We start from the raw sequence: 144179 nt of genomic DNA on the forward strand, positions 1-144179 counted from the left end.
CCGCACCACCCTGTATACCCCTGCTTTGTGATGTGTAGGGGTATCATCAGTGCCCACGTGTAGCTGTTGGTGCCACTCATTTACCTCCCCTTGAGGCGGGGGAGTGCTGGTAGTAGGTGGGGAAACTGAGGGAGTGGCCTCGTGGCTGGTGTGGGGATCCAGGGTGAGCAGCTTGGCAATGGTGGCATACCGGGGAAGCCTGACTTCTTCCTCCCCACAGTTCAGTACCCTCACGGGCACTCTCCCCTTCTTTACGTCTACCACCCCTCGGGCGGCCATTACAGTGGGCCAGTGCTCGGAGGGTATGGGCTCCATCATGGCAGGGTAGTCACGCCCCTGAGGCCCTACCGCTGCCCTACACCAAATCATCATCTCACTCCTAGGGGGCACAATCAACGGAGCAACATCCATCACTCTCACTCCACCAATTTCTCCCCTTGTTGAGTTTACATGCTGGCAGTACATCAAGGCTCGGATCTCACGCTGCACAGCTCTCTGTCGGCTCCCCGCCGCCGTGGTGGCCAGCTGTTGCAGTAGGGCCAACACATCACCCATACAGTGCTCCATCACATTGGTTCCTAGCACTATCTTCGGGTTATGATCACTGGGTTCATTCATGATCACAATCATACCCTGGTGTTGCAGTTCAGCTTGCCCCACTGTCATAGCCACCTGTTTATACCCCACTTGGGTCAATGGGAGTCCATTAGCAGCAATTAGCGTGATACTAGTATCTGGGGGAGCCAGCTCGTCTATCCCCCAATACCACTGGTACAATGTGTATGGTATGGTGGTTACCTGTGATCCAGTGTCCAAGAGAGCCATCACCGGTATGCCGTCCACAGCCACGGGGATGATGGGCCGGGCCCCGATATACCAGTCCCGCCAGTCTGGGGGGCCACGGGGTTCTACTCCTGAGGATTGGCCCGGGGCCCCAGGGGTTGCTCGTTTAACGGGCACTGTCGGGAGTAATGCCCAGGCTTACGGCACTTGTAGCAGGTTGGAGGTCTGCTCCGCGGGTTGTTAGCACTTCTCCGCTGCATCCAGGGAACATCCTCAGGGCTGTCGGCAAGCTGTATCTGTGCTGGAGGCTGAGATCTGGTCAAAGGTTGGAGTGCAGCGAGAATCTTGGCGAGGTCTCCGTCCATCCGACGGACCTGGGCTGCCAGTTCCTCCATAGTGCTGCTTGGGGCTGCAGGTGTTGGAGAGGTTGGTAGGGCAGGGGCCACCACAACGGGGCCGTCTCAATGGGCCACGGGGCTGGCTCCAAGATTTCTGAAGCTGGGGGCTGCAGTGCTTTAATGGCCCGTTCCTTTAACACGGCAAAGTCCACATCAGGGTGTTCCAGGGCCCACAGCCGGAGCTGTTTGCGATCCTCAGGGGACCTCATCCCCTGCACAAATTGCTCTACTAACATCTTGTTGCTGTCCGCCTCATTGATAGGATTTACCCGCTTTAGCGTGCGGAGGGCGGTTTGCAGACGTAGAGCATAGTCCCGAATGCTATCCACAGACCGTTGCCGGCACTGGTAAAACTGCATCCTCAGCTCAGCTTCAGTACGGGTCTCAAAGGCAGTCTGTAGCTTTTCAAAGATGGTGGCTACAGAGAACCGGTCCCCCTCGGCCCAGGTCTCCGCCTCCTGCTCAGCCGCGCCGGTTAACTGGCCCAGCACTACCGCTGCACATTGCTTATCGGTCAGGGGGTACAGTTCTAGCAACGGGTTAAGCTTTTTCCGGAAGACCTGTAAAGCATCAGGTTTCCCGTCATACTGCGGTAGCCAGGTAGCTCCGGGCGCATAGGGCAAGGAGAACGGCATCACCTGAGTGAGCGCGGGGGCCGCGGCACCTCCCGCCAGCGCAGCCGGGACCTGGGCAGGCCCATTCCCATCCACGGGTGCCACTGCGGCTGCGACCACCGCTCCTCCAGCGGCTCCGTCGGGCGCAGACATCTTGTTTCCGTCCCCCTTAGCCTCTTTCCGGCCTCTCCTCTATCGGGGCGGGGTTTTGGCCTTCGCACCTCTACTACTCGAGAAGACGCTCGAGCGGGAACTTTTCGCGCCAAAGATGGCGACTTCTGAAATTTTCCGGCCAGATACCTCCGGCGGTCACAAGGCGCACCTCTACCCAACGGCAGAGCGGTAAGATCCTGTTCGTGACGCCAAGTTGTCGCGGGCGGAGGAGGGGACGCCGCGCTCTCCCACTGCTCGGGTCCGGCTGCCGCTGCGGCTGCTGCGGCCTGCTGCTGCTGCTCGGTGGCTCGAGCGATGGGCCGGATCCCGGGGACTTGAGCGGCGCTCCTCGCCCGTGAGTGAAAGGGGATTGGGATTTGGGATAGTTTATTGTCTGTGACGCCACCCACGGTTGTGGTGATTTGTTGACACCATCGCTGCTCCGTATGGGGATCCCGGGGACTGATGACAGGGAGCAGCAAAGTTGTTGGTTCTCCCCTCCGTGGGTAGGGGGTTGTTGTCCCGGGGCCCAGTGATGAGGTGCGTGATGCAGGGCTTGGTGGGGTGCAGGGACGCGGGGGCAGCGCTGTGCCTTGCGGCACTGTGGTACTCACTCAGCCTGAGACGATGACACAGTTCTCGGTAAAACACACGGCTGGAAAGACGGTTCCCACGGACGGCTGCACTTGCTTTCCCCAGTAGTTGACGGTGACGGTCCCTTTTCCTGCACCTAAGATGATGATGGTTGCGATGGGTTCCCACCGGTAACCCGCTCCCCGGCTTGGATATGGGCCGGAGGAGCCCTACTTTGCCCGCAGGCGCTGGCCCTGAGAAACTGGTGCCCTGGCGGTGGCGGTGTTCCTCTGTAACGGCTGGACTGTTACCTTCAATCGGGACTTGCTTGTTGGGAGACCCAGAGGTCCCCTTCACTGACGGATTTGGCAAATTCACGGCAACTCCTAGCCTTGCCGGGATCCGAAAGGCCCCTGCCACTGGTGCTGACTGTTCTTCGTATACCGCTCCGGTACCGCCGGGCCACCACCCGTCCGCGGTCCTTTCGGCAACCTCCAAACAGTCACCCCTGCAGACAGTCACCGCCGTCTGCTGACCTTGCTGTCTCTCAGTCCGGGGCACACACCCGGACCAGCTTCAGGCTGTCTTAACTGTCACTTTCCCTTTACTACAGCTTCTCTCCTTAGCTCCTCTACCACTTCCTTCTACTTCCTCCTCCTAAACTGCACTGCCTGGTTCTCCCGCCTCCAGGGCTGTGTACTCCTCGGTGGGCGGAGCCAACCGCCTGGCCCACCCCCTGGTGTGGACATCAGCCCCTGGAGGAAGGCAAGAAGGATTTTAGGTTAGCCTTGGTGTTCCTAGCTGGGGTGTAGGGTGTGGTGGTGTTATGACCTGTGACCCCTGGCTTGCCCAGGGCATCACATTGGCATGTACCTTATCCAGGTAAATGTACCCCATCCTGTCATGTACCTCATCCTGGTATGTTCCCCCATCCTAGTAAATATACCCCATCCTAGTAAATGTGTGACGCCCCTGGACTATCAGGTCGTCACAGGGTATTGCACACTCTGCCCTCCCGTGCAATATCCACCTCCTTCTTGGTTATGGGTCCCCAACTACATGGTGTTGCCTACATCAGCTAATCAAAATCCTAGGTACACTCTACATCACATCCACCAGACACACCAGTGGACGGCCTGAGTGGAATAGGCTCACCCACTTGGGGGGTTGGTGAGGGGAGGTCAGGAGTGTCAGGGGTAGGGAGTTGAGCTCGAGAAGTGAAGGAGAGAGGAGGTCAGGAGCCGGGCTCCTAGGAAGCTATCTAGGTGGCAGACGGTGGTCTGGGCCTAGAGGAGTTGGACCCCCGGTCGCAGGGGATCGTGGCAAGGGTCACGGTCAGGGAGTAGCTTCAGGCAAACTGACAAATTACCCGACGAGGGCCTTCAAGATCCGCTCTCCACCCGCTCCAAAATCGGGGTACTAGTGCAACGAGGAGGATAGGACTTTCCACTCAAACGGTCCAGAAAATCCCAAGCGTGAACCCTGAATGCAAGCTCCCACATTTAGCCATAGTGGGGAGCGGGACTCGGTAAGTTCCATACTACCGGGACCAACAGAGAAGTAAACTTAGTGCCAGGAGGCAGGTCACAGATCACCAGGAAGCACCATTGTTGACGGGACCCGAACTAGCTCCCCTCAGCAGCAGCGGTATCCAGAACTTTGGTTTATCCAGTTGTCGGTGTCAGCTTAATGGACTGAGTGAGTATGCAAGTGACCACCTTCACACCCGATAGCACTCCCCAATCACCATCACTGAGTCCCGGGGCATCCCCCCTACCCGTGTAGGGTTCAAACACCTGGCTGCCCCATTCCATCACCCCCCGGGTACTCCCAACTGCAGCAGTGGTACTCCAATTTACCACACACCACGGGAGCTCTAACACAATCTCCTGTAATTCCCCCCCTTCATTTGAGTGGTCACACGACCCCCGGGTCCGGAGACCCTCGAGCCACTGAGAACCCGGATCCGAGCAGCCCGGCTGCTGATGTGTCGCTGTCGCGGGCGGAGGAGGGGACGCCGCGCTCTCCCACTGCTCGGGTCCGGCTGCCGCTGCTGCTGTGGCCTCTGCTGCTCGGTGGCTCGAGCGATGGGCCGGATCCCGGGGACTTGAGCGGCGCTCCTCGCCCGTGAGTGAAAGGGGATTGGGATTTGGGATAGTTTATTGTCTGTGACGCCACCCACGGTTGTGGTGATTTGTTGACACCATCGCTGCTCCGTATGGTTGGTTGTCCCGGGGCCCGGTGATGGGGTAGGGATGGATGGCAGGCCAGGTGTGGGGCCTGGTGAGGTGCAGGGTCGAGGTGGCAGCGCTGTGCCGCACGGCACGGTGGTACTCACTCAGCCTGAGACGTTGACACAGTTCTCGTTAAAACACACGGCTGGAAAGACGGTTCCCACGAACGGCTGCTGTTGCTTTTCCCCGGTAGTTGGCGGTGACGGTCTCTGTCCCTGCACCTAGTGTAATGTTGGTAGTGATGGGTTCCCACCGGTAACCCGCTCCCCGACTTGGATATGGGTCGGAGGAGCCCCTCTGTGCCCGAAGGCGCTGGCCCTGAGAAACTGGTGCCTTGGCGGTGGCGGTGTCTCTCTCCTACGGTTGGACTGTTGCCTTCAATCAGGACTTAGTTGTTGGGAGACCCGGAGGTCCCCTTCACTGACGGATTTGGCAAATTCACGGCGACTCCTAGCCTTGCCGGGATCCGAAAGGCCCCTGCCAATGGTGCTGGCTTCTCCTTGTATACCGGTCCGGTCCACCACCCATCCACGGTCCTTTCGGCAACCTCCTATCAGCCTCTCCTGCAGACGGTCACCACCGTCTGCTAACCTTGCTGTCTCAGTCCGGGGCACACACCCGGACCAACTTCAAGCTTTTCAAACTGTCACTTTCCTTCACTTCAACTCCTCTCACTTGCTCCTCTACCACTTCCAACTCTATCTCCAACTCACTGCCTGGTTTTCCCGCCTTCAGGACTGTGAACTCCTTGGTGGGCGGAGCCAACCACCTGGCCCACCCCCTGGTGTGGACATCAGCCCCTGGAGGAAGGCAACAAGGGTTTATGGTTTAGCTTTGGTGTACCTATCCGGGGTGTAGGGTGTGGTGATGTCATTACCTGTGACCCCTGGCTTGCCCAGGGCGTCACATCGCCCACCTGTAGCGGTCACCTCAGGAACGTCACTCCATCTTCTGGGAAGCCACAGGTGCTCCACTTGATTACCGCTGGCAACAGGTATGTCGGTTTTATCTAAAAAGGAGTCGTGACGCCACTCACGGTTTGCGGTCAAAGTATGGGTGACCGCCACTGCAGGTTTAACGAGCGTCTGGGGTTGATGGAGTCTGCAGTCGGGTGGTGTGGCCTCCCGTGAGTGAGGCTGGCCCCAGGGGCTAGAGGGTGTAGGACAACAGGTCGCAGAATAACTCAGTCGCAGTCCAGAAAGTCTTTCAACTTGTTTACCCACTTTCAGCTGGTTTTGTGAGGTAACCCGGGCGATGCTGAGATAAACCAGGAGGAACCAGGTATCCTTTAGGCCGGTCTAAGGGTAACCGTTAACTCGCCTTCCTAGCACTTCTTGTTTCGGACAACCCCTGACTTGAAGTACCGTGGGGTTCATCCAGGTACTGCCTTTTCTCCCCTTTCTGGCCCGTTTGCCGGCAGCGTTGACCAAGGAGGATGGCTTTAGGCTCGATCCTCCTTATGGGCCCCCTCGTTGCTGCTGAGGCTCGGACTCTGTATGGTTGGTAGGGAACCTCTAGTCCCCTCACCGGCAGGTTTAGCAGACCACTAAATGGATGTTTACTCTAGGGACCTGTTCCCCGTGCGTGCCTAGTCACCAGGGGTCTCCGTACACGACCAACTGACTTCCTCGGTGTCTTTCTGTCCAACTTGCTGGTGACCGTTCTCCCCCGCCAACGGCTACTACACGAACAGGGTCTGAATAGCGTGTCACACACACAACAACCACACACACCCCAACAGACTGGCTCTCTTCTCTTCTCCTCCTGACTGCCACTGCCACTTTAGCTTCCAGCTCCTCCCCAACACCCTTAGATAGGATGTGGAGGAACTCTTGGGTCTGCCTAAGGGTCCCTTCTAAGGTGTGGGAGACCTGGTTGCTATGTGTCTGTGCGTACACACCCTATGCCAGCCTTCAGGATTACCTTGAAGTACTACCCCAGCATGGGTGCAGTACTCAGTGGTGCCTGACCAGGTCAGGGGCACCACATTCTCCTTTGGTTATCATCAGCACGTTCTCGGGCTGCAAAGACAAGAAAGATTTTTTTAAATACAAACTTTTCCCACACAGTGGAGTTATTTACATTTAGACATACCAGGTACCATTCCACCACCACCCACAATCCTGGTCCCCACCCCGCAACTCGCAGAAGGCAGGTCACTGGTCCCTTTGGTGACCAGGTCTGGGCCATCTGCATCCCAGACCTTTCCTCCAATCTTCTTCTCCTGAGGAGGGTGGTGTAGGGTAGGCACCATAAACAGGCGCACCAGCTTCCGAGTGTTGGAGAGCAGGCCCCATAAACAGGCGTGCTCCCTGGTGGTGCAAAGCCAGTTCCCATAAACAGGCATGCTCTGAGGTTGGTACCAATGAGGTAACTTTTTACAATGCGAGAGTTTGTGGCTATAGCCAGTTCATAGCCTGGTGCTGCCTGGTGATCCATGACCTTCCTTCTGGCACTAAGTTTACTTCTTGTTGGTCCCGGTAGTATGGAACTAGTCGGGTCCCGCTCCCCACTATGGCTAAGTGTGGGAGCTTGCTCTCAGGGTTCACGCTTGGGATTTCCTGGACCCTTTGAGTGGAAAGTCCTACTCCCTGACCTAGGATCCACGTACCCCGTTGTGCCCTTGTCACAGCCCGGTGATAGTACAAGGCCGCCGGCTGTCCTCCTCGACAGTTCCGTGCCCCTTGCCCGTACCAGGGGTCCAGCTCCTCTTGGCCCAGATCACCATCTGCCACCTAGATGGCTTCCTAGGAGCCCTGCTCCTGACCTCCTCTTTCCTTCACTTCCAAACTACTTCTCCCTCTTCTTGACACTCCTGACCTCCCTTTACAAACCCCCCAAGTGGGCGAGCCTATTCCACTCAGGCCGTCCACTGGTGTGTCTGCTGGGTGTGGTGCAGTGTACCTAGGATTTTAATCAGCTGATATAGGCAACACCATGTAGTTGGGGACCCATAACCAAGAGGGAGGTGGATATTGCACTGGAGGGCAGATTGCACAATACCCTGTGACGACCTGATAGTTCAGGGGCGTCACATTTCCCCATGCTGGCACTTCCCCCCCCCCGGCATGTTTTCCTCCATGCTGCCATGCCTTCCCTGGCATGTTTTCCCCCATGCTGGCATTTTCTCCCCTCCGCCATGCTTTGCGCCATGCTGGCACTTCCTCCCCCTGGCAAGTTTTCCCCCATGCTGGCATTTTTCCTCCTCCGCCATGTTTTCCCCCATGCTGGCATTTTCTCCCCTCCGCCATGCTTTGCGCCATGCTGGCATTTCTTCCCCTCCGCCATTCTTTCCCCTATGCTAGCAATTTCCCCCCTGGCATGTTTAACTCCATGCTGGCATTCTCCCCCCGACATGTTTTCCCCCATGCTGGCACTTTCCACTCTGGCATGTTTTGCCCCATGCTGGCTCTTTCCTCCCTGGCATGTTTTCCTCCATGCTGGCACTTTCCCCCCCCGCCTTGTTTTGCCTTATGCTGGAGTGCCGCCCCCGCGACAGCCGACGGGCTTCTCGGACCTGGATCCACAGTGGCTCGAGGGGTCTCTGGATCCGAGGCGGGGTCGTGCAGTTACCTCGGAAATAAAAAGGGGGATGTTGTTGTTTTGGGTGGTGAATGGGATAATGTTCGTGACGCCACCCACGGTGTGTGGTAACGTGAGGGACCACCGCTGCCGTTTGTGGGGGAGCCCGGGGACGATGGTGTGTGGCAGCTCGAGATGTTAAGCCCTCCATGGGCAGGGGGAGTGATGTCCCGGGATCCGGTGATGGATGGAGTGGGGGACCCGTCGGGTGAACAGGGATATCGGGTACTCACACAGTCCAAAGTCACTGACGCTGACACCAGGTAAACCAAACTCTTGAGTATCCTGCTCTCTTTGGGCGAGTACGCTGGGTCCGTGCCCTTTTGGTGTTGCAGGTTGGTCTGAAACCTTGTCTCTTGGCACTGTGTGTCCTACTTGTGGATCCCTCTCACATGAAGCGATTCGGGTCCCACTCACCTGCGTGGCTAGCAGGGTGAGCCTACTCTCAGGGTTCACGCTTGGGATTTTCTGGACGGTTGTGGGAAGTCCTATCCCCCTCGTTGCGCTAGTACCCCGATTCTGGAGCGGGTGGGGAACGGTTCCTGAAGATTTCGTTCCCGTTGGGTAAATTACTGGGCTGCGTAAAGCTTCTTCCCAGCCTAGGGTCCGCGTACCCCGTCGTGCCCTGGCCCCTGCCCTTTTGTAGCACAAGGCAGCCGGCCTGCTCTCTGTAGCAGCACCACACCCCCGTCACTACCCCCTGCGACCAGGGTTCCAGCTCCTTCTGGCCAGGCCAACGTCTGGCACCTGGGACGGGTACAGGAGCCCAGCTCTACAGCGTGACCTGTCCTGTCACCGCTGCTCACTCCTCCACCTCCACTCTCCAACTCTACCACTGTACAACTGACATCTCTGCCCTCCCTCTTCCATCCCCCCATCTGGGTGGCCCTATTTCCCTCAGGCTGCCCAATGGGTGGTTGGTGGGTGTGGTGCAGAGTGTTCATTAGGATTTTGATACACCTGCTGGTAGCAACACCAAATAGACAGGACCCGTAACCAAGGAGGAGTGGGTACCATGCAGAAGGGCAGATTGCATGGCACCTTTGTGACGACCTGATAGGACAGGGCGTCACACTGGCACTTTTGCCCCCTGGTATGTTTTCCCGCACCCTGGCACTTTCCCCCCCTCGCATGTTTTCCCCCATGCTAGCCCTTTCCCCACCCCTGGAATGTTTTGCCTCATGCTGGCACCTTCACCCCCTGGTATGTTTTCCCCCATGCTGGCACTCCTCCCCCACCTGGAATGTTTTCCCCCATGCTGGCACTTCCCCGCCTGGCATGTTTTGCCCCACGCTGGCACTTTCCTCCTGCTGGCATGTTTTTAAGGGCACGCTTAAAACTGTGGGTATTGTGAATTAACATCATTGTCCTGGGTAGTGCGCTCCAGAAAATTAGCGCAGCTTGCAAGACGTTTTGGAGATAGGAGTGGAAGGTTTGGATAATAGAGGATGACAGTCTTAGGTCATTAACGGAGCGAAGGGCTTGGATAGGTTGATAGACAGAGATGAGGGAGGAGATGTAGGGCGGTGCGGAACTGTGGAGAGCTTTATGGGTGAGAGTCATAAATTTATATTGGACTCTGTAGCGGATAGGCAACCAGTGCAATGGCTGGCACAGAGCAGAGGCATCAGTGAAACGGTTGCAGAGGAAAATGATCCTGGCTGTGGCATTAAGAATGGATTGGAGAGGGGAGAGTTTAGTGACAGGGAGACCAATTAGTAGAGCGTTATGCGGGCGTCAGACGAGACGATCTATTGTGCGATGCATCGTCGCGGTCACGGTTTTTGTGACGCACATCCGGCATCGTTCACGACGTCGTCTCGTGTGACACCTCCGAGCGACGCAGAATCAGTCACAAATCGTGAATCGTTGACACTTCGCTTATTTTTAAAAAATTGTTTATTTTTCTTTGCGGCGGTTGTTCATCGTACCCTGGGCAGCACACATCGCTTTGTGTGACACCCCGGGAACGATGAACACAGCTTACCTGCGTCCCGCAGCACCCGCCGGCTATGCGGAAGGAAGGAGGTGGGCGGGATGTTTACGTCCCGCTCATCTCCGCCCCTCCGCTTCTATTGGCCGGCGGCTTTGTGACGTCGCTGTGACGCCGAACGTCCCTCCCCCTTCAGGAAGAGGATATTCGCGCCCACAGCGAGGTCGCTCAGCAGGTAAGTACGTGTGATGGCGCTTTAACGACTTTGTGCGACACGGGCAGCGATTTGCCCGTGACGCACAAATGACGGGGGCGGGTACGATCGCTCGTGCAATCGCACGATAGAACGTACCGTGTGACGCCTACATTACAATAGTCCAGAGGAGAATGAATGAGAGCGACAGTAAGGCTATGTGCCACGGGACTCTGTACCTGCGGAATTTGCCGTGGAAAACCTTACGATTTATCTGGATTTTTTAGATAAATCCACAGGTTCTAGCAAGTACAGACACTCCCCATGTTATCCTATGGGATTTGGGGAGTGCTGTATCAATGCAGCAGTATGTGCGGCTGCGAAATATGCTGCGGATGTCCCGTAGCCGCACGTAACTGCATGTCAATTATTTCTGCGGAAATCTCTGCGGAATTCTCGCTTGCCCTATTTTATGGAGATAGAGGCCGGGACTTCCGCAGGTATTTCTGCACTTGTCCCGAAAGTGTACCACAACAACATCGCACATATACCGCGGCAATGGATAGCTGCGGATTCCGGGAAGCAGCTGCGGGAAACCTGCGTGAAAGTCTGTGGGTACGTTATCCCGTGAGCACATAGCCTAAGAGTTTTTGCAACTTCAAAAAAACTAGAAAATATTTATATTAAAAATAACATATTTAGTTACAACGTGACCATAAAAGTCCAGTCCTACCAAACATAAAATGATGTAACCCGCACAACGAACACTGTAAAGAAAAAAGGGGAAGAACTGGTGTTTTCTAGTGTCCGCACCTCGCTAAAAAAATACAATAAAAAGCAATGAAATGTAGTACAATATTTTGAAATGAAACTAATAAAAACAATAGTCCGCCATGCAAAACTAAAAAAAAAAATGTCACACTCCATCATGACGGAGAAATCAGAAAATGGAGACACAAGACGACTTCTTTTGTTTACAAAGTTCTGAATATTTTTAAACCCTTAAAATAAAACATTGTTGGTTATAAATGACAGTGACCAAATGTAAAACTGGTGGAGGAAGGCTGAACTAGATGGACGGAGGGCTTTTTTTTCAACCTAAGTAACTATGTAACTAATATATATATACAGTAAGGTCCAGAAATATTTGGACAGTGACACAATTTTCGCGAGTTGGGCTCTGCATGCCACCACATTGGATTTGAAATGAAACCTCTACAACAGAATTCAAGTGCAGATTGTAACGTTTAATTTGAAGGTTTGAACAAAAATATCTGATAGAAATTGTAGGAATTGTCACATTTCTTTACAAACACTCCACATTTTAGGAGGTCAAAAGTAATTGGACAAATAAACCAAACCCAAACAAAATATTTTTATTTTCAATATTTTGTTGCGAATCCTTTGGAGGCAATCACTGCCTTAAGTCTGGAACCCATGGACATCACCAAACGCTGGGTTTCCTACTTCTTAATACTTTGCCAGGCCTTTACAGCCGCAGCCTTCAGGTCTTGCTTGTTTGTGGGTCTTTCCGTCTTAAGTCTGGATTTGAGCAAGTGAAATGCATGCTCAATTGGGTTAAGATCTGGTGATTGACTTGGCCATTGCAGAATGTTCCACTTTTTTGCACTCATGAACTCCTGGGTAGCTTTGGCTGTATGCTTGGGGTCATTGTCCATCTGTACTATGAAGCGCCGTCCGATCAACTTTGCGGCATTTGGCTGAATCTGGGCTGAAAGTATATCCCGGTACACTTCAGAATTCATCCGGCTACTCTTGTCTGCTGTTATGTCATCAATAAACACAAGTGACCCAGTGCCATTGAAAGCCATGCATGCCCATGCCATCACGTTGCCACCACCATGTTTTACAGAGGATGTGCTGTGCCTTGGATCATGTGCCGTTCCCTTTCTTCTCCAAACTTTTTTCTTCCCATCATTCTGGTACAGGTTGATCTTTGTCTCATCTGTCCATAGAATACTTTTCCAGAACTGAGCTGGCTTCATGAGGTGTTTTTCAGCAAATTTAACTCTGGCCTGTCTATTTTTGGAATTGATGAATGGTTTGCATCTAGATGTGAACCCTTTGTATTTACTTTCATGGAGTCTTCTCTTTACTGTTGACTTAGAGACAGATACACCTACTTCACTGAGAGTGTTCTGGACTTCAGTTGATGTTGTGAACGGGTTCTTCTTCACCAAAGAAAGTATGCGGCGATCATCCACCACTGTTGTCATCCGTGGACGCCCAGGCCTTTTTGAGTTCCCAAGCTCACCAGTCAATTCCTTTTTTCTCAGAATGTACCCGACTGTTGATTTTGCTACTCCAAGCATGTCTGCTATCTCTCTGATGGATTTTTTCTTTTTTTTCAGCCTCAGGATGTTCTGCTTCACCTCAATTGAGAGTTCCTTAGACCGCATGTTGTCTGGTCACAGCAACAGCTTCCAAATGCAAAACCACACACCTGTAATCAACCCCAGACCTTTTAACTACTTCATTGATTACAGGTTAACGAGGGAGACGCCTTCAGAGTTAATTGCAGCCCTTAGAGTCCCTTGTCCAATTACTTTTGGTCCCTTGAAAAAGAGGAGGCTATGCATTACAGAGCTATGATTCCTAAACCCTTTCTCCGATTTGGATGTGAAAACTCTCATATTGCAGCTGGGAGTGTGCACTTTCAGCCCATATTATATATATAATTGTATTTCTGAACATGTTTTTATAAACAACTAAAATAACAAAACTTGTGTCACTGTCCAAATATTTCTGGACCTAACTGTATAGGTATTATATATAAAAATCTATACATGAATGAGAATGAAGCAGATCTTTTGGACTTGATGAGGCTAGCGTACTTACTATGGAGAAAAAAAAATCCCGGTCACAATGGCTGTGTAATGCTTCTGTTGCGGATCTCTCTATACGAGAGAAAAAAAACAAGCAAACAGATCTCTTGGACTTGATGAAACTAGTGTACTTACTCTGAAAATAAAAAAAAAGGCCAGTTACGATGGATGTGTAATGTTTCTGTTGTAGATCAGTATGAAAAAAAACCCCGCACACTGAACACTGTAAAAATGACACCCCCCCCCCAAAAAAAACCCAAAAAAACCCCCCCAAAACAAAACAATGGTGGAATTGAGGGTTTTTTTACCCACTTGGGATTTTTTCCCCCATTTTTTACTACATTATATAGTAATATAAGTAAAACTAAAGCTCATCTTGCATAAAACAAGGCAGAATATGGCTACTTTGTCAGAAAAAGAAAAAGTTATGTCTTTTGAGAGGAGAGGAGAAGAGGAAAATGGAAGAGCTGAGAAGGGTTAAAGGCGGGTATCTGTTTGTCAGTAACAAGGTGACTGATGAAGTCCACACATTTCATGATGGTTTAATATTTTGTATTAATATGATATTTTTAATTCAAGCTACAAACTCCTGATGTAAAACCAACTTTATCAACACTTACAATCAGGACAAAACCATTTGTCAATACATGACCACGTGTTCTCCATTCCACCAATCACCGTCCTTTATATTTGTCCCGGTTGCTAGGGTGGTCATCAAACATAAGGAAAGTAACCAGGCCGAGTTGCACCCTGGGAAAAGTAGTTTTTTTTCTTCCAGAATACCAATGTAGAACGTCTGCGCTGTAAAGTTTAGGACTACAATACCCAGACGTCATCGCGCTGAATTAGAAGCGGCGGCTGGTACTCTCGGTCTGTTCCGAGCTCCTACATAATAACCGGGGAAAGTCAGCGCAAGGTAAGTGACCGTTACTGCAGACCTGTCTCTGGGAAAGCTGGGTGACAAACTGGATCAGTCTTTTTTATTGCACTTCCCTTTCAGCTTTCCTAACTCTGCATAAGAGACAACTCTGCATAAGGTTGCAGATATTATCAGGATCCTAGGAAAGCTGGGGATTTGCAAAAAAAAAAACCCAAAAAATAAAACAAAAAAACTCCAATGTCTTAAATAAGGTTAAAATACACTTCCAGTTAATTTGCATTGAATACTCGGCTATGACACAATGTATTGAGTGCTTTACCGATCTATACGAGAATTAAATAGTTCTCTTGGACTTAATGAGGCTGGTGTACTTACACTGAAAAAGAAAAAAAATCCAGTCACAAAGGCTGTGTAATGCTTCTGCTGCGGATCCATATGAGAGTTTGTGGCACCCCTGAGGCTCAGCCGCCACAGGGTATTGCATCTGATTTAAAGGGAACCTGTCACCAGTTTTTTGACTATTAAACCAAAAATATCCCCTTCTGCAGCTCCTGGGCTGCATTCTAGGAAGGTGCACCTTGTTGCTGCCCCCCTTGCAGACCCCTAAAAGAACTTTATAAAATCTTACCATTTACTATGGAAATGAGTTTGGTTGGCCAGATGGGCCGTCTCTAATTCGGCTCCTGTCCCCCCTCCTGCCGCTGTTCGTCGTCTTCCTGTCATGATTTCCATGGATGATGCTGCCCCACGCTGCTGGAGTCTCGCGCAGGTGCAGTTCGCTGTGGCCCTATCGCGGGGCTGAGCATAAAGTTTCCCTCTCGCGATGTAGTTGCGCAGGCGCGAGATTATGGGCGGCGCTGTGTATGACCCCACCAGCGCCATCCTCGTACCTGCCCATAATCTCGCGCCTGCGCAACTACATTGCGCGAGGGAAACTTTGCTCAGCCCCGCGATAGGGGCACAGCAAACTGCGCCTGCGTGAGACTCCAGCAGCGTGGGGCGGCATCATCCATGTAAATCATGACTGGGGGACGGCGAACAGCGGCAGGAGGGGGGACAGGAGCCGAATTAGAGCCCGCCCATCTGGCCAACCAAACTCATTTGCATAGGAAACGGTAAGATTTTATAAAGTTCTTTTTGAGGTCTGCAAGGGGGGCAGCAACAAGGTGCACCTTCATAGAATGCAGCCCAGGAGCTGCAGAAGGGGATATTTTTGGTTTAATAGGGAAAAAACTGGTGACAGGTTCCCTTTAAGTTGCAATGCTCATCCCAGGTAAGGAAGAGGTTAACCACTGGTTTTCACTTACACAACACACACACAGCCAGGTGCTTCCCCCTGGAACTGGGCTCAGGCTGTGTGCGCACGTTGCGGTTATTCATGCGTTCTGCTTCCCCAGCAAAGTCTATGAGAAGTCGGCAAATTCCATGCGCATGTTGCATTTTTAAACGCAGCGTTTTGGATGCCAAATATTTGACAAAATCGATGCGTTCAAAAAAGCAACGTTACTTTTTTTGCGCGTTTTGGATGCTTTTCCCTCTCTGTGTATGGTAGAGCAAGCATCCAAAACACATCCAAACTGCATTCAGAATGCGTCCAAAACGCAGCATTTTGGATGCGTTTTGAAGCGTACATGCAGTGACAAAACGCTGCAGAATATTTGTCAAGGCAGAATGCAACGTGCTCACATACCCTAAAGGTAGTCACCATAACAACAAGTTTTCCCCAGCCACCAGTGAGTCATCAGGAAGGTGGGGGCAGGACAGGGAAAGTGAGAGAACACACAGTTTTCACCTCAGAATAGTCTGGGACACAGAATAAAACGGTCGCTTGGGAGAGTGCTTCAGAGATTCCCCTGTTAGGACCGGCCCAACTGGAAGAAGCAGGAGGTTACCGGGTGAGCTGGAGAGACAGAAGAGTAAAACGGTTGCCGAGGAGAGAGCTTCATTGCTCCCTTGGAACCGGCGCAGTGCAGGGTGCAGAGCCCTAGGGTGGAACTACGTTGGACTACCAGATTCTGCAGGATAGGGGGTTTGTACGTCCCTCTGGCCATCACAAGTTCCTGGAGCACAGTGGCACATAGGACCCAGGGCCGGGATTACGGTCAGGCCGCGTCACCTGCTCACGGGACGGGAAGTTAACTTACAAGAACCAGGGTCCCCAAGTAGCTTCAGGCCACAGGGATCCATCTTTAAAAGTGCAAGAAAGGAGGGTCTCTCAGTTTGCAACACCGGTGGCTACCTCGGACTTTCTCGGGATTGGCTGGATCCCATGACGGGGGCAGAGACCGGTACCCTGAAGGCAGCACTTGAACTGTGAGTAAAAAGACCTTGAACCGCAATCGCTGCCTCAGCCTATCATTACCGTCGCCCTGCGCTCTGGCGCCACAGGCCATCGCACCCCTCATCATCCTCCCTGGGGCCCGCTCCACCTGTGGGGAGTAGAACCATCCTTGCTGCGACACCATCAGCCCCGGAGGACATCTGACCCGTCTGCAGATGGGTGCAGGTCTCCACATGTAAAGGCTCTCAGCCAATCAGCAAGTTATCACCTATCCTGGGATTTGGCGCAAACTTGTTTCCTCTGGACAATTCCTTTAAATATTTGTTTTGAGAACAGAAAAAAAAGTTCCTCCCACAGTCAGTCACTCAGGAAGCCTGGGGCCGGCCTCGGTGATGTCAGCCTAACAGGAAGTTAACGTGACATCACCGGATCTCAGGGGGTCACTTCATGGCGATAGTGCCACTCAGAGGCAGAATTGGATGATCAAGGTATTTAGAAAAAGCCTTCCCTATCAGTTTTACAGAGATGTGGCCACTATTGCAGAGTAGTGAACCACCCCTTTAAGGCCAGGTTCAGACGCGTCGCTCATCCGTTTTTAATCTGATCCGCCCCATTGGCTTGCACTGGACCATCCATCTCACGTACAGACACCACATACACAGAAAATGGGTTGGTCTGAACAAGCCATAATAATATGAGAGGGTTGGCCCCCCAGGATGAGGGTGCTGGTTGGGTCTACTGCACCCCCAGAGCGCGTCTGTGCCGCCGCCGTATCAGCAGCCGGGCTGCTCGGATCCAGATCCGCGGTGGCTCGAGGGGCGTCCTGACCCGGGGTCGTGCGGCCACTCAAATAAAGGGGGTATTTACAGAGGATTATATATTTAGAGTTCGTGATGCCACCCATGGTGTGTGGTAAGGTGGAGTACCACCGCTGCAGCTGGGAGTACCTGGTGGCGATAGAGTGGGGCAGCCAGGTGTTTAACCCCTCCACAGGTAGGGGGGAATGCCCCAGGACTCGGTGATGGTGATAGGGACGTGCAGTTGGGAGTGAAGGGGTCACTTTCGTACTCACTCAGTCCAGTAAAGCTGACACTGACAACTGGATAAACCAAAGTTCCGGACACCGCTGCCGCTGAGGGGAGCACGTTTGGGTCCCGTCCCCGCTGGGTGTTGCCTGATGATCTGTGACCTTCCTCTTGGCACTCAGTTCACTTGTTAGTTGGCCCCTGTAGTCTGTAACTAGTCGGGTCCCACTCCCCAGTATGGCTAAGTGTGGGAGCTTGCTCTCAGGGTTCACGCTTGGGATTTCCTGGACAGTTTTAGTGGAAAGTCCTATCCCCCTCGTTGCGCCATTACCCCAATTCTGGAGCGGGTGGAGAGTGGATCTTGAAGGCTCCATTCTCGTCGGGTCAATTGTCAGGTTGCCTGAAGTTCCTCCCTGACCTAGGGTCCACGTACCCCGTCGTGCCCTGGTCCCAGCCCGGTGATGGTACAAGGCCGCCAGCTGTCCTCCTCGACAGTTCCGTGCCCCTTTTCACGATCCCCTGCGACCGGGGGTCCAGCTCCTACTAGGCCCAGACCAACGTCTGCTACCTAGTTGCTTCCAAGGAGCCCAGCTCCTGACCTCCTCTCGCTTCCTCACACTGACTACTACTCACTGACTGACTCCTGACACTCCGGACCTCCCCTTAACCAACCCCCCGAGTGGGCGACCCTATTCCACTCTGGCCGTCCACTGGTGTGTCTGGTGGGTGTGGTGCAGAGTGTTCCTAGGATTTTGATTAGCTGCTGTTGGCAACACCATTAGTTGGGGACCCGTAACCAAGAAGGAGGCGGATACTGCACAGAAGGGCAGATTGCACAGTACCCTGTGGCGACCTGAAAGGCCAGGGCATCACACGTCCATGGTAGAGATCTAATATGTCCAAATCCGGATCATGTTGTGAGCTCTGGGCTCGTCTGGTGGTCCGCACCCCCATAATAATAAATGGAGCAGCAGTGCACAGGATCGACCCCATTCACACGGGGGGCTCTTCAGATCCCCAATTCTTGGGATCATTGGGGGTCCCAGAGATCAGGAACTTATCAGGATTGGGGTAAACGTCCAATCTTGAGTATACCTGCCAATAATATTTAAGATCGTGGTGTCACATGATGAGATCTCGTCTAACGATCTCCTGCGGCGCTACATGTACACGACCGCCATACGACACGCCGCCATGTGGCCCCCGATTGTTGCTCAATATGGCGTTGTCTTTGATTTTGGAAGTTGCGCTCCTCTTATCACAGGACGGTCACGAACATCAGAAACACCGGGGGACACCGACGAAATATCAGCACCGTCTGTAGAGAATTCATCACACAGCGGGGAGAGCATACCCTGGCAGCTCGGAGCAGCGACAGACAGCGTGTGGGCTGCACGTGGGCACACCACAAGAGAGGAGAGATCAGATGTCACCTCGGTTGTCTGATACAATGGAAGTACACAAAACCAAACACTGAGACACTACAATATCAGTATACATAGGGTCAGGAAAGCCAGCGGATGTGTGCGAGTGATCAGGCCGCCATCACAGGGATCACCAGGGGGATCGCAACACAGGACACGGCTGCAATTACTGGTATATTTGTATGATAGTCACTAAAAAAGGGAACCAGACGTCCCATGCCTGCTATCGGAGGTAGCAATCCCAAAATTCAATATTGAGCCTTTAAACCCTTCAGCCATTTTCACTTATACTGCACAATAATATAAACACTCCCTTAAAACTTGCGATCTCTGTGGCATTCTGCTGTGTGATAAAACAATATTAGGCTGGCCTCTTATTGGGCCAGCATAAGGCATGCCTGTGCAATAAGCATGCTGGCCAGCCTAAAGTACACCTGTGCAATAATCATACTGGCCAGTCTAAGGTTCACCTGTGCAATAATCATACTGGCCAGCCTAAGGCACACCTGTGCAATAATCATACTGGCCAGCCTAAGGCACACCTGTGCAATAATCATACTGGCCAGCTTAAGGCATACCTGTGCAATAATCATGCTGGCCAGCCTAAGGTACACCTGTGCAATAATCATTCTGGCTAGTCTAAGGTACACCTGTGCAATAATCATGCTGGCCAGCCTAAGGTACACCTTTGCAATAATCATTCTGGCCAGTCTAAGGCACACCTGTGCAATTATACTTGAAAATCCAGCTCACCGCCACCTGACCTTGTCATCACCCAGACTCAGAGGTCGGCCCTGTCCTGGCCGCAAGGTAAACATTGAAGAAAGTAGTCCAGCTGGGTGCAACAACAGTGTTTCTTTATTCATGCATAGCAGACAAAGTTAACGCATTTCTGTCTTAACGCCGTTAGTCATAAGGCACACCTGTGCAATAATCATGCTGGCCAGCCTAAGGTACACCTGTGCAATAATTATGCTGGCCAGCCTAAGGCACACCTGTGCAATAATCATGCTGGCCAGCCTAAGGCACACCTGTACAATAATTATGCTGGCGATCCTAAGGCACACCTGTGCAATAATCAAGCTGGCCAGCCCTAGGTACACCTGTGCAATAATTATACTGGCCAGCCTAAGGCACACCTATGCAACAATAATGTTGGCCAGCCTAAGGCGCACCTGTGCAATAATCATGCTGTCTGATCAATATCTTAATGTGCCACACCTGTGAGGTGGATGGAGTATCTCGGCAAAGGAGACGCGCTCACTAACACAGATCTAGACACATTTTTAAACAATATTTGAGAGAAAAATGCCCTTTTTATATAGGAAAAGTCTTAGATCTTTGAGTTCAGCTCAAGAAAAATGGGAGCAAAAAACAAAAGTTTATATTTTTGTTCAGTGTATTTGTTCTTTGATTTTTCCCTCCTTGTTTTGCTCTTCTTTTTCCCTTTGATATAGCTGGGGACTTTTTTGTGGATTTTAGTTTTTAATTCCACCACTCATTATACATATACTGTAATGTATTGATAGGTGGGACAAAATCCAATGTGAGCGGAAATGCTGAAAACACAAACAAAACAAGCAATTTCCATATTAATTTTATGGTGTTCATTGAAAATAACCGGGCAATATGACAAATGTGTGGAGTGGCAGACAGATTGCAGATGGCAGATTGCGGCCAAGTGACCCCCCCCCCCCTGTTCTTGGCTCCGAAACTGCCAAATTCTCACAGCGTACAGTGCAGGTAATTAGAAGATTCATAAGTCTGCAGTCACACAGACTGACACAAAGTGACTGCACACTTATGGATTTAGACTGGACAACCCCTTTAAATGTATTTTATTGGGATTTTATGGGCTATAACCAAGACTAAGTAGCAAGTATTTGTGAAGTGTAAAAGAAATGATACCTGGTTTTCTAAATATATAAATCTGAAAATTGTGATGTGCATTTGTGTTCATCCCCCCTGAGTCAGTACCTTGTAGGACCACCTTTAGCTGCGGTTACTGCTGTAAGTCTTTTGGCGATGTCTCTACCAGCTTTGCACATCTGGAGGCTGAAATGTTTGCCCATTCTTCTTTGCACACTCGCTCTTGCTCAGTGAGATTGGATGGAGACGTCTGTGACCAGTAATTTTCAAGTCTTGTCACACAATGGGATTTTGGTCTGGATTGTGACTGGACAGTGCAGTGCACACACATGAATATGCTTTGATCTATACCCTCCATTGTAGCTGTGGCAGGATGGTTAGGGTCGTCGTCCTGCTGGAAGGTGAATCTACACACCAGTCTCAAGTCTTTTGCAGCCTCTAACAGGTTTTCCTCGAGGCTTGCCATTGTGTTGTTTGGAGATCTCCTTGGTCTTCATGGTGTTGTTTGGAGATCTCCTTGGTCTTCATGGTGTAGTTTGGAGATCTCCTTGGTCTTCATGGTGTTGTTTGGAGATCTCCTTGGTCTTCATGGTGTAGTTTGGAGATCTCCTTGGTCTTCATGGTGTAGTTTGGAGATCTCTTTGTTCTTCATGGTGTTGTTTGGAGATCTCCTTGGTCTTCATGGTGTAGTTTGGAGATCTCCTTGGTCTTCATGGTGTAGTTTGGAGATCTCCTTGGTCTTCATGGTGTAGTTTGGAGATCTCCTTGGTCTTCATGGTGTAGTTTGGAGATCTCCTTGGTCTTCATGGTGTAGTTTGGATATCTCCTTGTTCTTCATGGTGTTGTTTGGAGATCTCCTTGTTCTTCATGGTGTTGTTTGGAGATCTCCTTGTTCTTCATGGTGTTGTTTGGAGATCTCCTTGGTCTTCATGGTGTAGTTTGGCGATCTCCTTGGTCTCCATGGTGTTGTTTGGATATCTCCTTGTTCTTCATGGTGTTGTTTGGAGATCCCCTTGGTCTTCATGGTGTAGTTTAGAGATCTCCTTGGTCTTCATGGTGGTGTTTGGAGACCTCCTTGGTCTTCATGGTGTAGTTTAGAGATCTCCTTGGTCTTCATGGTGTAGTTTGGAGATCTCCTTGGTCTTCATGGTGTAGTTTGGAGATCTCCTTGGTCTCCATGGTGTTGTTTGGATATCTCCTTGTTCTTCATGCTGTTGTTTGGAGATCCCCTTGGTCTTCATGGTGTAGTTTAGAGATCTCCTTGGTCTTCATGGTGGTGTTTGGAGACCTCCTTGGTCTTCATGGTGGTGTTTGGAGATCTCATTGATCTTCCTGGTGTTGTTTGGAGATCTCCTTGGTCTTCATGGTGTTGCAGCCTTTGTGGCCTTTCAGAAAGGTGGGCTTTCACTAAGCATTTGACTTTTGAAGGTAATTGCTTGCATTAGAAATGTTTAGGGGCTTCATAGCAACAGGGATGAATACATATGCACATGGCAATTGTTATTTATATTATCCCATAAATTTATTTTTTTCCTTTATTTTTCTCACTTCACTTCTCCAACTTTTTCTATTTAGTGAATACTTTAGCAAGGCACTGTATCACTGAGAGCCTATCACTGAGAGGCACTGGGTGCTTAGGGCACTCTCCCAACAGGGGAGGTGCCTGATCAACACCCTAGTTTAGCTAGTCAGTGTTCTGTGCTCTAGCCAGCTAGTTGTCAGGTCCCTTTCTCAGTCCTGCCCTTTTGGTTCTAGTGACTATGACCATCCTAACTGTGCCCTCTACCTCAGCCATATTTATGCTCCCAGCCTTGCTAGAGACTCTGCCTGTCTGTCCTGGCCGTGCCATCTGCCTCAACCATCCCGGTGGTCCCAGCCTTACTAGTGACTCTGCTTGTCTGTCCTGGTCATGTCTTCTGCCTCTGCTATCCTGGTGGTCCCTGTCAACTCTAGTGACTGAGCCTGATAGCCCCTGTGTCCATCCCTGTCCTGGGGGTCAGCTGCCACAGTCCTGGACTCTACCCCATTAAAGGATAGGCCCGGGGTCCCCCTGTGGTCCAGTGGGTCCACTTTTGCTCACCGCAGCACCATCTCTAGCAGCGAGCATTACAGCCCACATTAAGGGCTCATTCACATGACCGTTCTGTTTTTGCGGTCCGCAAAACACGGTCCTTTTTTTTCACGGATGCCTCTGTGTGGTATCCGTGTGACATCCGTTCTGTATACGGGCCGTGTGTCATCCGTGTGCCTTCCGTTTTTTTTGCGGACCGCAAAACACGGAAGCAGCTAGATAGATAGATAGAGGGAAAGATAGATAGGTAGATAGATAGAGGGAAAGATAGGTAGATAGATAGAGAGATAAATAGAGGAATGAATGTTTGGAGGGATAGATAGACGGATAGATAGATAATAGATGAGAAAGACATATAATGTCCCAGCCCCCAGCATTTTGTAATCTTGCACCCTTTAGTGCCTTTCATGTGGCACTAAAGGGTGCTTAGCCTTTTATTTAGCCAACAAATAAATAATTTAAAAATACAACTTGGGGTCCCCTCCAAATTGGGTCCCCAGCCAAGGTAAAGCGGACAGCTGCTCAGATTAGGGAGGTCCGCGGTTCTTGGACCCTCCCCAGCCTAAGAATAGCAGGCCACAGCCGCCCCAGAAGTGGTGTATCCATTAGATGCGCCAACCCTGGTGCTTCCCAGCTCATTCCGATGCCCTGGTGCAGTGGCAAACGGGGTAATATATGGGGTTGATACCAGATGTGTAATGTCATCTGGCATCAAGCCCTGGGGTTAGTGATGTCACGGCGTCTATCAGATACCCGACATCACAAACCCAGTCAGTAATTTAAAAAAAAAATAGACAACAAACACATTTTTATTTGAAAAAACACTCCCCAAAACATTCCCTTCTTTCACCAATTTATTGAAAAGAAAAAGCAAATCCGGGTTTGGCGTAATCCAATAAGGGGGTCCCACGACGATCCATACCATAGTTACTGTCCCAGTCAATGAAGAACAGAATGTTCCCCATTGGCTGGCAGAGCAATGCAGTGATCTGAGCTAACATCATGAGGTCAGCCCAGGTCACTGCAGGGGATGACCAGCGCTGACTTCAGGAGGTTAGCGAGGTACATTACCTGCGGTGATGGAAGCTTCTGCACTCCTGACATCAGCGCTGGTGACTGAGTTCAATGACCGCCGCGTTCTCAGATCACCTCTTTCGAGCGGTCCATGACGTCACTGCTAGTCACAGTCTCGGGCCCGCCCGCAAGAGGAGATGTGAGAACGCGGCGGTCAGTGACGAGCGCTGACGTCAGGAGGGCAGGACTTCATCACCGCAGGTAATAAACTTTACTAACCTCCTGACGGCAATGCTCATCATCCCCGCAGCTGCTCGCACTGCAGTGCCGGCATATGCTGACATTGCAGTGCGAGCATATCCGGACATATTGTAGTGCGGGCATATGCGGACATTGCAGCGCGGGCATATCCGGACACACTGCAGTGCGGGCATATGCTGACATTGCAGTGCGAGCATATCCGGACATATTGTAGTGCGGGCATATGCTGACATTGCAGCGCGGGCATATCCGGACACACTGCAGTATGGGCATATGCTGACATTGCAGCGTGGGCATATCCGGACACACTGCAGTGCGGGTATATGCTGACATTGCAGTGCGGGCATATCCGGACACACTGCAGTGCGGGCATATGCTGACATTGCAGCGCGGGCATATCCGGACACACTGCAGTGGGGCCATATGCTGACATTGCAGTGCTGGAATATCCGGACACACTGCAGTGCAGGCATATGCTGACATTGCAGCGTGGGCATATCCGGACACACTGCAGTGCAGGCATATGCTGACATTGCAGTGCGGGCATATCCAGATACACTGCAGTGCGGGCATATCCGGACACACTGCAGTGCGGGCATATGCTGACATTGCAGCGCGGGCATATCCGGACACACTGCAGTGGGGCCATATGCTGACATTGCAGTGCTGGAATATCCGGACACACTGCAGTGCAGGCATATGCTGACATTGCAGTGCGAGCATATTTGGACACACTGCAGTGCGGGCAGCCACGGGGCTGGCAGGGAGCGGGACACAGACTGCAGGGGCACCCGACGGTGGTCACACAAAAGTGCTTCTGTGCAGCTTCCGGGGATTTTGCGGACCCATTGACTTGTATTGAGTCACGGTTCGTTATTACGGAACAGAATAGGACATGTTCCATAATAACGGAGCGGACATACGTCATCCGATGTGTTTTTTTTGTAGGATCGGATGCACACGGCAGTGCTACCGTGTACCATCCGATCCTACACAAAAGACATTGAAAAGATGGTCCTGTCCGTGGGTCCGCAAAAAAACAGGAACTGACCAGGACAGACGGAACGGTCAAGTGAATGAGCCCTAAAGAAGTAACATGCAGTTTTTCAAAGCCAGAAACAGTAAAAAAAAAATGCAAAAACCTATTACAATTCGGAGGAAATAGAACGCTTAATGTCACCATTTAAGGAGACGGCGTGGTACGCTCGGAGGATTGGAGATGGGGGTTGAAGGTGACTAGGTGGGAGTGGGTTTGAGCAGAGGGGGGCGCAGGTGGGGAAGTAGGACTGTTTTACAAGATGGTCGCAAATTCATTCATATAGTTAGCTATAAGTGTTCCGCAAGAGTCTTAAGGCTCCGTTACACGCAGCGAGATCGCTAGCGAAAGTTCCCGCCCCATCGGTTGTGCGTCACGGGCAAATCGCTGCCCGTGGCGCACAACATCGCTCGGACCCGCCACACGGACTTACCTGCTGAGCGACATCACTATTGCCAGCGAACCGCCTCCTTTCTAAGGGGGCGGTCCGTGCAGCGTCACTAAGCGGCTGCCCAATAGAAGCGGAGGGGCGGAGATGAGCGGCCGGATCATGCCGCCCACCTCCTTCCTTCCTCGTTGCCGGCGGCCGCAGGTAAGATGTTGTTCGTCGTTCCCGAGGTGTCACGCGTAGCGATGTGTGCTGCCGCAGGAACGACGAACAACCTGCGTCCTGAACCAGCAACGATTTTTTGAAAAGGAACGACGTGTCAACGATGGACGATTAGGTGAGTATTTTCCATCGTTAACGGTCGCTTGGTGGTGTCACACGCAACGGCGCCGCTAACGAGGCCGGATGTGCGTCATGAATTCCGTGACCCCAACGACATCTCGTTAGCGATGTTGTTGCGTGTAAAGCGGCATTTACTGTGAACATTGAACAGATGCTGTAGTACTTAATTGTAAAAGGAGTGATATACAATTTTCTTTTCATTCTGCTGATAATATTGTTGATATTATTATATTTGTTCATCTGTAATGATTTGTTTGCTTTTTAAAACCAATCTAATATATAAAGCTGAGTGTGTGTGTGTGTGTGTGTGTATGTGTGTGTGTGTGTGTATGTGGGTGTGTGTGTGTGTGTGTGTGTGTGTGTATGTGTATGTCTGGGATTGGCATCTGCAGCTACAGCCACAAAATTTTGCACACTCACACGTCTGGACCCCGAGAGCGTCATAGGCTATGTTTTGAGGGGAAATTTTAACCCCGCGCTTTACAGTTATTCGCCAAAAAACCTGCCTCCATTAAAGCGAAATGGAGCTGGGAGCCACAGTGGAGCCAGAACTTCAGAAGAATGCGCAGCCACGCCCTTATATGGAATGTTGGCATGTCACAATGCAGCCAGGGAAAGAGACAGACACAGACAGGGAAAGAGGCAGACACAGACAGAGTAAGAAACAGACATAGACAGGGTAAGAGACAGACACAAAAAGACAGACACAGACAAAGAGACAGACTGACAGGGAAAGAGAGGGAAAGAGAGAGACAGGTTAAGAGACAGACACAGACAGGGAAAGAGGCAGACAGAGTAAGAAACAGACATAGACAGGGTAAGATACAGACACAAAAAGACAGACACAGACAAAGAGACAGACTGACAGGGAAAGAGAGGGAAAGAGAGAGACAGGTTAAGAGACAGACACAGACAGGTAAAGAGACAGACAAAGAGACAGACACAGGGAAACAGACAGACAGGGAAAGAGAGGGAAAGAGACAGACAGGGTAAGAGACAGACAAAGACAGGTAAAGAGACAGTCAAAGAGACAGACACAGGGAAAGAGACAGAGGGAAAGAGACAGACAGGGAAAGAGAGGGAAAGAGACAGACAGGGAAAGTGAGAGATAGATAGACAGACAGGGAAAGAGATAGATAGACAGACAGGGAAAGAGATTGAGACAGACGGAGGAAGAGACAGAGACAGTCAGAGACAGACAGGGAAAGAGACAGACAGGGAAAGAGATAGAGTGAGACAGAGAGATATATACAGAGGGGGAGACAGACAGAGAATGGGAGAGAAACAGAGAGACAGTTACTATCCCGGGCGTTAATACATTCTATTTTGTTAACAACAGTTATTAACCCGGGCGAAGCCGGGTAGTACAGCTAGTAAAACATATAATTTAAAAAAAAATGCAAACACAATAACAAAGTAGTTCTAAATAGAATAGAATAAAAAGAGTTTTTTTGAGCAATTTATTTTTTTCAGGCATTTTAATTATTTTTTTTTTTTGGGGTAGACCTACTCAAATTAACTCCTTAAAATGCACATACCCAAACCATAACCACTGATTTTTGCCCAGTTGTGATAATTGCAGCACTTTTCTTAGTACCTACCTGGACCTGTGCTATGACTTTTGCAGGGACCGCACTGTTTTGGGGAAATGCACCAGAATTTTATATGATAAGTATAGTGATAAAATGACGGCAATTATGTTATTACAATGCAAAGTGCGAATACGGTATAATAAAGTCTCATGCCGGAAAAAGTTACAACACTTCATTGCGCACTGTCCTAACGTCATAGTTGTGAATGGCGGTTTGATGTCAGACTCGTATGGTTACAGATGACTCATTATGGAAGATGCCTCACCCTGCTGGTCAAGCTCCATAACAAGTACAATCCAGAAGATCGGGATCTGGAGCATTTCCTAGAGGAATCTACAGAGGACTTTCAGGTAAGAGAATGTGCCCGGTGATATGCCTGATACTCATACATGCCAGAAAAAGGGGAAACCTCTCAGTTTGTAGAATAATGTCGAAACATCCTAGGGAAGCAGCGTTTCCGAAAATTCTCTGTGCATGAGACCAGGATTGTCCGCCAAGGGGATAAAGGACTGGCACATAGACGCACATTCACTGGGCGGAAATTAGGCTTTTAAAAAAGGAAGAGTCCATGAAAAAAGTCTACCGCTTCAAAAAGATGACAAGTATGCAATATCTGGAAATGTTATCTAAATGATGGCACCGTGTAAACCACCTCCTTCCTAAGGGGGCGGGTCGTGCGGCGTCACAGCGACGTCACACGGCAGGCGGCTAATAGAAGCGGAGGGGTGGAGATGAGCGGGACGTAATCATCCCGCCCACCTCCTTCCTTCTGCATTGGCGGTGGAGGCAGGTAAAGAGATGTTCCTCGCTCCTGCGGTGTCATACACAGCGATGTGTGCTGCCGCAGGAACGAGGAACAACATCGTATCTCCTATTGGTGCGACATTATGAAAATGTCCGACACTACACAGATCACCGATGTACGACGCTTTTGCGATCGTTTATCGGTGCATCTAGGCTTTACACATTGCGACGTCGTTACCGGCGCCGGATGTGCGTCACTTTCGATTTGACCGTGACGATATCGCAGTAGCGATGTCGCAACGTGCAAAGTACCCCTTACTTTTCGGCTCTTCTAATTCAGCTATTTTGATTAGTGTGAGAATCTGAAGTTAAAGGGATAGTCTGTATTTTTAATTACATAATGATAAGGCAAAATACACATAGATTACCTTTGGTTTCAACTTTGCTATGGAGTAATGATAATTACATACCTAAACAATCCATTATGAGCCTGACTAGTGCTCTGACGTCTTTTCCCGCACCAGCCTGTACAAGACACTGAATGCCATGAGCCCATAATAGCACTTGTACCTGTTTTTGCTGAGTGTGTCGCCCCCTGCTGAGACCTCGAGGGGACTGGAGATTAGAAGGTCTTAACGTTTGGTTGATTGCAGATCCGTTTTAGAATTTGCTTATCCTGAGTAGGAGCGTATTTTGTTCCATTTGATGATGAAGGGGTTAAGGTCTCGTTTCTGTCCTGCTGAGATTGACTTGTAGCTTTTAATTTCAGCTGTAGCCATGCCCTTCTTCTATATAAACTCACTCCTCACTCTCTCCTATGCCGGCTACAGCTCATTCTATAACTGACCACTTTGAAGGAGCTTCTGGAGAAGGTGAGGTGTTGTATCTGTTGCAGCTGAGATGCTTGCTGCTTAAGTAGCTGTGGAGAATTACTTTTTTGTGTCTTTCCCGTTTGTGTTACATTCTTGTTGTTGTTTTACTGTAGCGGCGAGACTCATATCTCGCTGGCTTTCACACTAGTCAGGGTAAGTTCAGAGCCTGCGAGGGCTTAGGCATGTGACGGTACATGGGAAAGTATAAAATGCATACAGCTGCACACTGAAAAAGCCAAAAATGTACAAGGGAAAATATGGCACTGCATTACTGCAAAAGAGATACAGTGGAACCTCGCTTAACAAGTAACCCAGTTAACGAGAATTTCGCTTAACAAGCAAAGCTTTCTGTAAATTTGTAACTCGGTTTACGGGAAAGCTTTGCTGTACGAGCACAATCCTCACCGCACACACTTCCGGTTCCGTACATCCACCGCTCTCTGACCCGCTCTTGCAGTCCGCACAAAAAACACATAGACAAACATGTCCGCACACACATTATGCTTACCTTCCGTTCCCTCGCCGGCCTCATGGTTCTTGTAGTTCGCCGGTACATCGCGGCAAGGGAGGAAACCTCGTGGTGAACTACAAGACCCAGGAGGCTGGTGATGGAACGGAAGATAAGGTGAGCATAATAGGTGTACCTTCCGTTCCATCGCCGCCCTCCTGGGTCCTGTAGTTCGCCGCTCCAGGATGTGTATCCGCAGGCATCGCGACGAGGCAGGAACTTCGGCTGTCAGCTGCTTCTCAAAGGCAGCGCACTGGCCAATCAGAGGCAAGCGGCTCCTGCCTTTGACGTCAGTGCTCTGGATGCGGAAGTTCCTCCCTTGTCGCGATGGTTACCAGATATACATCCTGTACTGGAGAACAGCAAGTCCCAGGAGACCAGCGATGGAATGGAAGGTAAGGTGAGCATATAATGTGTGCGTGCGTGCTTGTGTGTTTGTGCATGTGTAGAATGGCACAATAGGAGACCAGGATGAGACATTTAACAAGTTGTGGAAGGAATTGTCTGCATTGCAATGATTTCCTATGGGATCTCTTGCTTTGCTGAACAAGTAACTTGGTTAACAAGCACAGTCCCAGAACGGATTGTTCTCGTTAACCAAGGTTCCACTGTATTTAGTTTATGTATTGGCCAATGCATGTAAGCCCGGAAACCAACGGCAAGGTAATCTCTGTAATCCGGGAACCTAACATAAATGCCGCTATCTAGGTTAAAAACATCCGTGTCTGGGCAAAATGCCACTATTTGGACTACAAACCTCCATGTATGGGCAGCTAGACCCCTGCTATAATGGTTATGAACATAGCTAGGTCTTAGGGCGGAGTGCTCAGTCAGAAAGAGACTCACTAGAAATATCAAAAAAACTGACCCGCACATCCAACAAATGTGAACAGGTGCTAACTGAAAAAAACATATTAACTATAAATGCATACAGCTGCACACTGACTGTTTTTTTCAGTTAGCACCTGTTCACATAGTGGCATTTTTCCCAGATACGGATGTTTTTAACCTAGATAGCGGCATTTAAGTTAGGTTCCTGGATTACAGAGATATACCTTGCCATTGGTTTCCGGGCTTACATGCATTGGCCAATACATAAACTAAATATCTCTCTTTGGCAGTACTGCAGTGCCATATTTTCCCTTGTACATTTTTGGCTTTTTTCAGTGTGCGACTGTATGCATTTATAGTTACTATGTTTTTTCAGTTAGCACCTGTTCACATTTGTTGGATGTGCGGGTCATTTTTTTAGATATTTCTGGTACATGGGAAAGGACCTGACTAGGGACGTTAGCGAGTGCAGGGATCAGCCTCAGGTGAGTGTGTGACCCCACTCCTCTCTCCCTAGCGCCAGGGCCATCCATTCCCATAGCGTACCCTTTGCGTTGCATCACTTACCAGTGGTCCTCCCCTCCCCGGTGTGACAGTGCTGGTCACCCAAGCCAATGCCCTTTGTTACCCATACAGATTATTCAGTATACAATTTGCAATTAAGCAGCATTACCAGTTAGTATTTAAAGGGATTTTTAGCAATCATAAGTCGATCACCTACACTCCCTGACAGTTCTGTCGCTTATCCATATTATGTGAATAAAAGCTTATAACCTGACTTTAAATTCATCCATTGGTTTTATAAATTACTCTTTTGAAAGCTGAAACCCTCCTAAATTTCGTTTAGGTTATGAGAATAAAGTTGCTGCAAAGTTGAAATATTGATCATTTAATGAACACAGAAAGGTCAGATTTTGGCAAGACAAAAGTTTTGTCGCCCACATAAAGTAATGTGAAATTCAAACAAGTAATTAACTTCTAATACAAATATATGTTGCATAACATTGGTGAAGTTGTGGTGCTATTAGAGCCATATTTAATATTTTGTGTGACTTCCATGAGCTTGAAGGACTGCATCCTTGCGGTTCAACAATGATTCATACAATGCATATGTAACGCCCTGGACCCCAGGGGTCACAGTACACTACACACACACACACCCCTTCCCCTGGGTAGGTGACATCAGTCAACCAAAAATCCTTGTTGCCACCCTCCAGGCTTGATGTCCACACCAGGTGGGGCGGAGCCAGGCGGTTGACCCCACCCACCGAGGAGTTCACAGGCCTGGAGGCGGGAAAAGACAGTAGATTGTGTTAGACAGTGAAAGTGAGAGGAGTAAAAACTGTCGGTGTCTGGGTTGGGGCCCAGGCACGATCAGCAAGGTCGGCAGACGGTGGTGGCCGTCTGCAGGAGGTGGTGTAGGTCAGCGGAACCGTAGGACCAGGGTTGGGCGGTGGCCCGCCGGTACCGAACCAGGGAGCAGATTGAAGCCAAGCACCAAGACAGGGTACTCAGACCCCGACTAGGCTAGGAGCCGCCGAAAAGGTCAAATTCTCTGATTGCGGTCTGGACCTCAGGGGTTCATTCCCAACCAAGTCCCGTCAGAAGGCAACAGCCCAACCCGTCCGGATAAGTGCCACCGCCAAGGGCCAGAGATCCAAGGGCCACCGCCTGCGGGCAAAACGGGCTTTCCCGACACGTACACGCCGGGGAGCGGACTACCCGTGGGAAGCCATAGGACTCAAACACACACAGGTGCAGGAAAACGACAGCCGCCATCAACCCGTCCGGGGAGAGTGAGAACACCGCAGCCGGCTGTGGGCCCCGTCCATCCAGCCATTTGGTTTACCAGAGACTCTGTCCTTCTGTGTGTGAGTGAGTACAACATTGCCATCCGGCACCGCGCTGCACCGCAACGTTGCACCCGCGCCCACGCTGCCTCCCCGCATCGGCACCTGCACCTATACCTCCTCCCAACCTCCCCAACCGGGGCCCCGGGACCAACAGCCCCTACCCACGGAGGGGTCGACACCTTAGCTACTTTGCGCCATCGCTCCCGGGATCCCCCGTCACCAGCAGCGCTGGTGCCCACCATCACCACAACCCGTGGGTGGCGTCACGACCGACACCCCCAAACATCCCACCACAAACCTCCCCCTTTTCACTCGTGGTTCGGCCCCGTGCTCGAGCCACCGAGGAGCAGAAGCACCGGACCCGAGCGCCAGCGGTTCCAGGCGAGCGGCGTTCCCAACCCCTCCGCCCGCGACAACTTGGCGCTGTGAACAGGATCCTACCTGTCTACTTACCAGTAGAAGTGCGCCTTGCAGTCCCCGCCGGCGGTGTCCGGCCGAAAAATTTGAAATTCCGCCATCTTGGGCGCGAAAGTTCCCGCTTGAGTCGTCTTCCCCGAGCAGGGAAGGCGCGAAAGTGAACCCCCGCCCCCGAGAGAAGGAGGTACCAGAGAGAACCGAGGGGGGACGGATGAAGAATGGCCGCATGTAATTAGCGCTGCAGAGTGCAGGGACGCCAGGACTCTGCCGCAACACGTTCCTGGACCGAGCAGCAAGACGTGCCAGGAGCTCCAGGCCATGGTCCACTCCATGATGGCGGAGTTGACGTCGGAGAAGAAGGGCCTGGTCATGATCGTTCGGGCATCCGAAGTGGAGGTGGTTCCAGAGGAGCGGGTAAGCGACCCACTCCCCTATGTCCCTAAGGGATCGGTCGATACGGCTGAGGGGCCCGGCCTGCTGCCATCCACCACGCCACCTCCCTCACTGCCCCTGCCCGTGGCCAACGCCCCGACCGACCCGTTACCCCTGTCACCGGTAGCGGAGCCTGCAGCATTTGTGGAAAAAGGCCCGAGTCTTACCTTTGTCACCATCCTGGCACCCGTCTCGGCCTCCATCCCAGCCGCACCGGAGATGACGACGGCACCGGCAGTCCACCCGACCACTGCGGAGGCAACCCTCGACCGGAGGCCAGCACCGCAAGTCGCGTCCACCGCTCCCAGACACCCGGCCTCGGCTGAGGCACGACGGGGATGTAGCTGCCAAGAGGCAGAGCAGGCCACGTCACAGCGGGGTCCCTCAGTACCAAAGGCGCCGGTCGTAGTCGGCATGGAAGGACTCCGGCTGGGCCCGTCCCCCACACAAGCCGACCCGGAGCAAGCAGAAGGTGCTCTACACTGGGAGCGGCGGCAACGGCAGCTGCGCCACGAGATTGCTGTTTAGGAAAGAAAAGTTAAAAGGGTAGCGGTTCCCGGCTACCTTGCTGTCGGTCCCCGTGAGGACCCTGTTGATGTTCCAGTTGGCCCTCAAGATTAAGGAGTCCGGCTGCAGGAGCAGTCGTACCCGCACCGCCGGCAGCTGAAAATGGAGTCCTGTGGGACAGTGTCACCCCTGAGTGAGGGTGTCATTGGGAGCTCGTGCTGTCCGGTGGTGGACTGTGGGAAAGCTGCAGGAGGAAGCTGTACCGGAGTTAAGTGTTGTGGATAGCCCCTCGGACCCAACTGACAGTCCCCGTTGAGACCCTACAGCAAGTCCCCGTGGGACCTACAGTTTGTTTGTGGTAGCCCGTTGGCTATGAAGAGCCCCGTCCCCGTTGGGACATGCCCTGTCCCCTTTGTCACCGTTAACCCCTAAAAGCCCCATCCCACATGAGAAATCATGAACAAGGCCAAGAACTTGCAGGCCAGCCTATGAACTTGTGGGCTTGTAAATAATTCCGGGCTGGAGTTCCGTTAACCGCCTCCGGAGAGGCAGGTTGGAGGGAGGACCCGCAGCAGAGCAGGCTGGGGTCCGGTCACCACCAGGACCGGTGACCATCCTCCAAGGCAGGGGTCCCCTTGGACGTGGGGCCCTCTGAATGACAGCCGGGTGCGAGACACCGTAACCGTTCTCACTTGGGCGACCTGAACCAGGTTCCTGTTTCCGGACTGGGGAAAAGGGGTGCTGCCCGCTTCTTAGGTGCAGCATCAAGGTTTAGGTTGTTTGGGAGGGAAAGCGGAAGAACTGGGACCCGTCCGTTGTTATTAAAAATGTTTTATTACCGTTTGCAACGTTTTAAGTGACATGCCTCCCGTCAGGGAAGATTTGACAAAAATGTATACCGTTGTTTTTCCCTGTTATTTATCTTTTACAGAAAATAAAACCGGTGATGGACGGGCAGCCCGCGGACGGTCTGCGTTTTACCAAGGGGGAGTGTGACGCCCTGGACCACAGGGGTCACAGTACACTACACACACACACACCCCTTCCCCTGGGTAGGTGACATCAGTCAACCAAAAATCCTTGTTGCCACCCTCCAGACTTGATGTCCACACCAGGTGGGGCGGAGCCAGGCGGTTGACCCCACCCACCAAGGAGTTCACAGGCCTGGAGGCGGGAAAAGACTGTAGATTGTGTTAGACAGTGAAAGTGAGAGGAGTAAAAACTGTCGGTGTCTGGGTTGGGGCCCAGGCACTATCAGCAAGGTCGGCAGATGGTGGTGGCGTCTGCAGGAGGTGGTGTAGGTCAGCGGAACCGTAGGACCGGGGTTGGGCGGTGGCCCGCCGGTACCGAACCGGGGAGCAGATTGAAGCCAAGCACCAAGGCAGGGTACTCAGACCCCGACTAGGCTAGGAGCCGCCGAAAAGGTCACATTCTCTGATTGCGGTCTGGACCTCAGGGGTTCATTCCCAACCAAGTCCCGTCAGAAGGCAACAGCCCAACCCGTCCGGATAAGTGCCACCGCCAAGGGCGAGAGATCCAAGGGCCAGCGCCTGCGGGCAAAACGGGCTCTCCCGACACATACACGCCAGGGAGCGGACTACCCGTGGGAAGCCATGGGAGTCAAACACACTTACACAGGTGCAGGAAAACGACAGCCGCCATCAACCCGTCCGGGGAGAGTGAGAACACCGCAGCCGGCTGTGGGCCCCGTCCATCCAGCCGTTTGGTTTACCAGAGACTCTGTCCTTCTGTGTCTGAGTGAGTACAACAGTGCCATTATTATTATTATTATTATTATTATTTATTTATAGAGCACCATTAATTCCATGGTGCTGTACATGAGAAGGGGGTTACATACAAAATACGTATACAAGTTACAGTAGACAGACTAGTACAGAGGGAAGAGGGCCCTACCCTTGCGGGCTTACATTCTATAGGATTATGGGGAGGAGACAATAGGTGGGGTGTAGGTCAGGCGGCAGCTCCGCACGGTGGTCGGGCGGCAGCTCCGCACGGTGGTCGGGCGGCAGCTCCGCACGGTGGTCGGGCGGCAGCTCCGCACGGTGGTCGGGCGGCAGCTCCGCACGGTGGTCGGGCGGCAGCGAGTTCATTGTAGATTGTAGGCATTTCGGAACAGGTGCGTTTTCAGGTTCCGTTTGAAGTTTGCAAGGGTAGGGGATAGTCTGACGTGTTGAGGCAACGTTGCACCCGCGCCCACGCTGCCTCCCCGCATCGACACCTGCACCTATACCTCCTCCCAACCTCCCCAACCGGGGCCCCGGGACCAAAAGCCCCTACCCACGGGTCGACACCTTAGCTGCTCTCCGCCATCGCTCCCGGGATCCTCCGTCACCAGCAGCGCTGGTGCCCACCATCACCACAACCCGTGGGTGGCGTCACGACCGACACACCCAAACATCCCACCACAAACCTCCCCCTTTTCACTCGTGGGCGAGGAGGCACTGCTCAAGCCCCCGGGTCCGGCCCCGTGCTCGAGCCACCGAGGAGCAGAAGCACCGGACCCGAGCACCAGCAGTTCCAGGCGAGCGTCGTTCCCAACCCCTCCGCCCGCGACACATAAAGAATGCAGTCTTACATGCATCCCAGAGTTCATCTAGATTCTTTGGTTTTGTCTTCCAAGCTTCCTCTTTCATTCTACCCCAAACATGGTCAATGATGTTCATGTCTGGTGACTGGGCTGGCCAGTCCTTGAGCACCTTGATCTTCTTTGCCAGGAGGAACTTTGTTGTAGAGATGGATGTATGAGATGGAGCACCACCCTGCTGCAGAATTTGACCCCTTTTATGATTGGGAATGTAAGAGGTAGCTAATACTTCTTGATATTTTAGGCTATTGATATTGCCTTCCACCTTGCAAATGTTTCGCACACCCCCATACTAAATGTAACCCCAAACAATGATCTTTCCATCACCAAACTTAACTGTTTTCTGGGTATATTTTGAATCCATACGGGCTCCAGTAGGTCTCGTGCAGTATTTGCGGTGGTTGTGGTGTAATTAAACTGAAATCTCATCAGAGAAATCCACTTCTGCTATTTTTCCAGCGTCCATCTGTTTAGCAGGCTGTTGGACTTGGCAACTGCCACATGTTTTTTTAATTGCCTTTTGTTTAGTCCTGGCTTCTGGGCACTGATTAGACCATGGAGGTCATTTTGAGACAGAATCCTACAAACTGTTCTAGTTGACACAGGGACTTAAGGTGACCAGGCCTGTTGGAGCTCTGCTGCAGTGGAAGAGGGGCTGGCTGTCAGGTTTCCGGGTTTTCCAGTCCTCTTTTGAAAAAGCTTGCCCTCAGTTAACATGGAGTTTTGTGTTCTGTTGCCCTACTTCCTGTCCAGCTGCTTAAAAGGCCGCCTCTAAGCTTAGTCCAGTGCCTGAGTATACTGCTTGCTGTGTGCTCCTGCTTTGCTGCTGCTGCTACTTGATTACCTTTGGATCCTCCTGGAAATCTACCGACCGACTCTGGACCATACCCGGTTTCTTCAAACTGTGCCCGGACTCCGTCTGCCGTCTTTTGTCAGCACGTCTGCCCGGTTTCTTCCGGTTCATAACCATTCTGGACTTTCATTCCGTACGGACACTTCTGGACTTTACCGCTTGCCCCTTGTGTCCCGGCTGCACCGCATTTAGGCCTTCCGGGGTTGATTGCCGGACAGTCCCTGTATAGGGGTTCGCTCTGGTGGTCTCCCTGGGGGAGTCCGGTGCGTGGCCCCGGGAATCCCCTTCGCTCCGTTTCAGAAAGGTATTTTTTTGTGTTTGTTATACTGTGTATTTCCGTTGTGTATCTACCGTGGTTACATATCATAAAAACATCTTGTACCACAAACTCGTCTCTGGCTGTCATTGCCCTAACGCTATCGAAATCCTCAAACATACAATAGTATTACACTGGCTTTGGATTTTCTAACCAACAAACGTTCCTCCTGAGCAGTTGTCCTGCGGGGTCTGCCGGACCTGGGCTTGTCAAAAACATCTCCAGTCTCTTCAAATCTTTTTTTAATTCTTTGTACTTGACGCTGAGACACATTAAAGGTGCCAGCCACCTCTGCAGTGGATCTGGTCTTCAGCCTCTTGATAATCAAGGCTTTGGTGCAGCGTGGATTTTTGGCATTTTGTCAGAGGTCAAGTTGCAGTTCAACTGAAGGTCTGGGGTGCTGGGTTTCTATTTATACACACCCACTAATTAACCGATCATTTAGTGAGCACAGGTGAGGATGTAAACTAGGATTGGGTGCTTATCCCAAAATCATGGTGAAATTCTGAAGGCCCCCCCATACACATTAGTTCTGCTAAGTCACATTGCACAGCTGCAATTCATGTAATGTGTATGGCCACCTTTAGTTTAGGCCATTATATGTTTAATCACTGTATAGACGTTTTGAGTCACTCATCTACGCTGGATCCAGTGTTGGGCTTTGTGTCTTGTCTTCCTTCTACCTCAGCTGACTCTCTCTGCTCTTTCTATCGTAAACCGGCATGCTCCAGGGATATCATACTCCCTGGCCTTAAAAGACAGCTCAGGCAGTTGGACGCCACCTGAGTATTCAGGTAGTTGGCACCAATGCCTGGGACTCCCATCGATTGAACTAAAGAAAAGACATTTAAGCCATGTTATTGTCATGGTGCGAACTAGGGGAAAGTCCAGTGTGAGGCCAAACACACAACAGGGGTCACCCCATGACAAACAAGGAGTTCACGGAGCACACTTTAACAATGGTGGGCTCTGATACTAGTGAGAGGTAAGATGGACACCTCCTTCACTTACCTGCCACTGTACCCTGCACTTCTAGGCAGTCCCTATTCAGGTTCCTCACCTGTCACCGAGCAGGAACCTAAAGCCCTGAGATGACCCTACAATAGTGCTGGCTAGTGAGTGGGCAGGTAAGGTACGCTAGCCCCACTGCTGCACTGAAACAAAACACCAGGGAAGGAAGATAGACAGGGGGAAAACACAACAACAAACTGTTGTAGTCATTACCAAGACCACAGCCACCCCAGCAACTTAAACAAAGGTTTTTCAGCAGCTTCTTCCACCTCCTAGCTCAGCATTCAGACGGCAAAGAGAATAACCGGCAACCTCTGCTGGTAGAAGAGGGTATATAAAGGGACTGGGAGTGGTCCCAAACCGGACACACCTGACCAGGAGTCAGAAACAGCTGAAAAGCAAACTGACATTAACCCTACTGACACGAGCATTGGGACAAGCTCAGTGCCAGCTCTTACCTTACCATCTGGACCATGCACTTTAAACATAGTTTTTCCTTTAGACACATTTAGGGTTAATCCCTTCTCTGGTGCAGCAGCAGACTTGCTCAGCTGGCAGCAGTTAATCAATTTCCGGCCGGGATTTAAGCCCTCTGCTTCCTGGGCCTGGTGCTGGTTATTCTATTCAGTTAGGAGCTAGCCTGGGAGCAAATAAGACATTGTTGCTATCTGCTACAGATTGTTACAAGTTGTTTTGTTTTTGTACTACCTCCTTTCCCTTGTTATCCCTTACCCATATATCCTGGGTTGTTCCTTGGTGGAGGTTTTCGGTGTGTATTAGTTGTTATTTTACCACTGTCTGTAGTTTGTTGTAGGTGTTTTGGGCATCTCTATCCTGATCAGTCCCCTGAGTGCTGTGGGTGATGGGGACTTGTCATCAGTGTCAGGACAGGAGTCAGGGCCAGGTCGGGGGCCCAGGCCTCCCTACCTTTAAGGGTACCTCCAGGTGTGAGGGTGAGCTCAGGGACCCCAGCATTAAGGTCTGCATTGGTTACCCCATCTTCCCTTGTCATTCTGTTACCCGAACCCTGACACGTACGACTGCCAAAGGAAATAAAATCCATTTATATTGAGAGTCTAGCATGGAAATGACTCTCAAGTCCTAAATTTGTCATTGGTCTCATAATACACAGAGATGGGTATGACAGTTGTACAGACTTTTGGACTTACTATTGTGCCTATAAACCTCTCTGATTGAGAATATGATGAGCGCTTCTGCACCTTTCTCAGGATCCCACCTCCTGAGTGATCATAATAATGTCATTATCACAAAAAAAACAAATGTAGTAAATACCGCTGTGACATTGCTGTTGCACGAGGTCCGCAACAGGAGCGCAGCGTGGGAATATCGATCCATCCAGCATCGACAGGTCGGTATATGTTTCGGCACATAGGGGTCTGACCTCTGTGCACAGCATGATCTGGTTTCCAGCAATGTAATAACACTGTCAGAGCAGAAGAAATACTCTAATTGCTCCTGCGAGACATCTTAATCATTTTACAGTAGGTTTTTTGTGTATCTGCCAGCGATGGAGTGACATTCATAATGAGTCATTTAATTGTGCACTTGAAGCCTGTGCGCTCGTCTCACTTACTGCGAGCTCCGGAGCTGGAGATCTGATATTAGAATGTCAAACAGATGTAATTTGGAATCATAAATCTGTCTCTGGCAAATCCAGAAATATAATTGAAATCCCGACGAACATCTGAATCATCCGCTGCCTCCGAAAATTCTAAGTATTTCTGCGTCTGATGGCCGAGTTTTAATCCACGTTTCGAGAAGTGAGTTATGTGCTTGGCTGGATGCGGCGTCCAATGTGGCATCAGCTCTTATTAGTGAGTGATTTACCCGGGGAATCGCCGTCCTGCCGTGGTCTAATCCTAATGAGCACCAGTCGCCAAAATCACAAGACGATTGACGCTCGATTCTTCCCTTTAAACATGGAGCACCCCACGGGGCATTGGGGAATACTCGTCACCGGGCCGGTGAAAGGTCAGGGGGATGTCACGGGTGTCCCTGCCCGGTTCCGTGACCACGAGGTGTCCATAAAAAATGGATGGTGGGATGATGGGGATTAAGGATGTGGATGAAGGAGGTTGGGAGTAGTTGTCTCGTGACGCCACCTGCGGTATGCGGCCAGAGATTAGCTGCCGCTGCGGTCGCTGTCCTCTGGTGCGGGTGGTGATGCAGCTAGGATAGTTCAGCTTCCCGCAGGTGAAGCTAGGCCTCAGGGAGGATGATGGAGGTAGTAGCGGCTGTTAACAACCGAAGCGCGGGGTGGCGACGCTGGCAATGAAGGGCGTACACAGTAGCTGCGGTTACAGGTCTTTACTCACTGTCCGTGGGTTGCCCGGGAGGTGCCGATCTCTGCCGTGATGGGCTCCAGTTATAAATAGCCACCGGTATTTGAAAGTCCTTTCCCAAGGGATGCCCCTTCAGAAGTGAAGAACCCAGGCTGAGCTTCCCGCTCCAAGCCTCAGGTACCATGAAGAAAGAAAATAGTAGTCCCGACTTGACTGAAAATTGAGTCCAGGTTGCTCCTACTTCTACCCCAAGTGGTGCCCGCCCCCAAGGTGGTTGTCCTAGTGACCGGAAAAGTCCCATGCCTCGTGATGGCCACCCCCCAGCCTACCCTAGTCCAGTCCCCAGTGAGAAGGCACCTAAGCTGTATGTAAGGTGAAATGGTGAAACACCGGTGATTAACCCCCTCCTTACCCAAGATGAATACTGCACCTTAAGTGAGGTGCAGTACCCTGTGACAACTGAAGCCTCAGGGGCGCCACATACACATGCCGATGCAACCTGTACTGCTTGCTATTCAATTAATTACTCCCCTGTATACAGGGGCCAAAGAGTGGGAACGACTGATTATCCACCTTAAAGGGGTTGTCCAACAGTAAAAAAAAAAAAATAACAATAATAACAGAGGCATTCTTACTGTTGCAAATTGTAGTGCAGCCCACTCCGGAGGTCTTTGGTGGTGCGGATTCAGTGTCTGCCCTGCTAGGAAGTCACAACACAGTTGGCTGTAGTAGTCAAGTGACCAGTAGAGTGCGTCATCAGATACACATTCTAAGAAGCACTCTTTTAGTCACCTGACCTCTGCAGCCAATTACAAGCTGCAGCGGTGCTGGACGTTAGGAACAGACAACGCTTCCACAGCACCCTGCATTGGATCCTCAAGGGCACTGGAAGGTGAGCATGCCTCTGTTTATCAGCTTTATACAGATTATGGCTGAAAAAATAAAATAATAATTTACTGTTTACCCTTTAAAGTAGATGTCTAGATGTTATTATATAGTGACAACAAAACATACACAGCTGCACACTAAAATGCTAACAATGAATAAGGGAACTCTGGCATTGCATTACTGCTATAGGAATATTTGAAAAAAGAGAGATATTTAGCATATATATATTGGCCACTGCATGTGAGCCCAATAACCACGGCAAGGTAATCTCTGTTTACGGGGAACCTAACTTGAAATGCCACTATCTGGGTTAAAAACCTCCATGTCTGGGCAGCTACATTCCAGCTATAAAGGGGAGTGAACACAGCCTGGTTATAGGGTGGAGTGCTCAATCAGAAAGGGATGCACTATAAATATATTAAATATACAAAAAGACTGACCTGCACATCCAATAGGTGTGAACAGGTGCTAGCTGAAAACACATAACTACAAGTGTATATGTTTTGTAGGTATAATGTGTTTTCAGCTAGCACCTGTCCCCACCTGCTGGATATGCGGGTCAGTTTTTCTGATTGAGCACTCCGCCACACCTCACAGAATAAACTATAGCTAGCATGGGTAGAAGGATTCCACCAGCATAAATAGAAGGAGAGCAGATGTGATAGGTTCCCCCCAACATGTGATTAAAGGAGTCTATTTGTGTTCAACCCTGACACCATAGAAGCCATCAGGCAGAGTGTCAGAATCTGCAATCTGAACAGAGTCCAATGCCACCATGACCAGGGCCGGATTATAGGCAGGGCGGACGGGGCTTCAGCCCACGGGGCCCTCACCAAAAGAGCTTCCAAGGGGGCCCCCACCGCCAGGGCCATACTTGACACTAAGCACCTGTCAGCAATTTTTTTTTCCTCTTCACATCCCCCCCCCGTAAAGACAGTCTAATAAATCAGCTGTGTTTTCGGGGGGGGGGGGGGGGGGTTGGCGCACTGCCATCTATTTGTATCTGCGTCTACGCAAAAACAAACTGCGGGCACAGGACGCTGATTGACCCCGGAAGTACAGCGCTTGCACTTCCGGGGTTAGAGGTGTGCACTGCCAATGAGCTCCCTGCTATGTGCTGCGGCCGTACCCAGCGAGGGACGGCCGAGGGGGGAGAGTCATGGTGTAGTGGGCCGCTGTATCTGGTGTCCCCGCTGCACTCCTCTGCACTGTGTACATGACAGGCACACTAGCAGGAGGCTACGCGCTGTGCCGGCTCTGCTGTGTGTCGGGCATGTACACAATGCAGAGGAGCGCGCCGGTCCCGGTGACCGCAGTTTCGTCCTTCCTATTCAAATGTATTTGCGTCTTTCAGACGTAAATACATTTGAACAGCGCGCCGGGACTGGGCCCTGCCCCCGACGTGCAGCAACGTGATGAGATCAGCACCTTGCTGACGTCATCACAGTGCTGCGGGCACCACACACAGGGGATATCAGGAAGTGAGCGCTCCATGGAGGCGCTGAAGAGACAGGTGTAATTAATGGGGATGAGTGGGGAGGGGCTGAGGACACATAACGGGGAACATTTGTGAAGGAACACAGCTTTGTGACAGGCAGAGGAGGAGTACTGTATTCCGAGGGAGGGGGGAGGAGTGTGTAGGGATGGGGCAGTGTAATTTGTGTGTATAGGGGGTGATGAGGGTTGCATTTTATTGTGTGTGTGGGGGGGTGCATTATATTGTGTGTGTGTGTGGGGGGGGGAGGGGTAATGGGGGGTGCATTATATTGTGTGTGGGGGAGGGGTAATGGAGGGTGCATTGTATTGTGTGTGTTGGGGGAGGGGTAATGGGGGGTGCATTGTATTGTGTGTGTTGGGGGAGGGGTGATGGGGGGTGCATTGTATTGTGTGTGTGGGGGGAGGGGTGTAAGGGGTGGACGGACCCCTAGTGTGGAGAAGACGTTTCCCCCCCCCCTGAAGACGCCACAGGAGTATGGTGGCACATTGTACCATGTTATGTGTTATGTACGGTTCTTCCCCCCCTAGGTGCCAGTGTAGTGAGTGGTTCCCCTGGTAATAGTGACAGGGAAGGAAGGGGCAGGGCAGCCTAGGAGGGAAGAGAAGGGGGGTTGGGCTCTGAATGCAGGGCAGTGTGCTGTGAGATGTAACATGGGAGTGAGCTGAGGAGAAGTGCCGGGGCAGATTGCAGGAGTGGGTGCTGTGGCAGTGGAGCGGAGAAGTTGGAGCTAATCCGGAGCCGGTAGTGAGTACTGGAGCCGTCCCCTAGTTCAATACAAATCCCTGGGAAAGGGCTGGACTAAAATCGGGATAGGAGTACCACTGCTAGGGGGATAACAATTGGCCCCTGCAGGCAAAGGAAAGTGCCCGTAGAGAAAAAGGAAACCGTTTTTGTAGAAAAGGACTTGTAACTTGTAACGTACTAAAGTAAACCTGCTTCAAACAGAAAGATGGAAGCTTTGTTTAATAAAACGGTGTTTGGTGTACCCGCTGCCTGCAATTGTCTCTTTCCTGAAAGTGAAGAAGGAACTGGAGAGCACAGAAAGAACGCTGTCATGAATGGGCCCCATTCATCCACACTCTGCCCCAACAACACACATGCTTTGCAAGTAACGGCCGGGCCGGGGTTCAGCCTGCGGCCCACAAGGCGAGGGGACCCGACTACACCCCCTGAGGCGCCCCCTGCCCCCGTTACATTTTGGCGTAGTCGGCAGGATCAAGCCCGCAGAAGAGAAACCCCGAGCAGAGACCAAGTGGTGCCTGATGTACTGAACAGGCCACAAGATGGCAGCAAGATGGCGGCCGTCCTCATGGATTTAGTGAAGGCGCGAAAAGTGGGCGCCAAACGAAAAGCGCTGGGCTGGCCTGTAAGGAAGAAGCCCGGAGTGCACCGCCCAAAGAGGGGAGGTGCTTGCCCCGAGATACTGCAGAGGTCTAGAGACGTGGGCGGCGCCGCAAGAAAGAAGAGGCGTCGCAAACGCTGTGCCGACCTGGTGGGTGAGGCCGGGGGCGGAGTATGGGCAGAAGCGGGAAAAGAAGAACCGCCTCCACCTTCCCTGACGCGATTGCAACCCCGGCAGTGGAAGAAGAAGCAAACTCCAATACCTGGACCAAGCAGAATGGAGAACAGAGCGTGGCGCGCTCAGCATAAGCAAGCGCTCGCTGAAGCCTGTGGGCTGAAGAGTACCCCGACGGTCGCGCCAAAAGCGGCCGCCGAACCTACGGCTGGAGACAAGCCAAGAGAAGCATCGGCATTACTGGTGATACATCAGAGTATGGTGTCGCACCCGGTAGTTGTTGTCGGCAGCCCACTGCGGTCCCGTCCAGCTACCCCCTCACCCCCGCAGGAGGCTGAAGGGCCTGAACCGGAGAAGGAAGTACCGGAGCCACCGGGTTATGAGCCGTTTCGTAGGCTACCCCGCTTACCTGGACAGTCCCTCTCCGACCATGTGAGGGCCCAGCGGGCTGAATGGCTGCGTGCATACCACCCAGCGTGAGGGTTAATCATCCGGAAGAAAAAGATCTGTTTGTTGTCGAAAGCCGGTACTGTTGGAAGCCGGTGAGTGTTTATGGTTAAAGATACGTTAAAAGAACTGAACCCGGGAATAGAAGAATGCAGGGACTATGCATGGACTTCTTCTCGACATTACTGTTTCATACTTGTTACAGCGCCAACCGGTGTTTTCCGCCCCATGTGTCCAGTGCTGATAGACTCGTGCTGAGGGGCTCAGTTCCAGTTGGATCATCTTTTACATGAGCGGCGGAGTTATTCCAATTTTGCAGACGATTCAGTAAGAATCGTGCACTAGAAACTGTTTTTCTTGCCGCTATTAGTGATAAAGCCTCCACATTGTCATGAACCAGTAAGCTCAGGATGAACTGAACATCATGACAATATGGCAAAAGCAAAAAAAACAACAAGATTCCAAATTTCTTATCAGGTTTAAACATATGGCACCCATAGAATAATACTGTACGGTGCCTTAACAAAAAAATAAAAGTGCACCCTATTATTTTCTATGGTTTTGTATATCGGGACATAATCAAACACATCTGGTCCTTACAAAACATTAGTTATTAAATACAACCTCAGATGGACAACACTATATTACACCGTGTCATTATATATTTACCAAAATACAAGCTAAAATGCAGAAGCAGCGCGTGAAAAATTGAGTACACCCCATGAATCAATAGTTTGTAGAACCACGATAAGTAATCATTCTGGAGGAATTTTTTTTCCGCTCTTTACAATTTTGCTTAAAGGGATTGTCCAGTAAAAACAAGTCATTCCACAGGATAAGGGATAACTTGCTGATCTGTTGTTGTCCGACCATGGGGAATCTGTAACGATTGGTCACTTGGGGTGTTTTTATCCTTCACATGGAACGTTTATGCAGCAGGTTGGGCGGGTGACTGCTGCTTTGTTCGTTGTCTATAGGGCCACCATTAAAGCCGAGCGGCACTGGTGGACACAGACAGAAGAGGGCACCTGTGCAAGAAGAATATATGGGCCCTTTGCAGCCCAAGAGCTCATAAAATGCAAAAATGCACCTCCTTTAGAGGTAGAAATGGGCCCCCTTACCTCTTGGCTCCTGTGCGACACCACAGGTCACACCAATGATATGTTCGCCCTTGCCAAGCACAGCGTTCGGCAGTCCCATAGAGAATAAATGGAGCAACGGTAAAGCATGCTGTAACGCCCACACCGACATCCTCGTACTGTCCTGCCCCCCTCACCGGTCTGGCCGTCCTGCAGTGGTTACCCCATCCACAGATCATGCTTCTGTCACCCAGCGGTTGTGCACATCTCGCAGGCTTCCTGGATCTGTTCTAAGGGCACACGCGCGGCCACACCCCCTTACCTTACCAGCATCCCCTAACCCGGAAGTGCATCACAGGTCATCTGAGAGGCTGCAGGTACTTAAAGCACCTCTGCCCTATGGGAGGTGCCTGGGCAACAGGTCTAATAAGTTGCTAGTTCCAAGGTCGTCTAGCACTGTGCTGCTACTGCCGTTGTATTGTGCCAGTTCCGCTGCTGACATATGATTGTACTTCAGTAAACTGCTGCGGTTATCCCAAACCTGCCGCAGCAGCTGCAAGCCGCCACATCGGCCGCCAACCACAATACCTGCTACCATGAAGTATCATCACCAGCTGCTGCTGCCGTATCCATCCATCCATCCAGATCGGACCCTCAACACCTGCTGCTGCTGTTTTCTATCCCAGAGACTATCACTCACGTACCCCAGGAGCCAGCCGTCACAGCACCAGTCTTCCCGAGTGGCACCCAGACTCACACCTGCAGTGTAACAACCTCACTATCAGTGGCTCTGGTGAAAACCAGGTGTGATTCAGTAGTTAAGCCCCTCTGGGTTTTCTTTGCGCTGTGGCCTAGTGGGTTCCCTAAAATCCCTGCTCTTCCCCCTTCTACTTTACCCAACCAATAAAACTATTTGATCTCCAACTTCCTATTTCCCGTCACTCTCCTCCCTTCCTTATGATCTAGGTATAGATTATATTAAGTTTGTTGTTAATCTGTAATTTATGTGCATTATTTAAATAATCTCTATGATATTACTTTTCCCCCTTTAATTGTTAAACCCTTTAATAAAAATATTTCAACACTGACCCCGGCTCCGCTCTCCCATATACTTGACTTGTCCTCTTGGCTACCGACCTCGGCTTGTATCCTGACCCCGGATCCACTCTCTATCTAGTACTTTACGTGACTTCCTGGCTTTCTGACTTTTGGCTTGCACACTGACTTTGGCTCCTCTCGCTCCCTCTGTCACTGACGTTATCTCCTGGCTCCTGACCCCTGGCTTCTTCGACTTCCCCTCAGATCGCCTCCACTAGGGTATCTAGCGACTCCTAGTGATCTAGCATCTCATTACACCTGGGTGCTCAGCATCACAGATGAACTCCAAATAGTTTGAAAATAGCCCTTCCCCGATTGATGGGAAGCAACAATTTCTTCTTTAAAGATCATTGCTGATGTCTTTTCTCTTTGGAATTGTGTTAAAATATACTTGGATGCTCCAGACCAGCAAACTGCCAAAACTTCTGCTTTTATAAAGGTGATCACACTTGGTAATAAACAATTAATCAACAGTATTTGTTCAGCAGCAGCTGGCTGGTATTTACCATCTTAATTCCTATGAAATCAGTAAGGGGGTACTTAATTTTTGACACACTGCTCCTGCATTTTGGCCTAGTTTTTGATAAGTTTCCATGTATACATGGTGTAATTTGTCAAGTGGTTCTAGTTACTTAATTTTGATAGTTTTCTTATGGAGTGTTTAGTCACTGTAAAGGATTTTAGTGAAGAAGAACAATGCTGTTTATTTGCATTGTCATTAATAATATTTCCTCGTGCGACTTGTCATAAATGCTGCAGAACCGGCTGTCCAACTTCAGGGAATCATTTGTTTTGCAATCACAAAGACGTGAATGTGCAGAGGTTTCCCTGTTAGCCTCACTGACTGCATCCACACATGAAGCCATGCTTTCTGGTGGTATCAGCACTTTCCTGGCCTGTGAATATGAATTCACATTTCCGTATTCCACAGGCCCTGCTGACACCACAATACACGCAGGCTGACCACAGATCTTATAATACGGACTTGAGAACTGAGCCTAAGGCCTCATTCAGACTTCTGTTTTTCACATCTAGGAGGTGGTCGAGCCCTGCAATGTAACGTGTATGGTTATGTAGAGTGCAATGTGTTATGCCTATTGGGTGTAGGGTCCAGATACAGTAGAGCGGGGTTATTACCAAAGTCCCCGCCTAGTGGTTGGGCTGAGATAGCGGCAGGATGGAAGAGATGGGGTTAAAGGGGAAGTGAAAGATGCGTTAAGAGGACTGTTGGGAGGTCTCGACAGGAGGCAGTCTAGAATAGGATGCAAGTGTGAGAAGACAAGGCCTCATTGCTAGGGCCAGTTAGGGAACTCTGAGGTATCTGAGGGAACTCTCGAGAGATCCGGAGCCTACGGCTCACCCTGGCAGGCTTAGAGAGTCATCGACAGGAGGCAGTCTAGAATAGGATGCAAGTGTGAGAAGACATGGCCCCATTGCTAGGGCCAGTTAGGGAACTCTGAGGTATACTCGAGAGATCTGGAGCCTACAGCTCACCCTGGCAGGCTTAGAGAGTCATCGACAGGAGGCAGTCTAGAATAGGATGCAAGTGTGAGAAGACATGGCCTCATTGCTAGGGCCAGTTAGGGAACTCTGAGGTATCTGAGGGAACTCTTGAGAGATCCGGAGCCTACGGATCACCCTGGCAGGCTTAGAGAGTCATCGACAGGAGGCAGTCTAGAATAGGATGCAAGTGTGCTAGGGCCAGTTAGGGAACTCTGAGGTATACTCGAGAGATCTGGAGCCTACGGCTCACCCTGGCAGGCTTAGAGAGTCATCGACAGGAGGCAGTCTAGAATAGGATGCAAGTGTGACAAGATGTGGCCTCATTGCTAGGGCCAGTTAGGGAACCCTGAGGTATACTCGAGAGATCCGGAGCCTACGGCTCACCCTGGCGGGCTTAGAGAGTCATCCTGCTGGAGAGCCACCGGGGACCAGAATTGGATGAAGGTGAACAAAGTTAGGGGGAAGGAGACGAGGATGATATCCAATATAGCAGAGGGAGACAGATCTAGAGATAGTACCCCACACTGAGAGAACAGAAGACTATGTCTGTCATAACGGTGTGAAGAAGAACATGAACTTTCTGGTTGGCTAAGTGAGCACTGGTGTTGTGTGTGTTACTAACAGTCTAGGACGATGATCACCAGTGGGATGACGGACACCTGAAGAATCCAGTAAGGGTTGTTCACCCCAGCCAAAGTCACATCCGCACACAGTAGCTTCTTGGCGATGTCTGGGGCTGACACCTTCCTTCACACATTCTGTATGTTTCGTTTTATAAGACGCACCCCACATTTAGAGAAAAAAAAGGGGGGATATGGGGTCCATCTTATTCGGTGCGGTCTTACTGGAGGGGGGGTGACAGTGGTGGTGGAGCAGGGTCACAGGAGGCGGGGTAGTGGTGGAGTATGGCGATGCTGCAGGTGGTGCAGCAGGTGTTCCAGATGTGCTGCGGCCACTGTGAGGCATGAGGAGCATCCAGAAGCTGTAGACAGTGTGGGCTTCAAAGAAATGGCGCCTGCAGTTGGAACGTGCACAGATGTAGCTCTCGGCTCAGTGACAAGCTAAGATCTCATCTGCGCACACACCACCTCCGGGCGCCATTTTCCTTAACTCCACTGCGGGGAATCAATGGGCCAGAGGCGGTGTGTGCGCAGATGAGATTTTGAGTCGAGAGCTCCATCTGCGCATGTGCCGACTTCAGGCACCATTATTTGAAGCCCGCTCTGCCGTCATTTTTAGAATGGCGGTCTCTGCGTCACCACCACCTACAGCACAGTGCCCAGCACCGCCCACAGCACAGTGCCCAGCACAATCCGCAACACAGCACCCAGCACAGCCCCCCGCCCGCAGTAAGCCCGCAGCATCGCCCCTGCCTCCTGTGACGCCTCTCCACCTCATCCAGTAATCTACATTCAGATTATAAGACGCACCCCTCATTTTCATCCCAAATTTTTGGGAGAAAAAGTGCGTTTTATAATCCGAAAAATACGGTACTTAGTCTATCTGTGCTTTTCAAACTTCATTCATTGAACTCAATGATACAGCGCGCTCCTTCTGTAAACTCTACGGCCATCATTCATTAATCACTGCCTTAATAAGTCATAAATCACAGTGCAAAATCCAGATTTGTGCTAATATTTGAAACTTTTCCTGTATTCTTCAGATTTCAAACCTTCAAAGAAAAGCCGTGACATTTTCAGGACACGCTCTTATCATTTTACAAAAAAGTATAAAAATGAACGATATATATATATATATATATATATATATATTTTTTTTTTTTTTCTGACTTCATGTCTGAATTTGCCAAATTTTTTGTGCGTCATTGGACAAAAATACCTTTTTTTTTTTTTTTTTTAAATTTTCCTTGAGATTGGTGTTCGAAACACCAATTTTAAGAAAAGTCGGCTGAGCAAATCCATGGTCTTAAATGTTGGCTTTGGTTTGTAAAGAAGAATTAGAGCCCTGTACCAGAATGACAGACCTTAATTATGTGATTTAGAAAAGCCGTTGGTCCGGTTCGTCCAAGCTTTTACGCCAGAAGACTGTTGAAAATCTCTGAAAACTTGCCAAATATTGGCAAAGTGCGAAGTTTGCAACTTTCAGCATTTTCACGCCACTTTGAATCAGCTCTTTGTAAGTGGTCAGGGCTCGGGTGGAGCCAGGACATCAAATTCTTTAAAAAAGCTGGCATTTTGTCCCTGACCGGACTAGCACTTCTGTAGTGGCGCTCGTTCACAGGACGGGTTCTGGATAGTGAGCACCTGACAACTAGAAAATGTACAGGCAAGCTGAAAATACACATTGTGCAGGCACCTCCCTAAGGGGGAGGGTGCCTTAAGTACATAGTGCCTCTCAGTCATAGGCTGGAGGTACGTCCACATTAAGCTCGCTAATCCTTTAAGAGACGAAGTGAACATGCTCCCAGGAGACCAACGTGAGGGCGCAGGTTATGGGAACTGCAAACCACAGCGATGGACACATGAAAGAACTGCGCAGACCGGCAGTCAGTGCATTGGCGTCCCTGCCGGGCAGAAGGCGAGGGACAGTGTATTGTGAGATCTGCCGACTGAATGTTTAGTTTTAAGCACATTTTTCTATCATTAGGCCCGATTTATTTAACTAAAGTTGATCCACCTGCAGAATTTTGTTGCTTTTTCTCTCCTAGATTCTAAATAATGGAGAAGAACAGTTTGTCCTTGATGTTCTTTCTGGATGTGTACAGTATAAAAATCTCCTGGATGTTGTTGTCCAAGCTTTCTATGCCCGGGATGGGAAGCATTATCTACTGTCAGAGCAGTCTTTGTATGCCGGTAAGTATGGGATCCCAGGAATGAAAGCGAACATCGGGTCGAGTTGGTGCAGGAACAGGATTAAAAGATCTACATTGATAGCGGCACTATTAATGCTGCATTTACTTCCTGGGAAAAGATTTCAAGAATCTCCAAGGACAAAGTTACTTTTGAAGTCTTTAAAATTACAGAGATAAAAAATATAGATTTGTCAAACAATACGGAGACAGTAGATAGATGGATCCAGTCAGGGATAAAATACATAAAAAATATATACGATGGTACAAACTTCACCTCATTCTTACAACTTAAACTACAAAATAATATACCAGATAAAGATCTTTATTTCTTCCTAGAAATAAGGAAAACCATCCGGAAACTTATAGAACCCAAATGTAAAATAAACAAATTCCTACTTAAATTGATAAACAACCCAAATAACAAACTAATATGGAGTCATAAGAACATCTATCATGCCTACAATTCTGAACTCCCCACAAGAAAAATGATACACATATCCAGTTGGGAAAAGGACGTAAAAGTAGAATTCACCCAAGACCAATGGGATAAAGCTCTTAAAAACACATACCTTTCCAATATCTGCGCTACATTACATGAAGCTTAATACCGTGTTTTTCCAAAAATAAGACCTCCCCCAAAAATAAGCCCTAGCAGGGATTTTCAGCATTTTCGGAGAAAGGCTTAAATATAAGCCCTCCCCCGAAAATAAGCCCTAGTCCCGGATCAATAATGAAGTGTCCGTGCAGCTAAAAAAGATACAGATACTGCAGGACACTTCATTATAGACAGCGGCACCTGGTAATTACACTCACCCGACACTGAGCGGCAGGACCTGCAGTGATCACACACCCGCACACATGAGCTCTCACACACACACACACACACACAAACACACATACACACACACACACCACACACACACACACACACCAGATCTCACACACAAACATCGGATCGCACACAGTCAGATCGCACACATAATCAGATCGCACACACAAACATCGGCTGACACGCAAACAACAAATCACACACACACACACACACATCAGATCGCACACACATTGGCTAGCATACACACTTACCTCATCCAGCGACACCAATCTCTTCTCGCCGGGAGAATCCTGAGCGGCAGTGCGGTGCAGCGCGACGAACAGGACCTGCGGCCGGACACGTGACTTGCTCTCATTCCCTGCTGCCGTAAGTGCTGGATGTGATGTGATGTGTGTGTGTGTGTCTGCAATCGGCTGTGTGTGTCTGCAATCGGCTGTGTGTGTCTGCGATCGGCTGTGTTTTTCTGCGATCGGCTGTGTGTGTCTGCGTTCGGATGTGTGTATCTGTGATCGGCTGTGTGTGCCTGCGATCTGCTGTGTGTATCTGTGATCGGCTATGTGTGTCTACGTTCGGATGTGTGTATCTGTGAAGGCTGTGCGTGCCTGTGATCTGCTGTGTGTGATCTGCTGTGTATATCTGCGATCTGCTGTGTGTATCTGTGATCGGCTGTGTGTGCCTGCGATCTGCTGTGTGTGATCTGCTGTGTATATCTGTGATCTGCTGTGTGTCTGTGTGTGATCTGCTGTGTATATCTGTGATCTGCTGTGTGTCTGTGTGTGATCTGCTGTGTATATCTGTGATCTGCTGTGTGTCTGTGTGTGATCTGCTGTGTATATCTGTGATCTGCTGTGTGTCTGTGTGTGATCTGCTGTGTGTGTGTGTGATCTGCTGTGTGTGCCAGCGTGTCAGCTAGCAGCAGGGGAGAACGGCGTGCAGCACCGACCGGAGATCACAGGAGGACCTGGGAACCACACAGACGTCCTGGTCTGGTGAGTATGAGTCTCCTGGGAAGTGGGGGGTCTGCTTTTTTTGGGGGTAAACTTACCCCCAACCGTGTTTCTCCAAGAATAAGACCTCCTCCAAAAATAAGCCCTAGCGCTTTTTTGGGGGGCAAAAAAAATATAAGACAGTGTCTTATTTTTGGAAAAACACGGTATAAGATTTATACCAGATGGTATTTCACTCTGGACAAAGTAGCTAAAATATTCCCAAGCCAAAAACCAACATGCTGGAGAGGTTGCGATACAAAAGGTGACATTGTTCATATTTTTTGGAGCTGTCCTAAAATCAGAAGCTTATGGCAGAAAGTGTCTAACATAATAAATCTGATAATGCACTCAAAAATAAGTCTAACCCCACAATTAGCTCTCTTATCGATAGATTCGGATACAATAAACATAAAATACAGGGCCATCGTAATTCATATCCTTCTAGTTACCAAAGTCGAACTGGCGGCACATTGGAAATCCAATAAAATTCCAAATATTTACAATCTAATAGAAAAAATATCCCTTCATAAGTTCTATGAAGAGAAGCATGCTCTGATTAATAACTCTTGGAACAGATTTCATAAAAAACGGGACCCATGGACTGACTTTATTAACAACAATACATAAAATTTTGAATCTAATCTAGTTCTAATTCTTGTATAAACATAATACACGATACTTATTCAATTAGTTTAATAAGAAAATTGTTTGTTTACATTCATCTCCTGACATATTTTATTTGAAAATCATACTTTGTAAATTTTTAATCCGACCGTATGTCATAGTTTTTACCAATGTTATTTGTTTTGTTCCTCCTTTTGTATATGTATATGTCTACTGTATATTATTTGTTTGATATAACGTGAAGTAATGCTATACAGCACTTTCTGTTTTATTGTTTTTGTTAGAACTGTTTTTTGTATAAACTTTAAAAACCTAATAAAAAATTATTGAATCATAAAATATCTACATTGTTGAGTGTGAAAAAGTTCTGCAGCGAGTGAGGACCCAAAAAGTCAATCAAACATTTGGAGACATTTTTTTTTCACATTCCGGCTCCAAAAAAAACCAAACGTTAATTTGATAGAAAACCAGCAGCAGAATCCAAAGTCTGACACTCAGATTTCTACTGTGGATTTTCAGTTTGGATTGGTGTGGATCTACACAGTCAATATCCCCAATAAGCCATTAAGCAGGCTTATTGCCTGCCCTTGTGGCTACCCTTCAAAATTGATATATATTATAACATGGCGGCAGGAATGAATCATGGAGGTGGTGTAAACCTGGATGTCTGCTTTGCTACTTTTAGTGCCACAGGGTTTATTAAGGCGTTCCAAGGACAGTTTTACAACTACCTGGAGAGACGGGCGGGTCTGGCTATCCACAGACCTCCGCCCATGGGTGTGTCTCATCTGTCAAAATGGAGACTGACTGTTTGACACATGGGCACTCTGATGAAAGGGGAGGTTGTTATGCCTCCAGGAAGGAAACTCAGAGAGAGTGGTTGTGTGCATTGACCTGGGTCAGTGAGTGGAGAGGGAGAAACCTCCACTGGAGATACTTCTGAGGGGAAGTGGTATCCGAACCTGTGCACGCGTACCACGAGTTAAATGAACCGTGTGTGTTCCGACAAGATGCTTTGTCGTGGATTTTGGTGGGGAAAATACGTCAGAACCAATGTGAAAAATGGGTGTGTGAACATGTCCTCAGGGTTACATTCTGATCTGTAACACACTGACTATAGTGTGTAATTATTTTTAATGCTGATTAATATTTTATCTTTCTTTTTTTTATTTGCAGTGATCAGTTACATTGCCATATTTAGGATAGAGGACCTCGGTCTTCAGACCTTTGGTAGAATCATCAGATGCCAAGATTTCACCAAGATGGCCAAGGTATTCCCCCATATGTACCATCACTTTATTAAAGTTCCAAAAATTGAAAGCTTTTTTTTTTACAATATTATTTTTGCCATCGGCACTGTGTAACCACATCACGGGAGATCCGATGAGTGCCGGTGCATACACTCTCCATCAACCATCAGTGATTGACAGCGGCATCTAAACGGTTAAATGGCAGCAATCAGAGATTACAGCAGATGTTGGAAACAGGTTAAAGGCGTTTTTGATGAGAAAAAACATATATGTGCACTACATGGTCAATGGGTCCAGAGCTAGTCCCAACCGCTGCCACTTAACCGTTTTAGTGCCACTGTCAGCATCTTTGCCTTTACATGGTGATGAATAAATGAAGAGAGACAACTTCCGAATCGAGCCTTCCTCGCTGCTCTGTACATTTCTGACTGTATGCGAGCGACTTAGTGAGAGCCGTAGTCACAGACCCTTTTGTCTCTGCACTGATTACTTGATTATATATATACACTACTCACTAAAAGTTGCCGATATTTTGGCTGAAATTTCCGTATGATCCTAAAATGCCCTCTATCCTTTTTAGGTGATCTTAATGTGACCTTCTCTATACTCTTGAAGGCACAAGTCCAAGGCAAAATTCACAACATGTATCACCCAATAATTTTCAGGGCTCAATTAGAATTGGTATTAATCAGTCCTCCACATCACGCTGATCACCATTTTGACATCATGAGACCAAGACCACACCTAACAATTGATCAGCAGCACTGCACCATTGCGAGGCTTCTCAGATGGAAGTGACCACTGAGCTTAGAGTGTCACAGAGTGTCACCAGCAGTTTGAACAGAGATGCAGAGAGACTGGAAGAGTCACAAAAAGGCAGAGAAGTGGACAGCCTTTGTCCACATCCCACACTGTTGACAGCTTCATTGTGAACAATGCTCTTCAGAATCGGATGATGAATGCCACACAACTCCAGGCACAATTAATGAAGGTGAGAGGCGCCCAAGCATTGCATCAGACCACTCAAAACCATTTACATCAGCGTGGTCTGAGTGGTAGATGACCTGCAAGGGTTCCTGACCACACCACCAGCCACAGGCGTCATCTACACTGCATGAGGGACCAGTGGGCCTCAGTGCTGGTCATGGATGAAATTCACGTTGAGCAGAAATGATGGCCACCAACGATGTAAGAAATGGCAAGGAGAGCTTCATGCATCAACCACTGTTGTCACCAGACAAGCCTTTGGTGGTGGTGGTGTTTCAGAGTGGACCGGTGTGTATAATCACTACAGAATGGCCCTACACTATGTGACTGGTACAGTGACAACCCCGACTACTGGAATAACATCATTAATCAGTCATTGTCCCTGTGCATGAACAGCACCGGCCTAATCTCATCTTCATGGATGACAATGCTCCAGCCCATTGAGTTCACATCAATAGGGAATGGCTGCTAGAGACTGGTGGACCTCAGATGGAGTGGCTGCACTTTCTCCAGACCTGAATCCCATAGAAAACCTATGGAATCAGTGGAGTTGCCATGTAGAGGCTGTAGCTCTGTACCCCAGAACCTCAATGACCTGAGGGCCGTCCTTCAAGAAGAGTGGGAAAGACAATAACTCCACTTGTGACCAGCAGGAAGCGTCGTTGTCAGCTGGAATTGATGCTCAAGGCCACGTGACAAATTATTCAGACATTAACATTTTGGGTGGTGGGTGGTATACCCACCACTTGTGTTATTTTTTGTTTAAATAAATAGTTTGAGATGAGGAAATCCCCATTGCCCGACTTTCATGATAAAACATCAGTGTAGTGTGACGTTTTACATAAATTTCACCCAAAAGCCAAATATGCCTAACTTTTTGGAAATAGTGTATATAGTAGCTGCCGCCCCTGTGCTCCGGGGTCTCCCGTACTGGGTAATATGGCTGTCAGTACACTGTGGATTGGTGGTACTGCGCTGGATGAGATGTAGGCGCAGAGCGCAATCCCCTGTTACTGCAGTAATATGGGGGAAGATTGGTGCACCAGGTGGGCTGCCGGCTCCCTCACTGGTGACATCACACCCCGCACCACAATCTCCACAGTAATGAACATATGCAGAGCACAAATTAGCCGCCTATAATTAGATTTCTCTGCCTCTGAAATTCTCATATGCTACCAAAATAGCATTCATCTGCCAGATACAGATCCCCGTTACGTCAGCGCGGAGAAATCCACGGTCTATAGGAACATACATGTGCCGGGAACGTCTATGCATCGCTCTGTCCCTTTACAGCCCAAATGTGCAGAGGGGAAAATAAAGATCCTGCCCAGGATATGGCCACAGTAGAGGAGGGTCTTGTGTAGTGACGACGGCACTGCTGCAATGTGGCCAGTGGCCTGCGGCATCGGCTCATACCCCAGGGGCTCATATAGCTCATCCTAAACTCAGTTTTAGGAAATTTGTTTAAAGCTTTTGTCCTTGCACAACAAATTATCACCTACTCTCCACAGGATAGAAGCATGGGGTAGTATTGTATGTCCATAGTGACTCACCAAGCAGAATCGTGAGTGCAGCTCTGGAGTATAATACAGGATATAGCTGAGGATCAGTACAGGATAAGTAATGTAATGTATATGCACAGTGACTGCACCAGCAGAATAGTGAGTGCAGCTCTGGAAGATAATACAGGATATAGCTCGGGATCAGTACAGGATAAGTAATGTAATGTATATGCACAGTGACTGCATCAGCAGAATAGTGAGTGCAGCTCTAGAAGATAATACACGATATAGCTGAGGATCAGTACAGGATCAGTAATGTAATGTATATGCACAGTGACTGCACCAGCAGAATAGTGAGTGCAGCTCTGGAAGATAATACAGGATATAGCTCGGGATCAGTACAGGATAAGTAATGTAATGTATATGCACAGTGACTGCATCAGCAAAATAGTGAGTGCAGCTCTAGAAGATAATACAGGATATAGCTGAGGATCAGTACAGGATAAGTAATGTAATGTATATGCACAGTGACTGCACCAGCAGAATAGTGAGTGCAGCTCTGGAAGATAATACAGGCTATAGCTCGGAATCAGTACAGGATAAGTAATGTAATGTATGTACACAGTGACTGCACCAGCAGAATAGTGAGTGCAGCTCTGGAGTATAATACAGGATGTAACTCAGGATCAGTACAGGATATGTAATGTAATGTATGTACACAGTGACTGCACCAGCAGAATAGTGAGTACAGCTCTGGAGTATAATACAGGATGTAATTCAGGATCAGTGCAGGATAAGGAATACAGTATTATTTAAAAACGTAATGTGCAATGTATTACCTACTAATGCTGACCATACAGGTGATGTATTCCTGTCCTGCCACTGATGAACTTGTTTTCTCAGTTTCTTAGATTTTTCTTTAATGTCCTAAACCTGAACACGTGGATAAAAGATGAATGGAGTCAGATCTATGATTCAAATTACGTGAAGGAAAACTGGATTACTCCATTACTGAAGTGAGTATGATGTATCCCTTTTAGCAAATATGGAAGGGCTGTGTGCAGATTAGGGATGGAATATCCTTTACAGAGAACCTGTCAGGCATTCGTGCTGCCCAAATCACAGGCAGCGTGAGTCTGAGCCCGGCTGCATGATTGTAGCCAGGTATATTATTCTCTGGCTTTTCAGAGAAAGTATACTGTGAGACTGTGACCGGGGTTATCTATGACGGCCGGTATGTCTCGCCCCGGTTGTTTGCTGTGTTCTGCCGGGTGGGGTTGCCCAAGGAGATCCTTACGGATCAGGGGACCCCATTCATGTCTAAAGTGACCAAAGAGCTATGCCGGCTACTCCAGATCAAGCAGTTGCGTACGTCTGTGTATCATCCTCAAACGGACGGTTTAGTTGAGCGTTTCAATAAAACCCTGAAAACCATGCTCAAAAGGGTAATTTCAAAAGACGGGAAAGACTGGGATATGATGCTTCCCTATTTGATGTTTGCCATCCGTGAGGTGCCACAGGCATCCACGGGGTTTTCGCCTTTTGAATTGTTATACGGGCGACATCCCCGGGGATTGTTGGACCTGGCAAAGGAAACATGGGAGCAAGAGCCCACCCCCCATAAAAGTGTGATTGAAGACATTTTAGGAATGCAGAACCGCATAAGCGCGGTCATGCCAATTGTGAAGGAGCATTTACAGGAGGCTCAGGCCGCGCAAAGCGGCCGCTACAATAGACAAGCCACCGTGCGGACCTTTAAACCCGGGGATCGGGTGTTGGTATTAATCCCCACGGCGGAGAGTAAATTCCTGGCTCAGTGGCAAGGCCCCTACGAGATAAAGGAAAGAGTCGGGGTGGTCAACTATAAGGTATTGCAGCCCGGTAGGCGGAAACCTGAACAAATATACCATGTCAACCTATTAAAACCTTGGCAGGAACGGGAAAGCCTGATGGCTGTTTTTTCCCCATCTCCCTCCTCTTCGGGTCGTTCACCTCCGGCTCCAGCGACCTCCGGAGAGGACGAACCGGAAGTAAGGATTGGAGAAGCCCTCACCAAGACTCAGAGGCGAGAGGCCAGACGGTTGGTTCAGCAGAACCCCGATGTCTTCTCCGAGCTGCCCGGTAGGACCAGTCTGATACAACATGATATTGTCACCGAGCCCCACCTGAAGGTACGCCTGAAGTCATACCGGGTACCGGAGGCTCGACGACAAGCCATATCGGAGGAAGTAAAGACAATGTTACGCCTGGGGGTCATCGAAAAATCCCGGAGTGAATGGGCTAGTCCGATTGTCCTAATACCAAAACCCGATGGCTCCTTAAGGTTCTGCAATGACTTTAGGAGATTGAACGAAATATCCAAGTTCGATCTCTACCCCATGCCCCGGGTGGATGAGCTGATTGATAGGCTGGGACAGGCGCGGTATTTTACCACGCTCGACCTGACCAAGGGGTACTGGCAGGTGCCACTGACGGAGTCCGCCAAGGAGAAAACCTCTTTTGTTACGCCGGAGGGTCTCTTCCACTATGTTGTCTTGCCTTTTGGGTTACATGGCGCTCCGGCCACGTTCCAGAGGTTGATGGACTTAGTGCTGGAACCCCACCAGGCGTATGCATCAGTGTACCTTGATGACATCATTATTTACAGCTCCGATTGGCAGACCCACTTGGAACAGGTACAAGCGGTGGTGGACGCGCTTCGAACAGCCGGATTGACAGCCAATCCCAAGAAATGTGCGTTGGGACTCACGGAAGCCCGCTACTTGGGCTACGTGATAGGCCAAGGAGTGATTAAGCCCCAAATTAACAAGGTTGAGGCGATCCAGAAGTGGCCTAGACCCCTGACCACGAAGCAGGTTAGGGCCTTCCTGGGTATCGTGGGGTACTACAGGAGGTTTGTTAAGGATTTTGCGGGACTATCAGCCCCCTTGACGGACCTTCTCAAAGGCAAGAAGTCCGTCATGGTGCGCTGGACTCCGCAGGCCGAGGACTCCTTCCGGGCCCTGAAGGGGGTCCTGTGCGGACAGCCCGTTCTCGTACACCCTGATTTCCGGAAGGAGTTCATAGTACAGACTGACGCCTCAGAGGTTGGCCTGGGGGCAGTGTTGTCTCAGGTGGTTCAGGGGGAGGAACACCCCGTCACCTTCTTAAGTAGGAAGCTCACCCCTCCCGAGCGGAATTATAGCGTAGTGGAGAAGGAGTGCCTGGCGATCAAGTGGGCCTTGGAGTCCCTACGCTATTACCTGCTGGGACGGCAGTTTCGCTTGGTGACGGATCACTCTACACTGGTCTGGATGAGGTCCGCCAAGGAACGGAATGCCCGGGTTACCCGGTGGTTCCTTTCTCTGCAGAACTTCCGGTTTACGGTTGAACATAGGGCCGGTGGGTTGCAGGGCAACGCCGATGCCTTGTCCCGCGGCCCGTGTTTGATGGCGGGAGTTCAACCCCGCACGCTTGAACTGAGGGGGGGGGTATGTGAGACTGTGACCGGGGTTATCTATGACGGCCGGTATGTCTCGCCCCGGTTGTGCTCACTCCATGATAGAAAGTAAATCCACTCTAGGGTTAATGCTGTTTCCCTACAGGCTGAAGGAAGGGTTAAATGGAAACCGGAACAAGGGCAGGTGTGCCGGGTGTGTGGGAGTGATCACAACTCCCTGAGCTCTCTGCTGGAGAGGCACATGTATATTGCTGTGGACTTTTGTTTGGACATTAAAACCGTGTGCTGTGAAACTTAATGCCTGGATCCCGTGTCTTCTGCTGCGCAGCCGACCACGCTACCTCACAATACTTTAAAGATCCGGCTGGGGACCATAAGGAGAAATGAGAGTCATCCTGTCACGATGGTCTGTAAGAGCATAAGGCTTCTAGACTGGCCCTCAGGCTCGGGTGACCCTAGATATTCCTTCTCTCAGAGTTACCGCTGAAGGTGAGGATGTCTGAGCCGCCTTTCTGGCCTAGCTCCTGACCAGCCCTGATCTTATACCCCTTCCACTCCCACCCCAGGGGAGTGTGCTGGGACAAAAGTGTGATAAAACCATCAGATATAGACAAACAGGGCAAACCAAAACTCTATCATACAGCACACTCCACACAGACTTGTAAGACATTAAGAGGTAAGGAGGAAAATAAGAGCAGGGTGGAAACAACAAGACGATGGGAGAACTCTTCAACAACTCCAAGCACCATGCAATATAATCACCAGCAGGACTGGGACACAACAGCACACAGACCAACACAGCAATAAACTATAGTCGACATGGGAAGACAGATTCCACCATCTTAAAAAGGCAGAGAATAAGTGTGATAGGTTTCAAACAACATATGATCCCAGAGGTAACCAGCAGGCTAGCCTGACCGTTAATGAACACACAGCTTTCCTTTGTAACTCAAACACCAGAAAAAACATAATGTGTGGAGTGTCAGAATCTGTAGTGTGAACAGCGTCTGATGCTGCCATGAGACTCGGCGAGCCCACGTCCCCGGCTATGCGCACTACTGGTGATTGACAGGTCTATTACTACGGGAAAGAACTGTCAATCGCCTCTAGCAGAGCTAGAAAGACCCAGACAGACGGGGATCTGGTGATTGTGGGGGTATCCTGGAAAATGAGGGCTTAATAAAGGCTCTCAGGTTTGCCACCTTAATCCTTCAGTTACCTAGATGCATGGATAATAAGATAACCAGATTAAAAAAAATGAAAAGAAAAGGGGGAAAAAAGTTTAAAAATAAATATATCTGTTATCACTGGATCTGTAAAGATCCAAACTAGCAAAATATTATATTATTAACACTGTACAGAAAATGAAAATGGCAGAATTGCAGTTTTAGTCACCTCACCCGACAGAATTGTGGTTTTAGTCACCTTACCTGACAGAATTGCAGTTTTAGTCACCTTACCTGACAGAATTGCAGTTTTAGTCACCTCACCTGACAGAATTGCAGTTTTAGTCACCTCACCTGACAGAATTGTGGTTTTAGTCACCTTACCTGACAGAATTGCAGTTTTAGTCACCTCACCTGACAGAATTGTGGTTTTAGTCACCTCACCTGACAGAATTGTGGTTTTAGTAACCTCCCCCAGCTACAGTTTATTTTAAAGTAAAACCAAACCGTGATATACTCCCCCACCCCAGGTCCAGCTCGGAGTCTTCTGCTCCTGATGTCACATCTGTACAGACAATCAGCGAGCTCAGCGCTTCTGCTCGAGCTGACGCCACGAGTCTTAGACCCGCTGAGCTCACTGATTGTCTGCAGCGCTGTCAAGGTAACGTCAGCACTGCAGAAAATAACAGATACTGGGAGCAATGACGAAGAATGAGAACTGGACCTGGGGAGGGGAGTAAAGTCAGTGCTTTAAGGTAATTCAGAAATTTGTGCCGTCCTGTTGAAAGAAGACAATGGGAACAATGGCAGGGAAATGCGCATAGGAATCCCTTTCCGGCATGGATTTGTATTGTGCCTCAGTTTCTTTGTTTCTATGCCCCCTGCACTTGCTGATTGTCTCGCTTTATGTTATATGCTGCAATGAGTGCACGTTTTTTTCTCCACTAGGTGGCAGCCTGAAGTCCTGAATTTAATAGATTCCATTGAACGTAAGATGGCAAACGGTCCGGATTTAATAAAAGAATGTAAAGTGACGGAAGTGAAGGAGTTCAATATCACAAAGCCGAAGCCCAGAGCTGTGCCGGTGCCACAGAAGATACCAGTCCAAAAGCCTCACCAGCCGGTCAGTAGTTGTCAGCTACAGGTCAGGCCTGAAGATGGTGACTGCATTGCTGGACACTGCTTCCTTCCTTTGTGTGACTGACATGTGGTGACCCTTCCTTAGTGAGTATTAGGCCCCTTTCAGATGTCCGTGTTTAATCAGGTACAAGCCACACGCATTGGTATGGTCAAACATGTGTCACGCGTGTGACATCTGTGTTTGCATACGTGTGACATCAGTGTGACACGTACTGGAGAAAACACATGTCTTTGAAATAAAAAGACTTTCTATATTCCCCTGTATCCAGTGTTGTTTTCTTCGGCTCTGCTGCCTCCCGCTCCTGACCCCCGCTCATTATATTCATTGATTATTCACTGCACCGAGAACCTGGAAGCTGGAGCATCGCGTGGACAGCATCGCTGGGGACAGCTGAGTATCCAGCAAGCAGTGTGTGCAGTTACATCCAGGAGGTCATCGGAGTCTGATGATCTCCTGATGACACCCCCGCGACACTCACGCTACAGTGAGTGTCACTATGGTGACTTCATGGGTTCATCAGAGGTCATTGGGAACTCTGATGACCTCCTGGATGTCACTGCACACACACTGCTTGATGAATACTCACCTGTCACCGGCGAAGCGGCGATGCTGTCCCCGGCGATGCTGTCCCTGGCGATGTTGTCCCTGGCGATGCTGTCCTTCACGATGCTGTCCCGATGCTGTCCCCAGCGATGCCCCAGCTTCCAGGTCCTCAGTGCAGTGAATAATCAATGAATATAATGAGCGGGGGTCAGGAGCGGGAGGCAGCAGAGCCGAAGAAAACAGCGCTGGATACAAGTAAATATAGAAAATCTTTTTATTTCACAGACCCGTGTTTTCTCCGGTGCGTATCACACTGATGTCACACGGATCCCATCAGTGTGCAATCCGTGTGACACTGGTGCTGCCGGAGAAAAAAAGGACATGTCTCCAAGTGTGTGTGTGTGCAGGGCCACGAGAGGTCACACGGTCTGTGAGAGTAATTCCAGAGAATGACATGGGTATGTACGTGTGGCATCTGTGTTAAAAACGGATGTCACACGTACCTGAAACACGGATGTTTGAAACCAGCCTAATACAGATTTTTGTCCCAGAAAATCAAATCGGTGGCAACACACCTGTCCACCATTGTGTCTGTTATTTCTCCATAACGCAATGGAGGTGAATGGGGCTGAGCTGTAGTACCACACACCGCCTGATGTCAGGAGAGGCGATGTTTTGGGGTTTTTTTTATGATCCCTTCTAAAGGCTTTTTCTGATTTCATAGAGTGATGGCATACTGCGGTAATTATCACATTTCTGGCTCGTTGGGATCCAAACTCCCCATGATCCAGGGAATGAGGAGATGACTCTGGTTTACAGCTGCATCCTTGTAAAAGTTTTCCATATGCACTGCAGTTTAGGGGGCACCGCGCTTACATAGCTCTGCGGACTCTTCACTTTTAAGTTCCGTTCTCGTGATATGATATAACTTTATAAGATGGGATTAAGCCTTGACACAGCTGACCTGCTGCAGAACCTCATCATACACACCAAAGCTGCTGCAGAACCTCATCATACACCTCAGCTGCTGCAGAACCTCATAATACACCTCAGCTGCTGCAGAACCTCATAATAGACACCAAAGCTGCTGCAGGACCTCATAATAGACACCAAAGCTGCTGCAGAACCTCATAATAGACACCAAAGCTGCTGCAGGACCTCATAATAGACACCAAAGCTGCTGCAGAACCTCATAATAGACACCAAAGCTGCTGCAGAACCTCATAATAGACACCAAAGCTGCTGCAGAACCTCATCATACACACCAAAGCTGCTGCAGAACCTCATCATACACACCAAAGCTGCTGCAGAACCTCATCATACACACCAAAGCTGCTGCAGAACCTCATCGTACACACCAAAGCTGCTGCAGAACCTCATAATACACCTCAGCTGCTGCAGAACCTCATAATAGACACCAAAGCTGCTGCAGAACCTCATAATAGACACCAAAGCTGCTGCAGAACCTCATAATAGACACCAAAGCTGCTGCAGGACCTCATATGCATACCCAAGCTGCTGCATATTGTCGCGGGCGGCGGGGCGCTGTGCTCGCTAACGCTCGGGTCCGGCGCTGCTGCTGCTGCTCGGTGGCTCCAGCGGTGGGCCGGATCCGGGGACTCGAGCGGCGCTCCTCGCCTGTGAGTGAAAAGGGGATGGTTTGGTTTGGGGATTTTGTCCGCGACGCCACCTACAGTTGTGGTGAGGTTGGGACACCACCGCTGCTCTGGACGGGGATCCCGGGAGCGATGACAGGGAGCAGCTGAGATATTTTTCTCTCCCCTCCGTGGGTAGGGGGATTTGGTGGTCCCGGGGCCCGGTGATGGTGACTGTAAGGTGGATAGCGGGGTTTGGTGAGGTGCAGGGGCGGCAGCGCAGTGCCCGGCGGCACGGTAGTACTCACTCAGCCAATGACGCAGATGGAGTCTCTGATAAAACAAACGGCTGGATGGACGGGTCCCGCAGCCGGTTGTGATGGTCACTCCCGGTAGGTTGGCGGTGACTATCTCTCCCTGCACCTGTACTGTGTCTTCGGCTCCGTTGGCTTCCCACCGGTAACCCGCTCCCCAGCGGTGTATTTGCCAGAGGAGCCCCTTTTTGCCTGCAGGCTCTGGCCCTGGGAACTCTGGCTGTGGCGGTAGCTGTATTTCCCTTCACGGTTGAACGGTTGCCTTCAGTCGGGTCTTTGCTGCTGGGAAACCCCGGAGGTTCCCGTCGCTGACGGATTTGACCGGTTTAACGGCGACTCAAGCCTGGTCGGGGTCCGTAGGCCCTGCCGAATGGTGCTGGCTTCTCTTCGCTCCCCGGTCCGGTACCGGCGGGCCACCGCCCGTCCCCGGTCCTTACGGTTGTGCGTCAATCGGCCTCGCCTGCAGACGGTTACCACCGTCTGCCAACCTTGCTGTATGTGCCCGGGCCACGTACCCGGACACGGTAAGGCTGCTCCTCTACTACCACTTTTCTCCTCACTCTTTCACCTCTCTAACTGTTCTGCCTTCCTTTCCCGCCTCCAGGACTGTGAACTCCTCAGTGGGTGGGGCCAACCACCTGGCTCCACCCCACCTGGTGTGGACATCAGCCCCTGGAGGGAAGCAACAAGGGTTTGTGTGTGACTGATGTGCCTAACCGGGGTGTGGGGTGTGTTGTTGCAGTACCTGTGACGTCCTGGCTTGTCCAGGGCGCCACATTCCCCCTTGGTTAAATGCAGACCGTCCGCGGGCTGCCCATCCATCACCGGTTTTATTTTGTAACTGTTGAAAAAGGGGAAAACATATAAAACATTCAACATAAGCATGTTATAACTCTTCCCTTAACGAGAGGCACTTCCTTTAACGTTACTAAAATACATTTTTATTAACGGCAACGGCTTCCGCTCTCTCCCGCCCAAACAACCTGGCCCTGATGCTGCCCCTAAGAAGTGGGCAGCACCCCTTGCCCCAGTCCATCACCAAGCTGCCCGAGCGGGTACGGTCCCTTTCAGGGGACCCCTCACGTCCATGGGGGACCCCTGACCCCCGGAGGATGGCCACCGGTCCAGGTGGTGGCCGGGTCCCAGCCTACTCCACTGCGGGCCCTTCCTCCAATCTGCCTCTCCGGAGGCGGTAACAGAGAGTGATAGAAGAAAGGTCTTAATTCCGCGCCAAGGACTCAATGGATCCAGGAAGAGATTAATGCTTCTTTAATAACATGCACAAGTCTACGCGTTTCTGGAGACACAGCTCCCTTCATCAGGACATTGGCAAGAGAACATCAAATGATTAATTAATCTCTTCCTGGATCCATTGAGTCCTTGGCGCGGAATTAAGACCCTTCTTCTATCACTCTCTGTTATCAGCCAACTTTGGGACTGCTGCCTGGACCTGGATCTTATATATGCCTGTATAGTGGTTGTGACTGGCACAACCATTATAGGTGAGTGTGTTTTCATTACATATCTTCCTCCCGTTTTGGGGTAAGACCCTATTGCGCTTTTCTTTCCACAGTTTCTCATCTCCGGAGGCGGTAACGGATGTATGCCAACAATTATTTACATGCCACAAGTTTGTGGTTGCCCTGCAAGTTCTCGGGCGTGTCCGTAAGTAGTTCCTTACGCAAACGGTGCAGAAAGTCCCAACGGGGACTAGTTGCCGGCAACAGCCGGTTCAATCACGGTTGCAAATCGGATAACATCTTCGGTTGATTTAATCTTATCATTCGGTTACTTAACGGTACTGGTGATCCCAACGGGGATAACTTGCGGCGGAGAGACCGCTGAAATCACTGCTGGTCCACCACAGCGGCCGGAGGAGGGGGCTGGGCCGGTGCTTGGGCCTCCTGACTGCCCCTCAATTTGGCGTCCAGGGCAAACCAGCCCCTCTCTCCACAGTGCCGCGTGTATTGTACCAGGTCCCCTGGGAGCAGGTTACGGTCCGGGTGGTCCTCCGGTAAGTGGGCATTGACGTCCCGGCGGGCCACGAAAACTTCGGCCTCCAGGCCCGGCTCAAAGATAAACCCGTATCCCCGACGGACATCGAATCTCCTCACTTGCCCCTCGTGGATCGGGCCCCGTACCCGGAAGGTGGCTCTGCGGAGGCTCTCTTTTTCTCTGATGGTGCGGGCTATCATCTCAGCTCTCAGCCTCTCCCTCGCCGCAATTTCTCGGCCCAGCGGGGTCGGTTCCCTGTCCCAGTAAGGGGCTACCACGATGGGGGCCGTCTCAGCTGGCCACGGGGCCGCTCCAGGGACATCGGACGCCAGGGGCTGCAGAGCTTTAATGGCCCGTTCTTTCAACACGGCAAAGTCCACATCAGGGTGCTCTAAGGCCCACAACCGAAGCTGTTTGCGGTCCTCCGGGGATCTCATCCCTGCAAGAACTGCTCTACCAGCATTTTGTTACTGTCAGCATCATTGATGGTATCCACCCACTTCAGCGTACGGAGAGAAGTTTGCAGACGCAGGGCATAGTCTCTGATACTGTCGGTAGGTCGCTGTCGGCATTGGTAAAACTACATTCGCAGCTCAGCTCCGGTGCGAGTCTCAAAGGCAATCTGTAGCTTTTCGAAGATAGTGGCCACAGAGGACCGGTCCCCCTTGGCCCAGGTCTCCGTCTCCTGCTCAGCCACGCCGGTTAGCTGCCCCAGCACCACCGCTGCACGCTGAAAATCAGTCAGGGGATACAGCTCTAGGAGCGGGCTAAGCTTCTTTCGGAAGACCTGCAAGGTGTCAGGTTTCCCGTCACACTGCGGCAGCCAGGTAGCTCCGAGCACATAGGGCAAGGAGAACGGCATCACCTGAGCAAGGGCTGGGGCCGTGGCCCCTCCCGCTCCTGCGGCCAGAGCACGGCCGGGCCCATTTCCATCTACCAGTACTCCTGCGGCCACGTCCACCGCTCCTCCAGCGGCTCCGTCGGGCGCAGACATCTTGTTTCCGTCCCCCCTTGGTTTCTTTCCGGCACCTCCTCTTCAGGAGCTTCGGCTTTCGCGCCTCCACTGCTCGGGAAGACGCTCGAGCGGGGAACTTTTCGCGCCCAAGATGGCGGCTTCCGAAAATTTTCGGCCGGACACCTCCGGCGGGACACAAGGCGCACTTCTACTGGTAAGTAGAGGGGTCCGATCCTGTTCGTGACGCCAAGTTGTCGCAGGCGGCGGGGCGTTGCGCTCGCTAACGCTCGGGTCCGGCGCTGCTGCTTCTCAGTGGCTCGAGCGGTGGGCCGGATCCGGGGACTCGAGCGGCGCTCCTCGCCCGTGAGTGAAAAGGGGATGGTTTGGTTTGGGGATTTTGTCCGCGACGCCACCCACGGTTGTGGTGAGGTTGGGACACCACCGCTGCTCTGGACGGGGATCCCGGGAGCGATGACAGGGAGCAGCTGAGATGTTTTTCTCTCCCCTCTGTGGGTAGGGGGATTTGGTGGTCCCGGGGCCCAGTGATGGTGACTGTAAGGTGGATGGCGGGGTTTGGCGAGGTGCAGGGTCGCGGAGGCGGCAGCGCAGTGCCCGGCGCCACGGTAGTACTCACTCAGCCAATGACGCAGACGGAGTCTCTGATAAAACAAACGGCTGGATGGACAGGTCCCGCAGCCGGCTGCGATGGTCACTCCCGGTAGGTTGGTGGTGACTGTCTCTCCCTGCACCTGTACTGTCTCTTCGGCTCCGATGGCTTCCCACCGGTAAGCCGCTCCCCAGCGGTGTATTTGACAGAGGAGCCCCTTTTTGCCCGCAGGCTCTGGCCCTGGGAACTCTAGCTGTGGCGGTAGCTGTATTTCCCTTCACGGTTGAACGGTTGCCTTCAGTCGGGTCTTTGCTGCTGGGAAACCCCGGAGGTTCCCGTCGCTGACGGATTTGACCGGTTTAACGGTGACTCCAAGCCTGGTCGGGGTTCGTAGGCCCTGCCGAATGGTGCTGGCTTCTCTTCGCTCCCCAGTCCGGTACCGGCGGGCCACCGCCCGTCCCCGGTTCTTACGGTTGTGCGTCAATCGGCCTCGCCTGCAGACGGTCACCACCGTCTGCCAACCTTGCTGTATGTGCCCGGGCCACGTACCCGGACACGGTCAGTCTCCTCTACTACCACTTTTCTCCTCACTCTTTCACCTCTCTAACTGTTCTGTCTTCCTTTCCCGCCTCCAGGACTGTGAACTCTGCAGCAGTTGAGGTGTGTATTATGAGGTTCTGCAGCAGTTGAGGTGTGTATTATGAGGTTCTGCAGCAGCTGAGGTGTGTATTATGGGGTTCTGCAGCAGCTGAGGTGTGTATTATGGGGTTCTGCAGCAGCTGAGGTGTGTATTATGGGGTTCTGCAGCAGCTGAGGTGTGTATTATGAGGTTCTGCAGCAGTTGAGGTGTGTATTATGATGTTCTGCAGCAGTTGAGGTGTGTATTATGAGGTTCTGCAGCAGCTGAGGTGTCCTTTATGAGGTTCTGCAGCAGCTGAGGTGTATATTATGAGGTTCTGCAGCATTTGTGGTTTGTACTTTGAGGTTCTGCAGCAGTTGAAATGTGTATTATGAGGTTCTGCAGCAGTTGAGGTATGTACCGTATATACTGGCGTATAAGACGACTTTTTACCCCCTTAAAATAATGGCTACAGTGGGGGGTCGTCTTATACGCCGGATATACGGGGGGGGGGGGGGTGTATATATATATGTACACTGCAGGGTCCAGGGGAGGTGGGGGCAGCAGCTCTGGAGCACAGGGGAACGCTGCGGGCTGCAGCCTTTGATCTCCTGCACCCGCTCATATAATATGCACAGCCGCTGTCCATCTCCAATGGTGCTGAAATCGCACGCAGTGAGGGGCTGGGGCAGCGGTGCATATTATATGAGCCTGCGTCCCAGTGTGATCGCACATGCCCACCCCTGTGTTAGATTTGGCCCCCAGGCTGCTGCTCATTCTAAAATAAAAAAGCTTTACTTACCCCTGCAGCGTTTCTCCCCGTGTCCCTGCTTCCACTGTGATCAGGCAGGCAGAGAGCTCAGCCTGCTGCGCCGATCACATGACCGCACTGAGAACCAGGAAGTGGAAGAACAGAAGCACGGAGGGAGACAGGAGGGAGCTCAGCGCTGCAGGAGGTAAGGAAAGAGGGTTTTATTTTACTTTGGGCAGCAGCCTAGGGGCCATATCTGACACAGGGGGACTTGTGCGATCTATAGGGGCCATGGGCAGCACTATGGGGGCGATATCTGACACAGGGGGACTTGTGCGATCTATATAGGGGCCATGGGCAGCAGCCTGGGGGCGATATCTAACACAGGGGGACTTGTGCGATCTATAGGGGCCATGGGCAGCACTATGGGGGCGATATCTGACACAGGGGGACTTGTGCGATCTATATAGGGGCCATGGGCAGCACTATGGGGGAGATATCTAACACAGGGGGACTTGTGCGATCTATAGGGACCATGGGCAGCACTATGGGGGAGATATCTAACACAGGGGGGCTTGTGCGATCTATATAGGGGCCATGGGCAGCACTATGGGGGAGATATCTAACACAGGGGGACTTGTGCCTATTATGGGCCCCGGTGAGCTGCTTCTAACCCCCCAGATGTATGCCCTGCCAATCCTTCCCCCGCCGATGCCGCGGGTGCTGTACCCGCCGAGCCGCGGGTGCAGGCCCCACAGAGCAGCAGAGTTGTGTGTATTTGTCTGTATGTAGCAGAGTTGTATGTGTTTGTCTGTATGTAGCAGAGTTGTGTGTGTGTGTTTGTCTGTATGTAGCAGAGTTGTGTGTGTTTGTCTGTATGTAGCAGAGTTGTGTGTGTTTGTATGTAGCAGAGTTGTATGTGTTTGTCTGTATGTAGCAGAGTTGTGTGTGTGTGTTTGTCTGTATGTAGCAGAGTTGTGTGTGTTTGTCTGTATGTAGCAGAGTTGTATGTGTTTGTCTGTATGTAGCAGAGTTGTATGTGTTTGTCTGTATGTAGCAGAGTTGTATGTGTTTGTCTGTATGTAGCAGAGTTGTGTGTGTTTGTCTGTTTGTAGCAGAGTTGTGTGTGTCTGTTTGTAGCAGAGTGTAGTACCATTGTTTCAGTCCAGTTGTGGCTTTATACAGCAGGGAGGAGCATTCCTTGCTGTACTAAGTGAACATTGGAGCGATTGATCTGTCAATGGCCCTTTAAAAACATATTGTACGGCTCTCGCGGAATTAAAATTAACATGTTGCAATCAAAGCAGACTTTTTTTTCATTTGGGAGCGGGGTAGTCTTATACAGTGAGTATATCCCAAATTCTATATTTTTAGGGCAGAAGTTGGGGGTCGTCTTATACGCCGGCATATACGGTATCTGCTTCTGTAAATGAATAATAGCAGGCCTTTAGAAATGCCTATGACCTCGTGCTTTTGTGAAGTCCGATAATCTAATATTTCACATTTGCTCTGAGAGTCCTGACCGGTCAGAATGTGGTTCTATTAGTGTGAGTATTATTTATGAAGAAGACGGATAGGAGGACTGGAGGACTGGAGGACTGGAGGACTGGAGGACTGGAGGACTGGAGGACGGGAGGACGGGAGGATGGGAGGATCGGAGGCTCAGACGGGGCATCCTCAAGAATATAACGAATGGAAAAGTGAGTGGTGATGGACAAGTAATGGTCTCAGTATTTGTTATAAATGTCTATCATCTCTGGAATATAGGTCCCTGAGAGCACGTACAAAAGTCCCAAAGAGCAAGACGTCCTTCAAGGGAAGAAACTGAGAAACCGTAAGAAAGCTGAGGTACGTTACATGTAAATGATCTTTAGCTTGGTGGGACTACACTACAGGACAGCGGAAGAGGTTTCTATAGTTAGAGCATTAATGCTGAGCCCCAATCTATGATACAACACGTCGTTTGTATAAGAAAGATTTACACTGCCGATAAAAACTGTATGGAGCTGAGGGGGTATGATGCCATAATTGTCCCTCAAACATTGGCATGGGGCGATGTGCTGCCAATAACACTTATATGACCTGGATAAACCATACCGTCAGACACCGGTGGTTTGTCTACATGGACCTTTGATCACATCTAAGAATTCTTATGAAAGCCGATTATCTCCACCACATCAGGAGGTGATCGCACATGTTGCGTCCAGCTGCAGTCGTCTGCCAATGTGATGTCCAATCATTGCTTGACTTTGAAGCCACATTGCCATCACTTTCTGCCAAATGCAGCACATGTGATCATCCTTAAAGGGGAGGGGTTGGCCTGTCTTTTTCTAACAGTCTGCAGTCACTCTGTCTGATTGCGGTCTTCTAAATCATCATACCATGTACCACATGCTGTCAGGATCCTGTGGTATTGGTGACGAGAGCGGGCGGTCATTTGACTGCAAGAATGTGATTTCCATACTTCTTGCCACATTCCAACTAGACGTGCCTCGCTCAATGCAATTGAACTGGGAGTGGTCGTGCATGTCTAGTTGGAATGTGGCCAGAAGTACGGAAATCACTTACAGTCACATGACTGCCTGTTCTTGCCGCCGGCACAGGAAAATCCTGACATTGTGTGTTGCTCACTCTATGAGGATTCAGATGTTTTTAGTCATTTGCAGACTTTTAGAAAAATACTGGACAACTTTTTAGTTGATGAATTTTTCAGCCAATGTATGTGATGATGATTCATTATTTGAAGTGAACCTGTTGGGAGAATTATGCTGTCCAAACCACTGGCGTGGGGGAGAGAGTGTATTTGATCAGGGCTAGCCAGGAGCAGGGCTAAGTTGGTGGTTCAGACCTCTTCACCATCAGGAGTACCTCTGGGATAAGGGACAGCTAGGGTCCCTTAGTCTGAGGGCCAATCAAGGATTCCAGATTATCCCCTTATACTTCATGACATCTGGATTGAAAAAACCTCAAAACAGGTCAGTTTCTTGCCTGAAAATACAAGCAACGTGTGGATAAGATTAGACGCCTTGCAGGTATTGTTTTCCCTTGCAGATTTTTTTTAATGAAAAATCAAAAAATAAATTGCGTCTGATTACATAGATGACATGGCCTGTCCGTGATTATTGCCTGCAGCATGAATCTCCTATCTGGTTCACCTTAAATTATTAAAGGGGGCAGTGCACTAATGGAATTCTCCAGGTGCGATTAATAAAATTTAAACAAAACCGTGCAACCCCCCCCCAGGCCAGCGTGTCCACACCGAACACTGTGTACCTCCATGACATTGCATCTGAAAGAACTGGGAAGGCTGCAGCCGATCATCGGCCGCTGATTATCTACAGCACCTACATGACATAAACAGTGTCTCGACATGATTAAGGGATACATCACTCTGCACCAGTCTGGGAGGTAAGTATATTCTTTTCTTATTTTATTCATCCTACTGAGTAAATTTAGTAATGGAGCACCCCTTTAATAATTTATTCCAACATTTGTCAGATCGCACAATGGGCAGTTGTGCTATTGTCCCGATTATCGTGGTCTATGTTTCTGGCTAAAGCCCAATTACAGGGAAGTGGGTCCCCGCTGTAAACAGTGATTACTAAGTAGTAGACACTCACATGAGGGCTCTCGTGGTAAAACATTCAAAAGGAGATGTCCGGTCCGCACAGAGGACACTCTGCGATCCAAAGTCACTGTATGGGTCATGTGGCGCAGATGAGGAGACCAGAGTGGCACTGATAGGAGGGGAAAGTGGTGATCAGAAAGCCTATTAGTGGCAGAATTTGTACACAAGAATCATTAAGAAGGGACTAAAAGATAACCACCGGACTGCTACTGTGGCGCCCCTGGGCTTCAGGCACCACAGGGTATTACACCACTTTTCAGGGGTAATATCTATCCCAGGTCAGGAGGGGGTTAACCTGCCGCTGTCTTCACAAACCACACACAAACAACAGCAGGTGCTTACTCACAGAGGGTTGGACTAGGGCAGACAGGGGAGGCAGCCATCATGAAGCTTGGGACTTTCCCAGTCGCTAGGACAACCACTGGGGGCGGGCACCACATGCGGTAGAAGTAGGCACAACCATCAAACTTAGAGCAGAACCTTCCCGGGCACAGCTTGGGATAACACCTAGCACTGATAACAGGAGTTAGTGTTTCTCTCTCTTCGTGGGCCCGTGGCTTGGAGCAGGAGGCTCGGCCCGGGTTCCGGTTAGCAACTGAGAGACACTTCACTAAAAGACTTTCACGGGCACCGGCGGTAACCGCCGACTATCCAGGATCGGCTGGAGCCCATCATGGCAGAGATCGGTACTCTGGGGCAGCGCCTGAACTACTTGTGAGTAAAAGACCTGCAGTCACAGCTCCTTTACCGTCACCCAGCGCTTTGGCGCCAACGGGGACTACCACCACCCCCATTCTCCATCATCCTCCCCGGGTTAATCCCGCTCCGCCTGTGGGGAGCGACACCATCCCGGCTGCGACCCTCGCCATCAGCCCCGCAGAGCAGCACCCGCAGCGGCGTCCCCCATCCCTGGCCGCGTACCATAGCTGGCGTCACGATCATCTAATAGGCTTTCCTAACCGTCACTACCACCCCCATCCTCCATCCTTCCTCCCTACCACCCTCCAACCCTCCTTTCTGTACGCATCAGGGCTACGGAACCAGGCCAAGCCACCCCGTGATGACGCAGAGGATCTGCACCCCTGGCCCGGTAATGAGTAGGGTAAAACACCTGCCCCTTGGGGTGCTACACTACATTATTACATTTTCTCCAAACTACATTCAGAAAAAATTGCTGTAGCAATGTAGGAAGCAGGCGGAGACATGGTCAGGAGGAAGTCCAAGGTCAGAAGCCGGGAAATAACAACAGAAACGGGAGGACAGGAAGAGACAGGTAAACAACAGTCCGGAGTCGGGAGACCAAGATCTGAACACTGAGCACCATGGGAGCCAAGAGCACAACTGTAAACAGGAAGTACGACTGGCGGCATCCGGGGCTAACATGCTCCCTAATCAGACAGAGCAATCACCGGGAACAAAAAGCATCTGCGAGAGCACCTCCCAGGACCTGCATGAAAACCAGTGCTTGTGAAACAACCAGCACAGCATTCATCGTGCAAAATACTCTGCACCATAAGCAACATGTACCAACTCTGCAGGAGAGCATAGCAGAACAATACAGAATGGTCTGCACATAGGACTCATGACAACCCTGAAGCAGGGACTAAAAAATAAAGGGGCGCAGGAATATTCATAGCTGTAACCTGAAGCTTCTAGTCTCCATGAGAAAATATGGATCTTTGGAGCCCCTCAAGCACCAGAGCTGAACCCGCTACTTCTGCCCCCCCCCATAGGTCATTGTCACAACTAAAGGAAGGTGAGAGGCGCTCATAGGCAATTACACTGTAGACTGCGGTGCCGCGTTCCTCATCAGACATTGCCAGCGTTACTTTCCCTGTTAATTATTTTGGCCGGGTCTTGTCAATGCCTCTTTTGCAATGTGTCAGCATATGTGATAAACGCAGTCCTGACGGGGAACACTGCAAGGACGATTGTTCTCTTTATAAAAGCTGTTAAATCAACAGAGCAGCTCGTCAATAGGAACAGCCCCATTAATGAGATTACCGATAGACGGCAGAAAAAGCGTCCATACAGCACGATTCTGCCCACGTCAGACAATGGACGGGCACCTCAGCTATTCACAGGCATCATCACTCTGCACACTGGCCGACCCACCACTCCGTCCTCTGTACACAGCGCCCATACTGACAGTGCTTTACTGGGAGAGACTGGACGGCAGAACGAGGACAGGCAGGCTGGATTTATGGGTGCAGGTCAGACACAAAGCGGAGGGGAAGACAGGCAGGACCCAAGACAAGAGAGGGTGCAGGGGAGCGATACATGTATGTGCAGTTTTTGCATTAGAGGTACATGCAGAGATAGCAGTAGATGGACGTGGAGGTTAGCAGTAGGAGGTTGCACAAGGTAATAGTAGTGGGACATGCAGCCTAGCAGTGAGTGGACACGCCGGGTAGCAGTAGAGGGACACACGGGGTAACAGTAGAGGGACACACGGGGTAACAGTAGAGGGACACACGGGGTAGCAGTGGGTGGATGCGCAGGGTAACAGGTGGACACTCATGGTAGCAATAGATGGGCTTGCATGGTAGCTCTAGGGCAGGGTTCCCCAACTCCAGTCCTCAAGGGCCGCCAACAGTGCATGTTTTCAGGATTTCCTTAGCATTGCAGGGGTGTTGGAATCATCACCTGTGCAGGTGATTAAATTATCACATGTGCAATACTAAGGAAATCCTGAAAACATGTACTGTTGGCGGCCCTTGAGGCCTGGAATTGGGAACCCATGCTCTAGGCCTAGGGGGATGTGCAAGGTAGCAGTAGTGAGACACGCATGGTAACAGTGGGTAGACGCGCAGGATAGCAGTAGATGGATCTGCATTAGACAGTCGTGCAGTAGTGGGACGCGCGCAGTAGCATTAGGGCGATCACAGGGTAGGTAGGAGTAGATGGATCTGCGGGGTAGCAGTAGGGGGATGCATGGGGTAGCAGTAGGGGGATGCATGGGGTAGCAGTAGGGGGAGGTGCAGGGGTAGCAGTAGATGGATCTGTAGGGTAGTAGTATGAGGGACGCGCGGGTAGTAGTAGGGGGACGCGAGGGGTAGCAGTAGATGGACCTGCAGGGTAGCAGTAGGGGGACGCGCAAGGTAACAGTAGAAAGACATGAAGGGTAGGTAGCAGTAGATGACGCACAGGGTAGCAGTAGATAAGACTGTAGGGTAGCACTAGGGGGATGCACATTATAAGTTAGCAGAATGGAGCTGCACAGTGTATCACTACAGGCATGTATAGGATAATAACAGAAGGACAAGCTTTTTTTGCAAAAAATACTTATTTTTAAAATCAATTATATATTTTTCTTCCTTTTTCACTATATACATACAAAAACCTTGAAATATTCCACTTTTCACACCATCCAGTAAATCATACAATCCAATTGCACAGATACTAACATGGTCGCTTTGCTGTGTAGACTGGGTCAGGATAAATTATCTCGTTGTCCTTGATAAATTATAAAATCTGGGCCAGGAACTTTTTTCTCTCAGTATTGTCTGTACAGACGCTGCTGGGAATAGGACCGTGTCTGAATATATCCAAAGTTTTTAGACACATAACATATATACTGTATGTTTAAACATTTACTAAAAAAAAGTAAGAAATATTTCTCTTCTACAGACTTAAATGAGTCCAAAATGTGTCAGGTGTTGACCCTTGTAATGTTCGGATGCCCAATATTATGGCCTTGGTTTGGACTGGGTACAGCTAATAGCGTTTTCCACCATCAGCCATGCAGTAAATAATTTCACAGCTCCGCCATCTAGTGGAGAAATCGTGTATAACAGAGTCTTCAGATTTTTTTTGATTTTTTTTTTTAGTAAGATTAAAATGTAAATTGTGGTCAGTTCAATTAGTTATAAACAGTCCAATGCCATAAGAAAAAGGAATCTTGTGCCAGGTTTGCCAGTGGCAGGAGCTATTGTTTGCAGTGGCTCTCCTCTCTGACTAATAAGGTATAAGGGGTATCGTGAGCAGGGAGATTTTGCTGTTGTGTTTGGTATACTATCCTCTATTTTTTTTATTTCAGGAGCTGCTAATGGAAGCAAACATGGGGCAGTTCAAATGCGCCAACCCTGAGAAGTCAGAGAAAACCAAGGTAAGGGCCATGCCCCCGAGGGTACAGTCACACATACAGTCTTCTGATGTGGCTTGGTGGAACACGGCCATGACATCAAGACCTTGTTGTAACGCCCACAGACTCAGACGGGCTGTAATGGACAGGCTAGAGGGAAGCCACTCACCAAGCAGGACCCCCAGAACCCTGAAACCCTTTAACCTCTATATAGGGATTTGGAATTACACAGGGCCCAAGGTGATCACTACCTGTGGAAGGCTGCAGTCAGAGAGTAGTCGTCAGGCAGGGTCAAACCAGGAATTACGGAACAGGGACAGAATCGGCAGGCAAGGACGTAATCAGAAACAAGCAGAGGTCAAATCCGGATCTGACAGTGAGGTACAAAAACAGCAGGCAGAAGGGTAGTCAGGAAACAAGCAGTAATTAGCACACAAAATCACAGAACATGACGGAACAGGAACCAGAAGTTTCAGAACTTTCTCTGGCAGAGGTCAGGAGAAAGGAGGGGTATTAAAAAGGGTGTGGTGTCTTCCCATTAGCTGTAGCTGAATGATGGTACTTCAGCTGGGAGAAACCCGCCACCTACAGTCAGCCAGTGGTACTGCAGATCCCCAGGAAACCCAGACCAGTGGATGAGCGGAGCCTGCGCTCACCAGAGCCACTGGCATCGACTCCTCTCCCATCACCAGCGCTATCCACGACAGGAACACGGCGGCGCCTGGCGATTGGAGTAGAAGTCGATGGAGCGGACTCCGGTGGTGACGTAACACTTATCTCATCTATAAATAATCCGTATTACCTAGGAGGAACATACCCTGTAAAGATCTGGAAGTACCGGCATATTATTGGGCTTGTCGTCACTGCCATGAATGATTCATACTTGTATGGGCAAACTTTGGCAAGAACTGAGACATAAGCCGGGGTGGCAGCTGCTAAGAAACATTTTCTAGTTTCGAAAGGAAAGTACCTAGTAGGTTAAAAGTGACCTGTCCCCAAGTAAAAAGTGGCCACTTTTGGCTCTTACTTTATTCCTTTTGCTTTCCTGAGTATTCTGTTCTTTTAAAATCCCCCATAAGGTTCCCGAGATATCAGCCATTTTTTAGTGCTCATTTTTAAGGTCTTTACCAGTGGGTGTGGCTCATATAATTATGCAGAGTAGCCTAAAGACACGCCCCCGAGGATCCTCTCAGCCACACCTCATTAGTAGAGATAAGCAAACCTGTGGATATTCGAGTTCACCAAATTTGCACGGATTTGGTTCGGGAACCAATCTTGATCCCAGACAACGAACCCCATACATAGTAAGGGCTAGGGGGCTGCAAAAGGAACCAAAAGGTGGGTAAGGACAGTTATACATACCGTGTTTCCCGGAGGATAACACAGCTGTCAAATTCTTTTCTCAATAAAGAAAAAAATACTTTTTCATCAGTGTGGAATAGTCCATGTGTTCCAGGCTGGTGCAGTGATCTCCGTGGCTGGTGTCCATGAATGAGTAGAAATAAACAAGCATCTCAAATCAGAGATGAAAGGGTTAATAGACAGCGCTGCCGTAGAAAGGAAGATCCATGTAAAGTAATGATGATTATTTGTCAACGCATTTCAGTGCCTTAATAGCTTCTTCCTCAGGACAAATAATGTTCAATCCAGGACCAAGTGAGGGGGAAAAAAAAATCCATCTTTATTTTAAAATATTAAAAATGCTTTGTCCAAACAGAATTAACAGTTCATATCAGATCTATGATATAACAGCTAAGACAGGCAGACCTTACGCATTTCGGGTCACCTCATTGTGTCCCAGAGGCTGCAGTGAATGGTCTCGTTTTCTGTCGCTGCAGCCTCTGGATATAGCAGGACCAGGGATCGTCGTTGGATGTTGTGTGGATTATGTCGGACCTGCAGGGCTGTTTTGGGGATTAATAAAGGGGTGAAAGTGGGTGTCTGTATGTTTTATTTCAAATAAGGATTTTTCTGTGCCTGTTTATTTTGTTTGACTTACACGGTTAGTAATGAGGGGTCTCATAGACACCTCTCCATTAATAACCTATGCCTTGATGGCAGCTGTGATTTTTGACAAATCAGTCACAGCTATCATCAACCCAATATATTATCCAATTGCCACCGCACTAGGGCAATCGGGATGAGCCAGGTAAAGCACCAGAATACTAATGGATGCACCAATTCTGGGGCGGCTTTGTGCTGCTAATTTCAGGCTTGGTGGGGGCCAATAACAGGGCCCTTCCCACCCTGATAATACCAACCCCCAGCTGGTAGCATGGGATCCCCTCTATTTTTGATAACCAACCAAGGTAAAGCAGACTTCTGGGGGTTACAGCCCCCAACTGTCTGTTTTACCTCTGTCGGTTATCAAACATAGGGCGGAAACCCAAGTCATTATTTTTTTCATTACTTTTTTTTTCCACAGTGGTGCCCCAGCCAATCACAGCCATGCCTATACTTGACATGGCTGTGGTGGGGCCGGAAGTGCCCACATCAGAAGTATCAAACAGCCTTTCAACATGCTTTATTTTTATGACACCTCCTCCAGATGAGGTCTAGATTGCATGGCTACTACTAATTCATTACCTTCTGTGCACATTTCATACATGAGAAAATATACAGTGGGGAAAAAAGTATTTCTTCAGGCACCAATTGTGCAAGTTCTACCACTTAAAAATATGAGAGAGGCCTGTAATTGACACCATGGTAGAGCACAACTATGAGAGACAAAATGAGAAAACAAATCCAGAAAATCGCCTTGTCTGATTTGGCAAGATTTTTTTTTTTTGCAAATTATGGTGGAAAATAAGTATTTACCTTGAAACATGTAAGATTTCTGGCTCTCACAGACCTGTAACTTCTTCTTTAAGAGACTCCTCTGTCCTACACTCATTACCTGTAGTAATGGCCCCTGTTTAAACTTATCAGTATAAAAGACACCTGTCCACAACCTCAAACAGTTACACTCCAAACTCCACCATGGTGAAGACCAAAGAGCTGTCGTAGGACACCAGAAACAAAATTGTAGCCCTGTACCAGGCTGGGAAGACTGAATCTGCAATAGGCAAGCAGCTTGGTGTGATGAAATCAACTATGGGAGCAATAATAAGAAAATAGAAGACATACAAGACCACTGATAATCTCCCTCGATCTGGGGCTCCACACAAGATCTCACCCCGTGGGGTCAAAATATTCATATGAGCAAAAATCCCAGAACCACTCGGGGGGACCTAGTGAATGACCTGCATAGTAGAGTTGAGCGCGGTTCGTGGTTCGTGTTCTCCAGTTCTAGGCTCGAGTGATTTTGGGGCCTGTTCTAGATCGAACTAGAACTCGAGCTTTTTGCAAAAGCTCGATAGTTCTAGAAACGTTCGAGAACGGTTCTAGCAGCAAAAAAACAGCTAAATCCTAGCCTGGTTTCTGCTGTAATAGTGTAAGTCACTCTGTGAATCACACTATTATGACATTTCAGTGTATAGTGTGCGTGAACAGCGCCTTCAGATCACTGCTGTTTCTATAATTTTTTTTTTTTTCTTGTCTTCCTTCCCTAAGCGCGCGCGTGTAGTGGGGCGGGCCAGCATGTCAGCCAATCCCAGACACACACACAGCTAAGTGGACTTTGAGCCAGAGAAGCAACGGCACGTGTGATAGGATGTCCATGTCACATGTCCCTGCATTATAAAACCGGACATTTTCTTCCAGGACGCCATTATCTGCCTTCTGCGTCTTTGGTGTCAGACATCACTGTCGCAGCTCCGTCCTCCTGAGTCCTATAGCCGATACAGCTGTATGCGCTCCATACACAGCGCTGGACAGCTTAGGGAGAGCACTTTCTATCAGTCCTTTTAAGGGCTCAAACCGGCAGGGTCAGAGTTAAGGTGACAGGTCCTGAAAACAGCGCCAGCGTCTGTGTAGCCAAGGTCAGGGATTTCCTCCCTGCATTTCCCTATTAGGAGGGATAGAAAGGCAGGCTTCCATTCCTCTACCCAGAGCCCCAAAATCCTGGCACTGTACCCTCGTGTCCTCTGCACACTCCAACTCATAACTAAGCCATTATACTAGCAAACACTCAGTGTACCTAGTGGCATCCTATCTGTGGCTATTGGACTTTGCTATAGTCCCACTAGTGCAAAGACATTTGCAGAGCGCATCTGCCTGCGTTGCACACTCCAACTCATATAACTAAGCCATTATACTAGCAAACACTCAGTGTACCTAGTGGCATCCTATACGTGGCTATTGGACTTTGCTATAGTCCCACTAGTGCAAAGACATTTGCAGAGCGCATCTGCCTGCATTGCACACTCCAACTCATAACTAAGCCATTATACTAGCAAACACTCAGTGTACCTAGTGGCATCCTATCTGTGGCTATTGGACTTTGCTATAGTCACACTAGTGCAAAGACATTTGCAGCACCTCTACCTGCATTGCACACTCCAACTCATGATAACTAAGCCATTATACTAGCAAACACTCAGTGTACCTAGTGGCATCCTATCTGTGGCTATTGGACTTTGCTATAGTCCCACTAGTGCAAAGACATTTGCAGAGCGCATCTGCCTGCGTTGCACACTCCAACTCATAACTAAGCCATTATACTAGCAAACACTCAGTGTACCTAGTGGCATCCTATACGTGGCTATTGGACTTTGCTATAGTCCCACTAGTGCAAAGACATTTGCAGAGCGCATCTGCCTGCGTTGCACACTCCAACTCATAACTAAGCCATTATACTAGCAATTTTTGCTGCCAGTTTAAGGGCCGTAGTTGCATTGTCAGGGATATTTATTCTTTATTATTCTGCTGTTAATAAAGCTAGACCGCTGCAATCTACACCACCTCTTAATTTTTACTACCACATTTTCAGTCCACAATCTTGTCGCAATCAACATGAGTGGCAAAATGACAGATGCTGGTGGAAAGGGGAAGAGGCGTGGTGGAAAAGGCAAAAAAGGTTTTGTCTGTGGGGAAGGTGGCAAAGCTCCATTATCATCTGCTGAAGATAGACCATCTACCAGCAAAAGTAAGATGTCTACTACTTACCGTGGACAATCCGATGTGCTCCCTTTTTTACGGACACGAACAACAGGAAGAAAGGTAGATGATGGGCAAAAAAGGAAAATGCTTGAATGGATCTCAAGTGGTCCAACTAGTGCCCTCTCAGCCACTTCAAGTACCGCATCCAAAAAACACCAGTCCTCTGAGTTGTCATCCCAATCACACTTGATTTCTCCCAGCTCTGAAGTCTCCATCAGCCCTGCACAGTATGGTGGAACTGAGATGGCTGAGTCTGCAGAGCTGTTCAGTCACACTATAGCCTGGGAATCAGAGGTCTGCTCCCAAGCTACAGTGAGTACAGAACAGGAAATGGTCTGCAGTGATGCCCAGAACCTTTGTGACTCTGATTCAGGCCGTGAGGACCAAGTTTCTGAGCATAATGTTGACCCTTTGTCACAAACTGTAACACCTGTGGTTATAGACAATGAGGAACATACTGATGAAGATGAGACGCAGATACCCGATTGGGATGACAACTTAAATATTCGGTCAGGGCAAGAAGAGGCTCGGTCTGAGGGGGAGGGGAGTGCAAACACAACAATTGATGATGAAGTTCTAGATCCCACCTACTGTCAACCCCCAGTCAGGCACTCGAGGAGGTCAACAGAGGCGGTGGAGGAGGATGCAACCGACGACGAAGTTACCTTGCGCCTTCCTGGACAGAGTCGGAGCACTGGTAGCACGTCTACAACTGCATCCTCAGCCACCACTCTGGCTCTGAGCATTATTCGGGGTGGATCAACAGGTCGCATGGCCTCTAAGCCTTGCCTAGCCTGGTCCTTTTTTGACATAGAAAAAGATCGCCCAAATTATGTGATCTGTAAACTTTGTCATGGTTCTCTTAGTAGAGGTCAAAACCTCAGCAGTTTGACAACTTCTTCCATGAATCGTCACATGAATAAATATCATAAGTCCCGGTGGGAAGCTCACTGTGCTGCAATGCGGCCTAGCGGAGCGAACCATCCACGGCCTGCCCCTTCCAGTGCATCCGCGCGCTCTTCATCTTCTAGGACTGTGGGGACAGCTGTCACACCTGTTTTTCCACGCACAACTTCCACCACTGTAACCGCAACAGGCACTTTGCTTGGTAGGTCGTCAGTTGGTTTGGAAGGGGAAACAAGTGAGTGTGTACAGCTCTCTCAGACATCGATAGCACCAACGTTGGATGAAGGCAACATCATGTCTCCGCCTGCACTTTTCTCACAAACCTGCATTTTTCCAGGGACACCCTACTCAACACCGTCTACACACAGCAGCCAGATCTCTGTCCCTCAGATGTGGTCAAATAAAAGGCCACTTCCTGCGACCCATGACAAAGCTAAGAGGTTGACTCTATCCCTCTGTAAGCTGTTGGCTACCGAAATGCTGCCTTTCCGCCTAGTGGACACACAGGATTTTAGAGACCTTATGTCTGTCGCTGTGCCCCAGTACCAGATGCCTAGTCGCCACTACTTCTCTAAGAAAGGTGTGCCCGCGCTACACCAGCATGTCGCACACAACATCGCCGCTTCCTTGAGAAACTCTGTGTGTGAACGGGTGCATTTCACCACCGATACTTGGACCAGTAAGCATGGACAGGGACGTTACATGTCGCTGACTGGGCACTGGGTAACTATGGTGATAGATGGTGAAGGGTCTGCTGCACAAGTCTTGCCGTCCCCACGACTTGTGTGTCAATCCTCTGTCTGTCCAAGTTCCGCCACTGCTTCTGCATCCTCCACCTCATCTGGGTCCTCCACCTCCGCCCCAAGCCTGCCTGGTCAGGCCACCAGCGTTCTCACTGCGCAGAAGGAATCACGCACCCCTCATTACTATGCTGGCAGCAGAGCGCAACGGCATCAGGCGGTCTTTAGCTTGACATGTCTTGGGAATAAGAGTCACACAGCTGAGGAGTTGTGGTCAGCTCTGCGGTCCGAGTTTAATAAATGGTTGTCTCCACTGAACCTGCAGCCTGGTAAGGCCGTGTGCGACAATGCTGCAAACCTGGGTGCGGCCCTTCGCCTGGGCAAGGTGACACACGTACCTTGTATGGCTCACGTGTTGAACCTTGTCGTCCAGCAATTTTTAACACACTATCCCGGCCTAGATGGCCTTCTGAACAGGGCACGAAAACTGTCTGCTCACTTCCGCCGTTCAAGCGCCGCAGCTGAGCGACTTGCATCGCTCCAGAAGTCTTTTGGCCTGCCGGTTCATCGCCTGAAATGCGATGTGGCGACACGCTGGAATTCAACTCTCCACATGTTACAGCGACTGTGGCAGCACCGCAGAGCCCTGGTGCAATACGTCATGACGTATAGCCTGGGCCAACTAGATGCAGAGGTGGGGCAGATCACCCTGATAGAGTGGTCTCAGATCAAGGACCTATGCACCCTTCTGCACAGTTTCGACATGGCGATGAATATGTTTAGCGCTGACAATGCCATTATCAGCATGACGATTCCAGTCATTTACATGCTGGAGCACACGCTAAACACTATTCGGAGTCAGGGGGTGGGACAACAGGAAGGGGAGGAACTACAGGAGGATTCATATGCGCAAGGGACAACAACATCACCAAGGTCCAGACGTTCATCATCACCAACGCAGCAGGCATGGGACCATGGGGGACAGGGATCGACAAGGGCGCATAGTAGCAGGCGAAATGTTGAGGAAGGTGCAGGAGAACATGAAGAAATGGAGGACGAACTGTCCATGGACATGGAAGACTCAGCGGATGAGGGAGACCTTGGTCAAATTTCAGTTGAAAGAGGTTGGGGGGAGATGTCAGAGGAAGAAAGAACGGGTAGCACCTCTATGCCACAAACACAGCGTGGACTTGGTCCGCATGGCTGCGCAAGACACATGAGTGCCTTTTTGTTGCACTACCTCCAACATGACAGTCGTATTGTCAAAATTAGAAGTGATGATGACTACTGGATTGCCACACTATTAGATCCCCGGTACAAGTCCAAATTTTGTGACATAATTCCAGCCATAGAAAGGGACGCACGTATGCAGGAGTATCAGCAGAAGCTGTTACTCGATCTTAGATCCGCTTTTCCACCAAACAACCGTGCAGGTGCAGGGAGGGAATCTCCCAGTTGTAACTTGACAAACATGGGACGGTCTCGTCATCTTCAACAGTCTACCCGTACCAGTAGGACCGTATCTGGTGCTGGTAACAGCAATTTTATGGAATCTTTTCATAATTTTTTTAGACCCTCTTTTGCAAGGCCACCAGAGACAACAAGTCTGACACATAGTCAACGGCTGGAGAGGATGATACAGGAGTATCTCCAAATGAACATCGATGCCATGACTTTGCAAATGGAGCCTTGCTCCTTTTGGGCTTCAAACCTAGAAAAATGGCCAGAGCTCGCAACTTACGCCTTGGAGATTTTGTCGTGTCCAGCTGCCAGCGTTGTCTCTGAACGTGTCTTCAGTGCTGCTGGGTGTGTGCTGACAGATAAGCGCACGCGTCTGTCCAGTGACAATGTGGACAGACTGACGTTCATCAAAATGAACAAGTCATGGATCCAGAAGGAATTTACAACCCCTGTGTCATCCTGGGGAGAGTAAATGCTTGTGGATTTGGAATGTGCTTGATGCAAATCTAGCTGTGAAGTGTACAACTAGGGCACAACTGCTGCCACTGAAGGGGTGGGTGTGTGTGGGGCACAATTTTTGGAAAAAAGGGAGACTCCGCTTGGAGTAACCCTTGCTTGCTGTGTTTTTAAAAGAAGCCAAGATGAACAGAGCTGGGATCAGGAAAGACTTTGCTACCTACCCCGGTGTCATCCTGGGGACGGTTAATTATGGCGTATTTTTGAATGTGCTTGATGCAAATCTAGCTGTGAATTGTACAACTGGGGCACAACTGCTGCCACTGAATGGGTGGGTGTGTGTGGGGCCCAATTTTTGGAAAAAAGGGAGACTACGCTTGGAGTCACCTTGCGGTGTTTTACATGATTTTAGAAGGGCGTGCCATGCCTATATCTGTGTGTCCTCCTCTTTTTCCTTGTCCATCTGTTTTGTTTTCGCATGAGTATATGTCCTTGTCACTTTCCCATGTGTTGTGAGTTGTTTGTCACCTTTTGGACACCTTTGAGGGTGTTTTCTAGGTGTTTTTCTGTGTTTGTGATTGCCTGCCATTGTTTCCTATGCAGTTCGAGTTCGGTTCGTCGAACATTCGACGAGCTGAACTCGAACGGGACCTCCGTTCGGCGAACCGACCTCGAGCCGAACCGGGACCGGTTCGCTCATCTCTACTGCATAGAACTGGGACCACCGTACAAAGGCTACCATCAGTAACACACTACGCCGCCAGGGACTCAGATCCTGCGGTGCCAGACTTGTTCCCCTGCTTAAGCCAGTACATGTCCAGGCCTAACTGAAGTTTGCTAGAGAGCATTTGGATTATCCAGAAGAGTATTGTCATATGGTCTGATGAAACCAAAGTAGAACTGTTTGGTAGAAACACAACTCGCCATGTTTGGAGGAAACAGAATGCTGAGTTGCATCCAAAGAACACCATACCTACTGTGAAGCATGTGGGTGACAACATCATGCTTTGGGGCCGTTCCTCTGCAAAGGGACCAGGATGACTGATCAGTGTACATGAAAGAATGAATGGGGTCATGTATCATGAGGTTTTGAGTGCAAACCTCCTTCCATCAGCAAGGGCACTGAAGATGAAACGTGGCTGGGTCTTTCAGCATGATAATGATCCCAAGCACATCACCAGGGCAACGAAGGAGTGGCTTCGTAAGAAGCATATGAAGGTCCTGGAGTGGCCTAGCCAGTCTCCAGATCTCAACCCCATAGAAAACCTTTGGAGGGAGATGAAAGTCCATGTACCCCAGCGACAGGCCCAAAACATCACTGCTCTAGAGATCTGCATGGAGGAATGGGCCAACATATGACCAACAGTGTGCGCCAACCTTGTGAAGACTTACAGAAAATGTCTGACCTCTGTTATTGCCAAGAAAGGATATAACAAAATATTGAGATGAACTTTTTGTTATTGACCAAATACTTATTTTCCACCATAATTTGGAAAAAAAATCTTTCCAAATCAGACGCGGTGATTTTCTGGATTTTTTTTCTCATTTTGTCTCTCATACTTGTGGTCACCTTGTTAAAAATATACTCTTAAATATATTTTTCTTCAAATACGTGATAAGACGCATGAAAGATGGACTTCAAAATGTGTAAAAAATAAATGTATTTTTATATCTAATAAATTGGTTGCCAAAGTTCAGTTACAGAAATGAAAAATAATATTCTTCATTAGCTTACGTAAAGAGTTAATAATAGTCCATTCTAATCAATAGAAATCTTCATTCATCTTTCCTTGGTTCTTGAATACATGCAAGGATGATATGCTGTAGGCCTGACAGCCTATGTCTTGCTTCGTCTTGGGTGAATGGGCTGGATGGATGGATCAGCTTCGACATGTGTGGATTGACTCCCGGAGCAGGAGTGGGAGCCCCCTCTCGCCCCCCACCATTTGTCATTATACCCTGTTTCCCCGAAAATAAGACACTGTCTTATATTTTTTTTTGCCCTGAAAAAAGCACTATGTCTTATTTTCAGAGGGTGTCTTATTCCCGAGGAGACATGGTTGGGGGTAAGTTTACCCCCCACAAAAAGCAGATCCCCTGGATCTTCATACTTACCAGCCCAGGGCCCAAGGAAAGTGTATGTATCCGCTCACCTGTGGTATGAAGGAGACCAATGCTTCCCAGACACGTGCAAGGATAAACCAGCTGGCAATCTTGTATGGAGACTTTTTCAAAAAAATCCAGCACCGAATCCAGGAAATGTATTAAAAATTAATGACGTTTATTGAAACATATTAAAAAGTCCAAATAGGGTCCAGAGCAAAGAAAAGCCCAGGGCGTCTGTATACACACACACACACATCTCCCTGCAGCTGTGCTCCCCTGCGTCTGGCTGACATCAGATCTCACACACACACACACATCAGATCACACTCACTCACTCACACACACACGCAAACACACACCCACCCCACTATCCCAGCAGCTGTGCTGCACGCCGTGCTCCTCTGCCTTCTGCCGACACTCACAGATCCGATCGCTTACGTTCACACACAATCACACATCAGACAGTATACACGCACACATCTGATCGCATACACTCACACACACACCCCACTTCTCCCTGTGCCCTCCGGTGGGCGGTCCCAGAAGCTGTGCTGCACGCCGTGCTCCTCTGCCTTCTGCCGACACTCACAGATCCGATCGCTTACGTTCACACACAATCACACATCAGACAGCATACACGCACACATCTGATCGCATACACTCACACACACACCCCACTTCTCCCTGTGCCCTCCGGTGGGCGGTCCCAGAAGCTGTGCTGCACGCCGTGCTCCTCTGCCTTCTGCCGACACTCACAGATTCGATCGCATACACTCACACATCAGAACACACTCACACATCAGACAGCATACACGCACACATCTGATCGCATACACTCACACACACACTGACGATATCGCATATACGCACGCGCTCACACACTCACAACATCCAGAGATACCACATGCCTCCGGCCATGTGATCCTCCGGCAGGTCCTGGAAGGTCACTGCACGCACAGTATCGCCGCCAAGAAGCAAGCGATATCACTGGATGTTGTGAGTGTGTGGATGCGATCTGATGTGTGTGTGAGGTGTGTGAGAGTGAGTGTGATCTGATGTGTGTGTGTGTGTGTGTGTGTGTGTGTGTTCCGCCGCTGCAGGACCTTGATGCGCTCACCTGCTCCCGGTCGGCGTCTGGTGAGTATGATCGGGGGTCTTCTTTCTTCTGTCTTCTCTCTTCTGGGGCTGCCCGCTGCCTATAATGAAGTGTCCTGCAGTGTCTTTAACTCTTTCACCGCTGCATGACACTTCATTATTGACCGCAGCTATGTCTTATTTTCAGGGGATGTCTTATATTAAAGCTTCCCTGAAAACTCCTGGGATGTCTTATTTTCGGGGTATGTCTTATTTTTGGGGAAACACGGTATATGCAGCTGTCCAAACCCATATAGGGAGATTTTGCTGAACACATGAGGTCACTCACTAGCAGCTTGCAAAGAATATATATGTCCCATGCTATGTCAAGCATCTATCTATATTCAGTACAGATATTCAATACAGATACCTTTTATCTTAATTTAAGTACTGTTCTCGATAAATTCTGCCACTATAGATGTATTATCTGGATGTATTATATTATAAATTATTTAATAAATGTGAACTTTTTACACACCTATGATGTCAATTACATGGAAAATCTCATCTTTATAAGGCTACCGTAGTTTCACACTTGCGTTGAACGGTATCCGTTGCATTGCGTTGTGTGATGGATGCACGGATGTGTTGCATATAGTGGCACAACGGATGCAACGCATACTGCAAAACAACGGAATCCGTTTTGATTTTTTTTTTTTTTACAGTTTTACCGGCGGCAGACTATTGTGAACGATCAGCTGATCGCTCCCTGCAGCCGGCCGCCGGGTGATCAGCTGATCGCTCCCAGTAGCCGGCCGCCGGGTGATCAGCTGATCGCTCCCAGTAGCCGGCCGCCGGGTGATCAGCTGATCACTCCCTGCAGCCGACCGCGGGTGATCAGCTGAGTGCTGTCACTTGCCGGCGGCCGGGCATGCCGGCGGGCGGGCGCTCAGCTGAGCGCTGTCACTTGCCGGCGGCCGGGCATGCTGGCGGGCGGGCGCTCAGATGAGCGCTGTCACTTGCCGGCAGCCGCGAGACAAAATAAAGTTTGTGATTTAAAAAAAAAAAAAAAGAGCATGCGCAATGAAATCCAGAGGATTCCGCTGCTCAAAACAACGTTACATGCTGCGTTCCTCCCGCTGGGCGGAAGCAACGGAGCGTCGCCCAGCGGAAGCAACGCAAGTCCTTTTGGCACAATCCGTCAACCATACAAGTCTATGGGAAACAGCGGAATCCGTTAACGGATTCCGCTGTTTTCCAAAATGGCAGATTGTAACGGAAGGAAAACAACGCAAGTGTGAAAGTAGCCTAAGTGGGAGAATTTGCACAATTGGTGGCTGAATAAATACTTTTTTCCCCACCGTATTATTACTCCTGACAGCGTGAACATGTCCCAGCAATCTGCCTGTTAGATATTCATCTGATAGATCTTTATAGTTCTGAAATCTAGAAGGACGCATACATTTGTGCTCAAGATACATTTTAGGTCCAGAAATATTTGGACTATGACCAAATCTTCATGATTTCAGCTTTGCAGGCCACTATTTTGGATTTAAAATGGAACAACTGAGATGCAATGTGAACTGGAGACTTTTAGGTTTAATTAAAGGGGCTGAATAAAAATATCCTGTAAAACATTTAGGAATTGCAACCAATTTCCTACAAATCCTCCTCATTTCAGGGGCACAAAAGTAATTGGACAAATTATCTTTGCCGTAAATAAAGTGTTAATTTTTAATACTTTGCAGAGAATCTTTTGCACTCAATGATAGGACGACATCATCGCCGATTTCGTCCTTTGTGATGCAAACAAAAAGCAATTCAGGAATTGTCTTTCATTTCTTTTTTACACTATTTTACATTGTTCAGTAAATGTGATAAGTCAATTTTTTTTGTTCAGCCAAATGATGTTCTGTTTCTCCTCCATTGAGAGCTCCTTTGACCACATGGTGTGAGCTCACAGCAACCGCTTCCAAATACAAACGCTGCACCTGGAATCAGCTCCAGACCTTTTATCTGCTTAATTGATGGTGGATTAAAGAGAGAAAAGCCCATGCAGCCCATTAAAGAGCTTTTGAGATAATTGTCCAGTTAATTTTGGTTACTTAAAAAAGAGGCAGTTATAAATTACAGAGCTGTAATTCCTAAACCCTTAGGCTATGTGCCCATGGACAAAAGATGGTGCGGATTTTTCTGCAGCAAAATCTCCAGTATCTCCCAGAAAAACGCACCAAAACTTTGGTGTGTTTTTGGTGGGGATTTGTGTCTTTTTGGTGCTGATTTGGTGTGGAATTTGGTGCGGCTTTTGGTAGGATTGTAACCATTGTACACTGTTGTGTGTCTGAATAAAGCTAGGGTTAGGTTGAGGGTAAAAAAAAATTTCTTGATGTCGTCATATATGTCAATATACATTGTGTCCACCCATATCCTGTCCACCGCCATTAACTTGAGAACGGCGGCAGCTATAGGCATAGAAGTGGTGTCTAGGTATAATAAAGTAGCCATGCGCTACGCAATGAAACCACCTATAGCGCCACCTGGTGGAAAACAACGGAGTTAGCATTTTTATCTCGAAAACGGAACGAGATAGAGAAAAAAAGTGAATTAAAAAATTGTAGGGCATCATCAATTCAATACGAATCGACACCTTGCATACAGAAAGGGGCTGAGATGAGCGCCCCCCTCCTTCCTTCCGCATTGCCGGTGGAGGCAGGTAAGGAGATGTTTGTCGCTCCTGCGGTGTCACACACAGCGATGTGTGGTGCTGCAGGAACGAGGAACAACATCGCTAATAAGCAATCAACAATTTTTTGTTTCAGGACGACCTCTCCGTTGCGAACGATTTGGACCACTTTTGCGATCGATTAAGGTCGCTCGTACGTGTCACATGCTGCGATGTCGTTAACGTCGCCAGATGTGCGTTACAAACACCGTGACCCCGATAATACGTTAACGATATCGTAGCGCGTAAAGCCCGCTTTAGGTGGATACACACATTGCTATATATACTGTGAACACCAGGTGGCGCCATACTATGTGCAGAAATGTCAAAAATTCTTGGCTGGATCAGTTTTTTTCCTAGAATATATGTAAATGGCAAACATCATTCAAAGCTTATCTTGTACATAGTGAATGTGTAATGGTGGACTCGAACCTTTAAGACGTCCACATACAATAATGAGTGCACCTTGATATAAGCACTGAATTCTTTATGTGGATCATAAGTGTTATCTGCTTGGTGTCTTTGCAGCGGGTTTTATCTGAAATAATGAAAGAAGAAGATGACAAATTGGCCTTTAATAAAAGCAAAGTCCAGCCGTTCCCGATAAAGAAGGTGAGTCTAGGGCTGTGTGCACACTGAGTCTTTCCCTATGGATCTGTGCACACTGAGTCTTTCCCTATGGATCTGTGCACACTGAGTCTTCCCTGTGGATCTGTGCACACTGAGTCTTCCCTATGGATCTGTGCACGCTGAGTCTTTCCCTATGGATCTGTGCACACTGAGTCTTTCCCTATGGATCTGTGCACACTGAGTCTTTCCCTATCGATCTGTGCACACTGAGTCTTCCCTGTGGATCTGTGCACACTGAGTCTTCCCTATGGATCTGTGCACACTGAGTCTTAGAACTGAAAAAATGGGCTCATGTATGGGTCAACTCAAATGTGGCCATGACATAGGCGAAGAATGAGATAAAACACCTTTCATTTGACCCACAGCTCTGTCTCTGTCTCCATTTTTTTGGGGGGTAAGTTGATCATCTGATATCTAAGCGCAGGACGTTTGTGATTGCCCTCAATAATCGCGTGCTTACACAGCACATGACCAGCTGGCCAGATACTGGTGGCACAGCGGCTTATCACATCTCCTGCCTCTTGGAAAAAAAAATGTATATACTATACAGATCATTTGATATCATATTACCTCTAGGAGGAGCTCTCTGCATACAGATTTATATACAGCTACGGTGTTTCCCTGAAAATAAGACCTACCCCAAAAATATACCCTAGCATGATTTGACATGCTTTCTTGGCCTTTTGTCAGAGAATATGAATGATAACACATGACCACTGACGTTTCTGGATTATGAGTCATTAGGAAAGCAAAATAATTGTCAGCGGATCTACGGGAAAAGATAGTTGAACTGTATAAAACAGGAAAGGGATACAGAAAGATATCCAAGAAATTGATAACTCCAGTCAGCAAACTGTGATTAACAAATGGAAAATCAGGGGCTCTGTAAAAAGCAAACTACGATCAGGTAGACAAACAAATATTTCGGACACAACTGCCAGGAAAATTGTTCGGGATGCAAAGAAAAACCCACAAATAACATCAGCTGAAATACAGGACTCTCTGAAAACTAGCGGTGTGGCTGTTTTCAAGATGCACAATCAGGAGGCACTTGAAGAAAAATGGGCTGCATGGTCGAGTCGCCAGAAGAAAGCCATTACTGGGCATATGCCACAAAGTATCTGTAATGCCTGCCTGGAACCACAGACTCAGACAGGCTGTAATGGACAGGCTAGAGGGAAGCAGGACCCCCAGATCCCTGAAACCCTTTAACCCCCTATACAGGCATTTGGAATTACACAGGGCCCTGGAGATCAGTACTTTGGGAAGGCTGCAGTCTGAGACAGTAGTCGTCAGGCAGGGTCAAACCAGGAATTGCGGAAAAGGGACACAATCGGCAGGCAAAGACGTAATCAGAAACAAGCAGAGGTCAAAACCGGATCGGGCAGCGAGGTACAAAAACAGCAGGCAGGAGGGTAGTCAGGTAACAAGCGGTAATCAGCACACAAAATCACAGGACGAAACAGGATCCAGAATTCTCAAATCTATCTCTGGCAGAGGTCAGCAGACAGGAGGGGAATTAAAAAGGGTGTGGTGTCTTCCCATAGGCTGTAGCTGAATGATGGTACCTCAGCTGGGAGACACCCACCACCTACAGTCAGCCAGTGGCACTGCAGATCCCCAGGAAACCCAGACCAGTGGATGAACAGAGCCTGCGCCCACCGGTGCCGCTGGCATCGACTCCTCTCCCATCACCAGCACCATCCACGGCAGGAACACGGCGTCGCCTGGTGATCGGAGCAGAAGTCGATGGAGCGGACTCCGGTGGTGACGTAACACCTCCAAACTTCTGGAACAACGTAATTTGGAGTGATGAGACCAAAATCAAACATTTTGGCCACAATCATAAACATTACATTTGGAGAGGTGTCAGCAAGGTCTAGGATGAAAGGAACACCATTCCTCCTGTAAAGCACAGTTGTGGACTGCTGATGATGTGGGGATGTGTGAGTTACAAAGTCACAGGAAACTTGGTCAAAGTTGAAGGAAAGATGAATGCAGCCCGTTATCAGCAAATACTGGAGGCAAATTTACACTCATCAGCTCAGAAGCTGCGCATGGGACGTACTTGGATGTTCCAACATAACAACAATGCACAACACAAGGCAATGTCGACCTGTCATTGGCTACAGAAGAACAAAGTGAAGGTTCTGGAGTGGCCATCTCAGTCTCCTAACCTTAATATCATTGAGCCACTCTGGGGAGAACTTGAGCGCAGTTCATGCAAGAAAGCCCCAGGAATTTACTGGAACTGGAGGCTTTTTGCCAAGAAGAATGGGCAGCATTACCATCTGAGAAAATAAAGATCCTCATCCACAACTACCAAAAAAGACTTCAAGCTGTCATTGATGTTAGAGGGGGGCAATACACGGTATTAAGAACTGGGGGATGTGAGCTTTTAAGCAGGGTCATTTCGATGGATTTGGTTGTCATTATGATTTAAAAAGAGAAAACACAATAAATGGCTTCACCCAACCACTATCCATGAGTGGAAAAAAAGATTTTGTGTTATCATTCATATTCACTGAAAAAAGGGCAAGAAAGCAAAAAATCTGCCGGGGTATGTAAACTTTTGAGCACAACTGTAGATAGCTACACACGGGTTATACACATGGTTTAGAGAGTTATGTTCCAAAATGCAATTTGACAATATTTGAATAAATTTTGTTTGTTTGTTTTTTGTTAAAGAATAAATGCAGATTGGTGATCATGGGAAAAAAAAAATAAGACATTCCCTGAAAATAGTAACGGCACTCCCAAAAAGCAGTCTGAACTGGTGCAAAACTGAACATGACATATAATAACAAAAAGAGACAGTTGCACTCTGAAATGCTAAAGCGTGCAAACAATGAATGCAAGAATATAGATATGCATTACTGCTTAAGGAAATCTAGGAAAAGTTGAGATATTTAACATACAAAAATGGCCATTTCTATATCTGCCCAGTAGCCACGTCAAGGCATATCTCATTACTGGGAGCCTACACCAAACTGAAGCCTCTCTCTGGGTGACAAACCTCCATGTGTATGGCATGTATGCTAAATATATCAATTTTAACGAGATTTCCTTAAGCAGTAATGCATATCTATATTCTTGCATTCATTGTTTGCAAGCTTTAGCATTTCAGAGTTTAAATGGAACCTGTCACCAGTTTTTTGGCCTATAAGCTGCGGCCGCCACCACCGGGCTCTTATATACAGTATTCTAACATGCTGTATATAAGAGCCCAGGCCACTGTGAGAACATAACAATCACTTTATAATACTTACCTAACGGTCGCTCGGTTGGCCATATGGGTGTCTCCGTTGTCCGGTGCTGGCGCCGCCTCTTTTGGCCATCTTTGTTCTCCTTCTTCTCTTGCCGCGGTGCATGACAGGTCCGACGTCATACACACTCGCCGGCATTCAGGTCCTGAGCAGGCAAAATATTGTAGTGCGCCTGCGCAGGACCGGCGAGTGTGTATGACGTAGACGCGTCATGCACCCAGGCTTCAGAAAGAGGACGAAAATGGCCGAAAGAGGAGGCGCCGGCACCGGAGAACTGAGACGCCCATAAGGCCCAGCGCGCGACCGTTAGGTAGGTATTATAAAGTGTTTATGTTTTACCCCCGGCCTGAGCTCTTATATACAGCATGTTAGAATGCTGTATATAAGAGCCCGGTGGTGGTGGCCGCAGCTTGTAGGCCAAAAAAGTGGTGACAGGTTCCCTTTTAATTATGTTTTTTTTATCCCCTAAAAATAAGCCCTAGCCCATCTTTCAAAGCAAAAAATAATATAAGACCCTGTTTTATTTTTGGAGAAACACAGTAGTACTAAGCTCTTTGCAGACAGTAGGCACAAATAAGGAGCGGCGCTGCCATTCTCTGCGCAGGGGGGCCAAGCTGTGCTATTGTGCAGGGAACATCGAATTATGAATCCTTGCCACATGCCATAACCCTCAATAATGGAAGTGCTCGGCATTTGCCGCCTTCTCTGTTGTACCTGATTGGAATACATTTTCTTCTATATTCTTCCCTCCAGGTGGATAACGTCCCAGTTAGGCTGAATGCGGCAGCCATACTGAGAGAGGGCGCTCTTTATCAGCGGCAGGTGGAGGAAGAGCTGAGCAGGTAGAGTACGCAGAGGAGTGTCATGTAGTGCAGCACACAAGCGGTGCCTCCGTAATCACTGCCTGCATTGTGTCGGGTCATCAGGAATTGGCTGATTTTACATTTGATGGACTGACACATGGATATTATCTGGATATACGGTATCTTGCACTCGCCCTGTGGAAATCACATAACCGGCAATTACTCATTTTCCGACGAGAATATTCATTTTTTTGCAGCCACAAAATGGCAGTAATTCTGTCTGACCTGTGATTTGTGTCACCATCTGGCTCAGACTTCTGCAGACAGAGACATATATTTTAGATGATTAAAATGGCATACCGCCCCTAAACCTGCATAGAGGGGAGAGCGGTATCAGTATGGGCTATACTCTGAGCCGTGTGATCCTCGCAGCTGCACAACCCATAAGCGGGCACTGACGTATGGTGCTGACCCTGCTCTGTGCCACCTTATCCCTATGAGACTGCCAGGTAAAAAAACGTGTTCGAGGAGCTAACATTAATGATTGTGTCATGAGTGTCTCTCGTCCTTAGGAGACCTTTAACAGGACTGGGATTTGAGGTTCACATTGCCCTGTGAAACTCTGGCTTTTGAATGTATTTCCTTTCCTTTGGTGCTAGAAGGGTTAATGACAAGTGATGAGCGGGCTCACAGATAACCGGGACCGGCAGACCTAACTGGATTAAAAAAAATCCAGTTCCGTCCCGGAATTGATCCTGGATATCTGGTCCCCATATAAGTCAATGGGGACCAGAATCTGGTGCTTAAAAATGGTGGTAGAAGGGATACAGGAAGTGGAGCAAGCGCTTCATACTTCCCGAGTTTCCGGCGTGGCTGTAATTTTTCCCGCGGCCTCTCAGTCTCACAATTCCAGTTTTGCTACATCTGAACGCACAGCGAGCAGCCATAGAGCAATGACTACCCGCTGTGAGCTTCAGGCAGAGACTGAGTGAGCAGTGCGATCAGCGGTGACATCACTCAGGTGATTTGCGGTCACAGCTAGAGGTTCCCACGGATTGGTTGCAGTCAGGCGCTGTCACACAGGGTGGGGGCACGACTGACTGCAACCAATCACAGACATTAGGACCGGCAGGTGGCAGAGAAAGCAGTGCATGTAGATGAGCAATAATGAGCGGTCCCGGAAGAAGAAGAATAAGCGGTCTCGGGGGCAGTTACAGCCGCGCTGGAGACTTGGTAAGAATGAAGTGCTTCATTCTTATTTTCCTTTTATTTTTTTTTATTTTCCAAGTTGCTGGACCCGGATCATTAGCCGGAATTCCCTGAAAATTCCGGACCCAGGTCCTGCACTCGGGTACTTTGGAAACCGCGCAGATCCGGGCTTTTACAGTCTGGGTCCTCCCATCACTATTAATGACTTTTTCCTTGCTGGTAGATCCTTGTCAGTTCAATCCCAGGTGCATCCGGTTTGTGACCATTCCCTTTCCCTTTAAATAGTCACATGTTCCATCACCTGATGCCGGTTATAGAATATTATCATTCTGATCTGACCACTGTTGAGGGAGGAGGTCTCTTGAAATTGCAGAAGCTAAGTGTCTTGTAGCTCTGGTGTTTGGCTGCAGTAGTTGGTGTATAAACGTTTTATCTATGTTCCCCTGTCTGGCTTCCTTCTCTTGTCTTATTACTGTAGTCATGAAGTTTAGTGCATTCACCGGCATTGTCATTATTCAGGGTGATTGGAGGGATAGTTAGGCAATAGGAACATGACGGCAGCAGGGGGGAAGGACCTACCTAGGGATGTTAGGGAGCAGACACAGGTTAGTGTCAGAAGGTGACCCGTTTTCCCTCTCCCTTCCGTAAGGGCCTTCGTAACCCCATTCCATCCCCATTGTAACCTCTGTGTTGTGCCAGACATCCCCTTGTCTGTGTGTGACAGATTGAAGCTGATAACCTATAAAAACATTGCTGCCCCCATGAATGACGTGGACATGAATATTCTTTTAAGTTGTGTTTGGCGCAGCCCACCAGATTATAATCCAGTGATCATTGCTTTGATCCAATGCCAGAACCGGAACTGATGATTTCCATCAAAAGAGGACCACTTCTGAAGCCAAGCAGATCACTTGTCATTAGGATTTGAGTATTTTTATTTTCATTACTGAGTCAGAAGATGACAGTTGGTGCGTACAAAGTTCTATGGAGAACTTGCAGCAGAATGTCTGTGTATTCCGCTAGCTCCTCCCCCTCCATAGAATTTTATAAGCACCAACTGTCGTCTCCTATCTCAGAAATGGGGAAAGCGTGTTTGAATACAGATTGTGCAAACTTTACCCATGAATTAAAAGTGAAAATCAGCTTCAGAACAGCGCTTACAAGCTCTATAGAAACGAGCTTGCAAGAACTGCACTTTTTGCCTACTAGTCCAACAATCACCTATAAATAATACAAATTAAAAATCTTTCAATTCTTCAGATCGGAGAGGATTTTTAATTATGATTTTATAAGCACTTTGCAATTTTACCTATTAATGATGTTGAGACAAAAAATTGCTAGCCTTCCATAGTTTGAAGACAGTTTCAATCTAGAATCCTCCACCAGGGGGAGCTCAGGAGTTTACTGCATGCAGTCCTAATAGTCAGTTCCATCTACAACAATATGCAACTAGCTCCCTCTGGTGGTGAGTGCTGGTAGTTTGGCATTTATCATTTTAATTCTATAACACATATCTTTGGAGGGGATTTAAAGCTCAGTATTAAAAAAAATAATTTTTCATCACTTTTTTTTCCCAGCACTGATCATTTACTCTGATAAACTGCTCAAATTTGTCTACAGCGGCTACTTTTTATTTTGTATTATAAAACCATATAAGCGAATAAAATAAACTTCGCAATATGTCTTATTAGAGAACATGTATATTTTCCCACTTATTAGTCACTTCTTCTCTTCCTGCAATGATCCTTCCTTGCCCTGCTCCTGCCCAGCCCTAATCTTAAACCCCCTGCCCCCAACCCCTGGGGAGGGCCACGGCGGGACTCATAAAGCCAATAGAAATAGACAATCAGGGGAAACCAAATCTCTATATCAAGACACACACACACACACACGCGTATAAGACAAAAAGAGCTTAGGAGGAAAATAAGAGCAGGGAGGAAACAACAAGACAACAGAGAAACTCCACAACAATGCCACGCAGAAAGTAATACAATCTCCAGCAGGACTGGGATACAACAGCACCCAGACCGGTTTGTGTCATGCTGTGTTCTTCTTTTATCAGGTGTCATGGCGTTTTCAGACTCTGTTTACACTTCAGAGTCTGACACGACACCTGGTTCTGTTGAGTTACTCTGTCAGAGCCGGGCGTCAACAGGTTTTGTGCTCACTGGGGATCGGTCTAGCAGGAGTTAATTCCTGCTGGCTTGTGAATTGCTGCTAGGGTCACAGGTTGCTGAAGACCTATCAAAGCTGCCTCCACCGTTTAAAAGATGATGGAACCTGGACCCTCATGCCGATTGTTGCTCTAGCCTTGCTCCAGCAATACCGGTCTTTGTGCGTTGTTATCCAGTTGTTGGTGAACTGTAGTATGCTATTTGGTGTACGATGGAAATATCCTTATTGTTTGTTTAGTTCCTCCCTGTACTTTATTTCTCTCTGAGCACATATTGTCTTTACCAAAAGCTATAGTCAGCATGGGAAGACAGGCTCCACCATCTTAAAAAAAGCGGGGAGTGACTGTGATAGGTCTCCCACAACATGTGATCCAAGAGGTGACAAGCAGGCTAGCAGACATCAACTCCAGAAAGCCCGATCGCTAAAGAGAACACAGCTGGTTCACGCTCGAGCCTGTCTGTGTAACTCAGAATCACCAAAGGTGGCAAAGTGTGGAGTGTAAAGGGTGCTTTACACGCTGCGACATTGCTAGCGATATATCGTCGGGGTCACGGTGTTTGTGACGCACATCCGGCGTCATTAGCGACATCGCAGTGTGTGACACTAAGGAGCGACGATCAACGATCGCAAAAACGTCAAAAATCGTTGATCGTTGACACGTCGCTCCTTTTCATAATATCGTTGGTGGTGCATGCCGCTGGTTGTTTGTCGTTCCTGCAGCAGCATACATCGCTATGTGTGACACCGCAGGAACGACGAACATCTCCTTACCTGCGTCCACCGGCAATGCGGAAGGAAGGAGGTGGGCGGGATGTTACGGCCGCTCATCTCCGCCCCTCCGCTTCTATTGGCCGGCCGCTTAGTGACGCCGCAGTGAGGGATTGTTCAGCGGTCACAGCGACGTCGCTGACAAGGTATGTGCGTGTGACGCTGCAGTAGTGATAATATTCGCTACGGCAGCGATCACCAAATGTCGCACCAATGACGGGGGCGGGTGCTATCGCGCTCGACATCGCTAGCGATGTTGCAGCGTGTAAAGCACCGTTTAGATTCTGTAGTGTGAACAATGTCAGATGCCGCTATGACAATCGGAGAGTTAAGCGCCAAACACCATGTGACAACGTTAAATTATGTAGTATCAGAGTCATGATTACACCATGATATGTATTTTCTTACCACTAACATGATGCCCTTTTCCAGATACTTTTTTTTCTGAACTTTCACACACACACACACACACACACGCGCGCGCACACACGCACACACACACACACACACACACACACACACATATATATATTCCTTACTATTTTAAGTATAAGTATTTTAAATATGGCTCGATAAAATATTTTAATATGTTGGTGATTATTCATCTTCTTGTAGAAGTACTCTCATGATAAGCTCGAATCTCTCTGCAGATCTGTCTGCAGTAAGGGTTTAAACTATAACTGCTGCTTTTAGAAGTGTATGGAGAGGAAAGAATCTAAAGGGAGAAGGAGACAAAGTGAGACTTCTAATGATCAGAGCCAACAGAGGGGATATCTGCTGATATAAGTCATATAGTGGCCAGAAACAAAGCTTGCCTCTGGTTGGTCCTGTCCACAGTGGACTCCTTAGCGGACAGGGAGCCCTAGGCACTTGCCTAGTTTGGCACATCATGTTACTGTTCCTTCCTTTGTCATTACATATAACCAACAGCTTCTGCTAATGAGCAATATACTTTCCAGAATAGAGAAGCTGATGGACGGCGCCCGAGATCCAAGTGAGTTTCTAGAATGGCAGCGGCAAATGCTGGCAAAGGACCTGGAAAGCCAACTAGCCGATATAGAGTGCCGGCGTCTGGAAGGCAAACTGAGCCGCGAGGAGGCTGTGCTGGCGCGGCAGAACCTCATCCAAGAGAACAAGAAAAAGGTCCTAATGAAGAAAGAGGAGGTGAGACGTGGAAGTGGGCAGATCTGTGCAGCCACTATGCCAGGGCTGAGGGACATAAAGCACATTGGCAGCGCCGCGCAGGCTCTAATTAATCTAAACTATCGCACGGCTTCAGAGCAGGAGGGATTCAATTATCTCTATCTGTTGCCTTTCTATCCAGCCGACATTAATCCTTTATTCTAATTTCCAAGACAAACCGCCTCACTTCAAGGGTGATAGTGAGAAATAAATAAAAGCCTTGAAGCCATTAGGGGTTTACCGCAACAGTAAATGAAGATGTCGGGGGGGGGGGGATGGGGATGTACATGAGTATAGGGTCGGTGACGGGTAACATGAAACCATATTTTGTCACTGATTATAAACCAAAACAATAAAGTGAAAACATAAATTCTGTTTCCTAACAAAAGTCACAAAGTTCTCCAAATAAAGACAGTCAGGGGCTTTGTTAAAGGGTTAATCTCCCCTTAATAAATGGGTATTGTTGGATAGCACTTATTGATATAAGCAATTTTGCAATTTACTGCATATTAAAACTTTCAAGCGTTCTCTAAATATTGACGCTTTTGTTAACAGTTCGTTGCGTTGGAGACCGACCACTGCTACTTGGCAGAATATGTTCAGTGCTTACTAGCTCATTTCTAGCGAGCTTGTAAGCGCTGTATTGAAGCTGCCTGGATAACTGTAGCATTGTGTTACCGCCTAATCCTAGCCAGTGTCATCTCATTGTTTGCGAACTAAACAGCAGCGATGGTCTGTTTCCTAGGCAACGAGCTGTAAACAAAAGAAATGTTCAATATTTCAAAAATGGCTGCAAATTTTAATTTGCATTAAATTGCAAACGTGCCTGTTTTTACAAGCTTTACCCGACCATACCCATCTACGATGATAGGAATAACCCTTTATGCTGGCAATACCATCAGATAGCTGTCGCGCAAACGTTTCGTCAAAAAAATATTTCAATAATCCTCCATAAACGTACATGCTGAATTCTTTTGACCGTGTATTTTTAATGGAGAGAGGGAGGTAAGCCACTGTTTCAACCTCTTGTACATGTCTTGTATTTAAGGCCCCCCACACACATTAGACTGAAGTTGGCCAAAGCCACCAATATCGTCAGGACAGTCCGACAGTCTAATGGGTCCTAACTCTCCCCTAATTGATAATCTGGGGGAAAATTAGGATCAGCATATTGGATTTTCAATGGCTGATCCTGTTGTTCTGCTTGGATATGAGTGGCCATTAGCTGAGTTTGGCAGTGTCTCTCTCATTGAGAACACGGGGCGCTTGGCCAAGCATTTCTGAGTATGGGGGAGTCAGGGAGCAGCAATATAATGTGTCCTAACTCTTCTCTGATTGGGGTGCTTTACATGTTTTGTGACATCGCTAGCGATTGCTAGCGATGTCGAGCGGAATAGCGCCCACCCCCGTCATACGAGCGATATGTGGTGATCGCTGCCGTAGCGAACATTATCGCTACAGTAGCGTCACACGCACATACCTTGTCAGCGACGTCGCTATAACAGCCGAACAATCCCTCCTTCAAGGGGGAGGTGCATTCGGCGTCACCGCGACGTCACTGAGCGGCCGGCCAATAGAAGCGGAGGAGCGGAGATGAGCGGGACGTAACATCCCGCCCACCTCCTTCCTTCCTCATTGCCGGTGAAGGCAGGTAAGGAGATGTTCGTCGCTCCTGCGGTGTCACACATAGTGATGAGCCACACATAACGACGAACAACATCGCTACGTACGAGACAACGATTTTTGGTGTTTGGACGACCTCTCCAAAACCAACGATTTTTGTCTCTTTTGCGATCGTTTAAGGTCGCTCGTACGTGTTACACGCTGCGGTGTCTCTAACGGCGCCGGATGTGCGTCACAAACACCATGACCCAGACGATAAATCATTAGTGATATCGCAGCGGGTAAAGCACCCTTAAGATCGGCATATTGGATTTCCAATGGCCGACCCTGTTCTTCTGCGTGGAGATGAATGGCCACCAGGGAAGTTCGGCAGCTCCTTTCTCGTTGAGAACACTCGGTGCTCGGTTGAGCATTTTTGAGTATGGGGGAGTCAGGAAGCAACAGTATAATGTGTCCTAACTCTTCCCTGATTGATAAAATATAGGGGAAAAGTAGGATTGGCATTTTGGATTTCCAATGGCCGACCCTGTTCTACGTGGAAATGTGCAGCCACCAGGTGAGTTCGGCAGCGTATCTCATTGAGAACATGGGGCGCTTGGCCAAGCATTTTTGAGTATGGGGGAGTCGGGGAGCAACGGTATAATGTGTCCTAACTCTCCCCCGATTACTAATATGGGGGAAGAGTAAGGTCGGCATATCGGATTTCCAATGGCCAATCCTATTGTTGTTACGGGGGGGGGGGAATCAGAAGGTACAGGGTTCCTAGGCTGACCCTGTGACTAGGGACCCTGCGCTGTCCCTTATCCCGACAGTAGACTTAGAGGTAGTCAGGGTCGAGCCCCAACGTGGCCCTGTCTCCTGTCCAGTACCTAACAACTAAGTCCCCACCACCCAGGGGATTGACCCGGACAAAGCCCAACAACCCACCAACACAGAGCAACAGATGGAGTAACAAAAACTCTTACACACCAAAACCCTGCACCACGGGATAACCAAAGGTGTATGGGTAAGGATATAAATAAAATGGGGTAGTAGAAACAAGTTACAGCTCTAAAACATACAGCAGACAGCAGTAGCAGAAACGACAAGTCCTCTCTGCTCCCAGGCTAGCTCCTAAATGAATAGAATAACCAGAAACCTCACCAGAAAGCAGAGGGATAATATACAGGCTGGAAATGACCAACTGATGACAGCTGAGCAAGTCTGCTGCACAGAGAAGACGTTAACCATTAAGTACACAAAGGACAAAAGCAACGTTTTAATTGTATATGGTCTCAGATGGTAAATGAGAAGGTAAACCCTGAACCTGTCCTTATACACGTGATAGTTGTTCTGCGTGGAGATGAGCGGCCACCAGGGGAGTTCGGCAGCATCTCTCTCATTGAGAACACGAGGCGCCCTCAAGCATTTCTGAGTATGGGGACGTCAGGGAGCAACAGTATGGAGGCCTTTGTCTCAGTTTAGACACATTTTTGGGTCAATCCTGCAATAATGGATTGCCTATGGATCAAAGATTATCTTCACTTTGCACTTTTTATAATCATCCGGTTGTTTGGTCTTTAGACAGAGAAGCTGATGCGGGAATATGCCGAGAAACGTCTTCAAGAAGAGAAGGAGATGAGGGACCTTGTGGAGCAAGTGTCTGAGGGACACAAAAACACCAAACAGGCAAGACTGAAGCTCCAGAAATACAAGCAGCAAATAGGTATGTGATAATGCAAGAAGTAGGTCATAACTTCAGCCTTGGCTTGAAAGTCTACAAAATGAAACCCGAGCGTGATTTACAGAATGGATTCCTCCTTCAGAAAGGGGTGGTGTTGTGTTTGCCAGGATTTTGGTACCCAACAAGCCCGTTAACTCTAACTAGAGTGTTTAGATACATACACCAACGAACCACAGGTACAGGAAAGAGAAAAACTTAGGTGTAAATTGCCCAATTCAGAGGAGGTAAGCCGCTACCAGAAATGTCTGGCAGAAGCTTTCTCCCCTCTCCCTATTGGGAACGCATGTCACGGTGTAAGTGATCGTGCACGTGAATGGCGGAGTCATTGAAATGTTAGCCTTGCTCTACTTGTAATGTCGCCTTCTAGGAAAGGCCTACCGGTTATTACAGTCTGGTTTTATCCCTCTCTAGTGCAAGAAGTAGCAGAGGAGAGCAGGGAGCTGTTACGCCAAGCCCTAGAGGAAGCACAGGAGGAGCTGAGGAAGAAATTTGAGCTGATCCGTGAGATACGAGCCATGGAATCAGTGCCAATAATTAGACAAAAATTTGTGGATCTGACACAGGTGAGTGCACCGTAATGCTAGATGTGTGATTGCTGCCAACAATCCTTGGTAAGGGTCAAGGTTTCAAGCTGGATCTTTGCCTCGGGTATAATAAATTCTTGACATCCAATCACAATCTTTGGCAATTCCATTGTAAGGCTTTGGCTGACACGTAAGGACCTGGCCGTTCATAGACACTTTTATTTTTGGTCTGTGCTCCTCAGACAGCTGGGCATGGACTAAACTGTGAGATGTCAGTAGTGGAGCTTCGGGAACGTCTGGCTTTACTAAAAGAAGCTCAGAGAAAAGCCGAGGAGGAAAAGAGAGACCTGATTCTTGAGGAAAAGCAATCGAAACAGCAGCATCTTCTGGATACTCTGGAGCAGATTTCTCTCCACAGAGCTGCCCAAGGCAAAGCCGCTCTCCTCAGGTCAGTACGGGGTCCGCCCTGGTAAGATATTTTGTTTTGTGCCAACATTAAAAACATTCTTCTGTTCCATCTGGGCTCCTTTGTGAAAGTTTGACAGATGCCCTTTAAGCCCTCTCAGGCACCTACCTTGGAATATTCCTTTGCAGTCACATCCTGGGAATTGGTATCATAGCAGTGCAGAAAGCACCGGAAGTGACAAGCTTTTACAGGACTTTGCAAAAAAGTTGCAAATTTCTTATGCAACACAGAGTTTCCCAAAATTTTTAGTTTTTACGCCAGCTTTTCCCAGGTCCACCAAAATGGGCAGAGATGTGGCAAGTCGGGGGAGCGGCGGGGACATGACACCACAGCTCGTCTAATTCATGAAGGCCTCTGGCATTCCTTACGCCCAAAATTTTACACCAGTCCCTGACACATGGAAGCGACTCATCAGACATTTCCTTTTCTTTAAGATGCGTGTTCTTCCTAATAATTCAGGAGTGTCTGGTTCCAAAAAGCCCCCTCATCAAGACCAGTGAGAAAATAGCCTGTTTAAATGAATTTGGGGGTCATAAACGTATAAAATCGGGGGCCACAGACTTATAGAATCGTTGGCCATAATCTTATAATATTGGGTGTCATAGACTTATAAAATCGGTGGCCATAGACACAGAATCAGGGGCCTTAGACTCTAGACTCATAAAATCGAGGGCCATAGACTCATAGAATCGGAGGCCATAGACTTATATAAAATTGGGCCATAGACTTATAGAATTGGGGGCCATAGACTTATAGAATTGGGGGCCATAGACTTATAGAATTTGGGGCCATAGTCTTATAGAATTGGGGGCCATACACTTATAGAATTGGGGGCCATAGACTTATAGAATTCGAGGCCATAGACTTATAGAATTGGGGGCCATAACCTTATAGAATTGGGGGCCATAGACTTTTAGAATTGGGGGCAATAGACATATAGAATTGTGAGCCATAGACTTATAGAAATAAGGGCCATAGACTTATAAAATCGGGGGCCATAGACTTATTAGAATTGGCGTACCATATTCTTATAAAATCAGGCGCCATATTCTTATGGAATGGAGGGGCCATAGACATAGAATCGAGGGCCATAAACTTATTCACAAAGATCTCTGAACAATGAATTAACTGCGGAGAATACCAGAAACCAAGGAGGAGGAATAGAAAGGTGCAGGTTAAAGTCTCCTAAGCAGAACTAAAACAGTTTTTAAAAATGATTAAAAACAAAATGTGCAAAAACAGAACAACTTGACCCCCTCCCTTTTCCTGATACAAAAACAAAAAGGCTTGAAAAATATATTTTTTATTATATATTAGATATTAACACAATCGCAAAAGTCTGATCCACGAAAACAGAAAATAATTTATCCCCTATGAAAATTTAATTCTAAACTCCAGAATTGCCATTTTTGATCACAGCACGTCCCCCCAAAAATTCATTAAAAAATAATGAAAACTTTGTATGTACCCCAAAATGATAGCAATGAAAACAAAACATATACTTGTGGCGTCCCTGAGGCTTTAGTCGCCACAGGGTATTGTATCTCACTTAAGGTGCAGTACCCATCCCGGGTAAGCAGAGGTTAATCGCTGGTGTTTCTCACATTCACAAACCACACTCAGGTGCTTTCCCACCGTGGGATGGCCTGGGGTAGACAGGGCGGTGGCCATCACGAAGCATGGGACTTTCCCGGTCACTACGATAACCACCTGGGGGGCGGGTACCACAAGGGGAAAAAGGAAGGAGCATCTTCACACGTAGTCAGTTAGCCCCAGGCACAGCTTGGGGTGAGGAGCACAGTCAGGACTTCGGTCCAGGCAGATTCTCTCTACCTTCACACTTCGGGGAGCACCATAGGACCTGTGGCTTGGAGCAGGTAGCTCGACCCGGGTTCACTACAGCTACAAGGGATTCCAGGGTCTGCAGAGAGTGCAGGGAACACCCACAGCCCGTTCCATATTCCACATACACTGGGATTGGAGGGACCCTGACCAGAAGGACTCACAGTGGGAACACCGGTGGTGACTTCGAATTGCTCGGGATCGATTGGGGCCCAGCATAGAGACCGGTACTCCAAGAGTGGCAACCGGGACTGTGAGTAAAGAAACCTTGAAACCGCAGAGACTGTGTCCGCCTGTACTTGCCGGCGCCCCGCGCTTCGACGCCAACGGCCACTACTCCTCTCGTCATCTTTCCCAGGGCCCGCTCCACCTGTGGGGATCAGAACCATCTTAGCTGCTACAACCATCTGCCCCGGAGGACAGCGACAGCAGCGGTGGCTTATCCCTAGCTGCATATCGCAGGTGGCGTCACGAGACAAGCTATCCCCATCATTTCCTTCACCATCATCATCCTCCCTTTTATTGTACGCCTCGGGGCCACGAAGCCGGGCAGGGCCACCCGTGACAACCCCAGACCCAACATAACCAGGCCCGGCGACGAGTAAACATTTAACCCCTTGCCCCCTGGGTGCTACATACTCACCTACATACCCCCACCTTTATGCTCTGCTGGCTGTGTTCACTCCTGGTTTAATCTTACGTATGACGACTTCATGTGACCGCTGCAGCCGGTCAATGATTGTCTGCAGCCTTCACATATCATCTAAAACAGAATTTAATTCAACGTCCCAACATTCAATACAAACATAGATCTCGGTGAAGCTTGGCTATGCTGTACAGTCTATAAACGCAGCCAGCTCCATATGTATGTTCCATATTATTCTGTGTTTGTTGATTATTTACTTAGTTCATGTTTTATTTAATATGGAGCAGTAATGAAGGCTATGTAATTACCCCGTGCATGCCGGGAGGTGGCGGTGACCCAAATCTTCAGGTGTTAAATTGCTAACTACGTTACTTATGTTAAAAGGTTTTTTAAAAAAAGCAGCTAATTTTAAAATATCCCGTAAAAACCACCCCATTACCTGATTTATGTAGCAGCGGTGGCATAATTAGCTCGTTTTCTAGACAGCTCATTTACATGCAGACGCGGTACAGCTGCACTAATAAATACAGTTCAAGCTGTAGAGGAGATTTACATATCACAGCTGCAAGAGGCTCCATTTAGTGCAGAGGTAAAACGCTGGCGACACAGGGATGGGAAAGACGGAACAGACCAGGAATGGGAATTTTATCTGTGGTGCACTAGTATGGCTGGCGGAGCCTAAACTAAAGGCTTGTGTGGTGGCATGTGTATAGTGAAATTCTCAAAGTGCAAAGTCGGGGGGGCGTTCATAGATCGGGGGTGGCCCCAAGGGATGCAGGGTCAAGGGCTTAGCATTCATAGATCGGAGGTGAGCCTAAGGGACACAGGGCCCAGAGCTGGGTATTTATAGATCAGAGGTGGCTTCAAGGGATACAGGATCCAGGGCACGGCATTCATAGATCGGAGGTGAACCCAAAAGATGCAGAGTCGAGGGCTCGCCATTCATAGATCAGAAGTGAGCCCATGTGGTGCAGGGTCCAGGGTTTGGCATTCATAGATCAGAGGTGAGCCCAAGGGATGCAGGGTCCAGGGCTCAGCATTCATAGTTTGGAGGTGACCCCAATAGATGCAGGATCGATGGCTCGGCATTCATAGATCGGAGGTGGCCCCAATGGGTGCAGGGTCCAGGGCTTGCCATTCATAGATTGGAGGTGTCCCCAAGGATGCAGGGTCCAGGGCTGGCATTCATAGATCAAAGGTGACCCCAATGAACACAGTGTAGAGGGCTCTGCATTCATTAATCGAAGGTGGTCCCAAGGGATTCAGAGTCTATTGTTCGACATTCATAGGTCGAAGGTGGTCCAGAGGGATGCAGGGTCCAGGACTCGGTGTTTATAGGTCGGAAGTTAGCCCAAGTCATGCAGGGTCCAGGGCTTGGCATTCATAGATTGGTGGTGACCACAAGGGATGCACGGTAGAGGGCTCGTCTCTTCTAGCTGTTGTTCCACTGTTTGATGGCACATTGCCCACAATGAAATGTTAGATCCTCCACAGTCCTTACCTGGTTTTCTATTTCTTCTGTCTGTTTTTTTGTCTTTCTTTCCCAACATTGAAATCACAACACCAAGAAGGAAAAGTTGTAGAATTATGGGAATCTCATGATTTGAAAATGATGAAAAACAAGTGATCTCCAGACCAATCTCCAGCTATCATTGCATCCAAATCAAAAGCGTGACCCATCACTGAAGATGACAGAGCTCCCTTCCAGCCCCCGTTGCTGACTTGCTTAGCACCATGATGGCTTTTGAAAGTGGTGTTGTGAGGTCAACGGGTAACTGTAGCTGGACATCTCGTACGAACGTCTTCTGATGGCTTGTGTAGACAATGTTTGATGCCTTTGTCTTGGTATGTGAGGTATAATTTTAGTTGAAGTGCCCAATGAATTGATCATGGAACCAGTGATACGGCCATGTCTCCAAAGTGCTCCAGGACCTGTTTTTCAACACCACATAACTAGGCTGCATGAGGCTCATACTGATGTGAGCAGCCTGCGTGGCCTAAACGTGCTCCGTCTCCGGACATGTCTCCCATTTAACACATCTGGAACATAAGTCTTCAGCAATTACAAAGGTAGCTGCCAGCAGGGGATCTTGATGATTTGCCTAAAGGTCCAGTCACACTAAGCAACTTACCAGCGATCCCAACAATGATAGGGATCACTGGTAAGTTGCTAGGAGGTTGCTGGTGAGATGTCACACTGCGACGCTCCAGCGATCCCACCAGCAACCTGACCTGGCAGGGATCGCTGGAGCGTCGCTACACGAGTTGCTGGTGAGCTCACCAGCAACCAGTGACCAGCCCCCAGCGCCGCGTGGAAGATGCTGCGCTTGGTAACTAAGGTAAATATCGGGTAACCAACCCAATATTTACCTTGGTTACCAGTGCACGGAGCTACACGTGCAGAGAACAGGGAGCAGCGCACACTGAGCGCTGGCTCCCTGCTCTCCTAGTTACAGCACACATCGGGTTAATTACCCGATGTGTGCTGCAGCTAAATGTGCAGAGAGCAGGGAGCAGCGCACAATGCTTAGCGCTGGCTCCCTGCTCTCCTAGCTACAGCACACATCGGGTTAATTAACCCGATGTGTCCTGCAGCTACATGTGCACAGAGCAGGAGCTGGCACTGACAGAGCGGCGGAGGCTGGTAACAAAGGTAAATATCGGGTAACCAAGGACAGGGCTTCTTGGTTACCCGATGTTTACATTGGTTACCAGCCTCCGCAGAAGCCGGCTCCTGCTGCCTGCACATTTAGTTGTTGCTGTCTCGCTGTCACACACAGCGATCTGTGCTTCACAGCGGGACAGCAACAACTAAAAATTGGCCCAGGACATTCAGCAACAACCAACGACCTCACAGCAGGGGCCAGGTTGTTGCTGGATGTCACACACAGCAACATCGCTAGCAACGTCACAAAAGTTGTTCGTTAGCAGCGATGTTGCTAGCGATGTTGCTTAGTGTGACGGGGCCTTAAGTGTATTCAGGGAGGCAGATCTTTCTTCAGACAACCATTAATAACCTGATTGATAGCAGTAGAGGATGAAAGTGCCAGGATTTCGGCAATTAATGCTCGATGGGGCAAAACAGCCAGTAGATTATGTCAACTGGGAGCCACGTTCCCCAACATGCATACAAGCAGTAAAGGATATTGGTTGCCTGATTGTTACCGATCTAGCTGTCTGTCTGTCTGTTTGTCTGTCTACATATCCAACCATCCTAAATGCAGGAAATTGGTCCTGATTTATGAAATGATCTCTGAGGTCTCAAGAAAAAAAACCTAAAATGAGCAACTATTTTTCAGACAGATAAAGGGAAGGCCTGGAAAGCTTGTTCTCTGCGAATGTTCATTTTCACAGACAGGGAATGTAATTTTCCACTTCAGCTGCCGCCTTAACTCAAAGCTGCAAAGTCAGGGTAAACTCAGCGTTAAGTGTGACAATGAATCACCCGTGTGACGGCCCAAAGTGTGGAGCTATTTGAGAGCCCTCACCTGATTAAAACAACCTTGCTTTAATAGGAGAAGAAAAATACACTTTTTCATCTGTTTTTTTTTATAGAAGTGTATGCTAGATGTGTTTTATTTCATTTATCTTTATGACAGGCTGGAAGAGAAAAAGTCTAAATCTCAGCTTGGAAAAACTGCCATAGCAAACAATGACCGTGTCACCGAACTGCAGCGGAAACTTGAAGAGAAAATAACCGAGCGCAAGAGACAGGCCGAAGCCTTAAAGCTATACCCCCAACGTAATATCATCAAGGTAAGAGGGCGGTATAGGACCGGGTCTATGAGCCTCATGTGGGCACATGTGCAAGATGACGCTAAAGCGTAGCGGTCTTTTCACACAATACCTGCATGACGCGCCCACTGGGGCCGTGGGGGGTTACTCGTTACCGGGCCGCGGTTCCTTTGCTCTTTGGGAATGTCAAGGTGGCGGGGCCCGATCCGTGACCCCGGCAGTGGTCGTTATAAAAAGGGGATTATTTATAGAAGATGATAATAGATTGTGATGCCACCTGTGGTGCTCAGCTAGAGATAGCCAACGATGCGGAATGGGACCTCTGGAGCAGGTGATGACGCAAATTGGTTGATATAGCTCTCCAGAGGTAAAGCTGGGCCCCAGGGCCGATGGGAGTAGTTGTCTATGATGGCGGGGGTGCAGGCGAATAACGGAGTGACACAGGAATGCAGTCTCAAGGTTTTTACTCACTGTTCCAAGGTAACACAACTAGTCAAGTGACCGCCTTCGGAGCGCTGGGTTTCACTGTGATGGGCTCCGGCCGTTCCCGGGTAGTTCGGAAGTCAAGACCGGTGCACCCTTCGTGTGTTCCTTTCCCTGGTCGTCTTCCTGCGCTGACTTCTCACCCTCCTGTCCCGCACCTATGCACACAGTGCCCTGAGCCGGTGTCTGCGGACCTTGTTGGATGGCTTGAAGCTTCATCCCGTGGCCCTCTGTGGTCACCTTCCAGCGGATTCGTGTGCGGATGAGGCCTCGGTGCTTGCAGTCACCTCGGCCTCCGGTGTTACTAGATGAGTACGTTGGTTCTTCTCCTCTAGTCTAGGGACCGGATCCCCGTTTGCGGCCAAGTCCCTCCACTCCAATATGTTGTATGTGAAACGAGACCATGGGAGTCTAGCGCACTTCCCGTGGGCTCTAGGAAACTTCCTCCTTGCGCCTGGGTCGAACTGCACCAGCTCCAGACCACAGGTCTTCACTCCTCCACTGCTCCTTCTCGACTCTCCTCGTTCTACAGTCTGCTCCAACCAACTAGACTCCATCCCCCAGTTTGGCTCTAACTGTGCATACCAATGGTGCATCAAAGGTGCAAATAGCCCTAACCACGGTCCAGTTGAGTGTTGAGTGTGTTTGTGTTTTGTGTGAACCGGTGGATGACATCTTCCTTACCCAGGGATGGGATACAACATCTCTGGCTGAGGTGCAGTACCTCTGTGGCAACTGAAGCCTCAGGGGTGCCACATTTACAAAAGTATGGTCTCGCTGTCCTCATCCCCACAGTAAATTGAGCAGGGGACAGGGGCTCCTAGATAGGCCCTCAGGCTAGGTGATCCTTGATATCCCTGATCTCAGAGTTACCTCTGAAGATGAGGATGTCTGAGCCGCTTTCCTGGCCCTACTCCTGACCAGCCCTGAACTTATACCCTTCCCCCCAGCCCCAGGGGAGGGCTGAGGCAGGAGTGATTAAGCCAACAGAAATAGACAAACAGAGGAAACCAAAACTCTATCTCACGGCACGCTCACACAGAGGTATAATACAATAAGAGCTTAGGAGGAAAATAAGAGCACGGAGGAAACAACAAGGCAACATGAGAACTCCACAACAATTCCAAGCACAAAGTAACACAGTCACCAGCAGGATTGGGAAACAACAGCACACAAACGAACACCGCAGTAAACTATATTTGGTTAGTAGTTCCACCATCTTAAATAGGAAGGGGGCCAATGTGATAGGCTTCCAACAACATGTGATCCCAGAAGTAACAAGCAGGCTAGCAGAGGTTAACTCTTGCTAGCCTGATCATGAATGAGCCCACAGCTGGTCAACGCCCGAACCTGTCTGTGTAGCTCAGACGCACCACAGAAATCATAGGGTGAAGTTGCAGGATCTGTAATTTGAACAGCGTCTGATACCGCCATAAGAATTGGAGAGTTTTGTGCAAAAAACTTAGGGACACCAGAGTTCTGAATGCAGCTGATCGCAGTATAAGACACAAGTTACTCATCTTAATACAACCCTCACCTTCCGTCATTCCTGGGGCGGACAGACATTCTATTTGCTCAGAGGTCTCAGAGGTTCATCATTCTCTTTAGGTCCAAGATATGGTGGTAATGTGCCAAAATTGCTCCATTCTGGCATCTCGACAATAGTTTGTACAACCCGGTTTGTGGCTCCACGACAAGATGGACAGTAGATGTACTTGTAGATATCCTCTCCATGTTCACAGGCTCTATCTCAAAATTAAAAAAAGGCATGCTATGCTTGAATGAAGAAGTTCTAGTTGTGCCTAGACATTGGAAGACCTCCTCTGTCCTAGAATGGCTGAAGACATTCGAGATCAGGAGAATGGAGGAACTGGTGACCTCCGACTCTGACACTGTTACGTCACCACCGGAGTCTGCTCCAGCGACTTCTCCTCTGATCGCCAGGCGACGCCGTGTTCCTGTCATGGATGGTGCTGGTGATGGGAGAGGAGTCAATGCCAGGGGCACCGGTGGGCGCAGGCTCCGATCATTCACTAGGCTGGGTTATCTTGGGATCTGCAGTACCACTGGCTGACTGTGGGTGGCTTGTGTCTTCCAGCTAAAGTTGCCAGCGTTCAGCTACAGCCAATGGGAAGACACCACACCCATCTTAGTTTCCCTCCTGTCTGCTGACCTCTGCCAGAGATAATTCTGATTTCCTGGCTCCTGATCCGCCCTATTCTGTTTTGTGATTCCTGTGTGCTGACTTCTGCGTGTTTTCTGACTACCCTTCTGCCTGCTGTTTTTGTACCTCGCTGCCCGATCCGGATTTGACCTCTGCTACGTTTTCTGATTACGTCCTCGCCTGCTGATTCTGTCCCTGTTCTGCTATTCCTGGTTTGACCCTGCCTGACGACTACTCTCATCGGACTGCAGCCTTCCACAGGTAGTGATCTCCAGGGCCCTGTGTAATTCCAAATCCCTGTATAGGGGTTAAAGGGTTTCAGAGTTCTGGGGGTCCTGCTTGGTGAGTGGATTCCCTCTAGCCTGTCCATTACATCCCATCTGAGTCTGTTGATCCAGGCAGGCGTTACAAACACCCAATGGAAATCATTTAATACCTGTCAATCTTAATTCTTTTACAAACAATTCAGCTCTTTCGTTCTATGGCTGATCTCGGCCACAATGAACAATTTATGACATAAAATTCCTTATTTCATGAGTCCAATTTAGATTAGGATATAAGGATTTTACTACAATCTGTTCTCCGCATCAAGACGCCAAGTGATCAAAACTGGGTAGCCGAACCCAGGATTGTAATGGAAAACCCAGTCTAATACTTGCTATGGGGTTGCTTCTGTTTTTCGTATTCAGCCGGTTGACATCCTCGGTGGCACTGATACCTCCAAAAAGGCCCACCGCATTATGACACCCTATACAGTAGTATGCTCGTAATATTACAAATGTGGAAAAATAAGATAAAATAAGGTCTCACTCAATAAAACTATGCCTGAACTGCCCAATTCTTGCACAGACTAGAGGTCCCATCTTTGCAGTCCTTAAAGACCCCTTCGCAGATTGAAACAACCCTAACCGGGTGACTAAAATGACCGCTTGGACCTTAGCTTCCTAATCAGGCATTGAAGGTATCATATACCTCCCTTGAAAATCCGGAGAGAAAGCGCCACATAAAAAAATAAGTAAACAAAACAAAATAGATAACCATCTGCCATAGAGCAACAATAGGCTGAAAGACTGTAGCTCAAAGCAGGGTCCTCTTCAGAATTTCAAGAGCATAAAAGAGAAGCCCAGGGAAGCTTTAAAAAGTTATACCCACCAGGTCATAGGGCAGGCTGAATTACAGCATGGAAAACACCTGCTGAAAAAAAGGCAATGAACATAAAACAAAAAAGATCAGAACCTGGACAGAGACTGAACTTGACTATTGCTCAGTGGAGAGGGAAACACATCACAGCACAGAGGATTGCCGGATCAAATCCTGAGGCATGACATACAGAAAAGAAACCTGTGCTCTATGGGGTATTCCACTTTCAGAAAATAAAGTTTATTCTTTTTGTAATGGAAAAAAAATAAATTCTTCACCACTACATTAATTACTCACAATTTTCAAGAATGCTGCTTGTTATCATTCAATCGAAACTCTTTTTCTTTATTATCAGGGAATATAATTCAGTCCTGGTCATGTGATGGGCAGACAGGTGCTTGTTATTACAAGACACAGAAGAATGGGAGCACCAACACTGGATGGATGTGTGGCGCAGTGCACACCATAGTTTAGGTGTCTGTCCATTTGATAGGAGACATAGAGCTGGATTTGCAACAATGGAGCCTCTGGCACAGATGTGAACGGAGCCGTACTGTAATGACCCGAGCAGCTGTACCTCTATCACATAACCAGGTGTCACAGGGTGTAACAGGGTATGTAATAATGGGACAGGTGTCCCTAGGCTGGCCCTCAGTCTAGAGTCCCTGCGCTGTCTCTTATCTTGGAGGTATATTTGATGGTAATTAGGTTCCAGCCCCCAGCGTGACCCTAACTCCTATCCGAGCCCTGATCTTACTCTCCCTCTCTCATACCCTCAAGGAGAGCTGGAAATCACAAAGACAAAACCCCATAAAACGACATGGACAAGAGAGAACGGAAACTCGTACACACCGCAACCAAACACAAAGAAGAGGCAAAATGTGTACTGGGAAACAACAGAATAAGGGGGGGTAACACACATCAGGGGAACACTCACACCACTCAGAAGTGCAACACAGATCACCATAAATAGGAAGATCACCAAGACTGGGATCTCTGGAGCCATGCTTTAAATAGGCAGGAGACAGTTCATGAGGCAATTATCAACCTGAGCTCTTAGGTCCTGCTCACCAGTCTGCAGAAATTAACTCCTGCAGTGCTGGAGACCAGTGAACCTGAACCAGCCGACGCCCGGCTCTGGCTGAACAATCCACCAGCCTGAGGTTGGTTGTCAGGCTCTGTGGTGTGAACAGAGTTCGACAACACTGTGCCCGCAGTTGTGTGCAAAGCCGAACATCGCATGACACAAGGTAAGATTTTATCCCAAGGAAATGGTGACTAAAATCTGACCACAAGCAGAGATATTGAAGTTTGTATGCAGTTTCTACAAAAAAAATTATTGTAAAACTGAATAACTTATGATGTAATGAATATCTCTTATTTTCTGAATCCAGAATAAGCGGGTAAATATTTGACATTTATTGGGTGCTGTGATTTTGTGGATCAGTGTATTCGTCTATCTTTCAGGACTCTTATGAAGAGAAGCACTGGAAGGAGCTGGAAGAGAGCAGGGAGCGACAGGCGCAGCTGCTCCAGCACGGAGCGGTATCGAAAGAAACGGCGCACAGGATGGCGGCTTATCAGGCTGCAAGAAACGGGACCTCACGAGCCTGCGTGATGCCGTCATGAACCCTGGACTTTATTTTCTTCTTTATCCAACAGAACAAAGATGCTGTAATAAATAAGATGCATGTGGAAAAGACGAAGATAAAATACACTTCTGTGCAATGGTCAAGTCATGCTCTGATTCCCTTTCTCTTTGCAAGTCTAACAAACACCCACTGGCTGCACATGTGATTTAGATGTCACTGTAAACGGGGATTCCGCTTCTCACAGTCGTCCACTAACATACTGCAATAGGATGACAATGAGCTAAGCCGGTCCTCACATCCACACTACACATCTTGCTGCCACCACTCGCCAACTTGAAAGGCAAACGAGACACCCACATTGGATAACACAGTATCATACACGCCATTCATCTTTCCTAAGCTCCTGTTGGGCTCTCTACTTACACTCTGGCATACACAGGGTATCTGTAACGTCTGCCCTTGACCACCAACTCAGGATGACTAGGGCTAGCCACCAAATCGGCAGGATCTCAAGAACCCTGAAACCCTGTACAGGGATTTGGAATTTCACAAGGTCCAGGAGATCGCTGCAATCCAGGAAAGAGTGGTCGTCAGCCAGAGTCCAAACCAGGAGGCACAAAAAGGGACAAAATCAGCAGGCAGGAGCTAAGTCAGGAAATCAGGCAAAGGTCAAAACCGGAGATGGCAGTAAGGTACAAAAACGGCAGGCAGGAGAGAAGGCAGAGGTCAACACAGGGATCAATAGTCAGAACAAGAACCAGACACTAGCAGGAAAACAAAACTATATCTGGCAGGGACCAGCAGACAGGAGAGGGAATTAGAAGGGTGTGGTGTCTTCCCATTAGCTGTAGCTGAACTGTGGAACTTCAACTGTAAGACACATGCCGCCACAGTCAACCAGTGGTACTGCAGGTCCCAGGGAAACCCAGCTTAGTGGATGAGCGGAGCCTGCGCCCACCAGAGCCACTGGCACCGACTCCTCTCCTATCACCAGCACAGTCCATGGTGGAAATATGGCGGCACCTGGTGACCGAAGCTGAAGTCGCAGGAGCAGACTCTGGTTAGGATGTGACAGTATCACAACCAGGCAACACTTTTCCTCTTCGAGGTTGTGGGTGCATTTAGAACAACAAACATATTACATTTTAGATTTAATATATGAAAAAAAAGTTATAGTGCTTACAAAAATGCCAAAAAATACAGACAAAAGGGATAAATCTGGAAACGTCTTCCGAATTGGATCCTTGAGAGATTCCAGAGATCACTGCAGAAAAAGAGGTGATCACAGAGGTGCAATACGCATTGACTGCAATTCATCATGAAAGACGTTGTTCACGTTCCTCAATAATTAAGAGGTGCAGGTCACTTAATGAATCAGGAAAGTCTTACAAATGTTACACTAGTCAGACAGGGACTGGAGTAATATCGGTGGTGTTAGGTACACCACAGCTTGTCTTGATATTGACGAGCGAGCGACCCTTTGCACTGATTTGCCCCAGATTCACCCATTTTGGAGAATTTTACCAAAACTGGTATGTAGATGCCAAAAGTGTGTTCATATGTATATACTTATTAACAGGATAGGGAATAGAAGACTGATCCAGTACTTGAATCCCCAGCGATCCTGAGAATGAGTATCTTAAAGTCCCCTGTAAGATTGGAGTGGTAGTCGACCGCACTATTAACCTTTATGGGTTTATAGGAACAGGGACTACAAAGTGGGGGCAATGTATGTGTAGCGCCCCACGGGACAGGTGGTTAACCTACTCGTTGCCGTGCCGTTTCGGGTTGGGTCAGGTGATATCACGTGGTTCCTTGCCCGGTTCCGTTGCTCCGAGGCGTACAGTAAATGGTGGGGAAAGCGGGGTAATTGGGAAAGTTTGTTGTGACGCCACCTGTGGTGTGCGGCCAGGGAGTAGCCGCCGCTGCAGGATTCCTCGCTTGGGCAGGTGTTATGGCAGCCGGGATGGTGTCGCTCCCCACAGACGGAGCAGGCCCCGGGTGGATGAAGAGGGGAGGTTTTGGTGGTTGGCACTTAAGCGCTGGACAGCGACGTCGGTAGGGACAGGCCAACACAGTCTCTGCGGGTTCAAGGTGTAGCTTACAGCTTCGGTTGCCAGCCCAGTAGTACTGGTCACGGCCGTGATGGGCTCCGGTCAATCCCAGGCAGGTAAGGGGGCCACCACCAGTGTTTGAAGAGAGAAGGAGAGAGAGAATGGCCCTCTTTCTAGGATGTCCCCCTCAGCTGTTAAGTACCCTCCTCCAAGCCCCGGACCTAGTAAAGTCCAAGTTTTCCAGAAATGTCTGGTCAGAACTATGGTCCCGACGGGTCTGTTTTGTGTGAGTATGTTGCGCCTGTTTCTACCCCCAGTGGAAGCCGCCCCCCAGGTGGCTGGCTTCAGTGACTGGGGAAGTCCCATAATCTCAATGGCCACCCCCCTATCTACCCTGAGCCACCCCACCCTTTGAGAAGGCTCAAAAGCTGTATGTAGAGTCTGAAAGTGGACCACCAGTGATTACCCCCCTTACTTGAGATGGATTCCGCACCTTAACCGAGGCGCACTACAGTGTGGCTACCACATATGGTTAGTTGGCTATGTCACAAAACATATGAACATACAGGAGTTAAGGTATTATTCATGCAGTTGAAACCAGCTGTCTATACTATCACACTATAAAGACACATCTGCATGTTTTTCTCACTATCTGACATGAAATAAGAATAAACCTTTCCTGTTTAAGGTCAATTAGGAACCAAAATTATTTATATTTACCAAATGCCAGAATAATGAGAAAGGATGTTTTAAGCCATTTTCATTACTTTCTGCAAAGTCAGGAGTTTACACTAAGAATACTATGCTTAAACAATATGGGATGAAAATATATAACAGGAAAACGGGTTTAAGCCGCACTAAAAAACCACTGTTACCAGGAAATTAACAAAATCTCTTTTTATTTCAGCAATCCAACGCGTTTCAGAGACAAGGACCGTCTCCTTCTTCAGGGTAAAAAGAAATCATACATACAGCTTACAGACCAGTTACTTATAGAGGAGTCTATACTGCCACGTTGACATCTATGACGTCATTGCTCACATGGTATCAGAGTGGCTCATAGAGACGTGAAAGAAACTGCAAAGGCATGGAAAGGAGGAGGAGTGGTTTTCCATTAACACATAAAAGTGAAAAATAAACATGAAATAAATACATCAATATAGGCATAAATAAGAATTCTGTTTTTTTTTATTTTTTTATTTATTTATGCCTGTATTGATGTATTTATTTCATGTTTATTTTTCACTTTTATGTGTTAATGGAAAACCACTCCTCCTCCTTTCCATGCCTTTGCAGTTTCTTTCACAAGTCTATCAGTCACTCTGATACCATGTGAGCAATGACGTCATAGATGTCAACGTGGCAGTATAGACTCCTCTATAAGTAACTGGTCTGTAAGCTGTATGTATGATTTCTTTTTTCCCTGAAGAAGGAGATGGTCCTTGTCTCTGAAACGCGTTGGTTTGCTGAAATAAAAAGAGATTTTGTTAATTTCCTGGTAACAGTGGTTTTTTAGCGCGGCTTAAACCCGTTTTCCTGTTATATATTTTCATCACGTTTTGCACGGGGCCGCTGCTTGAACCACGCGGACACTCACATGCTCATCAAGGGGTTGTGACTGGCACAACCCGACCAGGTGAGTGTACCCTTCTATATTTCTACACGGTAAATACCGGGTAAGACCCTATTGCGCCTTCTGTCTCCCCATCTCTAGCAGCTTTAAACAATATGGGACAGCCTATATGATGATGTCACATCTTTGCAATCTACTGAAAGGTTTATTGGCAACATCTGAGTTAATTAGAGAGACACCTCTGGATGTATGTTAATGCACACCTGAAACACACTTCTTCTTTGTGTAGCAAAATTGAAAACCAAAATAAATCAACGACGATCCCAGGAAGATAATTGTGGACTTGTACAAGTCTGGTTCATCCGTGGGTGCAATTTCCAGATACTTGAAGGTGCCTCGTTCATCTGTACAAACAATTATATGCAAGTACAAACAAGATAGGAATATCAAGCCATCATACCGGTTAGAAAGGAGATGGGTTCTGTGTACCGGAGATGAACATGCTTTGGTTAGATATGTGCACATTAACCCAAAAACAAAAGAAAAAGACTTTGTGAAGATGCTGGCGAAAGCTGGTAAGATTGTGTCATTATCCACAGTCAAATGAGTACTGTATCAACATGAGCTGAAAGCCCACTCTGCCAGGAAGAAGCCATTACTCCAAAAGAAACATAAATAAGAAAGAATAATGTTTGCAAATGCACACAGGAACAAAGACCTTAATTTTTGGAGACATGTCCTGTGGTCTGACGAAACTAAAATTTAACTTTTTGGCGATAATGTCCATCTTTATGTTTGGAGGAAAAAGGGAGAAGCTTTGAAGCCTAAAAACACCATCCCAACACGGAGGCGGCAGCATAATGTTGTGGGGTTGTTTTGCTGCAAGAGGGACTGGTGCACTTCACAAAATAGATGGCGTCATGGGAAAAGAAGATTATGTGGCAATACTGTAGCAAGATCTCAAGACATCAGCCAGGAACTGAAAGCCTCGGCGGAAATAGGTCTTCCAAATTGATAATGACCCGAAGCATACTGCCAAACTGGTTACAAAGTGGTTAAGGATAACAAAGTCAATGTTTTGGAGTGGCCATCACAAAACCCTGATCTCAAGCCTATCGAAAATGTATGGGCAAAGCTGAAAAGGTCGGTGCGAGCGGCGACCTACAAACATGGCTCAGCTACACCAGTTCTGTCAGGAGGAATGGGCCCAAATTCCTACAACTATTGTGAGAAGCTTGTGGAAGGAGATCCAAAACATTTAACCCAAGTCACACAGTGTAAGGGCAATGCCACCGAATACTAATGATATGGAGGGAAACTTTTGACTTTTCAGAAAGTAATAAAAATGCCTTAAAACATTCTCTCTCATTATTCTGGCATTTGGCAAATATAAATAATTTTGGTTTCTAATTGACCTAAAACAGGAAAGGTTTATTCTGATTTCATGTCAGCTAGTGAGAAAAACCTGCAGATGTGTCTTTATAGAGAGCGGAGGGAAAAGCCCTGCAGATGTATCTTTATAGAGAGTAGAGGGAAAAACCTGCAGATGTATCTTTATAGAGGGAGGGAAAAACCTGCAGATGTGTCCGTATAGAGAGCAGAGGGAAAAACCTGCAGATGTGTCTTTATAGAGAGCGGAGGGAACACTGGGGCTTCTATGCTGTCCCTCAAGCTAGGGGACCCTATGCTATCCCTAATTTCTGGAATACTCCTAATGGTGGAGAGACCTGAGTCTCCTTCCTGGCCCTGCTCCTGACCAGTCCTCATCCAATTTCCCCTCCCCCTACCCCCAGGGAGAAACGGGACAGGAGTGTGTTGAATACAGACAAGGGAAGATCATGGTATGACGGAGATCGTGGTATGCACATGCACCATTTTTTCACACACTGGAGTGAAGACTATGAGAAGCATCGGCGCATGCGCAGATGTGAAATAAAGAAAAAATATGTGCACGCACCAATGCTTCCCATAGTCTGCAATAAAATGGTGCCGGAGATTGCGGTATGCGCATGCGCGGACTCCAGAACCATTTTAATGAACACCTGAGTACTGTGGCAATGCGCATGCATCGCCAATAACAGCGATGGCAGTGCGGCGCAATATTCAAATTAAAAGGGGGCAAGCCAGGAAGACACCGGGGGAGGGATAATAAATACGAGCACGCGACCCACAAAGACCCGCCCATGTTGCACACATCAAAGTGCAGTGCATTTCTGCAACTTTGATTAAAGATATTTAATCAACCAAGCATCGGATCTTTCTATAACAGGTATGCCTGCAATCCGAATCTTACTGCCTGTATACCACTGCCTTTACCTTATGTAGCAAAATCCTGCTGGTTGGTCGTCTTTAAGAGGATGGAACACAACCCATGAATAGAGCAAAGCATGGATTATCATTTGATTTGTTTTGGGGTTATTTACCTTAAGAAATGTGCCGGTCCGATGCTGAAACGCATTGGGAGTATTAAAAACCTTGCCTTGGCTTTCCGGATCTCCTCCTTTCCATGAGCGCAGCCCGCACAACGAGATAATCTCCGCTTTGCCAAACTGCTCTGTGAATGATACTCTCCTCCAGCCGCGGCGTTGGAGGTACAGCCCATCAGACTTCTACAGGTGTTGTGTCCTCATACAAACCCTACAGGTGAGTGCTACATCACCCTCTCCCCCATTTTGTTCCTTACGATACTGCCCTATCTGTGCACCTTTGTACAATCCAAATCTTCCCAACTCATGAAGAAGAATAGTTACTTCCTGTCACAACACAGACTTAGGGAAGGACCTGTGTGAGGTAAAACACACAACAAACAGGGGTTTTACCAAGACAAACACCGGGGACACATTAACAACAGTGGGCCGTGATACTAGTGAGAGGGAAGATGGACACCTCCTCCACTTAGCTGCCGCTGCACCCTACACTCCTAGTCAGTCCCTATACAGGTTCCTCACCTGTCACTGAGCAGGAATCTGAAGCCCTAAGAGACCGTGCGTTAAGCGCTGGCTAGTGAGTAGGAAGGTAAGACAGTCAGGGAGGAGAACAACAACAGACTAAAGGCCACTTTACACGCTGCAAAATCGGTACCGATATCGCTAGCGTGGGTACCCGCCCCCATCGGTTGTGGGTCACGGGCAAATCGCTGCCGGTGGCGCACAACATCGCCCGGACCCGTCACTCTACTTACCTGCCCTGCGACGTCGCTGTGACCGGCGAACCGCCTCCTTTCTAAGGGGGGCGGTCCGTGCGGCGTCACAGCGACGTCACTAAGCGGCCACCCAAGCAAAGTGGAGGGGCGGAGATGAGCGAGACGTAACATCCCGGCCACCTCCTTCCTTCCACATTGCGGGCGGCGGCAGGTAAGGTGAGGTTCCTCGTTCCTGCGGCGTCACACGGGGCAATGTGTGCTGCCGCAGGAGCGACGAACTACATCGTACACGCTGCAGCAGCGATATTTGAGAAGGGACCTCCATGTCACCGATGAGCGATTTTGAACGTTTTTGCAACGATTCAAACTCGCTCATAGGTGTCACACGCAATGACATCGCTAATGCGGCCGGATGTGCGTCACAAATTCCGTGACCCCAATGAGATCGCATTAGCGATGTCGTAGCATGTAAAGCAGCCTTAACTCCAACAACCAGGCTGCAGTCAGGCACCAGTACTGCAGCCTACACCGCTAGCAACAGCAAGGACTCCAGCAGCTCCTTCTACTTCCAGGCCCAGAATCCAGACGGCAAAGAGAATAACTGGCACCCTCTGCTGGTAGCAGAGGGTATATAAAGGGACTGAGAGTGGTCCCAAACTGGAAGCACCTGACCAGGAGTCAGAAGCTGCTCGAAAGCAAACTGACATTAACCGGTGGCACCCCCAAAGAAAGAAAATATGTCTCGAATGACAATAAAAGACTATAGTCCTGATCCTGTCACTAGTCTCAAAATACAGAGAGACGCCCGTGGCTCTTACTGACAGGAAGCAGAGATTTTAAAAAGTATGTTAGAACCAAATCTGTTTTGTAAAAAAATAAAAATCATCCAAGTGTGAATGAGTGTCAAGACATGACATAAGGCGAGGAGGCTTAGAGCAGCAGAGTCCTCCTTACTGAGATAACAGTGCATTTGATCCCTGCTGTATTATGTCCCTGTTCTGCTCCTGGCCTGTGACCCTGATGTACGGAGATGTCACCAGAGCTCTCAGGAATAATCCCATTATTTGTGTCAGGTGCGGTGCAGAGACTCGTGCACTGGGACTGATGATCGCCCTAATACGTCTTCACAGTAATCTGTACACATTGTGTATGGGCAGAAGAGAGGAGAGCTGGGAGGAAGGTGACAAATGGTCGGCTCAGCTCTCTGGCCGGGGTGTAGTTTGTCAGTATGTGGTCATGCAGAGTGAACATTTTTATAGGAGGATGTTTTCATTTGGACAATAGCGAATCACTGCTCATAAAGATAAGAGAACAAGGGACATCATATGCTAATGTGTAACAAAGAGGGGTAATGATATAACTGCTATTATACTGCCTCCAGTGGCGTAAGTAGAGCCAGATGGGATCCCCTGATCCCTCCCTGCATGTTGGTCAGATGTATTGGCCTTTGTAGCTTTCCAAAACCTTAGTCCTCTGTTCTTACCGCCGCCTGCTATGGTCCACGCATACCGCACAGGCTTCCTTCGAGTGCTCTTAGGGCGCATGTGTGACGCCCTGGACTAGCCAGGTAGTCACATACATACCAACATACACACCCCCACCCTAGGCAGTTACAGCAGTCAGACAAAAACCCTTGTTGCCTCCCTCCAGGGCCTGATGTCCACACCAGGTGGGGCGGAGCCAGGCGGTTGGCCCCACCCACCGAGGAGTTCACAGGCCTGGAGGCGGGAAAAGTGAGAGTTGAGTTGAGTTTTGGAGGTGAAAGTGAGAGGAGTGAAAACTTGAAGTGTCTGTGTAGGTGCCCAGGCACTGACAGCAAGGTTGGCAGACGGTGGTGGCCGTCTGCAGGAGTTGGCGGAACTCCGCAGAGCCATAAGGACTGGGGTCGGGCGTCGGCCCGCCGGTACCGGACCGGGGAACGGAGTGAAGCTAAGCACACAGGCAGGGCCATCGGACCCCGACCAGGCTTGGAGCCGCCGTCAATAGTCAAATCCGAATGTGACAGTGTCAAGGGAGGAATTTGCATTGAAGACTGCTAATGGAGTCCTCATTTGGGATATCCAGAGACGATGCCATATTAGCTGTATATCAGTGCCAATATATATATCAATGTATATAAGACAAAGAACACAGACATGCTCTCTTTTCAGCCAGCGTCACCAACTGACTCATGTATTCTATTGTTCCAGCATTAAACACATCATTTCAGCCTGAAAGATATTTACAAAAACTTTTCCATTTGCTCACACATACTGATAAAGAATAATTAGGGGGGAGTGCATATGGGCAGCATTGGGAGAATGCATGAGATCATACATCATCCCAAATAATACACTTTGAAGGCAGTAAGCGACGATGAGTTTCTGCAGAAATAATACATGGGAGTATGGGATAACCCACCTCATCCTACAAATACTACATTCCTTCTGTGAATTTTACTGATAAGGCTCCCAATTAACTTAATGAATATCTCCTTTGTTCATTTATACTTTGGCTAACTTTTTCAATATACAGCTTAGAATTATATTATGGGTCCATGCGATGGCTACATAGACAGACAGATAATTTTGCATCTAAATCTACATTTTAAATATTTACATACACAGATATTCTTATTACGTTTAAACTAACATACTACAGCTCAGGTGACCTCCACAGTAGGAACCCCCGGGGTTCCCTAACAACCAAGTCCCGATTGAAGGCAACCGTCCACCCAGAGAGGATATACAGCCACCGCCACAGGCTAGAGATCCAAGGGCCAGCACCTGCGGGCAGAACGGGCTCCTACTGCACCTATACGCCGGGGAGCGGACTACCGGTGGGCAACCACAGGAGTCAGAACATCCTACAAGGTGCAGGGAAAGACAGCCACCATCAGCTGTCCGGGGAGAGCACAACATCAACACTGCAGCCGGCTGCGGGACCCGTCCATCCGGCCGTTTTGGTTAACCAGAGACTTTGTCAGTGATTGTCTGAGTGAGTACAACAGTGCCGTCTGGCACCGTGCCGTGCAGTCCCTGCACCCCAGCCATCCAGCCTCCCCGTCACACCACCGGGCCCCGGGATTGCCAACCCCCCTACCCACGGAGGGGACAACATCCCAGCTGCACCCTACCATCTCTCCCGGGATCCCCGTTACCAGCAGCGGTGGTGCCATCATCACCACGTCCCGTGGGTGGTGTCACGAACAATCTCCCTAACCAAACCACCCCTTTTCACTCACGGGCGAGGAGCGCCGCTCGAGTCTCCGGGTCCGGTCCACCGCTCGAGCCACCGAGCAGCAGCAACAGAAGCCCCGGACCCGAGCGTGGTAAGCGCGTCCCCTCCGCCTGCGACACATGCACCTTTTATTAAAGGGCCAGAACGCCCTTACCCGGAACTGCCTCTTAGCCTATGGCCTACAGTCAGCAAGTATTTAAGGCACCCTCCCCTTATGGGAGGTGCCTGGCAACATGGTCTATATGTTGCTAGTTCTCAGGTCCATAGGTTCTGCTGCTGTTTAGTGCTGTATTCCACATTGCTAATACCATTTTTGTGTTTCAGTACCCGACGTATGTGCTGCCGCGTTGTACCCTGTCGGCCAAGCACCTGTTCACATTTGTTGGATGTGCAGGTCAGTTTTTTGATATTTCTAGTAAGTCTCTTTCTGACTGGGCACTCCGCCCTAAGACCCGGCTGTTCATAACCATTGTAGCAGGAGTCTAGCTGCCCATACATGGAGGTTTGTAGTCCAAATAGTGGCATTTTGCCCAGACACGGATGTTTTTAACCTAGATAGTGGCATTTAAGTTAGGTTCCTGGATTACAGAGATATACCTTGCCGTTTGGTTTCCGGGCTTACATGCATTGGCCAATACATAAACTAAATATCTCTCTTTTGCAGTAATGCAGTGCCATATTTTCCCTTGTACATTTTTGGCTTTTTCAGTGTGCAGCTGTATGCATTTATAGTTACTATGTTTTTTTCAGTTAACACCTGTTCACATTTGTTGGATGTGCGGGTCAGTTTTTTGATATTTCAAGTCTGCTATACCGGCCGCTGCTGCATCGTACCCTTTTGTTGCGTTCCACCACAGAGCTCTTTTTCTGCGTTTCAAAAGACCGGAAGCTGCTCTGCGTTCCCCCTTTTGGCAAAGTCTGCTATAACTGCTGCTGCTGCATTGTACCCTAACAGCCAAGTCTGCCATACTGGCCGCTGCTGTATCATAGCCTAACGGACCAGTCTGCTGTATCGACCACTGCTGTATTATACCCTATTGGCCAAGTCTGCTTGACCAGCCGCTGCTGCATTGTACTCTAATGGTCAAGACTGCTATATTAGCTGCTGCTGCACTGTACACTGTTGGCCAAGTCTGCTATACCGGCTGCTGCTGCATCGTACCCTAACAGACAAGTCTGCTATACTGGCTGCTGCATCACTCCCTGTCGGCCAAGTCTGCTATACCGGCTGCTGCTGCATCGTACCCTAACAGACAAGTCTGCTATACTGGCTGCTGCTGCATCACTCCCTGTCAGCCAAGTCTGCTATACTGGCTGCTGCTGCATCACTCCCTGTTGGCCAAGTCTGCTATACTGGCTGCTGCTGCATCGTACCCTAACAGACAAGTCTGCTATACCGGCTGCTGCTGCATCACTCCCTGTCAGCCAAGTCTGCTATACTGGCTGCTGCTGCATCACTCCCTGTTGGCCAAGTCTGCTATACTGGCTGCTGCTGCATCGTACCCTAACAGACAAGTCTGCTATACCGGCTGCTGCTGCATCACTCCCTGTCAGCCAAGTCTGCTATACCGGCTGCTGCTGCATCACTCCCTGTCAGCCAAGTCTGCTATACCGGCTGCTGCTGCATCACTCCCTATTGGACAAGTCTGCTATACCGGCCGCAGAATTTGTATTTTTATTATTTTGTTAGTATTTTGTAAAACCACCTTTTGCTCTCAAATCTGCCTGAATCCTTCTGGGCACGCTGTCGATAAACTTCAATCAGATTCAAGCATGTCTCAACCGAGGTCTGGTCCCAGTTCTTGTCACAAATATCAGGGAGAGCAGGGGACCGGGTCTCCTAGACTTGCCCTCAGGCTAGGAGGACCCTAGCTATTACTTATCTCAGAGTTACCTCTGAAGGTGAGGATGCCTGAGCCACCTTCCTGGGCCTACTCCTAAGCAGCCCTGATCTTACACCCCCTCCCTACCCTGGGGGAGGGTCGGAACAGGTGTGTAATAAAATCAATATAGATAGACAAACAGGGGAAACCAAAACTCCATCACACAGCACGCTCACACGAAGGTATAAGACAATAAGAGGTAAGGAGGAAAATAAGAGCAGGGAGGAAACAACAAGAAGATGAGAGAATTCCAAACAACTCCAAGCACCTCTCAAAATAATCACCAGCAGAAATGGGACACAACAACACACAGACCAACACAGCAAAGCTATAGTCAGCATGGGAAGACAGATTCCACCATCTTAATATGGCGGGGAGTAACTGTTTCCAACAACATATGATCTCAGAGGTAATCAGCAGGCCAGCAGAGGTTAACTCTTGCTAGCCTGACCATTAATGAGCACACAGCTGGTCAACACCGGAGCCAGCCTGTGTACATCAGAGTCATGGACACTGGAGTGTCAGAATGTGTAGTGTGAACAGCGTCTGATGTCACCATGACACTCGGTGATTTTTGAGCAAAACTTCGTGTGACAGGTCTCTTCTATAAGTTCTCAATGTTGGTGCATATGTGGCGCCCCTGACCTGGTCAGGCACCACTGAGTACTGCACCCATGCTGGGTGAGGGCAAACAGGTAATCCCAAAGGCTGAATAGGGTGTGTACACACAGACACATAGTGACCAGGTCTCACACACATCTTAGAGGGGACCCCTGGGCAGACCCAGGAGGGGGCGTGGCCTCCACATCTCAGCTAGTGGTGCGGTGGAGAAGCTGGAAACTGGGAGTTGTTGCAGTGGCAGTTAAGGAGAGAGGAGCTGGAGGTAGCCGAGTCTGAAGTGCAAACGCAGGAGAGCGAACACACTAGTCAGACCCTGCAAGTGTAGTGGCTGGCTGCGGATGGGGGAGTACATTGCCACACAGTCAGCCTGAAAGACTCCCACAGAAGAGAAAGGACAGGCAGTTGAGTACGGGGACTCCTGGTAATGAAGCACGCACGGGGAACAGGTCCCTAGAGCCAGACATCCATTTAGTGGTCTGCTAAATCCTGCAGGTGGTGGGACTAGAGGTTCCACACCAACCAACACAGAGTCCGAGCATCAGCAGCAACGAGGGAGCCCATAAGGAGGATCAAGCCTGAAGCTATCCACCTTGGTCCACGCTGCCAGCAAACGGGCCAGAAAGGGGAGAAAAGGCAGATGCGACTTCCCTGGATGAATCCCACGGTACTTTAAGTCAGGGGTTGTCCGAAACAAGAAGTGCTAGGAAGGTGAGTCAGCAGTCACCCCTATACCAGCCTGAAGAATTCCTGGTTCCCTCTGGTCTATCTCAGTATCGCCCGGGTTACCTCACAAAACCAGCTGAACGTGAGTAAACAAGTTGTAAGACATTTCTGGACTGAGACTGAGTTCTTCTGCGACCTGTCGTTCCACACACATACACTCGAACCCCTGGGGCCAGCCTCACTCTCGGGAGGCCATACACCAGACTGCAGACACCATCAGCCCCAGACGCTCGTTAAACTGCTGTGGCGGTCATCCATCACTTTGACCGCAAAACCGAGAGTGGCGTCACGACTCAGAAGTAAACAACCTGACCTACCTGATGCCAGAGGGGTCCCTAAAGAGAAGTCCCTACAGTGTCCCGGAGGTGACCGCTGCAGCACTGTGGTGGGCGACTCACATACTGGTCGCTCACTTGGGTATGTATACAGCCAGCTTTTTCTTCAAATCTACCCACAAGTGTTTAATTGGGTTGAGGTCTGGGGACTGTGGGGATAATCCAGCACCTCTACTTCATTGTCATTGAACCATATCTTCTCCAATCTCACCGTATGCTTCTGGTCGTTGTCCTGTTGGAACACTGTCTCGTCCTTTTCATACCCATAGTACTCGAGTGTACAAAGTAACTCGTCTTGTAGGATACTCAGCATTGAGATCACCATCCATCCTGGTCAAGTATCTGTAACGCCGGCGTCCTTGTCCCTAAATAAGCCAGCGTCATGGTGCATGCTAGGACCGAAGTCCGTGCACTCTTCAATACCCCAGCCCAGCAGGGACATTGATGACATCATATCTTCAGTTTTGCCTCATGGAAAGATATAATATAATAAATATTTACAATATTTACAAAAACATGAGGGGTGTAGTCACTAAACTGTATGTACATACATACACACACAGGGGTGGATATCACTGGTGCAACCTGTGGTATTGCAGCCTGCGTCCATAAGTGTATATATATATATATACCTAGATTGTGAGCCCCAATGGGGACAGTGTTGCCATTGTATGTAAAGCGCTGTGGAATTAACAGTGCTATGTAAATGAAGAAATATTATTTTTTATATATATATATATATATATATATATATATCTCTATCTATATATATAATTGCCTTATTCTGTCTGTCTGTCTGTCTGTTTGTCTGTCTTGCTCCAAAATTGTGTCCTTACGGTGACACAAAGCTGATTGGCCGCTGGGCTCGCCATGGCCCCGCCCCCCCGCACGGATTGGCCGCTCGCCCAGGCTGCGCCCCCCACACGGATTGGCCGGCCGCTCGCCCAGGCTCCGCCCCCCCCACAGATTGGCCTCTCGCCCCGGCACCCTGCAGGCATTGGCAACTCGGCCACGCCCCGCCCCCCCTCACGCAATGCACGCTAGCTCTGGCCCCGCCCCCCCACGCATTCCCCGAACCGACACGGTCACGGAGCCACGACTACCAGGTGAGTACTGTACCCCTGGGAGCCCACATCAGCGTACGCCGCCAAACCAGCCGACACATACCCTCGCATTGCTGGGGCTGGCCAGCGTATGCTGGTGTGGGCTCCCGTGCGAGCGGGGGGATGAGATACGCTGGTAACCATGGTAGCATAGTTACCAGCGCATCAAGGTCCTGCAGCGGCGGAAAATACACACACGCACACACATAACAGCACACACACACACATACACACACACATCAGATCACACTCACTCTCACACACACCTCACACACACATCACATCGCATCCACATACTCACAACATCCTGGGATATCGCTTGCTTCTCGGCGGCGATACTGTGCAGTGATCTTCCAGGACCTGCCGGAGGATCACATGGCCAGAAGCATGTTTTATCTCCGGATGTTGTGAGTATGAGCGCGTATGTGCAATATCGTCAATGTGTGTGTGCGTGAGTGTATGCGATCGGGTGTGTGTGAGTGTATGCGATCGGGTGTGTGTGAGTGTATGCGATCGGGTGTGTGTGAGTGTATGCGATCGGGTGTGTGTGAGTGTATGCGATCGGGTGTGTGTGTGTGTGTATGCGATCGGATCTGTGAGTGTCGGCAGAGGAGCACGGCGTGCTGGAGGAGGCTGGGAGGAGAGAGGCTGATCCTGGGGAAGGCTGGGATGGGGAGGCTGAGAGAAGAGAGGCTGATGCTGGGGGAGGCTGAGGCTGGGGTAGGCTGGGAGGAGAGAGGCTGATGCTGGGGACCGAAAAGGCTGATGCTGGGAGGAGAGAGGCTGATGCTGGGGGAGGCTGAGGCTGGGGTAGGCTGAGGCTGGGGTAGGCTGGGAGGAGAGAGGCTGATGCTGGGAGGAGAGAGGCTGATGCTGGGGGAGGCTAAGGCTGGGGTAGGCTGGGAGGAGAGAGGCTGATGCTGGGAAGAGAGAGGCTGATGCTGGGAGGAGAGAGGCTGATGCTGGGGGAGGCTGAGGCTGGGGTAGGCTGGGAGGAGAGAGGCTGATGCTGGGGACAGAAAAGGCTGATGCTGGGAGGAGAGAGACTGATGCTGGGAGGAGAGAGGCTGATGCTGGGGACAGAGAGGCTGATGCTGGGGGACTGAGAGGCTGATGCTGGGGACAGAGAGGCTGATGCTGGGGACAGAGAGGCTGATGCTGGGAGGAGAGAGGCTGATGCTGGGGACAGAAAAGGCTGATGCTGGAAGGAGAGAGGCTGATGCTGGGATGAGAGAGGCTGATGCTGGGGACAGAGAGGCTGATGCTGGGATGAGAGAGGCTGATGCTGGGGACAGAGAGGCTGATGCTGGGGACAGAGAGGCTGATGCTGGGATGAGAGAGGCTGATGCTGGGATGAGAGAGGCTGATGCTGGGATGAGAGAGGCTGATGCTGGGAGGAGAGAGGCTGATGCTGCGGGCAGAGAGGCTGATGCTGCGAGTAGAGAGGCTGATGCTGGTGCAGTATGGGGGATGGAGCATGATGGGGGGTGCGCAGCATCGGGGATGGAGCACGATGGGGAATGCGCAGCATAGGGGATGGAGCACGATGGGGGTGGGCAGCATAGGGGATGGAGCACGATGGGGGGTGGGCAGCATGGGGGATGGAGCACGATGGGGGGTGCGTAGCATGGGGGATGGGGCACGATGGGGGGTGCGCAGCATGGGGGATGGAGCACGATGGGAGGTGCACACCTCCCCCCAACACACACAGACAACACACCACACACACACTGGGAACCACAAACACCGCCATACACAGACACCCACACACACAGACAACGCCGCACACACACAACACCCAACACACAAACACCGCGGCATACATAAATATACGCACATACCGCACAACACACACATTGCACAAAACATACCTCCCCCAAAACACACCACACCCACACAAACCGCGCAACACACACACACACAACGCTACAGACACACAGCGCTCCACAAACAATGCAACACACGCAACACACATACAACACCGCTCTCACCCCCCGCCACACCCAGACAACACCCAGAACATGTACAGCCCCTACACAAACACTTGGTAACTACACACAACAACATATATATATATATATATAACAAAAATCATACATGAACTACACAATACGTAAATTCTAGAATACCCGATGCGTAGAATCGGGCCACCTTCTAGTATATATATATATATGTATATATATATATATATATATATATATATATATATATATACATATATATACACACCCACTGACTGTCACTCAGTCACTGCATAGAGGTGGATGCCTGCACTGTGTAGCAGTGTTATTTCCGGTCACTGTTTGGCGCTATTATTTAGGAATCAAACTTGTCAGGGACATGTCGTTGTCTCTGCTGCCCTCTGCCGGCAGATATACAGCGTAGTACCGTAGTAGGCGTGCGCTGCCTCGAGAGCTGACACATGCGCACTACAGCTTTTCCGTGGCGCGCCTCTGACTACAATCCCCAGAATGCAGTTCGCGGGACCGGAAACAGAATCGGTTTGAAAACTAGTCAGTTCCCGAGAAGATGTCAAGGCCGGGAAACGGAGAAATCTGCAGCTGAGGGTGAGGCGGACACTGACGGTTCACACCGGAGCCCGGCAGTGTTGTATAATGTATATATATGTGTGGTCAGGGCTGTAGTGTATGACTGAGGCCTTTCTGGAGGTGGGAAAGCTGGGTGCCCTCCTCTGCACTACCTGGTGCTGTCTACACTGCATTTTTCATTAAGGAAAGTTATATATGTATTATATACGGTCACCTGTCACCACATATGGCGCATTTCTAGCTCTGCTTCATGGGAGAACTGTGCAGGTGAGTATTAACCCCTCACTGACCTGTGACCCCCTCCTGTCATCCTAGGGGGGCGCCATTTGGGTCCTCCAGTGACAGTTCAGACATTTGGACGCGGTTTTTATTATATCCTTCTGTATAAATAGCTTATCATACACCGCCATATACCACAGCGCTTTACAGTCCTCGTCATCACTGTCCCCATTGGGGCTCACAATATAAATGATCAAAATGTCTTTGTGGTGGTCCTCACCCTCACGGGGTCCAGAGTTCCCCCTCCACTGCTACAGCGGTGACGTTATGTCTACAGCATTCATAACTCCTGCAGACAATCATTGGGCTTTGCTCATGTGGACGGTACGAGCTGCTGAGCCAAGTGATTGTCTGCAGCAGTGTGATTGTCAATCCACCGCTAAAGCTGATCAGCGCTGGATCGGGGGAGAGGGTAAGCAACGCTCAGCTATGTTTGGGGTTTTTTTTTTTTTTTCAACCTTCCTGAGTCTGGATTGGAATAATAAAAGCTAAAACACAACGACCCCTCTGAAATGGTTTGGGACACAGTCCTGGTGTTTCTATCTGAGAACAGACCTCATGAAACTGCCCTAAAAAGTGATCTTTTGTCCTCCACCTTGATATTATGCTAGAGTGCCATAAAAAAAAACCGAAACAAAACGATCTGCGTCAGCGCTGCCGTTCTGCTAGTCTCCAATCAGTGACAGTCTTGTGATCCTGCTGTCAATCACTAGCTGCAGTGGTCAGTTGATCGGTGTCATCACTTTTAGTGGTGTCTGTATTAGTGATGAGTGAGCACTACCATGCTCAGCTGCTCTGTACTGGTAACTAGTGATGGAGCAGACACTACCATGGTCAGCTGCTCTGTACTCGTAACTACTGATGAGCGGGCACTACCATGCTCGGGTGCTCTGTACTCGTAACTACTGATGAGCGGACACTACCATGCTCGGGTGCTCTGTACTCGTAACTACTGATGAGCGGGCACTACCATGCTCGGGTGCTCTGTACTCGTAACTACTGATGAGCGGGCACTACCATGCTCGGGTGCTCTGTACTCGTAACTACTGATGAGCGGGCACTACCATGCTCGGGTGCTCTGTACTCGTAACTACTGATGAGCGGGCACTACCATGCTCGGGTGCTCTGTACTCGTAACTAGTGATGAGCGGGCACTACCATGCTCAGCTGCTCTGTACTCGTAACTAGTAACGAGCGGGCACTACCATGCTCGGGTGCTCAGTACTTGTAACTAGTGATGAGCGGGCACTACCATGCTCGGGTGCTCAGTACTCGTAACTAGTGATGAGCGGGCACTACCATGCTCGGGTGCTCTGTAATCGTAACTAGTGATGAGCGGGCACTACCATGCTCAGGTGCTTGGTGCTCGAATGGAGCAAGTCGGACGGGTTCGACTCAAGTACTGAGTATAATGGAAGTCAAACGGAAACTCTAATCTTTTTTCCAGAGAACTTTACCTGGAGGGCTGGGACGATCTGTCCCTCTCTCCCCCTGTTAGGGGCTTCTGAAAAATTGAAAGAATATGCCAACCAGGAAATTGAGCATATTGAGCTCGTGCACAATAATCGATTGAGTATTGAGCAGTGCCGGGCACACTCACCCATCCCTAGTAATTATATCTGCTCTCCTTTTGTCCACTGTTAGTTTTTTTTATATATATATATATATATATATATATATAAAGCTAGAAAACCCCTTTGGTTCCTGTGCACAGCAGGCGGCATGTTGACCATTAGTAGTTGTGTGTGTGTATATTTGCAGCTGCACACGAGCAATTGTCAGCACTGACCGATGCCTGTGCAAAAAATCTATAATGTCAGCGGTTCACATGCCCCCAGTGTCCCTTATTTGCCGGATTGGGAAATTCCAGTGTACGTGAAGACCCCTGTATGTAATCAGCATGGAGCCCCCTTATGGTGTCCATATTCCTAGAGACTCTGACCCATCACACAGAATTCCCCCCACAAGCCCTTATACTGCTCCCTATGGACCTTTCCTACCAGACCGGCAGGGTGCGTGCACAATTGCAAGTCTGTTTTAACACTTGACCGTTTTTCTACATAGAAGTCAATGAGAGTCACGCAGCCTGATGAGCCACGGGTCCCGCAACGGTGAACGGACACGAAAAATCTGCAGCTCAGTACAGTCACGGGTAAGAGGATGGTGGCACAAAGTGGTACCAATAATAACACCAGCTCGCCCGGCCACAAAAACAAAACAAACCTTCTCCCATCTGCATCGATGGAAAGAAAATGGTGACACAAATCAATTTTATTTTTTATAGATTTAGATTTTTGTAACCCTTTCCTGACACACGGCTTAATATCACACCCTATGATCGGTTCCTGTATCAGGAGCCGGCGTCTGCCTGTAACTACAGTGACTGCCCCATTCACCATAGTCTCTGCCTTTTATCTGCAGTAAAACGGGTTTTATTAGTGACTTTTATGTTTTCATCTTATTTGCTGCCTTTTTAGAGCAACTTTACTTGGATTTGTTTTTGGGTTTTTTTTTGTTTTTTTTTTACATTTTAGCCATGGTTTTTATTAACCAGTCCCTTCAGCCCAATTTATCATTTGTGACTTTTCAAAATGTTGCAAAACGTTGTCACAGTTGTACTGTAGGACCCCACTGGGGTTTAGTTGCTCAGTTAAGGTCTAATACCAAAAAAAAAAAAAAAAAAAAAAGAAAAAAGCACCCTTGGCGCAATAAACAGTAACAAAGCCCGGAAGGCAAACAATTAGTTAAAAATAATAATGATGAAATGGTGCTGTTGAGGTTTATTGGTGATTTTGACAGTGACTTTATGATTTTTTATTTTTAAAAAAAAAAATAATGCAACAGATGGTAAGTATTGTGTGTCTTTTAGGGTTGTTTTTTTTTTTTTTTCTTAATTGTTTGTATTTGGGGTTAAAATTCAGCCTCATTATTTTTATTTATTTTTTATTTTTTTTTTGCAACATTTGGCCCTTTACAAGTTCCTTGTTTTCCTGCACATTCAACTTGGATGTGGTCTGTGGTCATAATAAATCAGCCAAGAGGAGAGCTGAAAAGACAGACAAAATCATTACAAACTCAGTCAGACCATCATATTGAGCTCACTGATGGATTCTCAGTTAACTCATTTTGCAGCCAACAATAGACAACACAACCAAAGGTTATAGAAGGCAAACTTTGCAAAGGATTTTAGTGAAATCCACTTGCAACAATGAATTGTAGCCAAAAATACATGCATAAAAAAAAAAATTTCTGAAAGCTGGACAACCCTTCTAATCTTAAGTCTAAAGTAAAATTTTGAAAGTGTAAATATAATAGGATTCCTTTTTTCCTTTTTGTTTTGTTTTTTTTGGTTTTTTTTAATTCATTTTTGTAGTCGGTGACCCTTTTTTTTTTTTTTTTTTTTTTTTTTTTCTTTCCCCCTACCTATTCTTTTTTTATATTTCATATTGGCTTCTCCATATGGCATCCCCCACCCCCAGAAACCAAACTCCTCACTTGTATGTTTTTGTCTTTTTTAGATACACTTTTTTTTTTTTTTTTTTTTATATATATATATATATATAATATTTTTTTTTTTTTTTTTTAAGCACATTTTATTTGGGTCTGATATCCTACTTTTGTGGAGGGGGCAGGCGAATGCTTCTGGATGAGGTGTGTTCGGCCGGTGCCTCATGGATCCGCCGTGCGCTGGTTTCCCTGCTTGGGAATTGCACACCTGTCCCCAGGGTGAGGAGTTGTAGTATTAACCCCTGTTGTGCCACCTCAGTAGGTATACTGCTACAAGGACCTGGCAAATAATAATTGCCATCATGTAGAATTTCTATTAAAGGGGTTGTTCCATATAAGAAAACATGGCTCCTTTCGTTCAGTCGCCATTTCACCCTAGTCAGTGAATTGTCAGGAATTGCAACTTGGCCCCATTGAAGTGAATGGAGCCGAGTTGCAATTCTGAACACACTCCAGGTAGAAGAAAGCAGCCATGTTTTTCTCAGTTCTCAGCTGGTATAGTATTGTGTATAGACGGTGCCAGGGTTTAGACTCAGAGGAGTCCAGTCCATCCTCCAAAGTGGAGGTCACCGTAAAGAGTTCTTTCCCACTTTTTTCAGTTGTCCCCCCATTCAATGTATAAGGCATATTTTACCAAACATTGGACTCCCAGCTACTCTGAGAAAGGCCCTTCGGAACCGAGCTGCAGGGTGCACGCCCGACCTTCCCTCCATTCATTGTCTATGGGGCTGGCGAAAATGGCCGAGGCTGAGCTCTGCTGTGGACAATGAACCAAGACCTTTATAGGAAGGAATCAACAGCGCTATGTTTGAATAAAATTCAGGATATTGTTGTCATGTGGATATTGAACAGCTGTCCATTATTTTTTTTACTGTACATACAAAAAAATGAACCAATCAGAGAGGAAGCTCCTTTTACAGCTTTTTTTTGCACACATTCGCGATTAGGCTCCTGACCACAATCCATAAACCAGGCTTGAGTTTTCTGGCCTTGTAGCCATATATTATTTGTCTGGTGAGTTCAGGAGACCGGTGAATGCAGCCTAAATGATTGACACAGCTAAAGGGAATCAGTCAGCAGGTTTTTTTCTATGTAATCTGAGAGCAGCAGGATGTAAGGACTGAGAGACCGATTCCACTTATTGGGCTCCTATCTGTGATTATGATAGAATCCCAGTTTTCTCTGCATCGGATCTACCAGCTCTCTGAATGCGGAGCCCTGTATAACCCCATGTGGGGGGTGCGCGGCCAGGGAGGGGGGGGTGTGTGTGCGGCCATGGAGGAGGGGGGGGTTGGTGTGCGGCCATGGAGGGGGGGGGTGTGTGCGGCCATGGAGGGGGGGGGTTGGTGTGCGGCCATGGAGGGGGGGGGGGTTGGGGTGCGGCCAAGGAGGGGGGGGGGGTGCGGCGAGGGGTGTGTGTGTGTGTGTGTGTGTGTGTGTGTGTGTGTGTGTGTGTGTGTGTGTGTGTGCGCGTGTGTGCGTGTGCGGCCAGGGAGGGGGGGGGGGTGTGCGGCCAGGGAGGGGGGGTGGGGGTGTGCGGCCAGGGGGGGGGGGGGGGTGTGTGCGGCCAGGGGGGGTGCGGCCGGGGGGGGGGGTGTGCGGCCAGGGAGGGGGGGGGGGCATGTGCGGCCAGAGGGGGTGTGTGTGTGTGTGTGCGGGGAGGGGGGGGCGTGTGCGGCCAGGGAGGGGGGGGGGGCGTGTGCGGCCAGGGAGGAGGGGGGGGGTGCGGGCGTGTGTGCGGCCAGGGAGGGGGGGGGGTCTGTGTGCGGCCAGGGAGGAGGGGGGGGTGTGCGCGGCCAGGGAGGGGGGGGGCTTGTGTGCGGCCAGGGAGGGGGGTGTGTGTGCGCGGCCAGGGAGGGGGGTGTGTGTGTGTGTGTGTGTGTGGCCAGGGAGGGGGGAGCGTGTGCGGCCAGGGAGGGGGGGTGGCTAGGGGGGTGTTCGGCCGGGGGGGTGCGACCAGGGGGGGGTGCGGCCGGGGGGGGGGGTGCGGCCAGGGGGGGTGCGGCTAGCGGGGTGTGCGGCCAGCCGGTATGGCTGTCAGACCTGGCTCTGTCTGTGATTGTTGTAGAATAAGTCTTTATAATGCCGCCCGGACTTCTCTGAATAATTACATGTTTCTGGCTTATTTTGGCAGGTCATTGGAAAGACATCTGATTTTTCTGGTCTCTTGAAAAGGTCAGTTCCCATATTTACAGCTCTTTTCTGTCATGTCGTCCCCCCCCCCCCCCCGGACAATGTACTGAAGCTTAATTGTGCGCTTTATAATCCGCTATCCAGCGTAGTGCACGCTGTCTGAGGACTGAGCGGCCACAACCTCTCCATGTATGTTAATTCACTCCATAACATAATGACAGGTCCATTGTTAACCACTGTTCAGGCTAAAGCCGACCGTACACCATAGATGGCTGCCGTCCGACAGCTACTTCACCGGGAACACAAACGAGTGCACGTACACATCATGGAGAATGAATGGGTTGGTTGAAATCTGACCAGCTCCGCAGTCTTCAGGGGCATCCATCCACCATTGCCGCTCCACAAAATGTTTTTTTGCAGTGACCCTCACGATAGAAAACAGCAGACTGCTGCGCTTTACTATACAGTTATACAAAGAGTATATAGACACTTACCTGCCAACAGAACTCTCCATCTGGTAAATGATGGCATACGGGAGCGATACATGTCTCATAGGGAAACGGTCCGGATGTATAATAAGCAAAAAATCAGGTTGTCTCATGCACGATATATATTTTCTACCTGTAGAGTAGGTGTTAAATACATCTAATTGCTGGGGGTCTAATCTTCAAGAAGTGGGATCCCAAAGTCCCCCGTGTGATTGGAGTTGTAAGATCATACGCAACCACTGCTGTTTTCTTGGTGTATAGAGGTGGCAGTCGCACATGCCCTCTGTTCTCGAGGTCTGTGCGGGTTGCGGCACCCAACAATGCAGCAATCTCAAATCTCCCATCTAATCTGTATTTTGATGATAAATGTTGTTTTATAGGAGAACCTTTTAATTGGAAAGAAAAACAAAACTCTTAGACATTTTCCTTCATTAGATACGTGTTAAAACTAAATTATACTGACAATGGACACCGACATAAAAAAAATCCAACCACGTCAAACTTTAAAGGACCCGCACTAAGTAGTAGGATACCCGTGGGACAAAGTACAGAAAAAAAAATACATTGTATATATTATATTAAATGCAACACTCTTGTTTATGCTCCCATTTTTTTTCTTGAGCTGAACTCAAAAGATCTAAGAGTTTTTCTATGTAGCCTAAGGCGCACCTGTTTAATAATAATCATGGAGTCTAATGAACATCTTGATAGGCCACACCTGTGAAATGGATGGATTCTCAGCAAAGGAGAAGGGCTTACTAAAGCTGGAGTCACACTTGCGAGAGACTCAAATCACCCAGCAAGGCCTGCTGTCTCGGACAAGAGTTTCTCGGCTGCGTAGAACTACATGCAGCTGACCCGCTCCTGTCAGGAGCGTGTGCGGCCATGCCAGTTGATGCCAATGCGAATCTCTCGCAAGATTAATTCCGGTCTTACACAGATTTAGACAAATTTGTGAACGATATTTGAGAGAAAAAGGCCTTCTGCGCACATAGAGAAAGTCTTAGATCTTTGAGTTCAGCTCATGAAAAATGGGGGCAAAAAAAAAAAATTAATAGTAGAGCCTATATTTTTGTTCAGTGTGTGTGTGTGTAATATTTATTTATATATATATATATATATATATATATGTATATGTATATGTATATGTGTGCGTGTGTGTGCTACAGTCATACTCCACTCCCCAAACTGATATATAGCAGAGTTATACAGGACAAATATAAAAACTTTCTGTTTTGCACCCGGATATGTCCTTTTTGACGACTGAGGTTGGCACCCCAAAGGCCAATGATAAGGCATCGTACCCCTATTTCTCTCTATTACCATATATGATTCCACTTAGAAATTATATACAAATATTTACATGTCTGCAATAAAAAAAAACGTGCCAGTCCCCACATAATATAAAATAACATGCCAGTTATTAAAATGTGCAAAAAGTCCTTAAAGATGACACTTATCTGGGGCAGCTGAAGAAGATGGCCGCTT

The 144179-nt window shown here is 48.8% G+C and overlaps 2 protein-coding genes across 3 annotated transcripts in view; both read left to right on the forward strand.

Moving 5' to 3' along the window:
- The first annotated feature begins 14028 nt into the window (after positions 1-14028).
- Positions 14029-119217, forward strand: CFAP99 (cilia and flagella associated protein 99). 2 transcript variants are annotated; one of them, XM_075332985.1, is made up of 16 exons: positions 14029-14225; positions 27732-27842; positions 51442-51586; positions 55207-55301; positions 58673-58785; positions 63323-63497; positions 72662-72742; positions 78562-78630; positions 93640-93723; positions 97761-97849; positions 102922-103126; positions 106331-106472; positions 106902-107053; positions 107257-107462; positions 113568-113724; positions 118958-119217. In XM_075332985.1, the coding sequence occupies exons 2-16, from the start codon at positions 27732-27734 to the stop codon at positions 119117-119119; spliced, it is 1986 nt and encodes a 661-aa protein (XP_075189100.1). In that variant the 5' UTR covers positions 14029-14225; the 3' UTR covers positions 119120-119217. The 2 variants fall into 2 exon arrangements, with proteins under 2 accessions (XP_075189100.1, XP_075189113.1); XM_075332998.1 differs by lacking the exons at positions 14029-14225; positions 51442-51586 and having other exon boundaries at positions 27762-27842.
- A 16997-nt stretch (positions 119218-136214) lies between these two features.
- Positions 136215-144179, forward strand: part of RNF4 (ring finger protein 4) — a 63830-nt gene continuing 55865 nt past the window's right edge. Inside the window, exons 1-3 of the mRNA XM_075346816.1 lie at positions 136215-136302; positions 138628-138715; positions 142205-142245. The gene's annotated coding sequence lies outside the window, so the exon portion shown is untranslated. The remainder of the gene's footprint in view (positions 136303-138627; positions 138716-142204; positions 142246-144179) is intronic.

The sequence above is a fragment of the Anomaloglossus baeobatrachus genome, chromosome 1 (genome assembly GCF_048569485.1).
Source record: "Anomaloglossus baeobatrachus isolate aAnoBae1 chromosome 1, aAnoBae1.hap1, whole genome shotgun sequence".
In the NCBI taxonomy this organism is placed as follows: domain Eukaryota; kingdom Metazoa; phylum Chordata; class Amphibia; order Anura; family Aromobatidae; genus Anomaloglossus; species Anomaloglossus baeobatrachus.

Excerpts from the sequence above, each read along its gene's own strand:
- CFAP99 (XM_075332985.1), top strand. The coding sequence starts at position 27,732 with ATGACTCATTATGGAAGATGCCTCACCCTGCTGGTCAAGCTCCATAAC. Across the intron at positions 72,743-78,561 it reads GAAACCGTAAGAAAGCTGAG|GAGCTGCTAATGGAAGCAAA; the intron begins GTACGTTACATG and ends TTTTTATTTCAG. Across the intron at positions 103,127-106,330 it reads TCCTAATGAAGAAAGAGGAG|ACAGAGAAGCTGATGCGGGA; the intron begins GTGAGACGTGGA and ends TTTGGTCTTTAG.